We start from the raw sequence: 144,179 nt of genomic DNA on the forward strand, positions 1-144,179 counted from the left end.
CATCATCATCATCATCATCATCCTCTGTTTGAAAATCAGATTCTGCAACACCTTCTAAATTTGATTCGCGAATTTCAGTTAGATCTACATCTATCATTGCTCCACATGGATCTCGTAGAGTAGGAATGTTATATTCCTCAGTTTGAACCGCATTATAAACTTCCTCTTGTTGATATGCTGTATCCTTCCAGTGTTCCTCGATTTTTCTTCGTGCTTTGGTTTTACATACAGCCCATCAATCAGTTTTGTCACATTTCAAACTAGGATATGATGCATAATATACTTGAATTGCTTGTTGTGCCAACACAAATGGTTCATATTTCTTATACCTTTTCTTGTGATTTATTTCAACCAAATTAAACTTCGTATGTACCTTCGTTCCTTTGACGGGGTCGAACCACATGCACTTAAATAACACAACCCGCATTAATGGTCCGGGGTACTCTATCTCGATGATTTCATCCAACAAGCCATAAAAATCATCTTTTGAACTACCACAATTGGATGACCGAACACACACACCACTATTCATTGTGGCTTTTTCCATTCCATATTCTCGAGTGTGAAAATTGTACCTATTTATGAAATATGCTGGCCAACTTCGTATGCTTGACTGTGGATCCCATGACAGATAATATAGTAATCCTTGCTCTTCAACTTGATCATGATTACTGTGAACCTAAGATTACACACGCAAAGTCAATAATATATATTTAAATGATGTATAAAATATTAATAACTTGGTTTTGGTCTATAGGCAACTTACATATGTTTTGAACCATGCTACAAATTGTTCATTGCACAAACGGTCGAACTCATTTGGTGGTAGCCCATACATTGAATTTTGAAAAATCCTATTAACAATTTACATTTAAATATTAGTAAATATTTGACACGCAATACATATATTTGCAAAAATATACACTTACTGGAAGTATGGCTCCACTTCTGGACAGTTCAGTAAAATATAGGTATGGGCTGCTTGCCGTTCTTCGCCTGTTAAGCAACAAAACTGACATGCGCCGCTTGATCGACCGAGATAATTGAAAATAGAGAATGATTTGCAATTGAGATCGATGGGACCCTCATCATTTCTTCCTGCTCTCCGCCTCTTACACTGCACGTGCGGCTCAAAATAGTATGATGCAAATGTTGTCACTTCTTCCACAATATATGCATTACAAATTGAAGCTTCAACACATGCCTTATTCTTCACTGTTTTCTTCAAATGATATAAGAACCTTGTTGCAATAGAAAGAAGTTTATCAGAACATAATATATAATAAAGTATTTTGAATTTTATTTTGAAAAAAATTTTACCTCTCAAATGGATACATCCATCGAAATTGGACGGGACCTGCAGCTTTAGCCTCATAAGGCAAGTGAACTAGGAGATGCTCCATTGAATCAAAAAACGATGGAGGAAATATCCTTTCTAAATTGCAAAGAATAATTGGAATGTCTCTCTCCAGTTTCTCCATGTGTGATGCTTTTAACACTGTTGAGCAAATATCATGGAGGAAATTATTTAACTCTGTAATGGCGCCCCATACAAAGTTTGGTAGAAGTTCCTTCAAAGCTATTGGAATTAGTCTTTCCATAAATATGTGACAATCATGACTCTTTAATCCTGTCAACTTGCATTCGTTCAAATCAACACATCTCCCGATGTTCGAAGCATATCCATCAGGAAACCGCACAGATTTCAACCATTGACAAACGACTCGTCTCTGCTCCTTATCCAATGTATAAACTGCTTTTGGTTTTGGTCCCCTGCTGCTTGCATCCACATCTAATGTTGGCCGATTACAAATATCTCTCATATCTTTTCTTGCATTCAAGTTGTCTTTTGTTTTTCCCGTGACATCCATCACAGTATTTATGACATTGTCGAAAACATTCTTTTCAATGTGCATAATGTCAAGATTATGATGAATAAGATGAGATTTTCAATATGATAGATCCCAAAATATACTACGTTTAGTCCACTTATGTGCACTTCCGTACTCAATAGTTGTGCCATGAGGGTTTTCAACGACAGTTGGAAAGTCCTGCACTCGCTCCCATATTTGATCACCGGTCAACCTCAATGGTGGAGGAGTTCTTTCAATCCTATTCTTGATGAACTCTTTTTTATTCCTTCTGAATGTATGATTCATCGGCAAAAATTGTCTGTGACAGTCAAAATAGCAAGGCTTCTTACCATGTCTTAATCTGAATGACTTCGATATCTCCAAACATATCGGACATCCTAAGATCCCAGCTGTACTCCATCCAGATAACATTCCAAAAGCTGGAAAGTCATTTATCGTCCAAAGAAGAGCAGCCTTCATTACAAATGTTTGATTAGTAGAAACATCATACGTAACGACACCTTCATTCCATAGCCGTTGTAACTCTTCAATCAATGGTTGCATATAAACATCTATCAACTTTTTCGGATTTTGCGGCTCGGTCACGATCAATGTCAAAAACATATAAGGTGTCTTCATGCACATACCGGGTGGAAGATTGTACGGAGTTAAGATAACTGGCCAACATGAATAACTTTTCCCTGATTTTCCAAATGGGGCAAATCCATCAGCACAGAGACCTAACCTAATATTTCGAGACTCTATCGCAAATTCAGGGTATGTTCTATCAAAATGTTTCCATGCCTCTGCATCTGAAGGATGACACATTAGACCCTCTTCTGTTTCATGATTTGCATGCCAAGTCATGTGTTCAGCAGTGGCTTGAGACGCATAAAGCCTTTGTAATCTGGGGATTAAGGGCAGATAAAACATTTGCTTGCATGGTCTACGCTTCTGATTACGACCTTGCCTCCTGTTCCTGTTAATCTTGTACCTAGGTTGGCTACAGAATTTGCAAGATTCTGCATTTTCATCATCTCTCCAATATAACATACAACCCCTACTACATATATCAATCCTTTCAACTGGAAGACCTAAGTTATCCACTAACTTCTTCATATCGTAAAAATCACTTGGCATTATGTTATCACAAGGCATTGCTTCTCGCATTACTTCAACAAAAGAGTTAAAGCAATTCTCAGACACATTATGCTCTGCCTTGATATTTAACAATCTTGCTGTCATTGATAACGAAGTATGATTGTCACAACCTGCCCATAAAGGTTCATCTGCTGCTTTCAACACTTCCCAGAACTGATTAGATGGAAACGTTTCATTACACACATTCTCATCAAAACATGTTACTCCTATCTCTTCAAATTGTTCAAGTCTTGGAGTAAAACTAGTACTTGCATGGTTTGGATCTGAATTATGACCAGCTGCATCAATCACCATCCTCTGGTATGGGTTCATTTGATCATAATAGCTACATTCTTCCCTAACTGAAAATTGGTCACTTATTCGATATCCTTCATCAGATATAAATGGTTCACCATAACAAGTCCAATTATAGTAGTTCGGAGTAAACCCAAATCTACAAAGATGTTCTCTAACTGTATCACATACATGAAATTTACCATTACTGCATTTTCTACACGGACACCTTAACTTATTTTCATCCATCAACTCATATTTACTACTAGCAAAGTCCAAAAATAGTTCCAACCCAGTACGAAACTCATCGGTCAATCCTCGACGTCCAGGTAAGTTCTTATTATACATCCAAGCCCTGTCTCTTTGCATTGTCTATATAAAAATAACAAAATCTCGTAAAATATTAATGCCAACAAATTTTCGATATTAAAACCATAAAATTCTAAAAATTAAAATTTTGTTTTTGCCTAAACAATTATTTTGAAATTGAAAAAATTAAAACAATTGACTTACCCAAGTATTTGACTGAAATCTTTGTAGTACAAAGTGCTCAATTTGATGAGAATTGCAACGTTCACTTCATCTGCGAGACTTTCAAACGAATACGTACCTACAAAAAAAAATTGACTTCAGATTTTATTTTTTTATAATAATTTTTTTCCCCAATTTTTTTTTAATAATTTTTTTTTCGAATTTTTTTCCCAAATTTTTTTTCCTTCATTCTTTTCTCCGGTCGCCGGTCCGACGACCGGCCGGCGAATTGGACCTCGCCGGCCATGGCCAGATCTCGGACCTCGCCGGCCAAATCTGGACCTCGCGGCGAGGTCCGCGGCCGCCGCTCGACCTCGCCGCGAGGTCCGGCGGCGGCCATGGCTGCTCGACCTCGCCGCCCGGAGCGGCCATGGCCGCCGCCGGACCTCGCGGCGAGATCGAGCGGCGGCCATGGCGAGGCCCAAGCTCGACCTCGCCGCCCAGATCTGGGTGCCGAGGTCGAGCAGCCATGGCCGCCGCTCGACCTCGCCGCGAGGTCCAGCGGCGGCCATGGCGAGGCCCAAGCTCGACCTCGTCGCCTAGATCCGGGCGACGAGGTCGAGCAGCGGCCATGGCGAGGCCCAAGCTCGACCTCGCCGCCCAGATCTGGGCGCCGAGGTCGAGCGGCCATGGCTGCCGCTCGACCTCGCCGCGAGGTCCAGATCTGGCCATGGCCGCCGCTGGACCTCGTGGCGAGGTCCAGCGCCAGGCCCCATGGCGAGGTCGCTCGGCCTCGCCCAGATCTGGGCGAGGTCCAGCGGCCCCGCCCATGGCCGGCGAGTCTCGCCGGTCGCCGGTTGTCGGACCGGCGACTGGCAACGAAGTCAGAAAAAAAAAGAGAAAAAAAAAACTCAATAAAATAACAAAAATTTGAAAATAGTTTTTCCCAAATTAATCACACCACTTACCGGTAGAAAAGGTTCACCGAGATAGATTTTTGCGTGTGCGGAGAGATTTATCGAGAGGAAGGGATAGCAGCGAATAGGGAGAGGAAGGGAGAATAGCTAATAGGGATAAGAGGAATTAGCAGAGAGAGAGAAATTGGGTCTACAAGTAGAGGAGAATTAGCGACGAATAACAATTCGTCGCTAATTCCGTCGCAAAATAACCACGAATTTTTTTTCGTGGTAAATTTCGTCGCAAATTAGCGACGACATTTATTTTTCGTCGCAAATTAGAAACGGAAAAACATTCGTCGGCAATTTCGTCGCAAATTAGCCACAAATTTTTTTTCGTGGCAAATTCCGTCGCAAATTCGCGACGAATGTTTTTTCGTGGCAAATTCCGTCGCAAATTAGCCACGAATTTTTTTTCGTGGCAAATTCCGTCGCAAATTAGCCACGAATTTTTTTTCGTGGCAAATTCCGTCGCAAATTAGCCACGAATTTTTTTCGTGGCAAAATCCGTCACAAATTTTCCACGAATTTTTTTTTGTGGTAAATTTCGTCGCAAATTTGGGACGATTTTTTTTCCGTGGCATATTCCGTCGCAAATTAGCCACGAATTTTTTTTCGTCGCAAAATTCGTCGGAAATTTGCGACGAATTATTTTTCATGGCTAATTTGCGACGGAAAATATATTCGTCGCAATTAGCCAGGAAAAATAATTCGTCGCAAATTTCCGTGGCTAAATCCTTGTTTTTTTGTAGTGACAGGGCTAAGTTTGAGGAAATATTTGGTGAAAGTCTTCGAAGGCGAGGAGGTCGTCTCGGAAATATATTATATGATTGCGCGCTCTATAGATGTTGGACGTGTTGGACAACTTAATATATGTTCCACTGCCATTACTTTGTTATTGTGTTCCACTTGCCTGGAAGTCACCCACGGCCTTCCTTCATAACATTTCGTTTTTATTTTTTTTCTTTTCATTTTTTTTCTCTTCTTCCTCCTTCAAGTCTTCCATGGCTGTTGGCTCGCATTCAGGCGTCTTCTTGGCAAGCTCTTCAGACCGGGCTATCCATGGCCATCGGCTACGAAACGAGCCATCGTTGCACGTGGCCATGGCTTGAGCTGATCTTCGTTCATCACGAACTCCTCCATGAGCCGGTAGTCATTATTCCGCTATCACTTCAATAGCCAAAGGTTGCACTTGGTCAACAGCGTAATGGTTGGGCCTCACAGCAGCCTCCGGCCCTTTCAGCTTCTGCTGCTTTCGGCCTGACGTTTGAGGGCAGTGCCGCCAGCTCAAACTTCTTCTTCTTGTCGGAACCGTGCTACCTGCGGTTGTCGGACTAGCAATTCATGGTTTTCTTGTCAGAGCTATCCCATGGCTCTTTGGGGGGCTAAATCAAGTTATTGAGAAAGAGATCGAAGAGTTTTGGGATTAAGTTAAATATATGCTTTTGAGTGTAAAGAGAGAGACAACGGCTCGTTTAGTGCCGGTGGCCATGGACGGCTATCTGAAAAGTGGGCCAAGGCGACGCTTGAATGCCCATGGTCATGTAAGATGGCCAGATTTGGAGGTGAGCTTGAGACCTGCAACTTCCCTCCAAGAATCAAGAAGATGAACAATGAAAAGATGGGAAAAAAAAAGAAAAAAAAATGACTATGGACAAAAATGCCCCTACTCGTGCTACCGGAATAAGCATATGTACTTGCCAACCGGGGAGCTTAATCTCTTGTTTGAGACCAAATGGCCACTTCGGACCCATAATTGAAATTAAACGGTTAGACCAAATTGAATTGCACGACGATTTTGTTCAGACTCATGTCCATCTTCATGATATGTCTAAGTTTGTTTTCGGTTCAATTGTCATATAGAGTCTTAGATCATTCCAAGCTAAGGTTGAGAAGCAACTTAGCTTTCTCGTTCTTTTGGAAATTGTCAAAATAAGTGCATAGGAAGTAACGCATTTGTGTCTCTATATTTCCCCTTTATGTCCATCGATGGTCTATTTGAGATTGTAATAGTGATTGCTTCAATAAAGAGATCAATGCCGTCCATATCTTATTCAAGGTTTTGACTTTGTCCGTGCATACACATTTATAAATGATATTGTAGGCCACGACAATCCTGGAAATAATTATCCAGCCGAAATTATGAGGTTTCAACCCGACATTTTGATTGTAGATGGAAAATGAGTGCAGGAAAGAGTTTTCTTCTGGCCATACTAAAGAAAAAGTAAAGTTGTCTGCAGAATTTAGTATGTCGGTAAAAAAATGAGAAATGTCGTCAGCAGTAATTTATCAAACTTGAATTTGATACTCTAAGGAAATTGACATATTGTGGTGAACTTCTCCTTTCAAGATAATGATGGAAACAAAGCGGTTCTTTTTTTATTTTTGGCCACCTAAGGGCCGGATGTATTAACAATCGCCCTGATGATTTCTTTAAATAGTCTCTGTACTCAATCACAAGACTGTTTTAAATCAGACTATTTAATAAGAGACTGTTCTTGTCCCAAGCTGCCACTTCTCTGCATCCTAATGAAAAGAGAGTCATAGGTCGACTTTGTTTATGAGCATTTAATGATATTCCAGTGGCTTCCAGAGCTTATAAGTCATGACTTAGTTGAGGATTAAGGGGGCCATTATTTCTTTTTGAAACTAAGATCGAGCAGTACCTGACTCCATGGTTTGAGAAATACCACGTGATCGTCATTCTTGAGGAGAACAAATTCAGCTGACTCTGAGAGCAGGTTTAGATTGGCCTTCAGCCAGGCATTTTCACTTCTCAACTGTCAATGAGAGGCAACCGTAGCAAATACATTTCGTCTCTTTCGTACTCCTAATGAAGTACTTGAATCATAAGAGCTCCCACCGAATTGCTCCGGAAACGGTATTCACAGAAAGGCAGTAGTCGAACTATGAAACAAGTCAGCAACAAGCATTGATTTTGATGACAATCCTGATGTGGATTGGGACTGTCACGCCCCCAACCCCATCGAGCACGCAACATCCCTCTTCGGTCGAAATAGTGCGACGTCCCAGGAAACGTCGCCGACCCAAAAGAAACCCATCAGAGTTTTATCGCGGCGGATACAACGAACACCCAGACAATGATTTACCAGGGGTACTAGAGAGAATAAATTGACAAACCACCAAATCTTATACTATACCTCAATTTAAGTACAATATCCATTTACAGTAAAAACTTATGCCACAATCGCCATTTACAGACCACAAAGCAAAATATGCACATTGAATTACTAAACTGCAACCCACCGATATCACAAAAGATTAGTAGCCTGGGTAACGCTACACCAAAATAGGACACTTCCAGACTCTTCCTCAGCTCCAAAACTAATCCCTACGCCCTCTGCTGGTGTCCACTCTGACTCACTCTCTTCGGAATCCTCATCCGAATCCTCATCAGGCACAGGCTCATCCGACGACTCCGAATCGGCCTCAATCTCGATCGGGAACTCTACCACATCATCATTAGTATGCATAACAATCCCAAAACGCTGTAGCGGCGGCGACGGAAGGTTCATGGCTTGGGCGGGTGCTCTGAAATGGTTTGGTTGGTACAATCATGAGACACTTCTCAATAAGTACACAATCTAAACCTTACCTAGGCTATCACGTATTCCAGACAAGTCCAAACACCAAATCAAGCCACACACAAACAACGTCCACACAATCGTGCTTACCTGATTCTCAATACACGCAACCTGCACGTTAGTCTTACAATAGCACTATTCCACTCACATGCATGTTCTAATGACATTTGGCAAAAGAACACTACAAGTGCCGTAACTTGTGTTCGGCGCTCACTTTGATGACATAAATTTTTTTTGGATCACTTTAGTGCTAAAATTTTTGAAAAATGATCACTTAAGTGCTAAAATTTTTGAAAAATGATCACTTAAGTGCCAACTCCGGTGCCGTACACAATTTTTCGCCGGAAATTCGACGTGGCATTTTTTTTATTAATTTTTGAAGCTGACGTGGCTTGCCGGAGATTGACACTTAAGTGATCGTTTTTCAAAAATTTTAGACTTAAATGATCGTTTTAAAAAAATTTTAGCACTTAAGTGATCGTTTTTCAAAAATTTTAGCACTGAAGTGATCCAAAAAAAACTTATGACACTTAAGTGATCGTTTTTCCTCCGACTTGGCACCAAAGTGATCCGAAAAAAAGTTATGGCACCAAAGTGATCTCCGTACACAAGTTATGGCACTTATAGTGTCCTTTTGCCAATGACATTTCATGCATTTGTTCCCATTTCATCGCATCTTTTCCACCTCACTCGCCAGTGACCCGCGTAATGGTAACACCTCAAGTTCACTGCGACCATCTCATATACACAACACTCCTGGGCCCACGTAATGGTACCGCCTCAGGCTCAACATCCGTTCTCCTAGTGGACAACCCACGTAATGGTACTGCCTCAGGTTGGCCATATTCCCAGCACTCCTCGGCCCACGTTACAGTACACGCCTCAGGCCATGTCTCTCGCCCGCGTTACAGTACACGCCTCAGGCTCAACATCTACCACCTACGGCACAACCTGCGTTGAAGTACACGCCTCAGGTTGGCAGTCTTCCGGCAATACCGGGCATCGTCCCGCGTAGTCGTACCGCCTCAGGACGGATCAATTCCCCGTGTAATGATACCGCCTCAAGAATTTCCATTATCACACGTACCGCACCACACACGCTTTCTCACTCATTCACATGCTCAACACTCACATGCCAACATATTGGCCATTCACAGTTGGCCCGTGCACACATCAAACCACGCATTTCTCATGCTCAATAAGCATCCAGCACGACCAATTGCAATTAATTCGATTAGGCCCGAGCGTGCACATAACAAAACACATTTCAATCCATCAAATAACGGTACAATAAACACACAAGGCCACTCACGGGCCCACAAACACAGCCACGTTCATAGGCATAAATTCGACATTTCCGAGCATATTAAACACCACAATTCAGCCACACTACCACACACCAAACCGACACCATTTGTCCTTAAATCGAGCCCTAAGCTCGTCAATTCCATCCCACAACGTCCGACACTCTATTCAGTCTCACTCCAGCCTCGAAACATCCTCATTTCATCCTCAAATTAACTCATATAACACACATTCAAGAATAAATTCCAGTCACGAGGGCAGCAACTATTCAACCTCGACATCCCCACCATTCGGCTCATAAAAATGAACATCCATAGAATCAGGGTAAATCTGGGCAGATTACACAGTGACCGAAATCCCATCAAAATAAATAGTAAACGAACTCCAAAAATTCTAAATTTTGGATATATCATAAAAAACATCTTGATAAACATTTCTTATGGAGAAAACGGAATCCGGTTCAATCTACAACCATGCCTTTTTATCCCTCGAAATCAGACCAGAATCAGTTCGCTTTAACAGACTATTTTGTCCTCAAAATACATTTCTTTCAACACACAAATCACCTTGAAAAGCTTTGAAATTTTTATATGTCATAGAAATGAAAGTCACCAACAAATTTTGTAAAGGAAGTTTATTGAAAATAGATCTAGAAAATTTTATAAAAATTCGGTAAGACCAGAAGGTCGGGATGAACAGTATTCCGGGCAGTTTTAATACGGTCTGAAAATGGGTTTTCGTCCGACCCAATGGCCTCCAAAAATTCCAAATTTAAAATATGTTATACTTCAAGATGTTGGGAGCAACTTTCATGGAGAAAACTTCCTCAAATTCTCCCCACACAATTCCCCACAAAAATACCAAACCGGACGGATACAGTAACCGCGAATCCGAGAATCATACCAAACCTCAAGGATTCAAACCCGAATTGATTTATACCGAATTTCAACCGCCAAAACTCATTCCCAGATGTCTAATCCAACACACAATTGCCACTAACAGCCATGACCAGCCACCAACAATCACGATCAACACCCTAATCCACCCCTAAACTACCCTAAATCGTGTCTAAACGAGTTCGATAATACCCGATGTCCTAGGCAAGGGTTAGATTGCGACTTACCGGACTCTAGACTAACTCGGCTAGAGCGGGAAAACAGGCGGTGATCGGCGGTCCGTGCGGCGGCGGCGATCGGCGCGGCGGCAACGGTGCGGTGGACGGCGGCGTACGGCTAAGGGGGACGATTGGCCGGGGAGATAGGGAGAGAGAGAGCTCACGGTGAGGGAGTGGGAGGGGTTGCTAAAGGCAGAAGAAAGAGAATGAGGAGAGAGAGAGAGAAATTTGGACTTAAAAGTCTAACTTTGACCACTTTATGGCAAATTACCATCTTGCCCCTCTCTAATCTTTTTAATCAACGGCTGAGATTCGATCTTATCTTGAAATCGACGGCCGAGATCGAATCTTGTCCAAAATATCCAAGGGCAATTTGGGAATTTCATAAAATTCCAAGGGTATAATTGTCCATTTCTAAAGTTAGGGCAAAATGACCAAAATGCCCTTCTCCTTTAACACTTGTCCTTAATAAACTCTTAAGGGTAAAACGGTCATTTTCCATCCTTCGCCGAAATTTAATTTTTCTGAAGGATACGAGAAAATCCAAGACTGAACATGCTAATAACAACGTCGTCCAAATGTCCTGTTATGGCTTCCTAAATTTTCAATGCCCAAATTGGTCTCTAATTTAATAACTGAATTTTAATTAACGTAACTTAAGCGTGTCTCGGACTAACGGGCGGCTTTTGGGGAAATTCACATATTCGACCTGTGACTGATACTAAATCAAGTCACGTGCAAGTTCGTTCGGATCGTGACGACCTCGGTTGTCAATGTAATCGCGAGGATCGATCGCTAGTTCCGACGGCGCGATCGTTTGGTATAGGGTCTGGATCGTTCGTCAACTCACCTCGTGGTTAAACGGAATCACCCGTGATCCACTTGTATGACAATGACGAACTGGCCCATAACTATCCTAAGATTGGCCTACATTGGCTCAAAATGTCACCTCGACGATTCTATGGTCGAAAGTCAGTTCACGATCGAATTTCTTTAGTCGCACGAATTTAAATCCCTAATTAGCCCTTCCCTAACGGTTAGTATCCTAGGAATGGCCAGTTTCGAGCGAGACCTAGTTACAAGTACGTTCATAAAACCACTTATTTCATAAATCCCAAATGGGCAATTTCAGGATGTCACAACTCTTCCCCCCTTACAAAAATTTCGTCCTCGAAATTTACAATTCATCCTACTACTCGAACAAAAGGGGGTATTGACGTTGTATTAGCTCCTTACTTTACCAAGTCGCACCTTCTCTCCCGTGATGTTCCCACACAACCTTGACCATCGGGATCGTCTTATTCCTCAGAACTCACTCCTTCCGATCCTCGATCCTTATTAGTTTTTCAACATACGACACCCTGTCGTCAACTTCTATTTCTTCATAGATTAACACATGAGTCGGGTCCAGTTATACTTCTTTCTCTAACTTTGTCCCAACATACGGGTGTTCTACATGCTCTACCATACAGCGCTTCAAACGGCGTCATCCCAATACTCTGCTGAAAACTGTTATTATACACAAATTCTACTAAGGGCAATTGTTCTTCCTACTTACCTTGAAAATCCAATAGACATGCTCTAAGCATATCCTCTAAAGTCTGAATCGTCGTCTCAGACTGTCCATCCGTTTACGGATAATAAGCTGTGCTAAACTGCGGCTTTGATCCTAATACCGTCTGCAGACGTTTCCAATAATTGGCGGTGAACCTAGGATCACGGCCCGACGTAATCGTCATCGATACCCTGTGCAATCGAACGATCTGTTGCACATACAATTTAGCATGTCGATCCAATGCGAAGTCCTTTCGCACTGCTAAGAAATGTGCCGACTTGGTCAATCTATCGACAATTACCCATATAGAATCATGGCCTCTTTGGCTCCTTGGCAATCCCATCACAAAATCCATAGTGATATGCTCCCATTTCCACTCCGGGATTTCCAAAGGTCGCAACAACCCTCCGGGTTTACAATGTTGCGCTTTCACTTGTTGGCACGTCAGGCACTTAGCCATGTGCTTAGCGATGTCTATCTTCATACCATTCCACCAGTAGTACTACCTCAGATTCTGATACATTTTGATACTACTGGGGTGGAGGCTAAAACTACTACGATGCGCTTCCGATAAAATCTCTTCCTTAAGTTCCGCATCGTCAGGCACGCACAATCGTCCTCGGAACTTCAAGATCCCATCCTCGGATACTTGGAAGTCCGGTTTCCTCTTAGTAGCATCCATCTCCAGAATCTTCTGAGTTTCTGGGTCTATAAACTGCAAAGCCTTAATCTTTGCTGGATCTACTGAGATTTCTTCTCCAGAGATCACATGCTACTCGATTGAGCCACAACTCGCACTTGCTAAATTTAGCATACAGTGCGTTTTCTCTTAAAGTCTACAAAACCTTACTCAAATAAAACTCATGCTCCTCCAGGCTCTTCGAGTACACTAGTATGTCGTCTATGAAGACTATGACAAATTGGTCCAAAATCTCTTTGAACACCCGATTCATTAATTCCATAAATGCAGCAGGGGCATTCGTTAACCCAAACGGCATTATTGTAAACTCATAGTGCCCATATCTCGTCCCGAATGCCGTTTTCGGTATATCCTCCCTTCTAATCCTCAACTGATGATATCTCGTTCTCAGATCAATCTTAGAAAATACCGAAACCCCTTGCAATTGATCAAATAAATCATCAATCATTGGCAGAGGATATTTATTCTTAATCATCACTTGGTTTAACTGCCGATAATCAATACGCAACCTTAGTGACTCATCCTTCTTCCTCACAAACAAGACTGGCGCTCCCCATGGAGACGCACTTGGACGTATAAAACCTTTGTCCAGTAACTCCTGTATTTGCACCTTTAATTCTTTCAACTTCGACAACGATATTCTATAAGGTGCCTTCGAGATTGGCTCAGTCTCAGGTGCCAACTCGATTACCAACTCTACTTCTCTTTTTAGTGTCAATCTCGGCAATTCCTGAGGAAAGGCATCGGGATAGTCGTACATCACGGCTATGTCCTCTAGCCTCGGCTCCTCAGCCGTCGAATCAACTACAGTCGCTAGAAATCCTTGACACCCTTCATTTAACAACTTAATCACTTCTAGCGACGAAATCCAAGGGATCGAGGTTCCCCCTCGATTTCCCATAAATTTGAATTTCGGATGTCCAATCGGATTAAATTGGATCACCTTGCTACTACAATCCATCACGGCCCTCTGCTTAGTCAACCAATCCATACCTACTATCACATCAAAATCATACATCGCTAGAACCGCTAAATCAATTCTCTCTTCCCTATCACCAATTACAATCTTACAGTTTGGGCACCCCAATGAGACTAAAATCTTGTCATTCAAGGGAGTAGTCACACAGAACACAACATCAAGCAATCGCGGCTCCATACCAGTCAATCTAACAAACTATTCAGACACGAACGAATATGACGCCCCCGGATCGAATAAAGCATATGCAGCATGATCACAGAGAAAAACCGTACCTGTGACCACGCTTGGCGCATTCTCAGCTTCCCTTCTAGCCATCGTATATACTCGTCCTTGAGCCGGTGGCCTATTCTGGTTCGTGGGTAAGGGCGGCGCAACTTGATTTCCAACTCGGGGCGGTGGCAGCAGCACAGACGGCCTAGCTTGTCTATTATTAGGACAGTTCCTTACTTGGTGGCCCACTTCGCCACATCTATAGCATATAATGCTCCTACTTGAAGAGGGTCCAGTCCCCTGTGTTCCACCACACGACTGACATGCCGTACCCTGATAACGATTCGGCTTTCTGATGTACCTTTTAACGGAAGGAATAAAACCCTAATTTCCCGACATCGATCTCTTCCCTAGATTACGATCGTCCTTACCCTGAGCAAATCTTGACCCAAAAGCGGTAGCCCTATCCACCAAATCACGCTCAATCGCTTGAGCTTGGTCATAGATCTCATTATAATTCCTCAAATTCAATGAAATCATTTGGCTGCGAAGGTCCGGTTTTAAACCATCCCGGAACCTCCGAGCTCTGTCCAATGGATCCTCCACCATCCTCGAGGCAAACTTAGATAATCGAGTGAACTCAGCCTCATACCGGTCCACTGTTCTCTGCCCCTGACGAAGCCTCATGAACTCCGCCAACTTCTGTTCTTGGGCACTCTCAGAGAAATACTTACCATTAAAGGTTTCCACAAACATCGCCCAAGTCTGGGCGGTACTAATCGGGAACACTCTTCCTCTGGTGGCTTTCTACCAATCGCTTGCATTTCCTTGCAACAGATACACTGCTAACGTTACTTTCTCCTCATCCGTACACCCCAATACCTCGAAGGCTTTTTCTAATTCTTCTATCCAAAGCGATGCAACCTCAAGATCGCCTCTACCATCAAACTTAGGGGGCTTTAACTTCAGAAACTGCTCGACTAGCTGATGCATTAGTCGATTCGCATTTACCTGCCCTTGTCCTTGATTTCCATTGTTGCCATTAATGGCAACAGCTACAGCGGCCTCAACCGCTTAGGCAATAGTGGCATCTCACTCCTGAGTCTGCCTGCCCACCAAAGTCCCAACTTCCTCGAGGGCCCTTAAAATTCCATCCACTCGGGGGTCTACTGCAACTCTAGCATTAACTCTGAGATCCTCTACAGCTCTAACATCAACTCTGGGGTCCTCTACAGCTTTAACTCGAGTACCATCTCGACCCCGTACTCCTCTTCCTGCACCCCTTCTTGTACCCCTTCATGTTCCTCTTCCTACACCTCTTCCTTCGCTGCTCATCGACACAATTCTATCACTCTCCTACCTGCTATAATTCCATATAGGAATTAGAGACCTAGGTCAACTATACCAGTCTAGTCCTAGGCAGTGAATTACAACAATAATCCACTTAGCAGGCAATTCACCATCACAACACAAATCACAGTCAACAAGTTTCGTGTACATACCTCAGGTCCAGACGCACCTGCACTTCAATCATTACAACACTCAATTCAATCAGCAATCACCACACAGTCTGGAAATACGCGTAGCGCTAGATACACCTATGGTTCACTAAGGTCTCCCTAGCCAACTATAGTAACCCTAGATGGCTACCCCAGGGTTCCTACTCCTTATCACTCCAGGCTTCGACCGACTTAGATCGAGCTGTCCTCGCTCTGATACCAATTCAACTAGGATGTCACGCCTCGAACCCCATTAAGCACGCGACATCCCTCTTCGGTCGAAATAGTGCGACGTCCCAGGAAACGTCGCCGACCCAAAAGAAACCCATCAGAGTTTAATCACGGCCGAAACAATGAACACCCAAACAATGATTTACCAGGGGTACTAGGGAGAACAAATTGCCAAACCACCAAATCTTATACTATACCTCAATTTAAGTACAATATCCATTTACAGTAAAAACTTATGCCACAATCGCCATTTACAAACCACAAAGCAAAATATGCACATTGAACTACTAAACTACAACCCACCGATATCACAAAAGATTAGTAGCCTGGGTAACGCTACACCAAAATAGGACACTTCCAGACTCTTCCTCAGCTCCAAAACTAATCCTTATGCCCTCTGCTGGCATCCACTCTGACTCACTCTCTTCGGAATCCTCGTCCGAATCTTCATCAGGCAGAGGCTCATCCGACGACTCCGAATCGGCCTCAATCTCGATCGGGAACTCTACCACATCATGATTAGTATGCATAACAATCCCAAAACACTACAGCGGCAGCGACGGAAGGTTCATGGCTTGGGTGGGTGCTCTGAAATGGTTTGGTTGGTACAACCATGAGACACTTCTCAATAAGTACACAACCTAAACCTTACCTAGGCTACCACGTATTCCAGACAAGTCCAGACACCACATCGAGCCACACACAAACAACGTCCACGCAATCGTACTTACCTGATTCTCAATACACGCAACCTGCACGTTAGTCTTACAATAGCACTATTCCACTCACATGCATGTTCTAATGACATTTCATGCATTTGTTCCCGTTTCATCGCATCTTTTCCACCTTACTCGCCAGTGACCCACGTAATGGTATCGCCTCAGGTTCACTGCGATCATCTCATATACACAACACTCTTGGGTCCGCATAATGGTACCGCCTCAGGCCATGTATCTTGCCGGCGTAATGGTACCGCCTCAGGCTCAACATCCGTTCTCCTAGTGCACAACCCGCGTAATGGTACCGCCTCAGGTTGGCCATATTCCCAGTACTTCTCGGCCCGCGTTACAGTACACGCTCAGGCCATGTCTCTCGCCCGCGTTGCAGTACACGCCTCAGGCTCAACATCTACCACCTACGGCACAACCCGCATTGAAGTACACGCCTCGGGTTGGCAGTCTTCCGGCAAAACCGGGCATCGTCCCGCGTAGTCGTACCGCCTCAGGACGGATCAATTCTCCGCCTAATGATACCGCCTCAGGGATTTCCATTATCACACGTACCGAACCACACACGCTTTCTCACTCATTCACATGCTCAACACTCACATGCCAACATATTGGCCATTCACATTGGCCCGTGCACACATCAAACCACGCATTTCTCATGCTCAATAAGCATCCAGCACGGCCAATTGCAATCAATTCGATTAGGCCCGAGCGTGCACATAACAAAGCACATTTCAATCCATCAAATCACGGTACAATAAACACACAAGGCCACTCACGGGCCCACAAACACAGCCACGTTCATAGGCATAAATTCGACATTTCCGAGCATATGAAACACCACAATTCAGCCACACTACCACACACCAAACCGACACCATTTGTCCTTAAATCGAGCCCTAAGCTCGTCAATTCCATCCCACAACGTCTGAGGCTCTATTCAGTCTCACTCCAGCCTCGAAACATCCTCATTTCATCCTCAAATCAACTCATATCACACACATTCAAGCATAAATTCCAGTCACGAGGGCAGCAACTATTCAACCTCGACACCCCCACCATTCCGCTCATAAAAATGAACATCCATAGAATCAGGGTAAATCTGGGCAGATTACACAGTGACCGAAATCCCATCAAAATAAATAGTAAACGAACTTCAAAAATTATAAATTTTGGATATATCATAAAAAACATCTTGATAAACATTTCTTATGAAGAAAACGAAATCCGGTTCAATCTGCAACCATGCCTTTTTGTCCCTCGAAATCAGACCAGAATCAGTTCGCTTTAACAGACTATTTTGTCCTCAAAATACATTTCTTTCAACACCCAAATCACCTTGAAAAGCTTTCAAATTTTTATATGTCATAGAAATGAAAGTCGTCAACAAATTTTGTGAAGGAAGTTTATTGAAAATAGAACTGGAAAATTTTATAAAAATTCGCAAGACAAGATGGTCGGGATGAACAGTGTTCCGGGCAGTTTTAATATGGTCTGAAAATGGGTTTTCGTGCGACCCAAATGGCCTACAAAAATTCCAAATTTAAAATATGTTATACTTCAAGATGTTGGGAGAAACTTTGATGAAGAAAACTTCGTCAAATTCGGCCCACACAATTCCCCACAAAAATAGCAAACCGGATGGCTACAGTAACCGCGAATCCGAGAATCACACCAAACCTCAAGGATTCAAACCCGAATTGATTTATACCGAATTTCAACCGCCAAAACTCATTCCCAGATGTCTAATCCAACATGCAACAGCCACTAACAGCCATGACCAGCCACCAACAATCACGATCAACACCCTAATCCACCCCTAAACTACCCTAAACTGCGTCTAAACGAGTCCAATAATACCCGATGTCCTAGGCAAGGGTTAGATTGCGACTTACCGGACTCTAGACTATCTCGGCTGAGTGGGAAAACAGGCGGCGATTGGCGGTCCGTGCGGCGGCGGCGATCGGCGCGGCGGCTTGGCGGCTAGCGGCGGCAACGGCGCAGTGGACGGCGGCGTACGGCCAAGGGGGACGATCGGCCAGGGAGATGGGGAGAGAGAGAGCTCACGGTAAGGGAGTGGGAGGGGCTGCCAAAGGGAGAAGAAAGATAATGAGGAGAGAAAGAGAGAAATTTGGACTTAAAAGTCCAATTTTGACCACTCTATGGCAAATTACCATCTTGCCCCTCTCTAATCTTTTTAATCAACGGCCGAGATTCGATCTTATCTTGAAATCGACGGCCGAGATCGAATCTTTTCCAAAATATCCAAGGGCAATTTGGGAATTTCATAAAATTCCAAGGGTGATAATTGTCCATTTCTAAAGTTAGGGCAAAATGACCAAAATGCCCTTCTTCTTTAACACTTGTCCTTAATAAACTCTTGAGGGTAAAACGGTCATTTTCCATCCTTCGCCGAAATTTAATTTTTCTGAAGGATCCGGGAAAATCCAAGACTGAACATGCTAATAACAACGTCGTCCAAATGTCCTGTCGTGACTTCCTAAATTTTCAATGCCCAAATTGGTCTCTAATTTAATAATTGAATTTTAATTAACGTAACTTGAGCGTGTCTCAGACTAACGGGCGGCTTTTGGGGAAATTCACATATTCGACCCGTGACTGATACTAAATCAAGTCACGTGCAAGTTCGTTCGGATCGTGACGACCTCGGTTGTCAATGTAATCGCGAGGATCGATCGCTAGTTCCGACGGCGCAATCGTTCGGTATAGGTTCTGGATCGTTCGTCAACTCACCTCGTGGTCAAACGGAATCACCCGCGATCCACTCGTATGACAATGATGAACAGGCCAATAACTATCCTCAGATCGGCCTACATTGGCTCAAAATGTCACCTCGACGATTCTATGGTCGAAAGTCAGTTCACGACCGAATTTCTTTAGTCGCACGAATTTAAATCCCTAATTAGCCCTTCCCTAACGGTTAGTATCCCAGGAATGGCCAGTTCCGAGCGAGACCTAGCTACAAGTACGTTCATAAAACCACTCATTTCATAAATCCCAAATGGGCAATTTCAGGATGTCACAGGGACTATTGTGCTCTATAAGTTGACAACAACATTTCAATGATCATTTTGAGGCTGATCCGGTTTTCACTTAATTAATAGATGTATTATCAAAACCTGAACAACAAAGAAGCATGTAATTACTAATTTTCCGTGGTAATACGAATGCAATTGCAGCCATTAGATGTGATTTAAGGATTTCGACAATTTAAAGAATAACAATCTTTACTTTTATTGAGATATCGAGAGAAATAGAGTGTCCAAATCAAGCATATCAACGTTAGTCCATTATCGTCACAGCAGCTTGTTAAATCCACGATAACGATTTGAGGGGGCTGTGGAGAAAACCAAAAGAATTGGTTTGATCCTTCCACTGCAAACTTTGTGGTGGCTATGGAGGCCAATATAAATCTGAAGCTTATAGCAAGTGCGGTAGGTCTAAGAAATGAATATTCAATTTGGTTCGGAACCTACCCATCATGATTAGAACCGAAAACCTTCCTGTAGACCTTGGAACCAACCCTAGAACCGAATTTTTTTGTTCGGTTCGATTCTAGGGTCTATTGGGAAATCGGTCAATCCTTTTTTTTATTCCTTGAAAGGACTAACTTTTCTGGTTAGTTTACAACAGGACAAAATGGCAAGAAGTAAAACATTCTCTTATTAAAACCGAGACTAATAGCAGTCACAGGAGAGCAACAACAACGATGAGAAGTAATATATTGGTACAAAACAAATAGAAATATAAAACAATAGAGAACTGTCCAGCTCACCCCTTTGTCAAGCAGAATGGAAGTTAAAGCAACAACAGATATTCCCATCCACCAAGAACAACAATCCAAAAAAGATGAATACAGAAAATAAAATGAACAATAAAAAGTCCAAAACACGTAACATAAAATATGAATTATAGAAAATTAAACATTGCCGTCACTAAATTGAAACTGATTAGAATCAAGAAAAGGAAAAAAAAAGAATTACCGAACCAGATATCACGAGAGAGCAATGAGAATAGTATTATCTTCTTTTTCTAACAAACCAAAAGTCAACTATACACTACCGTCATTGATTATAGATTACGAATTGATGCATTATTAATCAAATAAAATAATAAGTAAATACATTATTAAAGTTAGCAAATTTAATATACTTGTGCTTTAATTTACACGAGTTGTCATGCAAGAGCTAAGAGCATGTGCGGTTATTTTTCATTCCCTATGCGTCGTCGGAATGACTTAAATAAGAAGATTATTAACTTTAATTGGATGGAGAAATAGAATAATATTATCTTCTTTTTCTACCACTAGATAGATTCTTTTCTAGAAAGTAAATACTGAATCGGCATTTTGCTATTCTTCCAAATACTAAAGATTAACATTTATTCAAAATCTAAATAAAAAAAAACTGAAAGAGCCAGAAGTCAGTTATTGCACCGTAGGGTCGATTAAGAAATTTCACTAAATGCAATATTTAATAAAAACTGGGATTTAAAAAAAAACCTTTTTGTCCTTATTTCTGTGATCAATTTTACGTATGTCTTTAAATCTAAATTCCATTACAAGAATTAATACGTAGGTTGGGGCTAAATATGAAATGTAAATGAGACAAAATCTACTTTTGACTTAATATATTAGATGCAATTAACTCTTAAAAATGTGAAGTCATATTTTAAATTATAGAATTGAAGCTAATATGATCTACATGAAATAGCTATTCATTAGTCAACCCCAAGGACTGAAGGTGTGGCTGGAGAACAAATGTGTAACTAGAGTAACGGATGCCTATTTCTCTAAAATTACTACAAAAGGGGCACATGCACAGCGAAAACAATGAAATTAATAAAATACGAAATAACATGTTAAGATTTTAATCTATTTTCCGTATATAATTTATGTTGTCGATAAAAAAAAGATGAATGATTTATGACATCTTTGATAAATATTTCAAATTCGAATACTTGCATCTATCTTGGTTATTTTATTATATAGTTTTTTTCATCTATAATTATGGGAAAAATTTCAAATAAGGCCCAAAGTGGATGAGTTTTCTCGAAAAAGGGCCCGAGATTAACGTTGTCTCAAATAAAGGTCTCAAATGTCCATTTAGTTTCAAATAAGGGACTAAACTTGCCGACTGATCAAATCTTTGCTAGCTAGCGAGTAAATGCTCATTCACCCATGTTTCTTTCCAGATTCGGCCATCGTCCATTGCTGTTGGCCCGTATTTAGACGTCTTCTTGGCAGGCTCTTCAGATCTGGCCATCAATGGCCACGAGCACCAAACGAGCCTTTGTTGCATGTGGCCATGGTTGTCGCGACCTACCCATCTCGATCGATTAGGCTAAGAGGTATTTATCGAAGGATGTGAAAGTTAATTGATTCGTTTGAAGGACAAACCAAATAGTTCATTAATCCAAGGACTGAGGCACTCCCAAGCCTCATATCTCGCGCGACGAGAATTGTTTAATTTACACATTCGATTGGAGTTGCCACTAGCCATAATCAAGGGTTAGTTAAAAACCCTAATCAAGACGTGGGAGTCTCGTCTCGATATGCGTGAAAATCAGAAATTCTAAAGATCGGAGACTTGATTACACTAGCGATCTAACTAGTGCCCTTTCAGTACCTAAACTTGAATGTTCGCAAACCAACGTACCGGGCAGCCTATCGAAAAAGCTAAGATTCCACCTAACCATGCAAAAAATAGAAAATAACAACCAATGTATTAAAGGTGCACAACCAAATAATCATAAAGAAAATAAATAACTAGTGACTTAGCATTGTCTCTAAAAAGAAAAGGCAATGAAAAGCCCTAAAGTAAAGCCCTAATGGCTTGTCCGATTTTTGGGCAAATTTTTTAAAGGGGTTTTCTCAATTTTTTATAAATTTTAAACTAAGTATAGAATGAATTTAAACACTAATATCTAGTTAAATTAAGCCCAAAAAGTGATTTCTGAACATTTCCTAATTTTCTGGATTTTTTGGAATTTTTCTGACTTTTTTTTATTTTTTTGATTTTTTAATATTTTTTGATTTTTAATTTTAATATTTTTTATGTTTTTCAGAATATTTAATATTTTTTTGGATTTTTAAACATTTTCGAATTTTTTGGAATTTTTAATATTTTTTAACATTTTTAATATTTTTTAATATTTTAATATTTTTAGGCTCCGTTCGTTTTGCGGAAAATATTCTCCTTTTGGAAAATATTTTCCCGGAAGTCATTTTCCTGGAAAATATTTTCCCGGAACATAATTTTCCAGTGTTCGGTGACCAATATGAAAAAATTTCGGAAAATATTTTTCGCCGGTGGCGATGGCCGATGGCGGGCGGGCGGCGGCTAGCTTCCGGCGGCGGGCGGGCGGCGTCCGCGTCCGCGTCCGGCGTCCGCGTCCCGGCCGGCGTCCGGCGTCCGGCGGCCAGCGGCAGCGTCCGGCAGCGCGGTGGCGTCCGGCAGCAGCGGCAAAGCGGCCAGCAGCGTCCAGCCGACCGCAGCGGCGGCGAGCGTGCGGCGGCGGCGGCGGCGACCGGCTGCAGCGACCGGTGGCAGCAGCGGCGGCCGGTGACCGGCGGCCGCGGTGGCGGCAGCGATCAGCGTCGGCGTCCGACGGAGGCCGGCGGCCGCCGCAGCCGGCGGCGATCGGCGTCAGCGTCCGACGCAGGCCGGCAGCGCGGCTTCGGTGTCCGACGGAGGCCGGCGGCGGCGGCGTCCGGCGGCCAGCGGCGGCGGCGACCTTAGTGAAGAAGAAGAAGAAACTCCGGAAAATGATTTCCGCTTTTGAAGAAGCGGAAGTCATTTTCCATAGACTTAGGCTATTTTGTGAGGGGGGGAAGGAAAATATTTTACCACGAAAAACGATTTCCGCCCCCCGAACACCGGAAAATCCGGAAAATATTTTCCGGGAGAATATTTTCCGCCAAACGAACGGAGCCTTATTGACAAAATAAGAATTCTGGACCGGGTCCCCTGACCCGATCCGCCCAACTACCTGACCCCGCTCTCTGACCCACCAGGGACCCCCCTTTTTTTTGTCTCTTTTCTGATTTTCTTTATCTTTTTTGATTTTCCCTCTTTTCTTTTTTCTTTTTCTTTTCTCTTTTCTGGTCTCTTTCCCCACGAGCATTTCCTTCCCAGAACGTGATCATAGCGAGAAAATATTCAATGATTGCTTCTCACGACATCATCATCCTACATGGAGTGCATTTTTTTGCTTTTAGCTAATCACCACTTGACACATGTGTTCTGACGTGGAATCACAAAAAAATGAAAATCTGCTCAAATCAAGTCTTTCTCTCTATTCATCCTCCTCTAGCTAGAGTCGCCTCCGAGCTTGACCTCTGCGCGTCCGCCGCCGACGCCCATCCAGGCCAACACTGTTGCGCGTCCAAACCAGACCACCCCCTTTGTCAGCTTCGTCTTCGCCGGAAGGGGTCCTCCGTCTTCGTCTTCTTTATGGTCATCTTTACACATTTTTGGCCTTGAGCAAATGGCCAAAAATCTGGAAAAAATAGAAGTCTCTCGAAGAAAAAAAATCTGGGCAAAAATCTTTGAGACAAGGAAGGGGCAGTGGGTCTTTAGGCTTTTGTCTTTTTAGCCAAAAGATCCGAGATTTGGAGGAGTTTACAAAGCAACGTGGGTAAAATATCAGTGGGTCTCTTGTCTTGTCCTTTTGGCCAAATGTAGAAGACATGGCCGCAAACAATTCGAGTTTGGGGAAATCTGTGGAAGCTCGGGAAGAAAAAGGAAACCCAGAAACTTGAATGCTAAAGGTCTCCTTTTTTTCATTGAAGTTTAGCAGGATCAAACACACGAATAATAACTCAAGGAAATAACGTGGTTCAGCAATATGCCTACATCCACTGACAAAAAACTCCCCCTCTCTTCATTTTTCATAGAGAGTAGGTCTGCCATTATTCATCATATATACAGCATACGGTTGCTTACAGCAAGGCAACAGGCAACCATTTTACATAAGGAAGGAAACACCAGAAATCGGAAACAAGAATGACATAATAGCAAAAATATCTCCTTTCCAAGAATAGGAGACAAAAATCTTGCCAACACTCCCCCTCAAGTTGGGGCGAAGACTTCGTTGGAAGTCAACTTGTCCACCACAGTTTGGAAAACTCCTTTGATAACGCTTTGGTGAAGACATCCGCAAGCTGATCATCACTACGAATGTACGAAGTCTCAATTGTTTGATCCTGAACCTTCTCTCTCACAAAGTGACAATCCACTTCTATGTGTTTGGTTCTCTTATGAAAGACCGGATTTGAAGCAATGTGAGTTGCAGCTTGATTATCACAAAACAGCTTTGTAGGGTAGCTGTAGACTTACATCCCAATTCTTGAAGTAAAAAACGCAGCCACACAATTTCACTAGTAGTGGTGGCCATAGCGCGATACTCGGGTTCTGCACTTGAACGTGCAACAACCGTTTGTTTTTTGCTCTTCCAAGTGACAACATTACCACCAACAAACGTACAGAAACGAGTTGTGGATTTTCTATTTACCAGACTTCTAGCCCAATCTGCATCAGTGTAACCCTTTGTGACATTCTGAATTTCGCATGCGACGTCAGATCATCATCTTAGTCATTAGACACAATCATCTGACGACAACTTACATACAAGTTTGTAATTCACATGTGACATTCTGAATTTTGATCCACTTTTGAGATAAATAAAATATGTACATTCTTCAATGCATTTATAGTTAAATCTCACCCGGAACCGATCATTCTCGGGATACTAACCTTTAGGGAATGTCTACCTAGGGAAATGTACGTGGACCTAAGAACTCGACCATGAGTTGACTTTCGGTGACGATCGAGGTCGCCATGACTTGAGTAACCGCAGGTCGATACGCGTAAATCCTAAAAAGCCGCCCGTTAGTCAGAGATACACTAAAGTCGCATTTGAGTGAAAGTGGCCGTTATTTGAATCTGAACTTGGATGTCGAATTTCTCGAAGTGTCACGACTAATTTATTTGGATGACGTCGTATAAGCGTGGCCAACCTCAAGGTTTATTAGGCAAAAGGACACTATAAGTGCCATAACTTGTGTACGGAGATCACTTTGGTGCCATAACTTTTTTTCGGATCACTTTGGTGACAAGTCGGAGGAAAAACGATCACTTAAGTGTCATAAGTTTTTTTTGGATCACTTCAGTGCTAAAATTTTTGAAAAACGATCACTTAAGTGCTAAAATTTGTTAAAAACGATCATTTAAGTGCTAAAATTTTTGAAAAACGATCACTTAAGCGCCAATCTCCGGCGAGCCACGTCAGCATTAGAAATTAATAAAAAAAAATGACACGTCGGATTTCCGGCGAAAAATTGTGTACGGCACCGGAGTTGGCACTTACGTGATCGTTTTTAAAGAATTTTAGCACTAAAGTGATCCAAAAAAAACTTATGGCACCAAAGTGAGCACCGTACACAAGTTATAGCACTTGTAGTGTTCTTTTGCCAGGTTTATTAGATTTGTCGGAAATTTGGAATTTGGACCGGGAGTGGAAAATGACCATTTTACCCTTGGAATATTTGAATTCCTTTGAAGGGTTGAAGGGTAAATTGGAAATTGGCATTTTCCCTCCATGGCCAAAGCTAGAGGACCATTGTGCCCCTCCCTCCTTGCATATTTCTTTTTCTTGCCATTATTATTTTGGATAATTGGTTGGGAGGAATTTTGTGAGCCCTTGGATCTTGACTTGGGGAAGGGGATGGAATGTGAGCTCTTGGATTTGTGAGTAGGAGTGGGTGATAGGGTTTTTAGTGGGATTAGTAGAGAAAAATCTAATGAAGTCTCTCTCTCTCATTCATTCTCTCTCTCTCTCTTCTTCTTCTTCTTCTTTTCCTTCTGCTTCTTCCTTCTGCTGCTGCTTCCTGCGTTGGCTTCTTCTGCTTCTAGCTTCTGCTGCTGCTTCTTCCATTGGCTTCTGCTCTGCTGCTGCTGTTCTAGGCCTGGTGCTGCCCTCCTTGCTTGGATTTGCTTAGGTTTTTCCCTAGTAAGTGGCATTCTAAACCTTGTTTAAGCTAAGGGGTTACCAATGGGCTTATTAGGGGTTGATTAGTAGCTGTGGTTAGTTGGTTTAAGGGCTAGACAAGTAGATTTGCTTGTTGGTTGTGTTCCCGGATTTTGTTACTGCTGTGTCGCCAAGTTTTACTATTTTTTTTTAGACCTGTGTGGGCCGAATCTTGGGTAATGTCCTTCATGAAAGTTGTTCAAAACATCTTGAAGTATAACATAATTTAATTTGGGAATTGTTGGAAGTCATTTGAGGCCATTCGGAAGTCCATCTTTGGACCGAAATAAGTCTGCTGGAAACACTGTTCCTCCGACCTTCGGGTATGTTCAAATTTTTATAAATTTTTCCAGACCTATTTTCAAAATACTTCCTTAACAAAATTTGTTGGGGACATTTGTGGGTATAACATATAAAAATTTCAAAGCTTTCTAAGGAGATTTGGTTACTTCTTGAAATGCATTTTGAAAGCCGGATGGCCAGTCCGAATGAAATATTTTATGTCCGATTTTGGATGATAAAAAGAGGTGGTTCTAGACAGAACTGGGTTTTGTGTTCTCATAAAAAATGTTCAGCAAGATGTCTTCTAGGACATATCCAAAATTCATAATTTTTGGAGTTGAATTACTATTTATTTTAAAAGGAATCCCAGAACTGTGCGTTGACCCAGAATTGCTCCAAATCTGTGTATTCGGTTTTCCCTTGTTTCTTGTGGCTGAGTTGAATGTTGGGATGTGTGGATTTATGCCATTGAGTGTATAGTTTGAATTGTGGATTGAAAGGTGTTGGAATGATTGGGTGATATGGTTGAGTTACATTGCTGCCCTTGTGAATGGATTGGTTGGGCTGAGTTGTTGATTTGGAATTGAGCATGTTTGTGTGTGATTAGGGCATGTGGATGTTGTGTGAAGGGAATGAGATATGTATCGCGTATGATCGATAGGCCCTGAGGCGTGTTGACGCGGGGAAATGCATGAAATTGAATGAGGATGTACGTTTGGTTCTATAATCCCTGAGGCGTGTTTATGCGGGAAAAGGCATGAAATTGAATGAGGATGTCGTTTGATCCTATAATCCCTGAGGCGTGTTGAAGTGGGGAAATGCATGAAATTGAATGAGGAGGTACGTTTGATCCTATAATCCTTGAGGCGTGTTGACGCGGGGAAAGGTATGAAATTGAATGAGGATGTACGTTTGGTTCTATAATCCCTGAGGCGTGTTTACGAGGGAAAGGCATGAAATTGAATGAGGATGTTTCTTTCAATGGCTACAATTTCTTCATCCATCGCATTCTGCCAACTTGATTGTTTTACAGCGACGTTGAAAGTTGTAGGATCACATTCGGAAAATAGAGCAAAATGTGTAAGTGGGTCATTAGATTGATCAATTTCAGTTACCTAATAATTAGTCATCCATGTGGGCCTCCTTCTAACACGTTGTGGCCGTTATTCAGCTACAAGTGGACTTTGAGCATCTTTTGGGAAAGTTTGAGTGATTGTTGTTTGCTGCATATGCTCCATAGGTTGCTGTCTTTCCTCATCATTATTGAAGTTTGCTGGAATATGGTCTCCAACACTATTCTTGCTCCATGGCCAAGTTCAATCTTAATCAAAGACTACATCACGACTGATAATGATTTTCTTGGTGATAAGATCATAAACCTTATAAGCCTTTTATTGATCACTAATGCCAAGAAAGATGCATTTTTCTCCCCTGTCATCTAGCTTTTTCCTCTTCTAGTTTGGAACATAGGCATAAGCAACACACCCAAAAATTTTGAAATGGTATACTACTGGTCTTCGGCTGCTCCATGCTTCTTCTGGTGTCGTATTTTGAACATCAAGAATGGGACTTCTGTTCAAAATATGAATGCTCCAATTGAATGCTATGGACCAAAAGCTTTTCGGAATGCCACTTATTGTCAAAAGGCATTGTACCATATTCAAAATAGTGCAATTCTTCCTTTCACAAATACCATTTTGTTGTGGCATATAGACTGCTATAAGTTGCCGCTTGATTCCATGCATCTCACAAAAATTTACAAATTCATGTGAGTTGTATTCTCCACCACGATTAGTGCGAAAAACTTTTATTGGGTTGCCAATTTTTTTTTTCAGCAAGTGCTTTATAGCTTTTAAAGGCTACAAAAGCTTCAGATTTTTTCCTGCAAAAAATAAATCCAAATTTTTCGGCTATAGTTATCAATGAAGGTAATTATGTATCTTTTAACTCCATTAGAAGATTGATTTATTGGCCTGCAGATGTTCGAATGAACGAGCTCCAATGTCCTCCTTGCTCTCCATGACTTTCCTTGTGGAAATTGACTACGGTGTTGTTTACTAACAACACATTCTTCACAAATTTGAGAAGGAGCTATAATTTGAGGAAGACACGTCATCATGTTCTTTTGATGTAGTGTTCTTAACCCACCAAAATTGAGATATCCATAACGAAAATGCCATAACCAAGCCACATCTTTTGATCTCATAGAGAAGCATGAATAGGTAGTATTGTGGAGATACAGCGGAAACATTCGTTTCTCCGTCATACGGACTTGGGCAATTAAGCCCAATTTTTCATCTTGTATTATGCAAATGCCACCTTTAATAGAGATTTCATATCCCTTCTCTTGTAGTTGGCCAGCACTCAGCAAATTGGTCTTTAACTCAAGGACATAAAAAACATTTGAGATGGTCTGCATAGAATTTCCCTTCATGCGAATTGTGACCTTCCCTTTTCCTATAAAAAAAATAGTGGAATTATCTCCAAACTTCACAGTGTTGTGGAAAGATTCATCCAAATCAAAGAACACCTTTTTTATCTCCATTCATGTGGTTACTACAGCCATTGTCTAAATACCACATGTTTGGTTGAGTTTCTTCCTTCACGTGACACACCATCAATAGAGACACTTCTTCTTCTTTTTCTGCAATGTTAGTTCTTTCTCCACTTTGTCTATTCAAATTAGTTCGACATTCTGATCTATAATGGCCATACCTATGACATTTGAAACACCCTACATTAGATTTGTCTGCTAACTTTGGTCCCTAACCAGTTGAATGCCAACCTCCACGACCTCTTCCTTTCCCTTGAGGATTATGAAACTGATTATTGTCAGATTTTTTATTCGAGCTACAGTAATCATTGTTTCTTTTGCCTTTGCCTCTTCCATGCTCACCCACCATCTATCTTTATTTGCTTTAGCTGATGATGAAAAGTGGTTTTCAGTTGAAGCCGCTTGCTCCTTCATCTCTTGCTATTAAAATTTTTGTTCATGAACTAATAAGGATCCCTGCAATTCATCAATTGAAAGTTCTTCGATATCCTTGGCTTCCTTTATGGAACAGACAACAAAGTTGAATTTTGGTATCAAGGATTAAAGAATTTTCTCAATTATGGTGACGTCATCCGTCTTGTCGCCATGAATCCGCATCTTGTTGACAATTGCCATTGTTTGGGAAAAATAGTCTGTGACCGACCCTCTCGATTTCATTCGTAGGATTTCAAACTACAAACGAAGTGTTTGAAGCTGCTGCCTCTTTAATCTTGTTTTTTTTTTTTTGGGTCTAAACTTTGCTCTTGTTGTTCCTTGATATTTCTTCTTCATGGAGTTCCAAATTTGCTTGGAGGTATCCTTGCAAAGAATTGTTTCCAAGATTGATCTCTCAATAGCTTGAAAATATCATTTTTGGCCTTGAGATCTTTCAACTTGATTGCATCCAGATATGCTAGTTGTGTTACCGACAACATAGCTCCTTCCTCTGGTTCTGCAAGTCCAATGGTAACTACTTGCCAATACTCCTTGGACCTAAGGAAATTTTCCATCAGCATGCTCCAATGGTCATAATGACCATCAAAACGCGGGATAGCTGGTTGCACAAATGTTTCCAAGGCCTTCGATTTCAACTGCTGCTGCAAGAGTAAAAATGGAATAGAGCTACTACTGTATTCTCACGGACTCTCTTTCTTTTTTGCTCTCAACCTTTTGTGGCTCACATTTTCTCACGTGTTTGAACTCTCAACACTCTCAACTAAAGGCTCTGATACCACTGATGCAATAAGAGGCACTGAAGCGAATAAAGAAAGAGACTCAGAGGAAAGTGCTTCAGTGATTGCATTAATCTGATACAAACGGGATAACTACAAGAAAGCAACAAAAGAAACCCAGTCCTATAATCTAAGACCGTAACAATAAAATTCTAACAAACTATACAACTTTGACTGATTCTAAAGAAAACTACATGGACTGATTCTAGCCAATAGATTCTGCCTTGACCACCGAAACCCTAGCCCTCCACCGAGCTCTGCTGTACTTGATGGAAAAAGTAGATCTCCTCCGGCTAATAGATACGGAGGTTCTGCTAGAGAAACTGCAGATGTGTTGCAGATTTTTTCTTGGGCAAAGAAGAAAATCCATGGGCCTTGTCTCCAATTGTGAACGATTGCAAGCTGATGTGGGCCAAGTTGAGATCCGTTAAAGCCACTCATTGCTCTCGTGAAGCCAATTCTACTGCCGATTTGGTTGCTAAAGCCTACCATCGAAATGCTCTTCCTCCTGACGGGATGACTAACCCCCTGGGGCTTTTGTGGAATATTTAATGTTCAGAAGCTGTTATATTTGATTCCGGGTTTTTTCGTAAATAAATGAAAGGCTTTATTTCGACAAAAAAAGTGGCGATTTAAATGAAGAAACTTATATTTCAAGAGGAAGGCTATATAGAAATTGGTCAAGAAGATAAAGTTTGTAAATTGAATTACTCTTTGTAAAGAATTCTCCCGTGTGTCGCTTCCTTTATCTATATATCCAAAGGCATCTTCTAGAAAAAACACAAACTAAGAGATCACCACTAACATTACTCTATCCTTTGTTCCTTCTTCTCCTCTTCGTCTCTTTCATGCTTTTCGTGTATTGGCTATCACTTCTAAGCTTGAATCGTGTTCATTTTTGCTTGCTACATAGACTAAGTGAGGAAGATTAGGGTCTGGGCATTGTATCAGGGGACAAGATATCCATTGGAGCCGACTCTACTGGATCACAAATCCTATCGAGAAAATCATTGTCTTTTAAGACAGTATTATTGATAAATCTAGTTCTAAATTTTCATCTAATTTTTTTGAATCCCCATAACACATATTTGGTTCATCTATTTGGCCACTAGTTGGTAGCTTAGGTTGGCTTATCTATATTAAGTGGGCTTTCTCATCATAAAAATACGGAACCAGGTACGTCTTACGATGTTGTTTGCTCAAAAGAATATGATTGAAATTCGAAGCAACATTCTAAATTGCACGATTTTGAATTTGTAAAATTGCATATGAAATTTGCTTTTTTTTTGTTTTATCACTTTGTGTTGATTCTGTAGACACAAAAATAAAGGCTTTCTTAGGTGGCAGCGGGGGTCGTTGCTGTCGTTGATGACACAAATTTGACACTACCAACTGAACAGTTAAAGATTCCATCACATAAACTTTGCCCACGACATCAACCGTACCTTATTTTTTAGGACAAGAAGAACAAAAGGACAAATTGCTGAGACGTGAAAATTGAATTTTAAAAAATATTGCTGATTCAGAAACCATCTAGCGGCAAAAAGAAAAAAAAGGCATGTGAATGCAAGAATAACTCGTCTGAACCCACAGCCATGGAGGTCGAGGCCTCTTGCCACTGCTGATCTCCATCGGAGGGAATTGATGGAGGTCGCAACCTCCATGGCCACATCTCTCTTTCTCTCTCTGCGAATATCAATACATGCGATGGAGACGAGCCCCATCACCGCGACCATGGAGGTTGTAGCCCTCGTGTGACAGCAAATGAAAGGCATAATTTTATAAATTATCATTCCTGAAAAATAATTTTCATAGAAACTTTTTCAAGCGAACATAATTTCGTTGAAAATAACTAGAGTCAAGTTTACTTACGGCTCATTTGGTTCGGAAAAAACATTTTCAGTTCATTGAAAACGGAAATTGTTTTAATTTACATTTTCTATTTTTCACCGAAAAACGTTTGGTATGAAAATTTTCCGTAGAAATTGGAACTAACAATACACGTTTGGTTTAATTTTTCATAATATATCCCATTCCCAATATATCATATTTCTATATTGTGGGGCTTCAGTCTCTTTTTATACTATTTGTGTTTATTAATATGAGTAATGGAAAAATTATCTCTCTAATAAAAATGAATCTTTTAAGGGTTAATACCATGAAAAATCCCAAACCGGTACACCTGTGATAAATTCACCCCAAACTGGTATACCTATGACAATTTTACCCTCTGTTAGTTTCCATTAAATTTACTGTCAAATTTATTAGTTCGAGGACACGTGATAGTTGACGGATGTACCGATTTGGGATTTTATCCATTTTTTGTCACAAATGTACAAGTTTGCAATTTTTGGTGGTATTAATCCAAGTAAACGGAGGGTAAATTTGTCACAAATGAACAAGTTTGGGGTTTTTGGCAGTCAAAATATTAGCTTAGGGTAAATTCGTCACAAGTGTACCAGTCTGGGGTTTTTGGTGGTCAAAAAATTAGTTTGGAGTAAATTTGTCACATGTGTACCAGTTTGAATTTTTCATGGTATTAATCTATCTTTTAAGACAATCCTTCCTGGATGATCATCTTAGCAAGTGGGAAATTACTAAAGTCATATGACAATATGCTTTTTTCCTTGGCTAATTAAAGGTAATTCCTATACCCATCATTATTATTTAATAGCATTAGAATATCTTAACTAACTTGTCTTACAATGAAAAAAAATGTTGAACAGGAAATTTCTTTGAAGCTTCCTGGAGCTACGGATTGAAAAGAATAATCCCTTTAGCTTAAAAAAAGCTTCAACCGTCAAAAAATACGGAAATGCTTCAATTATTGATAAATTTGTGGGCCTAATTCCAAAAAAAAGCACCAACTTTACCTTGAGTGACTATTTTGACCCGAATTTTTTTGTCTCATAAAAAATCACCAATTTTTACTTAAATCCCACATCTAACCCCAACAATATGAAAATTTTACATCACGGGGGTCATATTTGAGACTCGAGTAAAAGTTGGTGTGTAACAGTCTGAATTTTCGATCCTTTTCCCGGGATTTAAGAAATGAATGTTTTGGCCAATGCACTTATAGTGAGATCTCACCCGGGACCCGCGCATTCTCGGGATGCTAACCTTAAGGGTAGGGCTATTACGGGATTGACTTCGCACGACCAAAGAACTCGACCTGAGTTCGATCTTCGACCATATGGATTGACGAGGGAATGTTTTGAGCCAACCGAGACCGGTCTACTTGATTGATCGTGTCCGAAGGGAACTAGTGACAGATCCTCGCAATTATATGACAATCGAGGTCGTCTCGGGTGGAGTAAACTTAAACGTGATTTGACTTAGTGTCGGTCACAGGTCGAGAGCGCATAATCCCAATGAGCCACCCGTTAGCCAGAGATAAGCTAAAGTTGCAATTGTCCAATTTTAGTCATTTCTTGGAATTCGGGCCCGGGAATCGAGAATTTTGAAAGTGACAATTTTGAGCGGCCGATGACGTTTTTGGCTTGGCCAACCTTGGGGCCACCCATTTCTGCAAAAAAATGGATTTCGGTCCGGGACCCGGAAAATGACGATTTTGCCCCTCTGGTCACCGATGGCGATTCTGAAGTCGTTTGAGGTTATTTTTCGCGGCCAAGGTCATTTTGGGGTGGCCACGCACATTCAGAGTGGTTTTGGCCAAAAATTGGAATTTCGACAAAAAATTGGAAAAATAATATTATTTTATTCCCGAAACTTTGACGTGGATTTTCGAGGGCTTGCGCGATGAATTTCGCGATTCCGATGCCATAATATGTTGGCCACGCGCCTATGGAACACGTATGTGCGAAAATTGGAATTTCGGTTCGGGATCGGAAAATTACGAAAATGCCCCTAGGTCATTTTTGGACAATTCCGAATTTAGAAAATTTTTGGGGTTCTAACCAAGGTGAGTTAACTTAATTCAGGTCTGGTCAGCCCATGGTTAGGGACAAAGCAACATTTTAACCCTAAATTATTGGATGAGAATGAAAAATAGCCATTGGATCAAGGGCAAAATTGTCCAATTGGCCTAGATTGAGACACATGGATTCCACTCACACCATCTTTGACCTATTTGACGAGACCCTCTCTCTCTCCTCTCAGCCTATTCGGTCATTTCCCCCATGAAAATTCTTCTTCTTCTTCGTTTCTTGTTACGCGGTTCGGTTCTTGCATTTTACGATCTTGTTCACGCCGAACAGATTCCGTGAGCGCGCCGCTCATCGCCCGTTCGCCAGCACCCTTGGACCTCCCTCTCACTGTTCCCACCACGGCCCGTTTTTGTCCAAAACAGCCTTATTTCTCTCTTTTTCTCTTTCCCGGTCTGCAAACAAGATCACTGGAGCTTCGCAGAACTCCGATCGCCGTTCCGTTGACACCCAGCCGTCCAGCCTCGCCGTACGTCGCCGTCCAGCATAGTCCCGTATAGCGTCCCGTACGGTACTGTTCATCGTCCGTACGGATCACTGTTCACGCCGGACCATACGGACGCCGCGGCTGTCACTGGCACCTCGCCGACCACCGTCCCAGCTGTCCGTACAGTGTCCGTACGAGGGGTGGTACTGTTCACCGCGTCCGTACGATGCATTGTTCACGCCTTCCGTACGTCGCCGGCGACGCTGCTCCCGCTGCTGCTGCTGTCCCGGCCCGTTCCAGCCCCGTTCTGTCTCGCCTTTTTGGGTAAGTGTTTTCCCCAAATGTCATTTAGGACCTCGGGTATTTCTAGACTCGTTTGAAGTTCGGTTTAAGTGATTTTAGGGACTGTTTGTGGCTGTTTCGTGGCTGTCTTCGGGACTAAGTTAGGGGTTGAATGTTTGGAGGTTGTGGGCTGATTGGGCGACGAAATTCGAGGTTTAGGAATGCTGAGTTAGGGCTGTGATGTCGAGGATCGATCGGGAATTAAATGGGTGATTAATTGGAAATGTATTGGCTTGATTGGGTTTATCGGATTAATTGTGTAGTTTGCTGTCATTGGCTTGTTCTAGTTTGTGCTTGGGCCGAATGTGATGTAGTGCTATGCCGTGTGTGTGGCCGTGAGGTGTGGTGGCGTGGACATGTGAATGTGCATTGAGTTCGTGTGCCGAGTGTGGGTGATCATGTGGTGTTCGTGTAATGAGAATGCGTGTTTGTGAAGTGTACGTGAGATGTGAATTTGGTGCGTGGCTATGTATGTGTGAGGCATGTATGTTTGGCCGTGCGAGTGCTGGTTGTGTGTAAGTGTGGTTTGAGCGGAACGAGGATATGGAAATGTGGATTGGTTGGAAAGGTCCGTCCTGAGGCGTGTACGTTTACGCGGGACGATGCCGTCCCTGACGAGGTGACGATGCCCGGCCTGACGAGGTGTTGATGCCTGACGTGGTCAGAAGACCGTTGGCCTGATGCGTTTTACGCGGGCGCGGTAGAAGGAAAGTGTGTGTAGGATTCCGTCCTGAGGCGTGTACGTTTACGCGGGACGATGCCGTCCCTGACGAGGTGACGATGCCCGGCCTGACGAGGTGTTGATGCCTGACGTGGTCAGAAGACCGTTGGCCTGATGCGTTTTACGCGGGCGCGGTAGAAGGAAAGTGTGTGTAGGATTCCGTCCTGAGGCGTGTACGTTTACGCGGGACGATGCCGTCCCTGACGAGGTGACGATGCCCGGCCCGACGGAGTGACGATGCCTGACGAGGTCAGAAGACCGTTGGCCTAATGCGTTTTACGCGGGCGCGGTAGTGGTGGAAAGGTTGAAAATGAGTGGGATTTAGCAAGACAAGCGAGAGGATTGTGGAAAGTGACGCATGGTGTGAGCAACGTGCGAGTGTGTTTGTATCGCGCGATGTGATGCTTAATTATGGGGTAGAAACTGCTAGGCACGGTATGGGACGTGCCCAAGTGGTTTCTGTCTTATAATTGAGGCACGCGCGCGTCTGTGATTCCTTGCTGTGATGTGTTGGCTGTGTTATTATCTAACGTGCAGGAACGTGCGTGATGGATTCCAGGTAGGGTCGCATGTGATTGTTAGTTTGACCGATCGTTATGTGTTATGGGTGTTTTCCTCTGGCGGTACGTGAGTGCCTACATGGGGTTTGGGGTTGTACACTTATTGAGATTCGTCTCACGGTTGTATAACCGCCACTTTCAGACCCCCGGCCCTAAACCCGGGAAGTGCGCCTTTTCTTTTTGGAAGTCCGGGGAGCTACTGTTGGTGCCCAGTGGAGTTGCAGGTGAGTTCCAGAAATTCAAGCCAGAGATTCAGAAGCAGACTGGAGGAGGGCGATCCTTAGGTTTTTCCTTAAGATTTTTTGGGGTTGTGTAAATCGGGTTGACCCATAGGGAAGTTAAGTTAACCAGACCTTGATATTTTGTTGACGGTGATTTCGGATGCTAGTTTGTTAATTATGCCTGTAATATGATGTATGTATATTTGGTGTTGTATGAATATGTGGTTGCTGGATTGTTCTGTTGTTCTACCCCGTTGTCGTCATTATTTGTCCGGGGTTTTATTATTCGCTTCCGCATGTGGCTCTGATGTTTGGGTTGGGTCGGCGACGTTCCTGGGACGTCGTATCATTTCGACCGGAGCAGGGGATGTCGCGAGCTCGATGGGGTTCGGGGTGTGACATGGTGCTTTTTATTGAAACAAAAAAAAGTTTAGGCAAGAATTGTCACTCAAGGTAAAATTCGGCCTGATATTTTGGAGCTCTGAAGAATTAACTGGGTATTCAGAGAGAGAGAGAGAGAAAGAGACTTCACCTGCTTAGTCAAATGATAGTGAGAATGAAAATTTGAAGAATTTTTTCAAACCAATTTCAGTTTCAGTGTCTGCAAGAGCAAACTTACGATAACTCATACGCACCGGCATATAAGCTGGCTATTTGAAAGCACATGATTACCTTGCTAAACTTATAAACCGGTTAAGTTCAGACCTTTGGATTGTGCGCAGGTGGCTTTGACTTAGAGTAGTTTTGATGAGATTTGGACATCTGACTCTAATTTATAAGATGAAAATTTCTGATTTGCTAACCAACTGTGCTAATCTTGACAGGTTGAACCTACAATCTTTGTACACATAATTAGCATGAGACCCAAAATACATTTAACTTTTGTGTCACATTCTATATTATTTGACAAATCATATATCTTTTTCAATAATTATTTCTTCTTTTGGGTCACAAAGAGCAATTTTTTATTAGAGAGATGAACAAATATATTTAGTTTCTTTTAGATTCCAATTTCCAACCCACTCAGGAACACAATCAATTGGAGGTCCACAAGAAGTGTAAATGCTCTCACTTTATTGTTTCTTTTTTCCCTGTTGATAAAAAAGCAGGATTAAGGCAAATTTTTTGTCATCAAAGTGGGTGAGTAAAGAAAAGCAAGTCACTAGGCGACGGATACCACCGGTCCCATGTCTTAGTCAGCTCATATTTTTCCTGCGAAACTTCCATCAGTGTTGATTCCATTCATCTTTTGAAAATCTTGTTGTCGGCTAAGTTCGTATACCAGAAATTAAAATCAAACGTTAGGAAAACTAACCTAAAAGCAGTACAACCAAATAAGCAGAATGTTGATCCGAGCCCAACGAAATAACGTCGTGTCCTTAAGAAGAATTTGGCCCTCAATCAGTACCCGAGGATATTGGACAATCGTCTCCCAGGATAGAACGGATCTCGTTCCTCCGAAGCGGTACGTATTCGGAGGACTCCAACGAACGCAATTTTGCAGAACAATCGCACGAAATGACAATGATGAAGTGAATATGCGTAGAGTGCGTCGGGAAAATGAATGCCACGAAGTGATGTCACTATTCCGAACTAAACTGTTCGGTCTTATTCAAGTGGCGAAAAATGAAGAGTTGCAAGTTTTCGTGAACAGTGGCGAAGGTTCACTTGAACCAGTTCGGTTCGTGAACAGTCGCGAAGGGCTTCGGTTTTCGTTCGGGCGAACCGAACCTCGAACCTCACGAACAGATATGTTTGTTTGTCCAAAAAATTAAAAAATGATAATAATAAATTCTAAACAACGCGTCTGTTCGGAAAAATAAAAAACCGATAGAGGGTGCACCCGGAACCAAACCGAGCCGGCCGGACGGCGGCGGCGCGTGCGCGGGGGTTGGACCGACCTAGCTTGACGTAGGTCCTCTCTCTTCCACAAAAGTGGGATACCCCTTGGGGCCCAAACCCATTTGTGAGGCTCAACTATTTGAACCCATCTCCCATCTCTCTTCTATCTTATGTGGGACACTTTCAACCACACACTTCTAATTCAATTCTATGGGATTTTGGTGCCAAAATCCCAACAATCCCCCACATGAATGAGAAGTTCAGATATCATGACTCTTCGTGTATGCATGAAATGCAATGTGCGATTATTCCATGAGAAAACGTTGCATCAGGATAAGTAGTCTGAGACTTTGAACTTTCCTTAGTGAAACCTATCGGACTTACTCAGTCAATCAGTAGACTTGATGTCTTTGAACTGTCGACCTTTGATGTAAGCCTAGACAATAGAAATCACACAACTGTTTCTCGAACAAAATTGGTTCTCACTGTTGTGTTCGTTTTGGCCATGAACACCGCCTGGTCTCATGAGTGTTTTAGAGAATTCGGCCTTTTCAATTCTCACAGAAGCGGCCCTCACTTCACACTCACATAGGTGATTTCTGAACATATAGTATATCGCATACTCAATTCAGAATCATTAAAAGCTTTTGCTTAACCTTCACATATTAGTACTGTCTTCATCCGGGAATGAGTAAAAAATTTGACAGTACTCTATACTGTCTTCATAACTTAGTTGTCCCTTTGAACCTAGATCTTGGGATCTCCAGTCAACTAGGTAGGGTTTCCGCTATAATGACTTGTTTATAGGCCTTAAACCCATTCCCCTTGATGTTTTTGCAACCATCTCTCTAGTTAGGCCTTTTGTCAATGGATCCGCAATATTATCTTTTGACTTCACATAGTCAATGGTGATAATTCCACTAGAAAGAAGTTGTCTTACTATGTCATGTCTTCGACGTATGTGTCGAGACTTACCGTTATACATGACATTCCTTGCCCTTCCTATTGCCGCTTGACTGTCACAATGTATACAAATAGCGGGCACTGATTTAGGCCAATTAGGAATATCTTCCAAGAAATTTCGAAGCCATTCTGCTTCTTCATCGGCTTTATCCAAAGCAATAAATTCTGATTCCATAGTGGATCTAGCAATACAAGTTTGTTTGGATGATTTCCAAGACACTGCCGCTCCCCCAAGTGTGAATACATATCCACTTGTCGATTTTGTGTCTTTAGTGCCGGTTATCCAATTTGCATCACAGTATCCTTCAAGTACCGCTGGATATTCTGTGTAATGCAAAGCATAATCTTGAGTATGCTTTAAGTAGCCCAATAAACGTTTCATTGCTTTCCAATGATTTTCATTTGGACTAACTGTAAATCGACTTAGCTTGCTAATCGCACAAGCTATGTCCGGCCTAGTATAGTTCATGACATACATTAAACTGCCTAGTATACTAGCATACTCATTTTGAGCCTTACTTTCACCAGTATTCTTTGAAAGATGTAAATTAACATCTATCGGAATCTTTACTGGTACAATATCTAGATTCTTGTACTTTCCAAGAATCGTCTCGATATAATGGGATTGTGATAGAGCTAATCCTCCAGATGTCTTATGGATTTTAACTCCTAAAATAACATCTGCAACCCCCATATCTTTCATATCAAATTTACTTATGAGCATGCGTTTGGTCGCATTAACAACCTCACTATTGCTGCCCATTATAAGCATGTCGTCTACATATAAGCACAAAATGGCAAAACCATTATGAGTGTTCTTAACATATACACATTTATCACACTCATTAATCTTAAAACCATTTGACAACATAACTTGGTCGAATTTAGCATGCCATTGTTTCGGTGCTTGTTTCAATCCATAGAGTGACTTGATAAGCCAACATACTTTCTTCTCTTGTCCTGGAACAATGAACCCTTCGGGTTGTTCCAAATATATTTCTTCTTCCAAATCCCCGTTTAAGAAGGCCGTCTTAACATCCATTTGATGGATTTCAAGCTTATACACCGCTGCTATGGCAATTAGCATCCTTATAGATGTAATTCTAGTAACAGGTGAATAAGTATCAAAATAATCAAGACCTTCTCGTTGCTTGTATCCTTTTACTACAAGCCTAGCCTTATATTTATCAATAGCACCATCCGCTTTCATTTTCCTCTTGAAAATCCACTTACATTGTAGTGGTTTATTACCAGGAGGAAGGTCAACCAATTCCCATGTATGGTTTGACAATATGGATTCAACTTCACTATTGATAGCTTCTTTCCGAACGGGGCTTCGGCGAAGATTCTGACTTCTTTGAATGTCCGAGGCTCATTCTCTAACAGATACGTTAAGAAATCAGGTCCAAAAGACGTGGAAGTCCTTTGTCTTTTACTACGTCTAGGTTTATCCTCCATTGGATCACTTCTAGATATAGTATCTCGAGACCTCTTATTATTATCAATTGGCTCATATACTATGTTATACGAAAATATATTTTCAAAGAACGAAGCGTCCCTTGATTCAATGATCGTCCTAACATGTATATCTGAGATCTCTGACTTGTGAACAAGAAAACGATATGCATTGCTATTTTGAGCATATCCAATAAAGACACAATCAACAGTCTTTGGTCCTATCTTAACCTTTTTAGGCTTAGGAACCGCAACTTTAGCCAAACACCCCCGCACTTTGAGATAATTCAAGTTAGGCATTCTGCCTTTCCATTTCTCATAAGGAGTTTGTTGTGTCTTTCTGTGGGGTACTCTATTTAAAATAAAATTCGCCGTCAAAACAGCTTCCCCCCACAAATTCTGTGGTAAACCGGAACTATTCAACAATGCATTCATTGTTTCCTTTAAAGACCGGTTTTTCCTTTCCGCCACTTAATTAGATTGCGGCGTATAAGGAGGAGTCATTTGGTGAACGATACCAAACTCAGTACAAATTTCCTCAAAAGGAAATTCATATTCACCTCCTCTGTCACTTCTTATCATTTTAACTTTCTTATTCAACTGAGTTTCAACTTCGGACTTATAAATTCTAAAAGCATTCACAGCCTCATCTTTGCTACTAAGCAAATAAACATAACAATACCTCGAGCAGTCATCTATAAATGTGATAAAATACTTATTACCACCTCTTGACGGTATTGATTTCATATCGCATATATCTGTGTGTATCAAATCTAAAGGTTCTGAGACTCTATTGTCTACAGAATGAAAAAGAGGCTTAGAAAATTTAGATTCAACACACACTTGGCATTTCTCACTTGAATAATCAAATTTCGGAAACAGTCCCATATTCATTAATTTCTTTATCGACTTATAGTTAACGTGTCCTAATCTAGCATGCCATAAATTAGGAGACTCAAGCACATAAGCAGAAACAACTTTATTCATAACATCATTGGGTACAACAGTCATTACATTCAACTTGAAAAGACCATCACTAAGGTAACCCTTTCCTACATACATCTCATTCTTGGAGAGTACAAACTTATCGGATACAAAAACCAACTTGAAGCCATTCTTGCTAAGAAGAGATCCGGACACTAAATTTTTGCGTATGTCTGGCACATGTAGCACATTATTTAGTGTCACAACTTTCCCAGATGTCATCTTTAGAGTAACCTTTCCAACACCTTCAACCTTAGAGGTTGATGAATTACCCATATAAAGTCTTTCATCACCCCCCACACTTGTGTAGGACGAGAACATCGATCTGTTTGCACAGATATGACGAGTTGCTCCAGTATCAATCCACCACTCCTTGGGGTTTCCCACCATATTACACTCGGATATCATGGCAGTTAGATTGATATCATCAACACCATTGGAAATTTCTTCCACCACATTAGCCTGAGTTTTCTGTCTTTTCTTGGCTCTGCAGTCTTTGGCTCGATGTCCAGACTTGCCACAGTTGAAGCACTTGCCAACGAACTTCTTCAGGCCTTGGGTGAATCCCTCTCTAGACTTGCTAGGCATTTTCCTCTTCTTGTTGGGTTTTGATCCTTCTTCAACAACATTGGCTTTTGAGACCGCCAAATTGCTGCCAACTTTCTTCTCGGAATTTCTATTGTCTTCCTCTATCCTCAACCGAACAATCAAGTCTTCAAGTGACAACTCCTTTCTCTTGTGTTTGAGATAATTTTTGAAATCTCTCCAGGATGGTGGCAATTTTTCAATGAATACAGCCACTTGAAATGTCTCACTTAGAGTCATTCCTTCAGCATGAATATCATGCATAATCACTTGAAGCTCTTGAACCTGACTTAAGACGGTCTTTGAGTCAACCATCTTGAAGTCCAGAAATTTACCGACAATGAATTTCTTCAATCCGGCATCTTCGGTTTTGTATTTCTTGTCCAGACTATCCCATAACTCTTTAGCCATTTTTAGCGGACTATATACGTTATAGAGAGTATTGTCCAGACCGTTGAGGACATAATTGCGACACAGGAAGTCAAAATGATTCCATGCATCCACAGCAGCAAGCTTTTCTTTATTTGTCTCTCCAACGTCCAATTTAGGACCATCCTCATTGAGGAATCTAGCCAAGTTCAAGGTCGTGAGATAGAACAACATCTTTTGTTGCCATCTCTTGAAATCCGTACCATTGAACTTTTCTGGCTTTTCTCCGTGATTCGGAATAGGATTAACTGGAGTCGAAGCCGAAGCCATTTCTGAAATATAAACACAGAACATATTCACGAACAGAATCAGAAATATATGACTACGAACAGAATCGATTGGTCATGAACAGAATTGAGAATTTCAATATGAACAGAAATGAAAAATTTGTTCACGGACAGAATTGAAAATTTCTAATATGAACAGAAACGAAAAATTTGTTAACGAACAGAATGTGCGACCAGAATGTACAAACAGAATCGTATTCTATACGACTATGACAAGGAACATACGAACTATACAAAAGTTCGAATTAAAGAAACGGCAATCTGATATTTGATAGAAAAACTCAATGAACAACGCATAAGAATATACGAACAGAACCGAAGCAAATTCGTCTTAAGATTGTCGTCGGCTAAGTTCGTATACCAGAAATTAAAATCAAACGTTAAGAAAACTAACCTGAAAGCAGTACAACCAAATAAGCAGAATGTTGATCCGAGCCCAACGAAATAACGTCGTGTCCTTAAGACGAATTTGGCCCCTCAATCAGTATCCGAGGATATTGGACAATCGTCTCCCAGGATAAAACGGATCTCGTTCCTCCGAAGCGGTACGTATTCGGAGGACTCCAACGAGCGCAATTTTGCAGAACAATCGCACGAAATGACAATGATGAAGTGAATATGCGTAGAGTGCGTCGGGAAAATGAATGCCACGAAGTGATGTCACTATTCCGAACTAAACTGTTCGGTCTTAATCAAGTGGCGAAAAATGTTCTAAACAACGTGTCTGTTCGGAAAAATAAAAATCCGATAGAGGGTGGACCCGGAACGGAACAGAGCCGGCCGGACGGACGGCGGCGCGGTGGACCGACCTAGCTTGACGTAGGTCCTCTCTCTTCCACAAAAGTGGGGTACCCCTTGGGGCCCAAACCCATTTGTGAGGCTCAACTATTTGAACCCATCTCCCATCTCTCTTCTATCCTATGTGGGACACTTTCAACCACACACTTCTCATTCAATTCTATGGGATTTTGGTGCCAAAATCCCAACAAATCTTTAGTTACACACTTCTGTTTCACACCACTTTTGCACTTGATTACGTCATAGAATATGCTCTTATGATGTTCTTGTACTTAATTACTCTGATGTGTTGTAGTGTTGTAACATTACAATAGGTATACCATAAAAGTTTTCCTCGTCTTTCGGTCTTTGCTGCGATCCAGTGGCCTTGAACATGGCAATTTTACCATGCTCAATTTGATGGTTCACGCTGGCAAAATTTTGATTGCACAGCTCAACGCAAATTAAATGGACAGATGACATTCAAATAATTGCATCGAATGGCTGATAGACACGGCAAAATTGTTATGCATAAAAGCGCCATACCAGAAGCCGCCCCATCTTTCTCATATTTTTGAGAGGCCATTGAATCAATCTTTCTTTCTTTTTTCCTTTCTTTCATTCTGAGTTGCTGTTCATGTACACTGCGATTCTCACGAGATAGAAAAGAAGAGTAATCAAATGCATGACTTTGGTTGCACGCTATTCTTGATGATTTTTTTGGCAAAACAAAAATGTTAGTTTATCTCAACCATTGAAAAATGTGGGGACCTTATACGATTCACATAATTAAATTATTTGAAAAGCATACTCAAAAAATACTTGTCAATCTTACACTTGCTAGAGAGAGAGAGAGAGAGATACAATAGGAGTTTCCTATGAAAGTGGCATAGCATCACTTTAATAAAGGGGTTGGAACTCTCCAAGAAAGACATTGAAAAATTTTGCCCATTAAAAAGGTTTCTTCACATTAATGGCCCAATATTTGTTAAGCTAGGATACATCTACAAATATATCTCTATATATACGCACACGTATATCATGCAACTTGATCGTGAAGAAATTGAATTGAATAGACAAATTAGCTAAAAAATTTTAAATTGCACAACTTTGAATTTGTAAGTTTTACCCTGAAAGTACAATGAATTGCATGTGATATTTCCTCCTTTTTTTTTTATCACTTTGTGTTGATTCCTTCCTTAGACACAAATATAAAGGCTTTTTTAAGTGGCAGCGAGGGTCGTTGACGAGAAAAAAAGGTTCATTGATGTCGTGAACAGTTAAGATTCCATTACATGAACTTTCCCCACGGCATCAACCGTGATTCAGAAACCGTCTAATGGTCCAAGAAAAAATAGGGCATATGAGCGCAAGGATATTTTATTTGAAGCCGCAGCCATGGAAGTCGTGGCCTCCAGTGACTGCAGATCTCCATCGGAAAGAGTCGACAGAGACCGTGACCTCCGTGGCCACGTCTATCTCTCTGTGAAAATCAATCCCCGCAGTGGAGATGAGCCCCATCACCGCGACCATGGAGATTGTAGCCCTCGCGTGACGATAGATGAAAGGCATGATTTTGTAAATTATCATTACTGGAAAATAATTTTCATGGAAACTTTTTTTAGTGAACATGATTTCGTTGAAAATAACTAGAGTCAAGTTTACTTACGGCCCATTTGGTTCGAAAAAACATTTCCAGTTCATTGAAAATGAAAACTGTTTAAGTTTACGTTTTCTATTGTTTTTCATAATATATCTCATTCCCAATATAACAGATTTCTATATAATGAGGCTTCAGTCTCTTTGTGTTTGTTAACAGGAGCAACGAAAAAAAATTATCTCACTAACCAAAATGAATCTTTTAAAACAATCCTTTCTGGATGATCATCTTAGTGAGTGAGAAATTACTGAAGTCATATAACAATATGCTTTTCTTCTTGGCTAATTAAAGGGAATTCATATACCCATCATTACTTATTATTAGCATTAGAATTTCTTAACTAACTTGTCTAACCTTATAAAGGACAATGAAAAAAATCTGGAACAGGAAATTTCTTTGAAGTTTTCTGAAGCTACGGATTGAAAAGAATAATCCCTTTAGCTTAAAAAAAGGTTCAACCTTCAAAAGGTGAAAAAAAAAAAAAGCAAGTCAATAGGCAACGGACCTACTCATCTTTTGAGAATTTTACGTGCACACTTTTTTTTCACACCATTTTTGCACTTGATTACAATAATACATCATAACGTCACAGAACAATTTTACTATGCTATTATGATGTTGTTGTACTTAATTACTTTGACGTGTCGTAATGTTGTACATCACAACAGATGCACATTACTATGCTATTATGATGTTGATCTTTCACTTGTTAGGGAGAGAGAGAAAGAGACACGAAAAAACTTTCTTATGAATGTGGCATAGCATTTCTCTGATCAAGAGGTTGGAATTCTATAAGAAGGACATCGAAAAATTTCACCGATTAAAAAGGTTTCTTCGCAGTAATGATCCACTATTTGTTAAGCTGTGACACATGTACAGATATATCTCTCTATACACACAAACATATATCATGCAACTTAATTGTGAAGAAATTGAATTAAATAGAGAAATCAGCATAACATTTTACAAAATGACTAGATGCTAAAAAGAGTGTGGAAGATACTCCTGTTAACGTTTTCCTCCTAAAAGTTGCCACCATCTCTTTTCTCTAGACATTGCTAAAACAAATCAACAGCAGCTCCTTCAATTTAACCACAGAAAAGGGCAAAAGAAATGAAGCTGGTGTCACCCTTCAGCAGCCGAGAAATTAGATAGAAACTTCGTTTACGCTAATCCCAATTGAATGAGCTATAAAGAAGGGGACTTTTCTTTATATTATTCTAACGCCAATTTGCCATCCTATCTAACACAGTTCTCTAATCACTTATGAGTATTGTACTGTTCGTGCGTTTTCTTTTATATTTTCTATTAATAAAAAAAGCAAGTCATGTCAAGAAGCACCTGCGTAGTTTCCACGCACCCTCCGCATAATGCCGTGGAAATTGCGGAAATTGCTCTCTAATTTTTTTAATGGCAGAGAGTGTTTTTGTGTCGGTAATAAAATGTCAAAGACTGAGAACGGTGGAGATCACAACAATATAATTGGTCAGAGTCATGATATTGTAAGTGATGATCTTGGCTTAAAGGCTAAGCAAAGGAAGAATGTCCACACGAAATAAAAAAGTTCAATAACAAACGAAATAAAAAGTGAAAATGTATTACTAAATAAATATTTGATCATGGAGAATCCGTTAGCCAACACTGAAAGAATAAATTTTATGTAAAACATCAAAAATTATTAATTTAAGGACCGAGACAAAAGTGACTCGGGTGAGGGGTTGATGATGACTAGATTATCTTCAGGCTTGAGGTGACGTGGAGAAATATAGTTTGAGAAATTGTTCTTGGATAGATTTGTTTTGTGAGTTACCTTTTCAAAGGAAACTCTTTTGAAAAAAAAAATCTGATTATAGATTGAAAATAACAACTTTCCTTATTTAAATATTAAGTGTCGTACAGATATTTTTTTTAACAAAATATGATTTAATCCGACAACTGATGTGTTTTTGTCATCGACTCATCGACGTTATGTGACATTCCAAATTTCGACCCACTTGGTATTTATGAAATGCTTGATTTCAATAACGCATTTGTAGTAAATCTTGCCTAGACTTGATCACTCTTGGGATACTAACCAGTAGGGAAAGGCTAATTAGGGATTTAGATTCGCGCGACCATAGAACTTGATCATGGACTGACTTTCAACCATAAGGATTGTCGAGGTGATATTTTGGGCTAATATAAACCGATCCAAGGATGGTTACGGATCGATTTGCAAAAGACATATAATTGGATTGCAGGTGATTCCGCCTCGCCAGGATATGAAATTTGCGAACGATCCCAAACCTATTCCAAATGATTGCGTTCTTCAGAACTAGTGATTGATCCTCGCATTTACATGACAATCGAGGTCGCCGTGGTTCAAGTGAACTTAAACGTGGCTCCATTTAGTATCGACCATGGGTCGAATATATGAATTTTCCTGAAAGCCACCCGTTAGTTTGAGATATGCTCAAGTTGCGTTATTTGGATTTAGTCACTAATTAAAGACCAAGTTTGGGTATTGAAAATTTCAAAAGTCACGACAGAATAATTGGACGACGTTGTTATTAGCGTGGTCAGCCCCGGATTTGTCCGGATTCATCAGAAAATTAAAATTTTGGCAGGAAGTGAAAAATGACCATTTTGCCTCTGGGACTTTGTTAAGGTCAAGTATAAAATGAGAAGGGCATTTTGGACATTTCACCCCCACTTTAGAAATAAAAATTTTTGGATAATTTTGCCCCTACCCTTTTTGTTCAATTCCTATTTTACCCTTGGATATTTTTTGTGGGGATCGATCTGGGCCGTTGATTTTAAGATAAGATTGAATCGTGGACGTCGGATGGAAAGTAGAGAAGAGGGTAGGATGGTAATTTCACCTTGGGTAGACTTTGACTAGCCTATTGATTTCTTTTTCTCTCTCTTTCTCTCTCTCCCTCTCATTTCTCACGCCTACCTCTCTCTCCCCCTCCTCCCGGCCAACTCCCCCTCTCTCTCACCTCTTGGCCAGCCCCTCCTCTCCTTCTTGCCTTGCGCGCACGGCCAAGCAAGGCCGGTCACCGCTTGCCCGGCCACCTCCGCCATTCAGCCACCGTGCGTTGCCGCCGCCGCCGCTCGCCGGAGCTGTTGCCTTGCCGAGGCCTTTGCTGCTGCTTGCTGGGCTTTTCTTGCTTAGATTAAAGGCAAGTTTCTCTTTAAACTTTGATTAGGGTGATGGGTTGTGGATGGATTGGTTTAGGGGTTGATTGAGATGATTATAGGTAGATTAGAGGAGAGCTTGATCTTTCATTGTGTTCTTGGATATTCTTGTGGCTATTGGATGGTAGTTTGAGCATTGTGGAGTGAGTTTTGTGGGTTGAAATTGGGTGGATATCAACTAAGGCTCGGATCTTTGAAATTTGAGGTGAATTTCTGATTCGCGGTTACTGTACCTTCCCGGTTTACTATTTTTGTGGAGACTCTTGGGGGCCAAATCTTGGGTGGTGTTCTTCATGAAAGTTGTTCCTAACATCTTGAAGTTAAACATATTTTAAATTTGGAATTTTTGGAGGCCATTTGGGTCGCACGAAAACCCATTTTCAGACCGTCTTAAAACTGTCCGGAACACTGTTCATCCCGACCTTCTTGTCTTTCCGAATTTTTATAAAATTTTCTAGATCTATTTTCAATAAACTTCCTTCACAAAAGTTGTTGGTGACTTTCGTTTCTATGATATATAAAAATTTCAAAGATTTTCAAGGTGATTTGGGTGTTGAAAGAAATGTATTTTGAGGACAAAACAGTCTGTTAGAGCGAACTGATTATGGTCTGGTTTCGAGGGACGAAAAGGCATCGTTGTAGATTGAACCGGATTTTGTGTTCTTCATAAGAAATGTTTATCAAGATGTTTTCTATGACATAGTCAAAATTTCAGAATTTTTAGAGTTTATTTACTATTTATTTTGATGGGATTTCGGTCACTGTATAAATTGCCCAGATTTACCCCGATTCTACGGATGTTCATTTTTATGAGCGGAATGGTGGGGGTGTCGAGGTTGAATAGTTGCTACCTTCGTGACTGGAATTGATGCTTGAATATGTGTTGTACGCGTTGATTCGAGGGCGGTTGGTGATTACCTAAATGTGACCGTGTGCGTGGAAGGGAATGTGGCTAATTCGGCGTGTGTATGTGGATTGATTTGGTCTCGTGGCTGAATGGTGCTTATGTACGTGTGAATTGATGTTGAATACGCGGTGTCCATGTTGATTGATATTGTTGAGACCGAGGATGATTTGGTGGTGATCATGTGTTGTGATTGAGTTGACATGCATTATGTGAGCATGTGGTGTGATTAACATGCGAAGTGAATGCATTGCATGGCATGAGTGATCACTAAAAGCCCTGAGGCGTTTTATGCGGGGTACAGATAAAAATATGGTGTGCAGTGTGCTCGTGTGATCACATAATCCATGAGGCGTTTTACGCAGGGAATTGAACCAGTCCTGAGGCGTGTTATGCTGGACGATGCCCGGTTTTACCGGAAGACCGCCAACCTGATGCATTTTACGCAGGTTGTGCCATAAAAAGGGAGATGGTGTTGCGCCTGAGGCGTGTTCGTTTACGCGGGCTAGAGACACTGAGCCTGAGGCGTTTTGACGCGGGCTATAGAAGTGTTGTTCAACCTGATGCATGTTACGCGGGTTGTGTTGAAAAAAGGGAGATGGTGTTGCGCTTGAGGCGTGTTCGTTTACACGGGCTAAAGACACTGAGCCTTAGGCGTTTTGACGCGGGCTGAAGAAGTATTGTTGGACCTGAGGTGTGTTTACGCGGGTCATGAATAATCTGGATACGTGTGATGCATAATGCTTGATTATGGGGTAAAAACTGCTAGGCATGGTATGGGACGTGCCCAAGTGGGTTTTGCTTTATAATCGAGGCACGCGCGACTGTGATGCATTGATGCATGTGAATTCTTATTAGATGCTTTGATTATGTGATATGGTTGATGCATCATTGTGGCATATATGTGTGTCTAAGCCAGGTAAGAATGCCTGTGATTGTATTATGGCACGTTTATTTCAGTAGACTTGTATGTTTAGGATGATCCAGAGGCAACGTATTCTCCTAAACGAGGTTTAGGGAGCTTACTTGTTGAGTTATCTCACCCCCCGTGGTTAAACATTTTTAGGTTTGGGGTGACAAATAAACGTCACGTAAGGATCGGAGACCAGGGTCAATGTGGGGATGTGATGAACTTTCCGCTTTTGGAAGCCTTGCTATAGAGGAGTTTAAGTTAACCCGATCCTTCTGTATGTGCGATTGGTGGCAAGTCGCCCTCAGGTTGGGCTTGTAAATTGTACCGAACTTGGGTTAATAGTGTGTTTATGAAAATTATTTTGTTGATGTGTATTCCGCTGTCTCCTTGGCTGCCCCGAGTTATATGTGATGTTGATAGGGTGTTATAGTTCGCTTCCGCATGCGTATGATTGTTAGTGAATCGATCGGGTCGGCAGTGCATCCTGGGACATCATATTCTTAACGACCGTCGTGGGATGTTCGCGTGCTCACCGGGTTCGGGGCGTGACACGTTAGCACCAGGAGCATGTGACTATACCTTGTTAGCTTTCTTTTTTATTTTTATTGTTAACAGAAAAGGCAAGTCAAGTCAAGTCTTTCCATGCACCTTCCAAGCAGTGTTGCGGAAATTGCGCCTGCAATAATTGACCTTTCCGCGCAACATGCATCGTAGCGGTTCAATTGGCATGAAGAGTCTTGGATCGTTGGATGGCTAGAACTCAGCATTGTTCAAGCACGCACAATAAAGAGCGGTGCGTGTGGGTAATCCAAGATCGAAGACTGAGAATCGGTGGAGATCATAGTAGTGTGTGGATTGTGTTGTTTGAGCACTCCTCAGGTAATCGGTGACTACTTGCTCTTCTCCTCTTCTCTCTTTCCTGCTTTGATCACTCCATTTTCTTCTGATGAGTTGGACGAGAGCTTTTGTTTTTGTTTGAATGTAGCTCTGAATTGAGTTCTGAGAGACATTTTTGCACATCCCAGATCTGGGATTTCCATATTCCCCTTCTTTTGAGGCTCTGCTCCATCAATCTCGAGATGAAAAGAAAAAAACATACTCATTCAGAAGATCTGCTATACGGAGTGTCTTCCTCATCGACCTCTCCACATGTAGGTGATTATGAAGATGGAGCCAAAAAGCCGAAACGAAATGATTACCAAGTGTTCTTGAGCTTTAGAGGAAAAGACACTCGCAAAGGCTTCACCAATTATCTCTATACTAGTCTTGTTGATGCAGGAATTCATGTATTCAGAGACGACAATGAGCTCCTTGTTGGTGAGGAGATTGGTTCGGAGCTTCTCTATAGTATTACACAGTCTATGATCTCAATCCCCATTATCTCGGAGGACTACGCTTCTAGCAAATGGTGCCTTCATGAGCTGGTTCAGATGTTGAAGTGCAAGAGAAGTAAAGGGCAAATAGTGTTACCCATATTTTACAAAGTGGAACCCTCAAACGTGCGACATCTTGCAGGGAGATTTGGAGATGCTATCAATGCACATAAAAAAAATTCGGACCAAATGGTTGTGAAAGAATGGGAAGATGCACTCAAAGAAGTCAATTACTTAAAAGGATGGGAATCCAATAAAATTGATAACGGGTACATTTTTCTCCATCGAAACATTATTTAGTTTTTAATAAATAGATCTTACTTGAAAAAGCATACAAACATTGCCATCATATATTGAAATTTTATATTGTTATTTGACAGGCAGAAAGCGGTATTAGTCAAAACGGTAGTAAGAAGAGTTATGAGTGAGTTAAAAAGACTTTTTCAGCTAAATGTTCCCGAACAGTTGGTGGGAACCAATGATCGTGTGGAACAGATTATGAGTAAGATAGATGCTAAATTCAATGGTACATGGATTATTGGAATTTATGGAATGGGCGGCATTGGTAAGACAACTCTTGCAAAGGTGTTATACAACAAACTGTCTAGTCATTTTGAGGATTTTAGCTTTCTAGCTAATATTCGAGAAACATCTCAGCGCGAGGGTATTAAATGCCTACAAAAGCAGCTCATTTCTGACATAATAGGAAGTTCATGTGAGGTGTCTAATGTCGATGAAGGAATCAGTGTCCTCAAATCATGATTTACAAGTAAGAAAATTCTCACTCTTCTTGATGATATGGATAATAATACTCAGTTGAATGCTTTGGTCAGAGATGGTAGTTGGTTTAAAGCAGGAAGTATAGTCATAATCACAACTAGAAACAAGAGTATTCTTGACAAGGCTAGGGCTAGCCACATGTATAAACTCAACGAGTTGCCTTTGGATCAATCATTGATTTTATTTAGTAGACATGCGTTTCGAAAGGATTTTCCTCCTAGTGATTATAAGGATATCTCTTATGAGATTGTATCTACTACTGGGGGGCTTCCTTTAGCTCTTGAAGTTATAGGTTCATTCTTATGTGGAAAGACAAAGGAAGCATGGAAAGATACATCAAAGAAATTAAAGAAAGTGCCTGATAAGAAGGCGCAAAAGACGTTGGGGATAAGTTACAAAGCATTAGATTATGAGGAGCAACAGATTTTTTTGGATATTGCATGTTTTTTTATTGGAGCATCTAAACAAAATCCGACTTATATGTGGGATGCCTGTGATTTTTTCCCCGGGAAGGGGATTGAAGTATTGAGTCTTATGTCCCTCATTAAAGTAGATGAATACGGCACACTGATGATGCATGATCAACTGAGAGATCTTGGAAGGGAAATTGTTCGTCTAGAAAATCAAAAGAAGCCTCAAAAGCGTAGCAGATTATGGATTCGTGAGGAAGTCACGGATGTGCTCGAGAGTAACAAGGTAAGAGTTCTTGGATACTCTCCTTTTGGTAACTTCAATGCAACAACAAAACTACAAAAACATAATGATTAACAGAGCACTTTTAGAGAAAAGCTCTCATAAATTGTTGAGGCCTTGCTTTTTCTCATACCATTTTGACGTGCATGTTTGATGTTCGGATTCTTATTTTGATTTCTTGCTAGGTCTGGTTCTTTCTTTTTTCTTCTACTCATTATTGACTTCTTATGAGTTGTTTGTTATGATAATGAGACCTCTATTCGTTTGTGACAATTGGCTATCAAGGTTCCTGTAATTTTTAAGTTGGGCTAAGTACAGATTTAGTAGCCCCTAAGTATTATTGTTTGTGTGATTTAGTCTTTTATCTATTTTTTTTTTGCTCAATGTAGTCCTTTATCTTTCCAAGTTTGTGCAATTGAGTCCTTTGTTGTCAATCGTTAGTTAACACTATTGATTTGTTAATGTCACTTTCATATTTATTTATGATATATACGCAACTGTGTAGTATAACGCTCTAATTATATATTATTTCGTTCTATTGACTTTTCATAATAGTGGATAATTTTCTTCCGTGAATTTGCTAATACTTTTTTAGTTCTATGACGTTGGATTAATTTTTCTGTTAATCCCCCGATAATATTCATTTGTCAAATATAGGCTTTCATGTTGTAATAATTATGACTGCATCGTTCAACTCCAAGTGAGCATTGTATTTAGCAAAGATTTAGTTAATCTTTATATCGTCATTTGTTAAATATGGGCTATCCATGTTATATAACTTTTTTGTCGATTTTTTATTTCTCAAGTATTAGCTACCATGTTATAATAGATATTTCTACATCTTCATAATGAGCATTTTATAGCACATAATTAGTACCTATAAGTAATTTATTTGTTAAATATGAGCTATCATGTTACATAATTTTTTTATATAATCTGCTTGTGAAATAGAACAAAATTTTTTCTCATAATGAGTATCCATAGAACTTTTTAATCATAATAGCCATCACTAATTATACATTTTGTTATACTTATGGTAGAAATTTATATATAACCACGTAAAAAGATCCGTCTAAACATATGTTCTTTTTCCTTCTATGATGGACAAATTTATTACATTCATTTGTTTGTAAAGCATGCTAAACAATGATGATGGATATTTCTTAGTCACAATGGTTATCCATACACGTTTTCAATCATAACAGTCGTTGCTACATTGTGTCATACTTATTGTTGAAATTTATGCATCCATGTAATAGATTCCTCTAAACATATACATTTTTTCTTCCATGATGGGTAATTTGATTATATTAATTTATTCCTAAAGCATGTACTATAAGTTTTCTTGTGATGATGGATATCTTTTTTATTGATTTTTTAATATTATGTATATGTCAAATATGAGTCCAATATGATATTGATCTGTAATTTGACAAGTATGCTTTTAATATTATTTACTTGTCAAATATGAAGCCGTCGCACATAATAAAAGATAAATTCATAAATTGTTCCCATTGCTACAAAATATATATGTTATGTTGTTTGGTAAGATCTATGGATTAAAATAAGACATTAGAAGAAAAAAGTTAAATCTTTACAATAAACGGAACAATAGAGCCATAAATATTTTACTTAGATTTTTAACACTCAAAACACTTTTAACTTCTGCTTTGCACTCTAGTCTCAGGATCTTGATCTTCCCTATTCTTCACAAATTCAATGAATTTACAAAACTAGAGGTGGTCAACAAATTACACTAACAACCCGTATGGTTACGGAAATGGAATAAGGCTACAATATAATCACTATTACATTGTAACGTAATAAAGCTGTAGTAGCTATATGTTGATTGGTTTAAGTTATGTAATAGTTATTACATGGTTTTGTTTCATGAACAACATGTGTAATAAGTAGAAATGTGTCTATTAAAACTTACGTTTTCCAAACCAAGTGTCTGTTAATGCAAAAGCATTATGTATGTACCATAAAAAAAAAAGTCGTCTAGAAGCTACACCACTCAAAATGCAAAGAGAAATTCCGGTCCAAACGTATTACTTCCTAGACAGGTGGTCAAAGCAATGGCTCATTCCAATACTTGTGATGTAAATAATTATGGTTTTGAATTTTGTGTCTTGATTAATTTTCATTATTAGCATGAAAGTTAAAAGGTATGCAACTAAAAGCAATTACAACATATGGATGATTTGTGCAAGTATCAGACAAGCATATGCAAATGTCATGAGTATCTTTAATTAAAAAAACACTAAATATAATGAAGTTACAAGATTTGTAAAAAAATTTCTACCAATGCATTTCAGCGAACATATTTTTGCACAAATGAAAATGTAATCAACTAAATATAACATTGCTTAGAACTGAAAAAAGGGCATCTATAAAGTTATTGACGAAAATACGATAATATACAAAAAAAATTGAAGGAAAAATAAGTAGTACCTCATCCGAAAGAAAAAAAGTTTGAAGGAAATATTCAAATCACCAAACAAATCCGTCTTTCAACTCTCATGATTTGTGCTCACTGTGCAATTCATCACCTAAGACAAAATAAATTTGAGGTCCCTAAATATTTGGTTACAACGGAAGAAAAATGTAAAAGACTTGAATTCCCTTGGTACCCAATTTAATCAATCTTCATGTACAATCTTTCTGGAAGCAAGATCTCATTAATTTGTGCTATTTCACTGTAACAAAATAAACAAGATAATGAAAATGTTGCATCAAACATCTGTACTAATAAAAAGAGGAGTAAAGATCATCTATATAACATTTGATATATAATCGATTTTTCTTCCATTTATAATTAAAAAAACTCATTAAACAAACACATAATAAGAAAGGAATCTAAAACATGTGCATGCTTTTTGAGATGACATTCTCGTTTTCATTTTGCTATTGAGAATTGCAAACAAGGTACACCAGAGTAATAGGGGGATCTACAATGCAAATTCTCTAAATTTTAAACATATTTTGATGACAACTTTGATAGATGTGTTGGGACTGTAAGAGTCATGCTGTTTCACATGTAAAGGATATGAGTTAGGGTTGTGCTGTTTCACATGTAAAGGATATGAGTTAGTGTTATGTATAAAGAGAGGGCTTCTATTGTAATTTTGAAAGGATGCAAGTTTTTGTAATTTTTTTTATCAAAAATTTTTTTGGTAATTCAAACTGTGCAAATTTGCGGAAGTCATGATTGGAAGAGTAAAAGTTCGAAAACACCTTCTTGAGCTTCACATTTTTACATAAATTAGATAAATCACATGCAATGACGACTTGTCATTTCACCAAGTTGAAAGTAAGAAGCCTATATCATAATAGTATGATATCAAATTGATATTAGTCCATCTTTTCTTATATACAGTTGGTCTCATTTCATCAATTAAAACTTACGGTCAACAATGTTTCATAATTGCAGGGCACTAGCAAGATTGACGCCCTTTGTCTTGACTATTATGGTAGGCTTAGTGAGATTGAGGCCCTTAGTCTTGGCGATTGTGGCAGAAAAAGCTACCGAGGTGAACAATTTAATGAACTCACCAACTTGAGATTCCTTCAAGTGTATGGTGTGAATTTCATCGGAGATTTCCAAAACTTGCTTCCTCAATTAAGATGGCTTCAGTGGTGGAATTGTCCCTCAAATTTCGAAGTGGCCAACTGTCACGCCCCGAACCCCATCGGGCACGCGACACCCTTGCCGGGTCGATTCAGTGTGATGTCCCAAGGTATTGCCGACCTCAGTTTACCATCAGAGATTTAAATTGTCAGCGGAAACCACAAATCACCCGGACAATTAAACTGGGGAGAATATTCAGGGAGAATACACACATTTCTTTTCATTACCCACTTATAAAATATTTACAGATTACAACCACCATAAGCACTTGTGCACCGCCTTAAAAACCACCATATACAAAAAGAGATCGATGACCTGGTATTTTAACTCCAAAAATGGTACTCATCCAAAACACCTATTCTTAACCCCCTACACTAGCCCCTACGCCCCTTGCTAGGTGTCCATTCCGAGTCTGACTCCTCGTCCTCTGAATCTGAACTCTCCTGATCGGTCTGTTCATATGAAGATTCTGATTCTGCCTCAATCTCGATGTGCACTGGTACCCCAAAATGCACTGGTGGTGGTGGCGGAGGATTCATGGATCCGGTCGGGATTCTGAAATTGTTGGTTGAAACAACCATGAGAACACTTCTCAGCAAGTTCACCCCTAAACCCCACCTAGGCTATCACGTACCTCCAGACAATTTCACAAAACACAATCACACACTTACACCACATAATCACATAGCAGGCACATCAACACAATCGCAAGCATGCACAAATTTTCATGTCATGCACTCATTCCGTTCTCATTATGTCTCATTCACATTCCTTGCCAGTGACCCACATACACGTACACGCCTCAGGTACACTGCGACCTCGTTCTCATCATATCCCATTCACATTCCTCGCCAGTGACCCGCGTACACGTACACATCTCAGGTACACTGCGACCTCATTCTCATCATATCCCACTCACATTCCTCGCCAGTGACCCGCGTACACGTACACGCCTCAGGTATACTGCGACCTCTTTCCACAATACTTCCAGGCCCGCGTAAACGTACACGTCTGAGGCCATGTTTCTTGCCCGCGTAAACGTACACGCCTCAGGCTCAACACCTACCACCTACTGCACAACCCGCGTTGAAGTACACGCCTCAAGCTGGCAGTCTTCCGGTAAAACCGGGCATCGTCCCGCATAAACGTACACGCCTCAGGACGGCACAATTTCCACGAATACTTATCACACCACATTTCCTTCTCACTCAGGCACATGCTCAACAAGCATTTACCACACGCAACTGGCCAATCACACATGGCCCGTGCACGCATCAATTACACACAAACCATTCTCACCCAGCAATCAACACGGCCAATAATAGTAATTAAAATAATCTGGCCCACGCGTGCACCCAACAAACATAATTAACTCAACCAATTGCACAATCACACATTTAATTTCACCACCACAGTCTAATTATTTTCAAACGCACGTAAAACACAGAAATCATTATGTTTATCCCACCAAACGACGCCAAATCGATTCCGGTCCTTCACGGGACTTTCTCACCATAAATTCTCGGTTCAAAAAATCCAACTTGCGTCCCGATCGGCCCATCACGGCCCCATGAACAGTAGACCACAGCCACTGTTATTTTTGAATTTCCAATAAATATTGCCCGAATTAAATCCTAAGGCCCGCCATAAAATTTTCACTCCCTATTCATGCAATTCCGCACCTAACTTTTACCAGATTTCGCCCAAAAATCGCCCATCGATACCCGAAGTCCTAAGTTGGGTTTAGAGCGCGACTTACCCGCGTTCTAGACTATCGCGGCTAGAACGGAAAGCGGCGGCACTTAATCAGGAATGGCGGCGATGACGTACGGCTTCCGGGTGGCGGCGATCGGCTTGGGTGGCGACGGCACGGCTTGGGCGGTGGCCGGTGGCCGGTGGGGCTCACGGCCAAAGGGAGGACCGAAAAGGAAGAGAGAGAGAGAACGGCGGGATGGGGGCAGCGTGAGGGGTACGAGGCGGCGGGGCGGTGGCGCGGCGCGGCACGGCGGTGATCGGCAAAGAGAGAGAGAGAGAGAGAGAGAGAGAGAGAGAGAGAGAGAGAGAGAGAGAGTATACGGTGGAGGGGGGCTTCACAGCCAAAAAGGGAGGGGGGAAATTCACGATGGAGTGGGCAGAAAGAAGAGAGAGAGGAGAGAGAGAAAAGGGGTCAAGGGCTAATTATCCAATTTTGACCATTTTTTTGGTAATTTACCAAAATACCCCTCTAATCTTTTTAATCCGACGGCCGAGATTCGATCCAATCTAAAAATCAACGGCTAGGATTGAATCTTACTTAAAAATATCCAAGGGTAATTATGCCTTTTCCAACTTTGGGCCTAAGATGACCAAAATGCCCTTGTCCAACAAAACTAATCCTTTATTAACTCTTAGGGGCATTTTGGTCACTTTCTCCGTTTTTCATCGATATCAAGTTTTTCTGAAGGATTCGGGCGCAACAAAAATTGCACGTTACAACCGCAACGTCGTCCTAACTTCCCGTTGTGACTTCCAAATTTTCCGGTGTTCGATTTGGGCTGAATTAAATAATTCAATTCTATTAAACGTAACTCGAGCGTTTCTCAAACTAACGGGCGGCTTGTTGGGGAAATTCGCTTATTCGACCCGTGACTGACACTAAATCGAGTCACGTGCAATTTATTCAGACCGTCACGACTTCGGTTGTCAATAAAATCGCGAGGATCAATTACTAGATCCGTGGGGCACGATCGTTCGGTATAGGTTCAGGATCGTTCGTCAATTCATTTCGTGGTCCAGCGGTGTCACCCGCGATCCACTATTATGACAGTGGCGAACTGACCCCTGACTATCCTTAGATCGGCCAACAGTGGCTCAAAATATCACCTCGACAATTTAATGGTCGAAAGTCAATCCACGATCGAATTTTTTTTAGTCGTACGAATTTAATTCCCTGATTAGCCTTTCCCTAATGGTTAGCATCCCAGGAATGATCAGTTCCGGGCGAGAACTAACTACGAGTACATTCATAAAACTCAGTATTTTACAAATCCCAAATGGACTATTTTTCAGGATGTCACAACTCTTCCCCCCTTACAAAAATTTCGTCCTCGAAATTTACAAATCTCACCACTACTCCCAAATTTACGAATCCTACTACCGGTCAAACAACTGGGGGTATTGACGTTGTATCACCTCTTCACTTTCCCAAGTTGTGCCGTCTGTCCCGTGATGCTCTCAGATAACCTTGACCATTGGGATCGTCTTGTTCTTTAGAAGCCATTCTTTCCGATCTTCAATCCTTACCGGCCTCTCGACATATGACACTTTGTCATCTACTTCTATCTCCTCATAATTCAACACATGCTTCAGGTCCGGTTCATATTTCCTTAACATTGATACGTGGAACACATTATGCACTTGCGATAAATTCGGCGGAAGTGCAAGACGATATGCTAATTCTTCGATCCTTTCCAATATCTCAAAAGGTCCTACGTACTGCGGACTCAACTTTCCCTTCCTATCAAACCTGGATAATCCCCTCATGGGCGATACCTTAAGAAAAACATGATCCCCAACTTGAAACTCCAAAGGTTTTCGCCTTCTGTCTGCGTAACTCTTTTGACAGCTCTGCGCTGTCCTCAGCCTTTCACGATTGATCTTAACAGCCTCAATCGATTGTTCAATTAACTCTGGCCCAGTTATAGTCCTTTCTCCCACTTCGTCCCAACATACGGGCGTTCTACAAGCCCTACCATATAACGCTTCAAAAGGCGCCATTCCAATGCTCTACTGGAAGCTATTATTGTAAGCAAATTCTACTAAGGGCAGTTGTTCCTCCCACTTACCTTGGAAATCCAGCACACATGCCCGAAGCATATCCTTTAAAGTCTGAATTGTCCTATCAGACTGGCCATCTGTCTGTGGATGATAAGCTGTACTAAACTGCAGCTTCGATCCCAATGCCGTCTGTAGACTTTTCCAAAAATTGGCGGTAAATCTGGGATCACGATCTGACGTAATCGTTACCGATACCCCATGCAATCGAATTATCTGCTGCACATACAGCTCTGCATACCGATCTAATGCGAAATCCTTCTGCACAGCCAAAAAGTGTGCCGACTTAGTTAGTCTATCGACAATCACCCAAATAGTGTCATGGCCTCTTTGACTTCTTGGCAATCCCGACACAAAATCCATAGTTACGTGCTCCCACTTCCACTCTGGGATTTCCAAAGGTCGCAACAATCCTCCTGGCTTACAATGTTGCGCTTTCACTTGCTGACATGTCAGGCACTTAGCCACGTGCTTAGCAATATCTGCCTTCATACCTGTCGCGACCTACCCCTCGAGGGCCGAACTCGATGGGGCGGGTTTAGAGGTAAGTGTTCATGAAACGGTCTATACGGTACATCATAAAAGATGGTTCATCCGTACAGTCCACTATTCATGAACGTGAATCTTCCCTAATTCATACCTCGCGCGACAGAGGATCAATTTTATCTTTTAAGGAGTCGCCACTAGCCTAGGTCGGAGGTCGGCTAGAATACCTAACCAATACGTGGGAATTTCGTATTGGTTTCTACGAAAACCAGAGATCAAAGGTTCGGGGACTAGCTTACGTTAATATTTCTATTAACGCCCTTTTGGTACCGCTAAACTTAACATGGTTGTTATCTAAGTTGTCATGCATTTGTTCTTTACCATTTTCATGCCAAAGTTTTGGTCCATAATGTGATCATGCATCTTGTTTTTGTTGTTTTCATTTAAGATTCTAAACTAATCCTATCTTAGTCTAGAAAAGAAAGAAAGAAACGATTGTATTGAAAGGCATTACGTAAAGTAAACACTCAAAGTATTGAAAAGACGAGCTAATTCTAAGTGCGAGAAAGTAAAAAACCCGCAACTCGTCGGGTGTTTATTACAACACGAATTGAAAACCCGAGACATGATCGGGAATGAATGAATTGAATACAAATTGAAACCGGATCGGACATCGGTCTATCGCCATCATTAAATGAATACAAATTGAGACCGGATTGGACATCGGTCAATCGTCTTGGTCTTTCACCATTTTGGATTATCTTCCCATGGACCGTCTTTCGGGTGTCGGCGTTTACATTCACAACATACATTCACGACAAACAATGTCCAAAAGAATAACCAAAGAAAAACAACGGTGCAAACAATTCACTAATCAAGCACGGGCCTCGGGATTGGCCTTTGTTTTTCATGCATTTCGATTCACCACCCACCTAATCATCTAATATTATTTGATCAATGGTTAATGATAACGGGCTACCATTTGCATTCACAAAACGGCAACTCATATCAATTAACCTTTAAAGTCGGGTTCTAAGTGACCACAATGGACTACCCGCCGAACATGCACCGGGCCTAACATTCATCTAACAAACACATGCATAGCAATGAAATAAGCATGCATTCAGGCCCATGGGCCTTATTTCAAAGCCAATCAAACAATGAGAAGTGGGCTTCATAAGGAGACCACTTATTCAGTTATTATCTAATTCGGATTGCTTCTGTTCAGATGTGATTAACTACCCTAATGACGTCCAAATGAAATGATTCAGGTGTCATTAGAAAACTTATGACATGAGGATCGAAAGTCAAGAAGACCATTTTTTTCTAAATCCAAGCCGATTTTCCCGAAAATATCAAATTTGATCTCAGTGACAGGCTGGACTCGGTTCTGTTAGGGTTTTCAAAATAATGGCGGGAAAAATAACAAACCTTATCAAAACCGCGTGAAAATTTTTAGACAGTTAGAATTCTTCGTGTGCAACAACTTTCATGTTTTGAGTTTTCGCTAAAAAGGACTCTAACTTCATCAAATTCGGAGAAACATCTTTTGAACTCCAAAGGAATGAAAATCAGATCTGGACACAGATACTGATCAGATTGTGAAAATTTCTTTTGAAAATTTAAATGACCTTCGATTTTGATGAAATCAGTATCAATAGAAAGATCTCGATCTCAGCGTGAACTTTCGTGAAGAAAACTTTTTCATATTTGGAACACACGAATTTATGAAAATCGAAGAACACACGAAGGTCAGTCTGAAACTAATCTGTCACCAGATTCATGCACACATGACGTTGCACATCGTACAAGGAAAACATGCTTGGAATTTTATGAAAATTTTATGATGAACAGATTAAGATGCTTTTTACAACTTTCATGAAGAAGATTTTTTCAAAAAATGATCGTAGAAAATCAGAAAAATCATCAAACATAACAACGTCAATCAGGAAATCATCTGAACAGAATTGAACATCACAATCCAGATTCTGATCCTAACTTCCGAAAGTGTTTTGACATAGCAAATCAAGTCCGATCGAGGCATGCAATATGTCAAATCAAAGCTTAAAACGCATTCTATGATTCTCTAGTTCATCGTTTTGCGAGATTTCGACGTTAACGAGCTCAAATCAGCATCTCAAACGTGCAGGTTTTCCAGAACACGAATTTGCAGAATCACGTTCAAGTGCACTTACCTTGTTTAACGATGCTTCGACGCACGATCGAGCGATCCGGCCTCCGTATTCAGATCAAGGACAGCACGGAGAAGCCTCGGAAAGCTCGGCCAACCTATGATAATAGATCGCACAAAATATAGTGAGAATCGATCCGTTATAGCACGAATGAACTAGTAATGGAAAATTGAATCAAGGAATGCGATCCGGTGGCTGTTCAACGATCAAATGGACACCACAGCCGCACGGAAACGTCGAGGAATGTCGCTGGAGGATCGGGACCGCCGTGAGGGACGCCGATCAGCCGGTTCAGCCACTTGAACCTGCTGATCGCATCACCGGCAGCACCGCCGGTGATGTTGCCGAGAGGATGAAGCCGCCGGAAATGGATGCTCCGGCCACCAGCGAAGGAGGCTAGGCTTGCGACCAGCCTTGGACCACCGTGGGGGACGACGGTGGGGCAGCAGCTCGCCGGAAATTGGCCGGCGATGAGGCGGAATGCCGGCTGGCCGAGAGAGAGAACACGAGAGAGAGAGAGTCGAGAGCTAGAGAGAGAGAGAGAGAGAGAGAGAGAGAGAGAGAGAGAGAGAGAAGAGAGAGAATTCAGATCTGAAAATGAGTGTCCCCCCCAAATTTTGGAGGGAAAAAACACTATATACCCCTCTCAACTTTGAATCTTAGCCCTTAGATTAATCCAATGGCCCAAAATGCATTTTTAATGATTAAAAATATTTTTTAAAGGCTGAGAATTGGTGACATGGCATCATGGATGGTCATGATCAATTCTAAATGAATGGCCACGATTGATTTGCTTATCCCCTAATTAATTTGTTTAATTCTTCAAGAAGGGCATTTTAGTAATTTCTCTTAGGGGCGTTTTCGTAATTTTCAATTGAGGGCATTTGTGTCATTTTTAGGCTCAAAAGGATGTGGCCAGCTTAGATTAGTTAGGATAGATCGTTGATCGTCGGATTTTCGACCGGAAAATGGGCAGTCCGATCAGACCGGTTCAATTTGAATTAAACCGGGTTGAGCCGGTTAGCCCCAAATTTGGCCTGATTGAACTAGTTCAATCCTTGATTCCATTTGTTCCAATTTGGTACAATTTGATCTCTATCATGATTAATTGACCCCATCAATATCAAATTCAATCAAATTGGATTGAACCGATGCACAAATTGATCCAATTTAACTTGTTTGTCTCAATTGCTCTTGAATTTGGGTAATTGCATGGCCAAGCTAGACTAACAAATTTAATTGAAGTCCAATTAACCAAATTGAGTCAATTCATCAAATTGAATATTAGTCTAGAGTGGGTCAAGTTGAATTGCACTAATTGGACCAATTACTCTTAGACTTCTTAATCATTGGATCACTAAATTGATCAAATTGACTCAAATTCATGTGAATCTTCCAAAATTGATTTTGGATTTGGACTTCATATAAGAAATTAAGCTCATTCGTGCCTCAATTGTGCAAATCATGAAGAATCGATCCAAATCACTGATTATGGCCAAAATTGGGGGTTTTTGTGTTTGGCTTGGAATTACAAAATTGGTTCCAAAATTGAATATAAGATGACCTCTAGATCAAATGTCATGAAGGAAACTAACCTAAAAAATGACTAGAAATGAAGTAATTTCATTTTTGGCCGATTTGAATCAAATTCCGCAAATTGGGAAAAAGTTGATTCTAAATCGATTTTTGTAAAATTTCAAATGCCAAAGGTAAATTGAATGTAAAATAAGATGATTTTTGAATTTTTGTATTTTTCAATTTTTTTTTGTCAAAGGTTTGATCAAAAGTCAAACCCTAGTTGACTTTTCACTAGGAGCTTGATTTATGATCAAATCTTTGAATTTTTCTGGAATTTCCACTTCTAAAGTGAAATTGGACTTGAAAGGAATCTTTTTATGCAAAAAGCCCCAATTTGACCCGGGGTTGACTTTTGGTCAAAGGGTTGACAAAAAAGTCAACTCGAAAGTCAACTATTTGACTTTTCGGGTTTTTGCATGAAATGAATAGAAAATCGTTTACAGAGGCTAAGCCAACAGACAGAATTAAAAAAAACGACACTTTTTGTTCAAGAAACGGGCTCCGTCGCGATCGGAAACTATAATCTCGAATTTTCTATTTTTAATGACGCGTCGGCTAAAAATTAGGTGTCAACAATACCGTTCCACCAATAGTACTGTCTCAAATTCTGATACACTTTAGTACTGCCCGGGTGGATGCTATAACTGCTACGATGCGCTTCTGACAAAATTTCTTCCTTAAGCTCCGCATCGTCAGGCACACATTAACGTCCACGAAACTTTAATATCCCATCTTCAGATACTTAAAAATCTGGCTTTCTCTTGGCATCTTCCATCTTTACCATCTTTTGAATTTCCTGATCCGAAGATTGCAACATCTTGATCTTAGCCTGAATTTCCGGTTCAATCCTAAGTGTAGCCAGCAAACTCGAGACTTGACTCACTTCAAATTTGAACTCCGAGTCTCGAATTTTTTCCAACAGTATCCACTCCTTAATCATCAGGTGGGCTATGCTCAACTTCCGACTCAAAGCATCGGCTACCCGGTTAGCCTTTCCGGGGTGATATAAAATTTCACAGTCGTAATCCTTCAACAACTCCATCCACCGACGCTGGCTCATGTTTAACTCCTTCTGAGAAAACAAATACTTGAGACTTTGATGGTCAGTATAAATCTGAAACTTTTCTCCGCATAAATAGTGTCGCCAAATTTTCAGGACAAACACTATTGCGGCTAATTCCAAGTCATGCATCGGATAATTCAACTCATGCGGTCTTAACTGCCTTGACGCATAAGCTACCACTCGTCCATTTTGCATAAGAACACACCCTAACCCTTTCAACGATGCGTCGCTATATATTTCATATCCTCCAGGTCCTGATGGAATAGTCAACACCGGTGCCGTTGTCAATCTATGCTTCAATTCTTGAAAACTCCTCTCACATTTGTCGGTCCATTCAAACCTCGTTTCCTTCTTCAACAAATGCGTCAGCGGCATTACTATTGCTGAAAATCCTTCCACAAAACGACGATAATATCCTGCTAAACCCAAAAAACTCCGAACCTCTGTTACCGTCGTTGGTCTAGGCCACTTCATCACAGCTTCAATTTTCGATGGATCCACTGAGATTCCTTCTCCGGAAATCACATGTCCCAAAAACGCTACTCGATTGAGCCAAAACTCGCACTTGCTAAACTTAGCATATAGTGCGTTCTCCCTTAAAGTCTGCAACACTCGATTCAAATGAAATTCATGCTCTTCAGGACTTTTTGAATACACCAATATGTCATCAATAAAGACAATCACGAACTGATCTAAATATTCTTTAAACACCCGGTTCATCAAATACATAAAGGCAGTAGGGGCGTTCGTTAATCCGAACGGCATTACAGTGAATTCATAATGTCCATACCTCGTCCTAAATGCCATCTTCGGTATATTCTCCTTTCTAATTCGCAACTGATGGTATCTTGTTCTCAGATCAATTTTTTGAGAACACCGAAGCCCCTTGCAACTGATCAAACAAATCATCAATCCTTGGCAAATGATATTTATTCTTAACCGTCACTTGATTCAGCTGCCTATAATCGATACATAGCCTCAGTGATCCATCTTTCTTTCTTACGAATAACACCGGTGCTCCCCACGGAGACGCACTCGGACGAATAAATCCCTTATCTAACAATTCCTGCATCTGTACCTTTAGCTCCTTCAACTCCGACAACGACATCCTATAAGGTGCTTTCGAGATTGGCTCTATTCTAGGTGCCAACTCGATTACAAATTCTACCTCCCTTGCTGGTGGCAGTCCCGACAATTCCTGAGGGAACACATCAGGATACTCGCACACCATTGCTATGTCCTCAAGCCTCGGCTCTTCAGCCGTCGAATCAACTACTGCCGCTAAGAATCCTTGACAACCTTCACTCAGCAACTTCGCCGTTTCTAGCGACGAAATCCATGGAATCGAGGGTCCTCCTCGACTTCCCACAAATTTAAATTCCGGATGTCCAACGGGATTAAATTGGATCACCCTGCTATTATAATCCATCACGGCCCTCTGCTTAGACAGCCAATCCATACCCACGATTACATCAAAATCGTACATATCTAGAACCGCTAAATCAATCTTTTCCTCCCTATCCCCAATCACAATCGTACAATCTGGACACCCCATTAAGACTAACATCTTTTCATCTAAGGGAGTTGTCACGCATAGCACAACATCAAGCAATTGCGGTTCTATTCCAATTAAATCAACAAACTTTTCGATATGAACGAATGCGACGCCCCAGGGTCAAATAAAGCATACGCAGCATGATCGCACAGAGAAATCGTACCTGTGACAACCCCTGGTGCGTTCTCAGCTTCTCTTCTGGCCATGGCATACACTCGTCCTTGTGCCGGTGGCCTATTCTGATTTGCTGTCTGGGCAGCTCCAGCCTGATTCCCATTCCGAGGTGGCGGCAACGCAGGCGGCCTATTCTGTCTGGGATTGGGGCAATTCCTTATATAATGACCGAATCCTCCACATCCAAAACACGCTCCACCCCGGGTTGGACAAGGTCCACTCCCGTGTCGACCTCCATAAATCCTACACGGTCCATTGAAATTCCTGACTGGTTTCCCAATATTCCTTTTAGCAGAAGGAATAAAACGTCTATTATCTATCATCGGCCTCTTCCCAGGATTACGATTATCCCTACCTGGGTTAAACCTCGACCCAGAAGCGACGGCCCTATCCATCTGATCTCGCTCTAGAATTTGGGCCCTATCAAATATTTCCTCATAAGTTCCCAAATTTACCAGTAACAACTGGCTACGGATATCAACCCTCAATCCGTCCCGAAATTTTCACGCCTTGTCATCAGGGTGCTCTACCATTCTCGGCGCAAACTTCGATAATCTAGCAAATTCCGCCTCATATTGATCCACCGTCATCTGACCCTGGCGGAGTCTCATAAACTCTACTAGTTTCTTCTCCCTAGCACTTGCCGAGAAATATTTTTCATAAAACTTCTCAGTAAAAACAGCCCAAGTCCGAGCTGTACCTTCCAGAAAAACCCGATCTCTAGTGGCCTTCCACCAATCGCTCGCGTTATCCTGCAACTGGTAAACCGCCAGTGTTACTTTCTCATGGTCAGTACACTTTAGCACCTCAAAAGCTTTCTCGAGCTCTTCTACCCATCGAAGTGCAGCCTCAGGGTCACCTTTTCCAGAAAACTTAGGCGATTTCAGCTTTATAAACTGCTCTACCAGCTGATGCATCGGTCTATTTATAACCATTTGCCCCTGCCCTTGGTTCTCATTAATATTGACAGCAGCAGCGGCCTCAGCGGCCTCGGCAACTTGGGCAATCGGAGCAGCTCTTTCCTGAGTCTGCTGTTCTAACAGATTTCCAATCCGTTCCAACGTCCTCATAACAACTTCCATTCGAGGATCTTCAGCAGGTCTAGCTTCCACTCTAGGGTCCACTGCAACTCCAACATCCATTCCTGGATTCTCTACTGCTCTAACACCCATTCCGAGGTCATCAATAGCTCTAGCTCGAGCACGACCTCGACCTCTTGCTCCCCTTCCAGCGCCCCTTCTTGGGACTCTTCTTACGCCTCTTCCTTCACTGCTCATTATCGCAATTCTACCACTCTCCTACCTGCTATAATTCCATTTAGGAATTAGCACTCCAGGCCAACTAGATCAATCTAGTTCTAGGCAGTGAATTAACACAAGAATTCACTAAACAAACAATTCCTCGCTACCAATCACAAGACCACAATCACAAGAGTATGAACACTTACCTCAGATCCAGACGCACCTGCATTCAATTACCACAACAATTTTCTCACTCAATCAATCACAACAAACAATTTGGAGGCACGTGTAGCTCACTCCGCTCTATGGCTCACTAAAGTCCCCCTAATTTCTACCCCAAATTCTCTGCTCCTTATCACTCCAAACTCTGACCAGTCTAGATCGAGCTATCCTCGCTCTGATACCAATTCAAACGGGGATGTCATGCCCCGAACCCCATCGGGCACGCAACACCCTTACCGGGTCGATTCAGTGCGATGTCCCAGGGTATCGCCGACCTCAGTTTACCATCAGAGATTTAAATCGTCAGCGGAAACCACAAATCACTCGGACAATTAAACTGGGGAGAATATTCAGGGAGAATACACACATTTCTTTTCATTACCCACTTATAAAATATTTACAGATTACAACCACCATAAGCACTTGTGCACTGCCTTAAAAACTACCATATACAAAAAGAGATCAATGACTTGGTATTTTAACTCCAAAAATGGTACTCATCCAAAACACCTATTCTTAACCCCTACACTAGCCCCCACGCCCCTTGCTAGGCGTCCATTCCGAGTCTGACTCCTCTTCCTCTGAATCTGAACTCTCCTGATCGGTTTGTTCATCTGAAGATTCTGATTCTGCCTCAATCTCGATGTGCACTGGTACCCCAAAATGCATTGGTGGTGGCGGCGGAGGATTCATGGATCCGGTCGGGATTCTGAAATTGTTGGTTGAAACAACCATGAGAACACTTCTCAGCAAGTTCACCCCTAAACCCCACCTAGGCTATCACGTACCTCCAGACAATTTCACAAAACACAATCACACACTTACACCACATAATCACATAGCGGGCACATCAACACAATCGCAAGCATGCACAAATTTTCATGTCATGCACTCATTCCGTTCTCATTATGTCTCATTCACATTCCTCACCAATGACCTGCGTACACGTACACGCCTCAGGTACACTGCGACCTCGTTCTCATCATATCCCATTCACATTCCTCGCCAGTGACCCGCGTACACATACACACCTCAGGTACACTGGGACCTCGTTCTCATCATATCCCATTCACATTCCTCGCCAGTGACCCGCGTACACGCACACGCCTCAGGTACACTGTGACCTCGTTCTCATCACATCCCATTCACATTCCTCGCTAGTGACCCGCGTACACGTACACGCCTCAGGTACACTGCGACCTCTTTCCACAATACTTCCAGGCCCGCGTAAACGTACACGCCTCAGGCCATGTTTCTTGCCCGCGTAAACGTACACACCTCAGGCTCAACACCTACCACCTACTGCACAACCCGCGTTGAAGTACACGCCTCAGGCCGGCAGTCTTCCGGTAAAACTGGGCATCGTCCCACGTAAACGTACACGCCTCAGGACGGCACAATTTCCACGAATACTTATCACGCCACATTTCCTTCTCACTCAGGCACATGCTCAACAAGCATTTACCATACACAACTGGCCAATCACACATGACCCGTGCACGCATCAATTACACACAAACCATGCTCACCCAGCAATCAACACGGCCAATAATAGTAATTAAAATAATCTGGCCCACGCGTGCACCCAACAAACATAATTAACTCAACCAATTGCATAATCACACATTTAATTTCACCACCATAGTCTAATTATTTTCAAACGCACGTAAAACACAGAAATCATTATTTTTCTCCCACCAAACGACACCAAATCGATTCCGGTCCTTCACGGGACTTTCTCACCATAAATTCTCGGTTCAAAAAATCCAACTTGCGTCCCGATCGGCCCATCACGGCCCCATGAACAGTAGACCACAGCCACTGTTATTTTCGAATTTCCAATAAATATTGCCCGAATTAAATCCTAAGGCCCGCCATAAAATTTCCACTCCCTATTCATGCAATTCCGCACCTAACTTTTACCAAATTTCGCCCAAAAATCGCCCATCGATACCCGAAGTCCTAAGTTGGGTTTAGAGCGCGACTTACCCGCGTTCTAGACTATCGCGGCTAGAACGGAAAGCGACGGCACTTAATCGGGAACGGCGGCGATGACATACGGCTCCCGGGTGGCGGCGATCGGCTTGGGTGGCAACGGCGCGGCTTGGGCGGTGGCCGGTGGGGCTCACGGCCAAAGGGAGGACCGAAAAGGAAGAGAGAGAGAGAACGGCGCGATGGGGGCGGCGTGAGGGGTGCGAGGCGGCGGGGCGGTGGCGCAGCGCGGCACGGCGGTGATCGGCAAAGAGAGAGAGAGAGAGAGAGAGAGAGAGAGAGAGAGAGAGAGAGAGAGAGAGAGAGAGAGAGAAAGAGAGAGAGAGAGAGTATACGGTGGAGGGGGGCTTCACGGCCAAAAGGGGGGGGGGGGAATTCACGATGGAGAGGGCAGAAAGAAGAGAGAGAGGAGAGAGAGAAAGGCGGTCAAGGGCTAATTATCCAATTTTGACCATTTTTTGGTAATTTACCAAAATACCCCTCTCTAATCTTTTCAATCCGACGGCCGATATTCGATCCAATCTAAAAATCAACGGTTAGGATTGAATCTAACTTAAAAATATCCAAGGGTAATTATGCCTTTTCCAACTTTGGGCCTAAGATGACCAAAATGCCCTTGTCCAACAAAACTAATCCTTTATTAACTCTTAGGGACATTTTGGTCACTTTCTCCGTTTCTCATCGAAATCAAGTTTTTCTGAAGGATTCGGGCGCAACAAAAATTGCACGTTACAACCGCAACGTTGTCCTAACTTCCCGTTGTACTTCCAAATTTTCTGGTGTCCGATTTGGGCTGAATTAAATAATTCAATTCTATTAAACGTAACTCGAGCGTTTCTCAAACTAACGGGAGGCTTGTTGGGGAAATTCGCTTATTCGACCCGTGACTGACACTAAATCGAGTCACGTGCAATTTATTCAGACCGTCACGACTTCGGTTGTCAATAAAATCGCGAGGATCAATTACTAGATCCGTGGGGCACGATCGTTCAGTATAGGTTCAGGATCGTTCGTCAATCCATTTCGTGGTCCAGCGGTATCACCCGCGATCCACTACTATGACAGTGGCAAACTGACCCCTGACTATCCTTAGATCTGCCAACAGTGGCTCAAAATATCACCTCGACGATTTAATGGTCGAAAGTCAATCCACGATCGAATTTTCTTTAGTCGTACGAATTTAATTCCTCGATTAGCCTTTCCCTAATGGTTAGCATCCCAGGAATGATCAGTTCCGGGCGAGAACTAACTACGAGTACATTCATAAAACTTAGTATTTTACAAATCCCAAATGGACTATTTTTCAGGATGTCACATCAACTTTTATCCGAAAAAATTAGTCGTGCTCGATCTATCAGGTAGTGAAATTACAGAGGACTGGGAAGGATGGGATCCACTCAAGGTAAGAAATTGAGAAGATATATCTGTTGTGAATAATAACGTGTTACCGAAGGTGCAACCGCACCTAGTTCTCCTTTCTTTCTTTTAGAAAGGTTTAATATTGTTCCTCGGATTTAGGATTTTTGGGTAAATATAAGAGGAATTTATAGTTATCTAAATACTCAGAATCTTCTCCCCCTTAATATGTTTAATTGATAAAACTCAACAACCCGTCATGCTTAACCTCAGACAATACTAGAAAGAAAAAATTAACTATATTAATTAACATCTATTAAAAATTTTAATTACTTAATTGTGCCTATTTTGTATTTCGTTAATCTAGCTGGTTTATGGCTTCCAAGATAATTTCTACCCGTGCAAAAGCATGTCTTTTGAGCGATTCTTGTTGTATCTCTATATCAATCTTCTTTCTTGGAGAAACAGAAACTCCAACGCAGTCACTTGTGTTGTACATTCATACTAAAATTCTAAATTCATTTTAATCTTAGAGTAATGGATATAATTTATGAATTGCTTTGGCTTGTTGCATGAAATATTTAATCATTATAATTGTTGATTATGGAAGTCGTCATTGTATAACACAAATATAAATTATTAATGTTATGAGAGTAATAAAGTTATCCTTCCAGTGGCATTAATTTTTTTTGGAATACAACGTTCTTTATATCTTGTACATATAACGTTAAAAAATTGCTTTTCATAATTAAACTACCCGTTATTGAAGTGTCATCTGCTTTTTGATAATAAAATTTGCTTGTGTCTAATCAACGGCATTGCCATAGCTCTTAAAAACTGAATATATTTTCTTTTTGAAAATTTGTCCGAAAATAAACATGGTTAGCACTTGTACGTCCCTAACATTCTTTTTGCAATGGATATGTTTAAAAAAATCAATACGGTGGTGTAGCCTAATACTATTAAAGAACATTTAAAATCAAATAAAACAACTGTGAAAGAGTAGTCGAGCATAGGTATTTTTCAGGAATCTTATAGATTCTTATAAAAAAAACAAAGAATAGTGGAAAAACACACATTGCAGCTGTCCAATTTCACTGAGGTTTTCCTTTGTTTCTTTCAGATGGCAACCGAGCTGAAAGTTCTCAACCTCTCGTATTGTAAACATTTGAGAAGAACTCCCGACTTGTCTGCTTTTAAAAGCTTGGAGATTTTGATTCTTGAAGGATGTATAGATTTGGAAGCAATTCATCATTCTATCTGGTATATCAAGACTCTCGTCTCCTTGAATGTCAAGCGTTGTGAGAGACTGAAGGAGCTACCAGCAATAGTAGGGAGAATGGAAGAATCGAGGGAGCTTCTCATAAATGACACCGCTATAAAAGAGAATCCTATTTCAAGAGGTTGTCTAATGAAGCCAAAGACTCTAGGTGCCCTAAGTTGTGATAAATTTGCTCAACTTCCAGAATCCATGGGCTCCCTTGTGTCGTTAATTCAGCTGAACTTACGTGATACAGGGATTGAATAATTACCTGAATCCATTGGTTCTATGGAGGCGTTGGAGACTCTTGATGCCTCTGGCTGCGAATCATTAACTCGCATATCTAGCTCCATAGGCAATCTAGCATCTATGTCTCGTCTTGACTTAGTAGCATGCCAATCGTTGACAGAGATCCCCGACTCGATTGGAAAGTTGGCATCGTTGAATGAGCTGCGATTAGCGTGGACATCGATTACAAAATTACCTGAAAGCATTGGGAATCTACAAAATTTGAGGATCTTGGACATTAGGGGGATTCCCGTGACGGAATTACCTAGTGCTATTGGAATGCTGGCGAAACTTCAAGTATTGAGCGCATCATGCTGCTGTAATCTACAAGGACTGCCTAATAATATAGGCGAACTGGTTTCGCTAAACGAGCTTTATTTAGGCGGATCGGGCATTTTAGGCTTGCCAGAAAGCATTTCTAAGCTCTCTTCTCTCCAACATCTCAGCGTTAAATTTTGCGAAAACCTTCGAGGAATACCTGAACCGCCCTCCAGCTTAACAGCTCTGCACATCACTTTCCCAAGTCCATCGTTGCCATTTCTTTCCAAACTAACCCTTCTCGAGGAACTCACTCTTTTCGATTGCCGTCCACTTGAATGTCTCCCCGAGCTTCCCGTCCGACTATCCAAGGTTTCTCTTCCATCTGTTGATGGGGAGGTTACTTTGTTTGGGGAGGTTAATTTGTCCAGCGAGGCGCGCTTATGCCAATTGATCCGCGACAAGTCCTTTAGGCTAAGAAAAGCCACCAGATGCTCGCATTCTGCGTGGGTTTGGTCTTGCACACTCTACGACATTGAATAGGCATATTCCCAGATTGGCCAGAGGTAACGAGCCCAAATTCTCAGGAGGTGACGAGCCCAAGTGTGTATCTGACTGAGCTTGAAGATCAGCTCCACAGCAGAAGGGAAGCTCCCATGGCTCTCCGCACGCTGAACACGATTTAGCAATGATGAGGACTAGGCAGAGCTGTTAAGGTTTTCGGTCACGGTAGCTGAACACGATTTAGCTTATAGTCTTATTTGTCAGTGAAACAAGGAAAAATGCTCTCCACTTTGTTCCATTTAAGGTTAATGGACTGTCGGAAGGCGTTATTTGTGATGAAAGCTTCTTGAGATTCAATGAAATCGAGAGTGAAAGGTGGTCGAGAATTTAACTCATGGACAATTGAATATAAGAAGCGGCACATTTCAAAGATGAGCTATCCTTCACGAGGAAACACGTAGTGTATATAATGTAACTGATCTGGCTTTGCCAGCACTAGGTAAGATACATCTATTATCTGCAGTTGCGTCTCATGTCAAATCCTTGATGGGTTAGCTCCCCTCCAGAGCCAAAGTTCCTGGTTTTTTAGTATTTGTCTGCCATAGCTCACCAATGTGTGATTGGTTGTCACTAGCTTTTTCCATATTGATGTGAATGGTGCGCTGGTGCTCCTGATGAACCATAGTACTATAGAATGTACAGAGTGACAAGTTTTGGATCTATATGGCACTAGCGAGGATGGGTGGCATTCAAATGTGACCACATTCAGATCGTGTCGTGCTTACTGACTAGGAGGAAAATTTTGTTGAGGGTTGTCTTTCTATCCTGAAGACAGTTGCTTAGATTAGTCACTGTATCGGTAGGTTTTATTTGTTATCACATTCGTATTGCAGTTGCTACCAACTAAATGAAAGGGGAAAAGAGGTGAAATTAGGGTTTCTGAGTTTCGTTTTGTTTCATATGAATAATTGACAGCATGTGATGAACAAGTGTGAAATGTCGTATCAGCTATTATCAATTCATTTTTAAGTAAGCTTCATAGGCATTTTGGTGGTAGTTCACGCAGTTTTGCTAAGGCATGTTGAACCATGACTGTGATTGAACTTTCTTACAGAACTTCATCACCTTTGAAACATGCTTCATTCAGGTCTATTGTTTGAAAACAATTTGCAGAAATTTTGTGTTTTTTTTAAGAGCACTGATGGCTGCGCGAGCCCTTCTATTACCTCTTCTTGTTTTATAAATTATCCAACAGTCTTAAATTTTCTTTTTATTTTCTCTGTGTGCATATTCAACTATTAAAGATTAGCTTTTGCCGCTTAGCTCGTTATTATCCTTTTGATTTTGCTCCTCTTATGATTTTGTGGATGTAACCTATGTTCAGGTCATGTTAATCAGTCCATGTTCTGGAATAATCTTGCTCCAATTCAGGTAATGCATGTTTGACAAATTTTGATCCATGCAGTCACTCTATGTCTCTCTGACCTCATATGTTGGGTAATGCAGGGAGGAGGTGGTGAGCCAACAAAAGGTTCCATCGGTTGGGCCATTGACAATCAGTTTGGCTCTTTAGACGCACTTGTGCAGAAAATGAATGCAGAAGATGCTGCTTTACAACTTCAAAACAAACGCTGCGAGTTGTGAGAATCTAGTTGAGATTCAGGGGACCTTTCGAGTTCGAAACATCTAAGGCTATCATGCGTTGCAAACTGCAAGAGTCTAGTAAGTTTGGATATCTCTGTTTGCATGTCCATTCAATCACTTGGCCTTTCAAGTTTAAAGAATCTAAAAGAATCAGATGCTGCCAACGGCGACAATTTAGTTGAAGTTTGAGGCTTTGACCCATATAGAATATCTGGAAACGTTCTGTATCTCTGGATGCGCATCCATTGAAAGATTCCATGTTGCAAATTGCCGAAATCTAGTTGAAATTCATGGTCTTTACAGGTTGGATTTACTGGCAAGATTGAATATCTCTGGGTGCTCTTCTGTTAAAAGATTACTAGACTTTTCCAGTTTAAAGACTTCGAATTTCACGCTGCAAATTGGAAGAATCTAGTTGAAGTTCGAGGCCTTGATTGATTAATTAGAATCTTTGGGTAGTTTTAATGTCTTTAGATGCATGTCTATTAAAAGATAACCAGACCTTTCAATCCATTAAAAGATAAACAGACCTTCCAAGTTAAAAATGTCTAAAGGGATTCTATGCTGCAGACTGCCGGAATCTAGTTGAAATTCATGGCCTTGAGAGGTTGATTTTTAGTGATATTGGATATCTCTAATTGCACATCCATCAAAAGATAACCAAACCTTTCTAGTTTAAAGAATTTGAGGGCTTTGATATTGCAAGCTGCAAAAGTCTAATTGAAACGCGACCTTGACTGGCTGGATTTTTTGGTAATATTGGATATCTGTGGTTGCAATTCCCTTGGGAGATTATCGGATCTATCGTGATTGAAAACCCTGAACAGGTTGAAAATCAACCACTGTGATTACATTCAAAACCTAGAGATATTCTCATCCTGCAAAAGTTTGTGTATTCAAGGTTGCAAGTTGTTACCAAACTTCCCAGATGTGTTGAAATTTGATGATTTAAGGAATTTGATAGTGACAGCTTGTTCGGAGCTATCAGACATCCCAGGGCTCAAAGGATTGAGCTACCTATAAAGTATAGAGATTTGATGATGCTCGTCAATTGTCACACAAAGACTGCGACCTCGAGGGCTTGGAGACTTGGAGCTTCCACAAGCTTACGACATTTCCAGATGCAAGTCGCTACAACCAATATCTGAATTGTCTTGAGCTTTCCTCATATAGAATATGAGCAGTTTTTACGTCGGGTATTCATGAGATCACATTCTGGTGATAGTTGAATTGGTTATCCTGATTGCTTGAATTGGTTTTCTCATATGACGTGAATTTGCTTGCTTATCCCGATTGCTTGAATTGGTTTTGTATTGTTCTTTGATATTGCAACTATAATTTTCTCTTGTTTGTTCTCATGTGATAGCTCGGAGTAATTTAATGATTGACATGTGGATCATTAAGGAAGCTTCTGGAGGCAAAGTGCAAAAACACATAGGCAAAGGAGAGTGATCATGCTGCTGGACTTGTGGCGCTCTGGATCCCCAAAATTCGTCGGGTTCTTTCAAGTTAATCATCAGGTGTGAATTTTATATGCTGCAAGGCTGCAAGAGTGAGTTCATAGTTTCATTGTCATTTTAAGTTCTTGATCAACCATTTGTGTTGAATTTGATCCTAACAACATTCACACCATTTTTCCTGTCACCACGTGATTACTCTTTTGCTCCGTCATTCCAATGGTGGGATTTTTCTGCTACACCAATGAGGATTTGTTCTAGTGATGCTCTATTTTGACTTTCTAGTATGCAAGTTTTTGTCTCCTGCTGCGTTCTAATTTTTCTAATAGTCTTGGTCTTCATGATATTGGAGCTGCGAATAGAGCCAGACTTCAGAATTTGGGAGGAGAACCATATATGTATTTCAGAGAAACTAATGAACTATTGCAAGTTTGAGTAATGTTATCTATATGAATCATGCGGGAATTGTAAAAGCATTTTAATGAGTTTATTCACTTTATGACGAGGAGCAACATCTCACGATCTATCAATAGTCCACCTGTCACGCCCCGAACCCCATCGAGCACGCGACATCCCTCTTCGGTCGAATTAGTGCGACATCCCAGGAAACGTCGCCAACCCAAACGAACCCATCAAAGTTTAATCGCGGCAGAAACAACAAACACCCAGACAATGATTTACCAGGGGTACTAGGGAGAATAAATTGCCAAACCACCAAATCAAATACTATACCTCGATTTAAGTACAATATCCATTTACAATATAAACTTATGTCACAACCGTCATTTACAAACCACAAAGCAAAATATGCACACTGAACTACCAAACTGTAAACCACCGATATCACAAAAAGATTAGTAGCCTGGGTAAACACTACACCAAAAATGGGACACTTCCAAACTCTTCCTCAACTCTAAAACTAATCCCTACGCCCTCTAGATGGCGTCCACTCTGACTCACTCTCTTCGGAATCCTCATTCGAATCTTCATCAGGCACATGCTCATCCGATGACTCCGAATCGGCCTCAATCTCGATCGGGTATTCTACAACATCATAATTAGTGTGCATAACAATCCCAAAACACTGCGGCGGCGGCGGAAGGTTCATGGCTCGGGCGGGTGCTCTGAAATGGTTTGGTTGATACAACCATGAGACACTTCTCAATAAGTACACAACCTAAACCATACCTAGGCTACCACGTATTCCAGACAAGTCCAGACACCGAATCAAGCAACACACAAATAACGTCCACACAATCGTACTTACCTGGTTCTCAATACACGCAACCTGCACGTTAGTCTTACATTCACATTTACAAATCGCATGCACTTTCCAACCCAATCTCATGCTCGAAGGCACATATCAAACACACCACATTCCCGAACTCCACAATTCACACTCGTTCACGCACCACCACATCATTTTCATTTAACTTGCCACATCGCACCATCTCGTGCTCAATCACTTTCCTCAGCCCGCGTAAACACGCATCAAGCCTACATGATCGCGACCCGCGTAAAAACGCCTCAGGCCGGATCCCATTCTCACTTTCTTTCCTCAGCCCTCGTAAACACGCCTCAGGCCTACATGATCGCGACCCGAGCATAACACGCCTCGATCCGATCCCATTCTCACTTTCTTTCCTCAGAGCGCGCGTAAACACGCCTCAAGCCTACATGATCGCGACCCGAGCATAACACGCCTCGGTCCGATCCCACAGTCGTATCACGACCCGCGTAAACACGCCTCAGGCCCGTTCAATTCCCCGCGTAAACACGCCTCAGGGCTTTTTAGTGATCACACGCACATCACACGCCTCAAATCTCACACGTTCACATACTCGAACATTAATTAAATGCACCCAATTCAACCATTTCAATTCAGCCCACATACAAACACACATCAAGCATCAATTCCAGTCATGAGGGCAGCAACTATTCAACCTCGACACCCCACCATTCCGCTCATAAAAATGAACATTCATAGAATCAGGGTAAATCCGAGCAGTTTACACAGTGACCGAAATCCCATTAAAATAAATAATAAACGAACTCCAAAAATTCTAAATTTTGGATATATCATAAAAAAACATCTTGATAGAAATTTCTTATGAAGAACACGAAATCTGGTTCAATCTGTAACTAAGCATTTTTGTCTCTCGAAATCATACCAAAATCAGTTCACTCTAACAGACTGTTTTATCCTCAAAATACATTTCTTTCAACACCAAAATCACCTTGAAAAGCTTTGAAATTTTTATATGTCATAGAAAAGAAAGTCATCAACAACTTTTGTGAAGGAATTTTATTGAAAATAGATCTGAAAAATTTTATAAAAATTCGGCAAGACAAGAAGGTCGGGATGAACAGTGTCCCGGGCAGTTTTAAGACAGTCTGAAAATGGGTTTTCGTGCAATCCAAATGGCCTCCAAAAATTCCAAATTTAAAATATGTTATACTTCAAGATGTTGGGAGAAACTTTCATGAAGAAAACTTCCTCAAATTCGGCCCACAAAATTCTCCACAAAAATAGCAAACCGGACGGGTACAGTAGTCATGAATCCGAGTTTTGAACTAAACAACCAAGATTCAAGTTCTAGCTCACACCCATGGATCTCCAACCCACAAAACCCATTCCCAAATGTCTAATCCAACACGCAACAGCCACTAACAACCATGATCAGCCACCAACAACCACGATCAACACCCTAATCAACCCCTAAATTACCCTAAACCGCGTCTAAACAAGTCCGATAATACCCGATGTCCTAGGCAAGGGTTAGATTGCGACTTACTTGGACTCTAGGCTAGCTCGGCTAGAGTGAAATGGGGTGGCGGTCGGCGGCCTCTCGGTGGCGATCGGCGACGGCGAGCGGTTCGTCGACGGCGGACGGCGATCGGGCGGACGGTGGCGCGGCGACGGCGTGACCAAGAGGGAGAGAGGGTGATCGGTGAGGGGGAGAGGGGAGAGAGAGAGTTTGCCGTGAGGGAGGGGAGAGAAATGAGAGGTGAGAGAGAGAAAATGGGTTTAAATAATGCACCCAATAATTGAATTCCCTTTATGGCCAAAATGACCATCTTGCCTCTCTCTCTACTTTTCAATCAACGGCCGAGATTCGTTCTTATCCTGAGATCAACGGCCGAGATAAAATCTTTTCCAAAAATATCCAAGGGCAATTTGGGAATTTCACAAAATTCAAAGGGCAAAATTGTCCATTTCTGAAGTTAGGGCAAAATGACCAAAATGCCCTTCTCCTTTAACACTTGTCCTTAATAAACTCTTAAGGGTAAAACGGTCATTTTCCATCCTTCGCCGAAATTTAATTTTTCTGAAGGATCCGGGAAAATCCAAGACTGAACATGCTAATAACAACGTCGTCCAAATGTCCTGTCGTGACTTCGTAAATTTTCAATGCCCAAATTGGTCTCTAATTTAATAACTGAATTTTAAATAACGTAACTTGAGCGTGTCTCGGACTAACGGGCGGCTTTTGGAGAAATTCGCATATTCGACCCGTGACTGATACCAAATCAAGTCACGTGCAAGTTCGTTCGGATCGTGACGACCTCGGTTGTCAATGTAATCGCGAGGATCGATCGCTAGTTCCGACGGACACGATCGTTCAGTATAGGTTCTGAATCATTCGTCAACTCACCTCGTGGTCAACCGGAATCACCTATGATCCACTCGTATGACAATGACGAACCGGCCCATAACTATCCTAAGATCGGCCTACATTGGCTCAAAATGTCACCTCGACGATTCTATGGTCGAAAGTCAGTTCACGACTGAATTTCTTTAGTCGCACGAATTTAAATCCCTAATTAGCCCTTCCCTAACGGTTAGTATACCAGGAATGGCCAGTTCCGAGCGAGACCTAGCTACAAGTACGTTCATAAAACCACTCATTTCATAAATCCCAAATGGGCAAATTTCGGAATGTCACACCACCTATATCTAGTAGAAATAATGATCCTCATGTATAATGAACTCACATAATAAGCTTATGACTATGGACATGAACAGGACTAGTAGTGTCACACAGAGAAATGAAGCATCACTTCCAGGTGGTGGCAGAGATGTGGTGGTCCCAATGGTTGGTGCCGGCAGTTACGGGGATCCAACTGGACTGGAGGTCGGGGCGGTGGAAGTTTCACTGACGGTGACAGCTAATTTTTGGCCCTGAGAGCAACGGTCACTGTTAGCAAAGGTGTAGATGAAGTAATACTCGCAGGCTTTGTTGAGGGAAAAGGTGGCTGGTCTGTTGATTAGTGTATGAACGTAGAAGCAGTGTTGCAGTTATTGTTATCACCATTTGACATGTTCACGATGTCGTGTGACCCTGCGTTGAAGTAGAACACTGGAAAAATAATAGAAGATTATTGGCATTAAAAGAGTGAAGCTCAAGATTGATTTTTTGGCCACTGAAGCTCAAGATTGATTGCACATAAGTACGTGTATGCAATTTAAATCAGGAGATTTTACACAGAGCTTCTGTAAGCTAGAAATTACGAGAACCGTTTTTCTCTTAATTTCATATGTTAGCTTTCTAGCATTTATGCTCCAAAAAGAACGGGATATTGAGTTCTCTTCAGGATGGTAAACATGGATTTGTGTCTCCCCTCTGTGAGAGGTTCTCTCTCTTTGTTGAGAGCTTTCCCTACATCACAACGATGTTTTCTTTCAGCTATCCTTCTCCATGATGGTCACCCCCATTCTTCTCGATCATCCAATATCCTCATATTCGCGCTCTATCATCATTAGTTATTTCCATCTGCTTTCTATTTTAGTTATGTCTCTTTGGAATTGTTTCTTCACGTTAGTTTTCCTATCACTACACACTGCCCCTATCAAGTTCGACGACATTTCTGAGTTTATTCTCTGCAAATCTATTTCTTTTTTCTCGTTACAGGATGCCTGCAGAGGTTCCCTTAACATTGCATGCATCACTGGTAGACAATCTTCTGGGGTATCATTTGGTTTTTGAGCAAATTGATGATGAGGAAGCTGAGACGGTTTTGATGGGAAGGATTTTGTCGTAGAAGTGCTTGAGTCGAGCTGCGTAGCTACTGTTTGAAGGAAAGCCTGGGCTGGTAGGGGTGAGATTACCACAACCCCTCAAAATGAGAAGATGTGTTTGTTCTGGTTTCTCAATTGGCACCAAGCAGAGAGAGTCCTAAGAACTGGCCCTTGGTCGATTAGGGGAAATTGGATAAACCTGCAGAGATGGGATGCTCAGAGGAGACGGGAGAACCTCTGTTTTCACGAACTGGAGGTGTGACTGCAAATACATGGATTGGCCTTTGACCAAATGGAAGAGAACAATGCGAAACCTATTGCTCGTTGGGCGGGCAAACTGGTGAAAGTTGAGTAAGGGAAGGGCAAGACTGCTGATCAGAAGAAGAGAGAGAATGCAGTGATGCAGCAGTCAGAATGTGAAATTACTGCAGCTTCTACGTCTTGACTAAATTCTGCTATGCAACGGGTGAAGGATGATAGAATTCAGACTGAAGCTAGTCCCAACTGAAAATGAAACTGGGAAGAGCCAGAGGAAAGACGTCAAGGAAACAGGGAATGCAGGGCAGTTTTCAGCAGATACAGTCAGGGGTGAATTTGCTGCTTAAACTATGGATAATGCAGAAAGAAGTATTTCACACCAAATCTCGGGGTCGTCGTGGATTCCTTTGTGCTACCATATATGTACTGTGAAGGCACTAGCTTTGTTACTTCGACTGAGTATAAAACTTTCCGAGTGGTACCTTACCAAAAAAAAAAAACTTTCCGAGTGGTTGTTGAGTGAGTTTGAGATTGGGATAGAGAAAGCTAGTACCAATCGTTCACCGATGAAGAAAACGTCAAAATGATGCGTTCAAATCTTTCTTTCAATGGCGTGAGATAATCCTTTTGATCCTCGGACTTAATAGGATCGACACATCTCCGGTCAAATTTTTTCGTGAATGTTTACTGAACTAGACTGCTACTTCTTGGTTTTTGGTATGAGTTTCTTTTTTTCAGTTGAATACCAGAAATGGTGCACGCGGTAGTCTTGTGCCAAATTATGAAACAGATTCTAATGGGCTCAAATTTGCTAGTAAATATAATCTTATAATCATATCCTAATCATATCCAATTCCATGTTCTACACTTATCAAATGATTTTTTTCATCATCTCGATTCTAAATTTCTAATCCTTAAAAGAAAACATTATGGAAAACAAAATTTCATTAATGACCACAACGTCTATGCGAATAAAGTCAGGAGACTTTTACAAACAGAGCTTCTGTAAGCTAGAAATTACAACAACTGTTTTTCTCTTCAGAAAGGTATGCATAGATATGAATCTCTCCTCTGGGAGAGCTTCTCTCTCTTTGTCGAGAGCTTTCCCTACATCACAATGATGTTTCCTTTCAGCTACTTTCCTCCATGATCGTCATCCCCCATTCTTCTCAGATCATCCATAATTCTCACCCAAGCTCTCTATTATCATTAGTTATTTCCATCTGCTTTCTGTTTCTGTTAACAAGTCTCTTTGGCATTGTTTCGTCGCGCTAGTTTCCCTATCACTACCCACTGTCCCTATCTATAAACTGTAAGACAATATTTCTGAGTTGATTCTCTGCTAATCCCAGGATGGCTGCAGATGTTCTCTTAACATCCCAAGCATGTCTGGTGGACGATCTTCTAGGGGATCATTTGGTTGTGGAGAAAGACCAGACCAAGACTCCGAGTCCAACGTTTGCTCTCTCTCTCTCTCTCACTGACACCCAAAATATTGTTCAATCACAAGCTCAGATGGTCCTCCCCACGCCTCCTCTTCTGCTGCCTCCACGACGGCATCGCCGCCGCCTAGCATGAGGACGCCTCCTTGGGTTGTGACGACAGCAGCTGCCGCCGCCGGCTTGACTGCCTGCCCTGCGCATGGCTCCACTCCACGGCCCAGAGCTCCCGCTGCCAGAGATTTGGGACAAGTGCCGAAGCCTCATCGCTCGGATCGGGAGTCACCAGAGGAGGTAGGGCTAGGTCGCGGCGGTGGCCTCGGAGTTCGGGTACGACCCGATGAGCCACATGCTCAACTTCGAGGACGACCGGAGCTAGGAGTCGGACGAGGAGTTCCCAGCGAGGCTGTCGGCGTCTCTGGATCGGTTGCTGCTGGCAAAGTTGCTGAGGGAAGCCGTAGTAGCGTGCAGTTGAAGTTTTCGTCTCTAAAAGGATTCATTTTGATTTTGATCGACAAGTTCGGCTATCGGGGTCTACAGTGCTTGTACATGTTGTAGATTTTTGAGATCTCAAATTCATGGAAAATCTGCTTCAATATGTCATCGTCCTCTCTGTTTTTGCTTATCAGTGTTGGGTCAATGAAATGCAAACCAAGAAGTGTAAATTCTGTCTTGGATGAATGGGATTTACTTTATGGATAACGTGGGTGCAACTTCTTTTTCTTGTGGATAGGGATCGGTAGTGGGCCATGGATGAGGTGGCGGGCCGCGTCGTATTTTGGGCCTAGGCCCTGTCGGGCCCATGGGCCCTAATGGGCCGACCTAGGTCCAACTATTTATTTTCTTTTTGGATTTGGCCTTGGGGGTCAAGTCAAGTGGTAGGGGTGAGCATAAGAACCGGACCAAATCAGGAACCACCCAAGCTAGACTAAACCAGCCGATTCTGGGCGGTTCCCGATTCCTAAAAATTGGCATCGGTGAATATCGGTCCGGTTCTCGGTTTCAAGTGTGGATCCACTCATCCGGGCCACACATGTATATAATTCTTATTATTACAAAATCAAAGATCCTAATTACTAATTGCTTATTCTTCACACAATTCACTCTTACTGAAAAGTGAAAACCCTTATTGCCCATTTCTTCACTCATGCATCTCTCTCTCTTGCTCACGAGGCTCACTCTCACACTCTCAGTCATGCCTCTCGCAGCTTCGCTTAGGACACTCGACGCTCTCTATCAGTCATGCTCACTCTCAGACTCTCTTTCACTGAACATTTGAAGAAAAGCGACGATTTTTCATGTACCATTTCGATTCTCGCTCCTTAAAGTTTTTGGCCTTTATGGGTTTTGTTTTCCGCTGTCTCTGAGTTTTCTTTTGTTCGTTCTCCGCTTTGGTTGGTTGTATCGAGCTCATTGGGTCCTAGCTGTGGATTAGGTTTCGGGTTTTGTTTTTCCTTCTTTGGCTACTTTGCCAGAACTTGCCGGAGTTTCAGATCTGCAACTGTTTATGGTTGAATGTTTTGAACTTTTCTAGGACACGAAAACCTTAATTTGTGCTGATCAATTGACAATGAATGGTCATTTGAGTTTGATGTTTCTCTGTATTACTTCTCTTGGGTCTGTTTATTAGTAAAAACTTATATAACCTATTCTTGGATCCACTCGGGAATCAAACCGAACTGATCAATCCGGTTCTTGAATGGGTCCAAGACCAAGTGGCCAGTTCCTGATTCCACAAATTAGAAACAAATCCTTCTGGTCTAGTTTTCGGTTCCAAGATGGGATCCGTCTCACCGTGGAACCGATCATCCCCATTCGGTGATTGGGCCTATGCCCAAGCATGGCCCATTAGGTGACTCGCTATGTCGCTTTTTTTTGCCTAGGCCTGGTCACTCCCATGGGCCCTAATGGGCCTAACTTTGTCCAACTTTTATTTTTTTGGGATTAGGCCTTGGAGGTTGAGTCAGTGGTTGGGCCCATGTGATTGGAAGGAATTGCAAGGCGAATGTCAGAAGGGATGGGCAGGAAATTTCTTGTTCGCTTTTGTTGATTTTTTAAACACAAAGATGAAGGCTTTATTAGATTAGAAAATAGAAATAATTGTATCAAGTCCTTAGTTATCACACCACGATAAATGCAGACTTAACGTGAATATGGACCTAAATAAAAATTATCACATTGGCTCAGATAATATTTCTTGTATCCAAGGGGAGAGAAAGAACCCTATGGAGAAAGGAACGAAGGCAATTGTTATCTCCAAAGCGATTGCCATATTGATTTGACCACGGCGAGCGCCTAAATAGTCATCATCATTGCCATCGGTTGAGACTAGCCAATGGCCAAAAGGTAAAAAAAAGATTCGTAAAATTTTTAAAAAATTATTCACATCAGCGCCGTTTACGTCACATAGAACGGATGGCGTTGACCGGACCATCATGTCAGTGATTTTCAGTCAAAATTGACTGAAATAACTACGTTGGCAAATCGTCAAATTTTTTTTGAATAAATTGACACAATTGAAAAATTAAGTACTAAATCGGCCGTCATACAATAGATTTAGAACTATTTTGGTAATTTTCTCCATATTTGGTGCTTAAGGAATATATTTGTGTGTCGATTAGACACACAATTTCATCGAATGTAAATAATTTCATATTCTTAAAAAATTTATTGGTTCGTTTAATGTATTAGACCGAGATTTTTGAATTATCTAGTAGTTATCATGTTTTTTAGCTCGTGTCTATTAGTTAGTTTGACAGTTTTCTAACGTTGGAATTCAAAAGTTATTTAAGCGGGCTTCACTTAAGAGGAATTTGCCACATCAAGTTATTAAGCAAATTTAGTTGGCGAAGTATGTTTAGCATTTAACAATAAAAAGAATAAGAAAAGTCTTTGGTGCCGACTCCTTCACTTATGTTATTGATTTGGTAGATGATCCAAAGAGTTATAATGATGCTAAGTCTAGACCGGATGCACATGTGGAAAATGGCAATGGACGTTGAGGTAAAGTCTATTAAGCAAAATAATGGCAAAAGAACACTACAAGTGCCATAACTTGTGTACGGCGCTCACTTTGGTGCCATAAGTTTTTTTTGGATCACTTTAGTGCTAAAATTTTTTAAAAATGATCACTTAAGTGCTAAAATTTTTGAAAAACGATCACTTAAGTGCCAACTCCGGTGCCGTACACAATTTTTCGCCGGAAATCCGACGTGGCATTTTTTTTATATTAATTTCTGAAGCTGACGTGGCTCGTCGGAGGCTCGCCGGAGATTGGCACTTAAGTGATCGTTTTTCAAAAATTTTAGCACTTAAATGATCCAAAAAAAACTTATGACACTTAAGTGATCGTTTTTCCTCCGGCTTGGCACCAAAGTGATTCGAAAAAAAGTTATGGTACCAAAGTGATCTCCGTACACAAGTTATGGCACTTATAGTATCCTTTTGCCGCAAAATAATACAGGATCATTAGCTAATCTGCCTCCTAACACCAGAACTATAGGTTCTAAATGGGTGTTGACGAAAAAAATTAAAAACCGGACGAGACCATAGATAAATTAGAAATTCCAAATAAGGATCCGATGTAGACGCGTTTTCTCAAAAGAGGATCTAGAGTGAACCCTATCTCAAATAAATGATTGAAGAGACTATTTAATTTCAAATAATGATATGAAGCGGCCATTTGGTTTCAAACAAGGGTCTCAACTCACTGGTCGGTGAGCACATGCTTATTCCAATAGCATGAGCAGAGGCATTTTTGTTAGAGACATTTCTTTTTTTGTTTCTTTTTCTTTTCCTATTTTTTCACTATTCATCTTCTTCATGCTTGAAGGGAAGTTGTAGGTCTCAAGCTCACCTCCAAATCCGGCCGTCTTCCATGGCCACTAGCATCGCATTCAAGCATCGCCTTGGCTGGCTCTTCAAATCTGGTTGTCCATGGTGGCTGGCATTGAATGATCTGTCATCTCTCTCTACACTAAAATTCATATATATAACTTGTTCCCATAGCCATTTTCAGATAAAATCATCTCTGATTTCTCTCTCAATACTTTGATTTTGCCCCCAAAAAACCTCCAAAGAGACATGGGACAGCTTTGGCAAGAAGACCCTCAACTGCTAGTCCAGCAATTGCAAGCAGCATGGCTCTGACAAGAAGAAGAAGAAGTTTGAGTGGTGACATAGCCCTCGCACGTTGGCCGGAAGCAACAAAAGTAGAAAGGGCTGCAGGCCGCTTCGAGGTACGATCTTCACCCCGTTGACCAAGTGCAAGCTCCGGCTGCTGAAGCGGGAGCAGATCGATGACTACCTACTTATGGAGGAGTTCGTGACAAACAAAGATCAACTCAAGCCATGGCGACAACTGATGATGGCTCGTTTGGCATCGGTGGCCATGAATGGCCAAATCTGAAGAGCTGGCCAATAAGATGCTTAAACGCTGAGCGACGAGCATGGAAGATGGCGAGATCTAAAGATACACGTGGGTGAAGGAGGAAGAAGAGAAAAAAGTGAGAAGATAAAAAAAGAAATGTCTTTGGACAATTTTGTGCTTGGTGTCGGAATAAGCATGTGCTGCTGACTGGTGAAGATTTGACCGACCGGCGAGTTTAGGCCTTTATTCGAAACTAAATGGTTATTTTAGATCCTTACTTGAGATAACATTCACTCCGAACCCTTTTTTGAGAAAACTCATCTACTTAGAGCCCTTATTTGAAATTTTTCCTAGATAAATGTAAGGCAAGATTAGTGGCTAAAAGGTACATAAAAAAGGACTTGATTACTTTGATGCTTATTCTCCGGTAACAAGGCTTCCAACAATTAGATTAATGATGGTTTTGGCATCTATAGATAATTTGGTAATTTGTCAAATGGACGATAAAATTCCCTTTCTAAATGACGATTTAGATGAAGAAACTTATATTTCAACAGGAAGGCTATATAGAAATTTATCAAGAAGATAAAGTTCGTAAATTGAAGGGAAAACATCATCAAAAACCCTAAATTATGCCACTTGTGACAAATTTAGCCTGAACTTTTTTTATTACACGAAAAACCCTAAACTATGCCACTTGTTATACATTTACCCTATAATACCTTGATCTAAGGGCGTTTTTGTCTTTTTCCTTTTTCTTTTTTTTCCCTTTTCTTTTTCTTCCTTCTCTCTTCCCTTCGCTGGCCATGGCGGAGGGAAGCTGGCGAGGGTAGCCCTCGCCGGCGTTGGGGTTGGCTGAGGGTCACCCTCGCCGATCCGGCTAGGGCAGCCCTCACTAGCCCAAGCTCGGGCGACCTTCGCCGGCGTCGGGCGAGTGTCGCCCTCGCCTGGGCAAGCGAGCGTAGCTCTCGCCCGACGCCGGCGAGGGTCGCCCTCTCCTGGGCGGGCGAGGACTGCCCTCGCCCGACGCCGGTGAGGGTCGCCCTTACCAAATCCGGAGAGGGCAACCCTTGCCCAACCCCAACGCCGACAAGGGCCGCCCTCCCCGGCTTCCCTCCGTCGGCCACGGCGGAGGGAAGAGAGAAGAAAGAAAAAAAAAATAGAAAAAGGAAAAAAATGAAAATGCCCTTGGGCCAAAGTATCGTGGGGTAAATATGTTATAAGTGGCATAGTTTATGATTTTTCGTGTCACAAAAAAGTTCAGGGTTAATTTGTCACAAGTGGCATAGTTTGCGATTTTTGGTAGTATTTTCCCTAAATTGAATTACTCTTTGTATAATAGAATTATTGGGTGTGTCGTTTCCTTTATCTATATATCCAGAGGCATCTTCTGGAAATAACAGAAACTAAGAGACCACCGTTAACATTACTCTATCCTTTGTTCCTTCTTCTCCTCTTCGTCTCTTTCACGCTTTCTTTGTATTGGATATCACTTAAAAGCTTGAATCTTGCTCATCTTTTGTTTGCTACATAGCACTACAAAAAAACAAGAGTTTTCCAACGAAATTTCCAACGAAAAATTCGGCAAAATTCGTTGGAAAACGAATTTCCAACGAAATTTGCGACGAAAAAAATTCGTTGGTAATTAGTCGTCGCAAATTTTTCCGACAAAAAATTTAAATTTTCGTTGGTAATTTGCAACGAAATTTTTTCGTTGGAAAATTTTCGTTGGAAAAATTCGTTGGAAAAATTCGTGGGAAAAATTCGTTGGAAAGTTCGTTGGAAAATTCGTTGGTAATTATTCGTTGGAAAAAACGTGGCAAAATTCGTTGGTAATTTCCAACGAAATTAGCGACGAAAAAAAATTTGAATTTTCGTTGATAATTTCCGACGAAAATTAATTCGTGGCAAAATTCGTCGCTAAAAATCGTTGGAAAAATTCGTTGCAAAAATCGTCGGAAATCCGCGAAATTTTCCGACAAAAAAATACAATTTTCGTTGGTAATTTCTGACAAATAACAAGTTCGTTGGAAATCCCGAATTTTTCCGACAAACAATTTTCCTTTTTAATTTCCAACAAAAAGAAAATTCGTTGGAAATCGCGAATTTTTCCGACAAACAATTTTCGGTGATAATTTCCAACGAAAAAAAAAATTCGTTGGAAATCCAGAATTTTTTCGACAAACATTTTTCGTTGGTAATTTACGACGAAAAACAAATTCGTTGGAAATCCCGCATATTTCCGACAAACAATTTTCGTTGTTAATTTCCAACAAAAAAAAATTCGTTGGAAATCCCCAAATTTCCGACAAAAAATTTTCGTTGGTAATTTCCGACGAAAAAAAAATTCGTTGGAAATCCCTCATATTTCCGACAAGAAATTACAATTTTCGTTTTTAGTTTCCAACGACAAAAAAATTCGTTGGAAATCCCGAATATTTCCGACAAGAAATTACAATTTTCGTTTATAATTTCCAACGAAAAAAAAAATTCGTTGGAAATCCCCAATTTTTCCGACAAACAATTTTCGTTGGTAATTTCCGACGAAAAAAAAATTCGTTGGAAATCCCGAATATTTCCAACAAACAATTTTCGTTGTTAATTTCCCACGAAAAAAAAAATTCGTTGGAAATCCCCAATTTTTCCGACAAAATATTTTCGTTGGTAATTTCCGACGAAAAAAAAAAAGTCGTTGGAAATCCCTCATATTTCCAACAAGAAATTACAATTTTCGTTTTTAATTTCCAACGACAAAAAAATTCGTTGGAAATCCCAAATATTTCCGACAAGAAATTACAATTTTCGTTTTTAATTTCCAACGAAAAAAAAATTCGTTGGAAATCCCGCATTTTTCCGACAAACAATTTTCGTTGGTAATTTCCGACGAAAAAAAAATTCGTTGGAAATCCCGAATATTTCCGAGAAGAAATTACAATTTTCGTTTTTAATTTCCAACGAAAAAAAAACTTGTTGGAAATCGCGAATTTTTCCGACAAACAATTTTTGTTGATAATTTCCGACGAAAAAAAAATTCGTTGGAAATCCCGAATATTTCCAAGAAGAAATTACAATTTTCGTTTTTAATTTCCAACGAAAAAAAAATTCGTTGGAAATCTCGAATTTTTCCGACAAACAATTTTCGTTGGTAATTTCCGACGAAAAAGAAATTCGTTGGAAATCCCGAATATTTCCGAGAAGAAATTACAACTTTCGTTTTTAATTTCCAATGAAAAAAAAATTCTTTGGAAATGGCGAATTTTTCCGACAAACAATTTTTGTTGTTAATTTCCCATGAAAAAAACATTTGTAGGTAATTTCCGACGAAAAAACAATTCGTTGGAAATCCCGAATATTTCCGATAAGAAATTACAATTTTCGTTTTTAATTTCCAACGAAAAAAAAATTCGTTGGTAATTTCCGACGAAAAAAAAATTCGTTGGAAATTCCGAATATTTCCGACACGAAATTACAATTTTCGTTTTGAATTTCCAACGAAAAAAAAATTCGTTGGAAATCGCGAACTTTTCCGACAAACAATTTTCGTTGGTAATTTCCGACGAAAAAAAAATTCGTTGGAAATCGCGAATTTTTCCGACAAACAATTTTCGTTGGTAATTTCCGACAAAAACAAAATTCGTTGGAAATCCCGAATATTTCCCACAATAAATTACAATTTTCGTTGTTAATTTCCGACGAAAAAAATATTCGTTGGAAATGTCGGATTTTTCCGACAAAAATTTTTCGTTGTTAATTTCCAACGAAAAAAAAATTCGTTGGAAATCGCAAATTTTTCCGACAAAAAATAGCAGGTCTCGTTGGTAATTTCCGACGAAAACTTAATTCGTTGGTAAATTCGTTGGAAAAATCGTATATAAATTCATCCTTATTCGTTGCAAAAAATCGTGGGAAATCCGCGAAATTTTCATCCAAAAAATTACAATTTTCGTTGGTAATTTCCAACGAAAACAACATTTGTGGGAAAATACGTTGCAAAATTTGACGCTAATTATTCGCTGCAAAAATCGTTGGAAATTCGATTTTTTTCCATCAAAAAAATTCAATTTTCGTTGGTAATTTGCAACGAAAGCTATTCGTGACAAAATTCGTCGCTAAGTTTGCGACGAATTTTGTTTAGCGACAATTTCGATTTTAAATCTAATTATTATCAATATTAATTATTTTTGGTAAGAAAGCAATATTAATTTCTACAATGCATAAGTTGCAAAGTCTCATATGATGATATTCGATTTTCAATCTCATAATACTAAGAGGCAGCTAAGCACTAATGAACATCAGGTAATACATTCAAAACATTGAAAGAACGCGGGACAACCATAAAATATTGATAGCTTTGGTACTCGAGAATGAACTAGAAAGGACTAACAATAAAATTATCAACATCATCATCATCATCATCACCAATCGCCGCATCATTTTGTGGCTCAGCATCAATTGGATTAATATGAGGTAGAGGAGGAACCTCATTGCGATCGATGTCGAGATGTCGCATGACAATTTGCATTTGTTGTTGCATCGCCCTTATTTGTTCGTCCTTCTTTCCAAGTAAATACTTCATTTCTTCGTCCTTCTGTACAAGCAAACTGCTTCGGGTTGGCTCAATTCTTGGGTTATATGCTCCTCATGTCGTGTCCTCCTTGAAACAGCCGCATTGGAGGATGAAGTTGCACCAACCTTCGATTTGTACATCCTTGACAAGGATCCCATCCCAAATATTTTTCCTCCTTTCATCCCACCCGCTGCCTCCACCCATAATGCCATATTGTCAACCGATGGCTCAGACACGGCACGACCATCACCACCATCACCACCATCATCACCACCATCACCACCATCACCACCATCACCACTAGCAGTGCTCATTAAAAGTTCATCATATTTTTCCTATATTAACATTATAGATGGAAATAAAATAAATTCATATATATATTACCATAAATATTAAAAACATTCATGATTTTCATTCTAGTTTCCTTTAAGTCCGAACTATAACCTTACATACCTTAATAGCTTTTGCTCGAGCGCCAGTCCACGTCTTATCCTTTTTTTGGAATGTGCGTTCAAATGTAGCTGTAAAAGTGGGCTCCGTCCCCAATTCATCTGCCTACAAAATATAAATATAAATGACTAATCATTACATTAAATGCACTGACATGTATAAACAGACTTACCATTCTTCTTTTATGCTCCCCGATGCTGATAGAGCCCCCAGCATATGTGGCAGACGCAGACCCGTCACTAGAACTAAAAGCTCGATTTCTTCTTGTTCTGTTCACACCTTAGTTTATACTTCTCAGTTTCCCAAGTTCTTGTAATTTCCGTCCAATTGTCAGTTGTAAAAAAGGTCGGCTTTTCGTTTCTTCTCTTCGCTCTATTTATCACATATCGCATGTGATCACCGATTTTCTTCTTGAAAATTCTTTTAACCTCATCCTCTTCCATTTCATCCCACATGAACTTACGCTACAATCAATAAAAAAACAACTGAAAATTATCCACTAGGGTCACATGTCACATATCCATTACAATGTACCAGACAATTCATGACAAAATTCATTATTGACCATCAATATGCTACACCGAACTTAGTTTGTGAAGAAAGACAACACTAACCTTAAACTCATTCCACCACAAAGTCTTTACTTCTGCGGGAGCGCTGCTAAAAGTAATAAACTGGCCCATCCAACAGTTATTGACTATTTTATTCAGTTCCCTCACAACATGCGTAGAATCCGTGAATCTGAAAACATGTTATAACAATACAGACAATGAGACAATCAAGCATACGGATAATTCGCAACATGAACAATTTTATTTACATCGATAATTTATATATACGTAAAAAAATGAAGTACTTACGAATCTCCACATGGGCATATAATGAATCGGGTATCTTCTTCATCCTTCGAGTGTTGCACTGAAGAAGAAAGTGGAACCGAAGGAGATAGAATCGGAGATGGAACTGAAGTAAATTCAGTTCGCATGTCCCGAGGTTCTACCCTAATATGTTGTTGAGGGTCGAAGGATGGGCCAATGTGTTCGTGTTGTCCATGAACATGTTGTGGTTGAGGGTTACATAAAAGGGCAGGGGAAGAGGACAGGGTCGGGGACGAGGACGAGCCAGCGGAAGGGGCTAATCTTCTTTGCGAACCCGAACCACGCAGGAGACCTCCACGTTTAAACTGACAAGTAGGAAGGTTAGACAAATATATTTAAAAATATGAACATATATTAGGGACTGAAAATGACATTAGTCATTTTGCTTACCATTTTGTTTAATAGAGCAATAAATAAACTCGACAAAATGAAACAAACCGACTATCGCCTCTGATAAATAGCAATCTTTGGTCCACGTCGAAACAACCTATTAAAATTTGGACCACATCAGATTCCACGAAAAATAAAATGAAGCATATTAAATGTGCAGAACGAATTACAACAAGTATCAACTCTGATGCCACATTTATGCAAATTTATGCCCCAAATATGTTATTTCGCACAGTTCTAGTACAGACCTAAAAAAAAGATCACAAATTACGTTCAACAAGTAAATTTGCCACAAATGCAACACATTAATTTGTTCCCTCTATAAGCATCGTTTTACCAAATTTTATATGTGAACACAAAAATCATTAAAAAAAACGACAAACGTGTCGGAATCATGGCCGCGAGCCCCCCCTCCGGCGAGGTCGCCCGCCACCCCTCCGGCGCGGCCTGGTCGTCGACCCCTCCGGCGAGCTCACCGGTGCCTCGCCCCCGCACGGCCACCGGGTCGGCGACCCCCCACGGCCACCGGGCCGGTGATTCCCACACGGCCACCGGTGGCGGCGAACCCCCTCACGGCCGGCGAACCCCCTCACGGCCACCGGCCGCGACCCCCCCACGGCCACCTGGCCGGCGAACCCCTCACGGCCCGTGGCCGGCGACCCCCACGGCCCAGCTGGCCGGCGAACTCCCCTCACGATCAGCCTCGCGGCGACCCCCCACGGCCACCGGACCCCCCCCGCGCGCCGCTCGCCGCGCTCCCCACGGCCAATCGCCCGCGACCCCCACACGGCCAGCTCGCCGGCGACAACCCCCTCCGGCCCCCTCGGCCTGCGACCCATGGCCTCCGGCCATCTCGGCGGCCACTCCCCCACAAGCCAACTCCGCGCGACCCCCCGGCCAAGTCCGCCGCGACCCCCGCCACCCCCTCACGGCCGCGTCACCATTTTATTCAAACAATATATAGTTTAGAGTTACCTACCGGGCTGGGCGAAGTCGACGGCGACGTGGACGACGAAGGCGGCGACGGCGAGGAAGACAGCGACGAGGACGGCTCTGAGGAGATTCGTGGCGAGATTGTTCTTGCAACAAAAGCGGAGTCTCGGCGAAAATAGACTAAGTGCAAAATTTCCAACGAATTCCAAATTCGTTGGACAATTCGTGGGAAATTTCCAACGAATTTAAAATTCGTGGGAAATTTCCCACGAATTTTTTCAATTCGTTGCAAATTTTCACGAATTTTTGGAAATTTCCCACTAATTTGAATTTCGTGGGAAATTTTAGTGGGAAATTTCCAAAACTTGTACACGTTCGCGGGAAAATTGGTGGAAAATTTCCAACGAATTTGTAATTCATTGGAAATTCGTACGATTTTAAACTATTTCGATGTAAAATTCGAGGCAAATTTCCAACGAAATTGAAGTTAGTGGGAAATTTCGGAAAATTTGAAATTCGTGGGAAATTTCCCACGAATTTCAATTTTGTGGGAAATTTCCAACAACTTTGAACGTCGTTGGAAATTTCCTACGGTTTCTCCCACGAATTTCATATTCGTGGCAAAATATTTGCTTATATATTATTTTCGTGGGAAAATTATTTGGAGATTTCCAACGAATTGTAAATTCGTGAGGAAAATTCGTTGGAACTTTTTCCCACGAATTTGTAATTCGTTGGAAATTTTTCCAACGAAATGGAAATTGGTTGGAAATGTTTCCAACGAAAAGCAAATTCGTTGGAAATTTTTCCAACGAATTTGGATTTCGTTGGAAATGTTTCCAACGAAATGCAATGTCGTTGGAAATGTTTCCAACGAAATGCAAATTCGTTGGAAATTTTTCCAACGAAATGCAAATTCGTTGCAAAAATTTCCAACGAAATGCAAATTCGTTGCAAAATTCTAATATTTTTCCCTACTATTTTAATTTTGTGGAAAAATCTAAGGCTAATTAGTCATGAATTCTAATTATGACAACAACGACGACGACAACAATAACAAAAATTTATGAGAAAAAAAAACACATGTCGCAATAATAATAATAATTGCACATAAATAGTTAAAAGTATCAAAAATCATATTATTCATCTTCATCTTCACTTTCATCTGCAGCTTCGTCTTCGTCTTCATCTTCGTCTTCATCTACTTCATGCGCATCATCTTCATCATCTGTCTCATAATCAAGTTCTGTACCAACTTCAAAATTTGATTCGCGAATTTCAGTTGGATCCACATCGATCATCGCTCCACATAGATCTCGTAAAGTTGGAATGGTATATTCATCAGTTTCAATCGTGTGACGAACTTTCTCTTGTTGATATTCTGTGTCCTTCCAGTGTTTCTCGATTTTTTTCCGTGCTTTGGTTTTACATACAGCCCACCAATCGGCTTTGTCACGTTTCAAACTAGGATATGATGCATAATATACTTGAATTGCTTGTTGTGCTAAGACAAATGGTTCATATTTCATATATCTTTTCTTGTGATTTATTTCAACCAAATTAAACTTCGTATGCACATTCATTCCTTTGACGGGGTCGAACCATATGCACTTAAATAACACAACCCGCAAAATTAATGGTCCATGGTACTCTATCTCTACGATTTCATCCAACAACCCATAAAAATCATCTTTCGAACTGCCACCATTGGATGACTGAACACACACATCACTATTCATTGTGGCTTTTCCTATTCCATATGTTCGAGTGTGAAAATTTTACCCGTTTATGAAATATGCTGGCCAAGTTCGTACTCTGGACTTTGGACCCCACGCCAGATGATATAGCAATCCTTGCTCTGTCGCATGATCATGATTACTGTGAACCTAAGGTCACATACGCAATGTCAATAATATATATTTTAATATATGATGTATAAACAATTCGAATAACTTGCATTTCATCCACATACAACTTACATATGTTGTGAACTATGTTACAAATTGTTCCTCGCACAAACGGTCAAACTCATTTGGTGGTAGTCCAAACATTGAATTTTGGAAAATCCTATTAACAAATACCATTTATATATTAGCAAATATTTGACACACAATACATATACTTACAAATGTATACTTACTTGAAGTATGGCTCAACTTCTGGACAGTTCAGTAAAATATATGTATGGGCTGTCTGCTTTTCTTCACCTGTTAAGTGCCGAAACTTACTTACGCCGCTTGGTCGACCCAAATAATTGAAAATAAAGAATGATTTGCAATTGGGATCAATGGGACCCTCATCATTTCTTCCTGCTCTCCGCCTCTTACACTGCACGTGCGGCTCAAAATAGTATGATGCAAATGTTGTCACTTCTTCCACAATATATGCATTACAAATTGAAGCTTCGACACATGCCTTATTCTTCACTTTTTTCTTCAAATAATATAAGAACCTAGTTGCAATACAAAAAAATTTATCGGAACATAATATATAATGAAGTAATTTCAAATTTATTTAACAAAAAACTTACCTCTCAAATGGATACATCCATCGAAATTGGACGGGACCTGCAACTTTGGCCTCATAAGGCAAGTGAACTAAGAGATGCTCCATTGAATCAAAGAACAATGGAGGAAATATCATTTCTAAGTTGCAAAGAATAATTGGAATATCTCTCTCTAGTTTCTCCATGTGTGATGCTTTCAACGCTGTTGAGCAAATATCGTGCAGGAAATTACTTAACTCTGTAATGGCGCCCCAAACAAAGTTTGGTAAAAGTTCCTTGAAGGCTATTGGAATTAGTCTTTCCATAAATACGTGACAATCATGACTCTTTAGACCTATCAACTTGCATTCATTCAAATCAACGCATCTCCCTAGATTCGAAGCATATCCATCAGGAAATCGCACCGATTTCAACCATTGACAAACGACCCGTCTCTGCTCCTTGTCCAATGTATAAACTGCTTTTGGTTTTGGTCCCTTGCTGCTTGCATCCACATCTAGTGTTGGCTGATCGCAAATATCCCTCATATCTTTTCTTGCGTTCAAGTTGTCTTTTGTTTTTCCAGTGACATCCATCACAGTATTTATGACATTATCGAAAACATTCTTCTCTATGTGCATGACGTCAAGATTATGATGAATAAGATGGGCCTTCCAATATGGTAGATCCCAAAATATACTGCGCTTAGTCCATTTATGTGTACTTCCGTACCCAATAGTTGTGCCGTGAGGGTTTTCAACAACCGTTGGAAACTCCTGCACTCGCTCCCAAATTTGATCACCGGTCAACCTCAATGGTGGATGTGTTCTTTCGATCCTATTCTTGATAAACTCTTTTTTATTCCTTCTGAATGCATGCTTTAGCGGCAAAAATTGCCTATGACAGTCGAAATAGCTGGCCTTCTTACCGTGTTTTAATCTGAATGACTTCGATCTCTCCATACATATCGGACATCCTAAGATCCCAGCTGTACTCCATCCAGATAACATTCCATAAGCTGGAAAGTCATTTATCATCCAAAGAAGAGCAGCCTTCATTATAAATGTTTGATCGGTAGAAATGTCATACGTAGAGACACCTTCATCCCATAGCCGTTGTAACTCTTCAATCAATGGTTGCATATAAACATCTATCAACTTTTTCGAATTTTGCGGGCCAGTCACGATCAATGTCAAAAACATATAAGGTGTCTTCATGCACATACCGGGTGGAAGATTGTACGGAGTTAGGATAACTGGCCAACATGAATAACTTTTTCCTGATTTCCCAAATGGGGCAAAACCATCAGCACACAGACCTGATGTTTCGAGGCTCTATCGCAAACTCGGGATATGTTCTATCAAAATGTTTCTATGCCTCTGCATCTGAAGGATGACACATTAGACCTTCTTCTGTTTCATGATTTGCATGCCAAGTCATATGTTCAGTAGTGGCTTGAGACGCATAAAGCCTTTGCAACCTAGGGATTAAGGGCAAGTAGAACATTTGTTTACATGGTCTACGCTTCTGATTACAACATTGCCTCCTGTTAATCTTGTACCTAGGTTGGCTGCAGAATTTGCAAGATTCTGCATTTTCATCATCTCTCCAATATAACATACAACCCATACTACATACATCAATCCTTACAACTGGAAGACCTAAATTATCCATTAGCTTTTTCATATCGTAAAAGTCACTTGGCATAATGTTATCACGAGGCATTGTTTCCCGCATTACTTCAACAAAAGAGTTGAAGCAATCCACGTACACATTATGCTCGCCTTGATATTTAACAGCTCTTGTCACACCGATACCTTCGTGTGGTTGTCACAACCGCCCATAAAGGTTCATCTGCTGTTTTCAATACTTCCCATAACCGATTAGATTGAAAAGTTCCATCACACACATTCTCATCAAAACCTGTAACTCCTGCCTCTTCCAATTGTGATGCATGACTAGTTCCCACTTGTTCAAGTGTAGGAGTTAAACTAGTACTTGCATGATTCGATTCTGGAAAAAAATTATGGCCTGTTTCATCAAACACCATCCCCTGATATGGGTTCAATTGGTCATAATAGCTACATTCTTCCCTAACTAACAATTGGTCGCTTCTTCGATATCCGTCATCAAATATAAATGGTTCACCATGGTAAGTCCAATTATAATAGTTCGGAGTAAATCCAAATCTACAAAGATGTTCTCTAACTATGTCAATGTCTTGAAATTTTCCATTACTGCACTTTCTACATGGACACCTTAACTTATTTCCATCCATGAACTCATATTTATTACTAGCAAAGTCCAAAAATAGTTCCACCCCGATTCGAAACTCATCGGTCAATCCTTGACGTCCAGGTAAGTTCTTATTATACATCCAACCCATGTCTCTTTGCATTGTGTCTGTATAAAAATAAAAAAATTCTCGTACAATATTAAAAATATCATATCTATTGTTTAATATTGTTAATTAAAACCATAAAATTCTAACAATTACAATTTTCTTTTCTACGAAACAATTACTTTCAACTTGAAAAAAATGAAAAAATTACCATGTCAAGAAAACTTACCAAGTATTTGACTGAAACCTTTGTAGTAGAAAGTGGTCTATTTGATGAGAATTGCAACGTTCACTTGAATTGCGAGACCTTCAAATGGACACGTACCTAAAATAAAAACAAATTACTTAAAATTCATTTTTTAATTATCTTTTATTTTTTTCTCTTTTTTTTTCTTTTTCTTTTTTTTTTGTCCTTTCTTCTTGGCCGGTCACCGGTCCGGCGACCGGCGAGCTCGCCTGGGCAAGTTCTGGGCGACCTCGAGCTCGTCAGCGGCAAGGCTGGCCCTGGCCGGAACCGGCGAGGGCCAGCCAAGCCGCGGGCGAGATCGAGCTTGCCGACCATGGCGAGCTCGGCCCTCGCCAGTGCCGGCGAGGGCCAGCCAAGCCGCCGGCGAGCTCGAGGTCGCCCAGATCTCGCCGAGCTCTGGGCGAGCTGGAGCTCGCCAGCCATGGCGAGCTCGGCCCTCGCCAGTGCCGGCGAGGGCTAGCCAAGCCGCGGACGAGCTCCAGCTCGCCCAAATCTGGGCGAGCTCAAGCTCGCCGGCCATGGCGAGCTTGGCCCTCGCCAGTGCCGGCGAGGGCCAGCCAAGCCGCCAGCGAGCTCGAGGTTGCCCAGATCTCGCCGAGGTCTCGGCGAGCTCAGCCCTCGCCAGTGCCGGCGAGAGCCAGCCAAGCCGCCGGCGAGCTCGAGGTCACCCAGATCTCGCCGAGGTCTGGGCGAGCTGGAGCTCGCCGGCCATAGCGAGCTCGGCCCTCGCCGCCATAGCGAGCTCGAGCTCGCCCAGATCTCGCCCAGATTTAGGCGAGCTCGAGCTCTCCGGCCATGGCGAGCTCGGCCTTCGCCAGTGCCGGCGAGGGCCAGCCAAGCCGCCCGCGAGCTCAGCCCTCGCCAGTGCCGGCGAGGGCCAGTCAAGCCACCGGCGAGCTCGAGCTTGCCATGGCCGGCGAGGCCCAGATCTCGCTCACATCTGGGTGAGCTCGAGCTCGAGCTCGCTGCCGGCCGGGGCCGAGCTCGCCATGGCCGGCAAGCTTGGCCGGCGAGCTCGCCCAGATCTCGAACTTGGCCGGCAAGGCCCATGCGAGGCTAGCCCACCTGTGCGTCGGCGAGGTCGACCAACGGCCATGGCCAGGCCACCGGACCTCGCCCTATGGCCGGCGATCGGCCAAACCAGTGAGGAAAGGAAAAAAAAATTTTAATAACACCAACAAATACAAATCCAGCGATGAATAATTTTGCGACGAACCGTTTTCGACACCAATTATTCATGAAATTAGCCACCACACTTACCGGCGAAAAAGCTTTACCGAGATTGATTTGCGCGTGCACCGATAAGTAATTCGAGAGAAATTAAAGAGAGAGACGGAGAGAGAACAGCGAGGGGATAAGAGGAATGAGTCGACAGAGAGAAATTAGGGGTCGGGACGGATATCAAAAAAATCATTTTTCGTATTGCAAATTTGCCACGAATAAAATTCGTCGGAAATTTCCGACGAAAATTTTTTCGTCGCAAAAATTCGTCGGAAATTTGCGACAAAAAAATTTTCGTTGGAAATTTGCAATGAAATGTCCCACGAAAAATAAAATCGTCGGAAATTTCCGACGAAAAGTGCTTCGTCGGAAATTTCGTCGGATATTTCCAACGAAATATTTTTCGTCGGAAAATTTCGTCGGAAATTTCCGACGAAAATTGTTTCGTTGGAAATTTCGTCGGAAATTTCCGACGAAGAATTTTTCGTCGCAAATTTCCGAAGAATTTATTTTTCGTTGGAAATGTCGTTGCAAATTTCCAACGAAAATTTTTTCGTCGGAAATTTTCATCGGAAAAACCCGATTTTTTTGTAGTGTAGACTAAGTGAGGAAGATTAGGGTCTGGGCATTTTATTAGGGGACAAGATATCCATTGGAGCCGACTGTATTGGATCGCGAGAATCCTATCGAGAAAATCACCTTCTTCAAGACAGTATTATTGATACGCCTAGTTCTAAATATTCATCTAATATTTTTTAATCTCCATATCACGTATTTGGTTCGTCTGTTTGGGCTCTGGTTGCATCTTAGGTGGGCTTTCTCATCATAAAAATACCAAACCTATACCCCTTACAATGTTGTTTGCTCAAAAAAATACGATTGAAAAAATTTCAACATTTTAAATTGTTCGACTTTCAATTTGTAAGTTTTACCGTGAAAGTACAATAAATTGCATGTGATATTTCCTTTTCTTTTTCGTTTTTTTTATCACTTTTATTGATTTCTTCGTTAGACACAAATATAACGGCTTTCTTAGATGGCAGCAAGGGTCGTTGACGAGAAAAAAAAAGTGCGTTGATGTCGTGAACAGTTAAGATTTCATTACATAAACTTTGCCCACGACATCAACATACCTTCTATGTTAGGACAAAAAGTAGAAAAGGACAAATTGCTGAGACAAGAAAATTGACTTTTAAAAAGATAGCTATTTCAGAAACCATCTAATGACCACAAAAAAAAAAGGCAATCTGAGAGCAAGGATAATTTATCTGAACCCGCAGCCAAGAAGGTTGTGGCCTCCTGCAACTGCAAATCTCCATCGGAGGGAATTGACGGAAGCCACGACTTCCATGGCCACGTCTATCTCTCTGTGAATATCAATCCGTGCGATAGAGACGAGCCCGATCACCGCAACCACGGAGAATTTGTTGGCCAAGAATTTCTAAATGCAACAATGAAAGAATAAAATTTATGTAGAACGTCAAAAAATTATTAATTTAAGGAGAGAGATAAAAGTGCCTTGGGTGAAGGGCTGATGACTACATAATTTTTAGGCATGACGGGCATGGAGAAATTTAGTTTGACAAAATTATTTTTGGAGAGATTTATTTGGTGAGTTACCTTTTTAGAGCAATTTCTTTGAAACATAAAAGCAGATTGTGGATTGAAAATAATCAATTTTCTTTATTTGAATATAAAGTGTCATACAGACAATTTTTTTAACAAAATCTAATTTAATCGGACTATTGATATGTTTTTGTCATTGACTCATCGACGTTAGCACTGGGAGATTGTGACTATAGCTCGCTTGCTTTCTTTTCACATTTATTGAAAATTACGCCTACAATAAATCTCGCACCTTCCAAGCAGTGCTGCGAAAATTACGCCTGCAATAATTGACCTTCCGTGTAGCATGCATCGTAGCGGTTCAATTGGCATGAAGAGTCTTGGATCGTTGGATGGCCAGAACTCAGCATTGTTCAAGCACGCACAATAAAGAGTGGTGCGTGCGGGTAATCCAAGATCGAAGACTGAGAATCGGCGGAGATCATAGCAGTGTGTGGATTGTGATGTTTGAGCACTCCTCAAGTAATCGGTGACTACTTGCTCTTCTCCTCCTCTCTTTCCTGCTTTGATCGCTCCATTTTCTTCTAACGAGTTGTACGAGAGCTTTTATTTTTGTTTGAATGTAGCTCCAAATTGAGTTTTGAGAGACATTTCTGCACATCCCAGATCTGGGATTTCCAAACTCCTCTTCTTTTGAGGCTCCGCTCCATCAATCTCGAGATGAAAAGACAAGAACCCACTCATTCAGAAGATATGCTATACGGAGTGTCTTCCTCATCGACCCCTCTACATGTAGACGGAGCCAAAAAGCTGAAATGAAATGATTACAAAGTGTTCTAGAGCTTTAGAGGGAAAGACACTCGCAAAGGCTTTACCGATTATCTCTATACTAGCCTTGTTGATGCGGGAATTCACGTGTTCAGAGATGGCAATAAGCTCCGTGTTGGTGAGGAGATTGGTCTGGAGCTTCTCTGTAGTATTACACAGTCTATGATCTCGACCACCATTATCTCAGAGGACTACGCTTCTAGCAAATGGTGCCTCCATGAGCTAGCTCAGATGTTGAAGTGCAGGAAAAGTAGAGGGCAAATAGTGTTGCCCATATTTTACAAAGTGGAAGCCTCGGACGTGCAACATCTTGTAGGGAGATTTGGAGATGCTATCAATGCACATAAAAAGAATTTAGACCAAATGGTTGTGAAAGAATAGGAAGATGCACTCAAAGAAGTCAGTTACTTAAAAGGATGGGAATCCGATAAAATTGATAACAGGTACATTTTTCTCCATCGAAACATTATTTAGTTTTTTATAAATAGATCTTACTTGAAAAAGCATATAAACATTGCCATCATATATTGAAATTTTGTATTGTTATTTGACAGACATGAAGCGCTATTAGTCAAAATGGTAGTAAGAAGAGTTATGAGGGAGTTAAAAAGACTTTTTCAGCTAAATGTTCCGGAACAATTGGTGGGAACCAATGATCGTGTGGAACAAATTATGAGTAAGATAGATGCTAAATTCAATGGTACATGGATTATTGGAATTTATGGAATGGGCGGCATTGGTAAGACAACTCTTGTGAAGGTGTTATACAACAAATTATCTAGTCATTTTGAGGATCGTAGCTTTCTAGCTAATATTCGAGAAACATCTCAGCACGAGGGTATTAAATGCCTACAAAAGCAGCTCATTTCTGACATAATAGGAAGTTCGTGTGAGGTGTTTAATGTTGATGACAGAATTGGTGTCCTCAAATCTCGATTTACATGTAAGAAAGTCCTCACTCTTCTTGATGATATGGATGATAATGATCAATTGAATGCTCTGGTTGGAGACGGTAGTTGGTTTAAAGCAGGAAGTATAGTCATCATCACAGCTAGAAACAAGAGTATTCTTGACAAGGTTTGAGCTAGCTACACGTCTGAACTCAACGAGTTGCCTTTGGATCAATCGATGATTTTATTTAGTAGACATGCATTTCGAAAGGATTTTCCTCCTAGTGATTATAAGGTTATCTCTTATGAGGTGGTATCTACTACTGGTGGGCTTCCTTTAGCTCTTGAAGTTATAGGTTCATTCTTATGTGGAAAGACAAAACAAGCATGGAAAGATACATCAAAGAAATTAAAGAAAGTGCCTAATAAGAAAGTGCGAGAGACGTTGGGGATAAGTTACGAAGCATTAGATTATGAGGAGCAACAGATTTTTTTGGATATTGCACGTTTTTTTATTGGAGCATCTAAACAAAATCCAACTTATATGTGGGATGCCTGTGATTTTTTCCTCGGGAAGGGGATTGAAGTATTGAGTCTTGTGTCCCTCATTAAAGTTGATGAATACGGCACACTGATGATGCATGATCAACTGAGAGATCTTGGAAGGAAAATTGTTCGTCTAGAAAATCAAAAGAAACCTCAAAAGCATAGCAGATTATGGATTCCTAAGGAAGCCATAGATGTGCTCGAGGGCAACAAGGTAATAGTTTTCTCTACTTGTCTTAGTTAGTGAATGCGAGCCCATCTTCTCTTTCTTGTTTGAATTAAAATTGTCGTCGGTCCTAAGTCCCCAAGACTTGCTGCTTCTACCAATAAAAGAGCTCTTTCGATTAATTGTTGCTCTTGCCTGGTTTTAGGACATAATTGAGGAGCAATATCTTGGTTATTGATAAATGACATATATCTTTACCTGGTAGTATTGTGATAAGGACACTCTCCTTTTGGTAACTTCAATGCAACAACAAAACTACAAAAACATAATTATTGACAGAGCACTTTTAGAGAAAACCTCGCATAAATTGTTGAGGCCATGCTTTTCTCTCATATCGTTTTGACGTGCACATTTGATGTTTGGATTCTTCTTTTGATATCTTGTGAGGTCTCTTTCTTTCTTTTTCGTTTTACTCAGTTTTGACTTCTTATGAGTTGTTTTCTATGATAAACGAAACCTCTATTCGTTTGGGACAATTGGTTATCATGGTTCCTGTAATTTTAAGTTGGGTTAAGTGCAGATTTAGAACCCCTAAGCATTTATTGTTTGTGCGATTTAGTCTTTTATCTATTTTTTTTTTGCTCAATGTAGCCCTTTATCTTTCCAAGTTTGTGCAATTGAGTCCTTTGTTGTCAACTGTTAGTTAACACCGTCGATTTGCTAATGTGACTTTCGTATATATATTTATGATATATACTCAACCGTGTAGTATAACCCTCTAAATATATATTATTTTGTTCTATTGACTTTTCATAATAGTGGATAATTTTCTTCTGTGAATTTGCTAATACTTTCTTAGTTTTGTGACGTTGGATAATTTTTCTATTAATCCCCCAATAACATTCATTTGTCAAATATAGGCTCTCATGTTAAAATTATGACTGCATCGTTCAACTCCTAGTGAGCATTGTATTTAGCAAAGATTTAGTTAATCTTTATATCGTCATTTGTTAAATATGGCTATCCATGTTATATAACTTCGTGTCGATTTTTTATTTCTCAAGTATTAGCTACCATGTTATAATAAATATTTCTACATCTTCATAGTGAGCATTTTATAGCACATAATTAGTACCTTTATATCATTTATTTGTTAAATATGAGCTATTGTCATGCCCCGCACCCTACGGTGCGCCACATCCCTCGCAAAGGTCGATTCGAGTGCGACGTCCCAAGACACATCGCCGACCCAACGCCCAAATTTCAGAGAATACAAAGCACAGCGGAAATAACCAAACACCGGAACAATTTAAAACCACAAAACCAAGGATAGCCGAACAACATCCAACGTGAACAAACATACACTTGCATTGATACTGGGAACCATATACATCATCCATTTACAGCTTGCGCTCAAAAATTAAAAGCAGGTCAATGGCCACTACTGACAAAAAGGGGGTAAGCGGCCCGGGGGTCAGTCTACTACTTAAGGTGGGGCTCCGGTCAAAAAGGTACTGGCCCTACCAGTCTGAGACTAAAGCTAAACCCTACGGTGCCCAGTCCGGGTCGGAATCAGAAGACTCAGAAGATGAAGAGCTATCAGGCATCTCCTCCTCAGAATCTGATGAGTCCGGCTCGGACCCGGCCTCTACGGCCTCCTCCTGTCCATATCCTCAGGCTCGGCCTCTGGTACGGGATCCACCTCGATCGGCTCCGGCTCCTCATCATCCGCTCCATCGACTCCGGAACAACGTCCCAGTCAGCTGGCTCCAAGTCCATCGGATCGGGCTCATCCACCTCGTACTCTACGGGCACACCATCAGAGCTCGTACTCTCCTCAGCTGAAGAACCAGGGTCAGCCACCTCTCCATCGGGGCACTGGGGGTACCTCGTGCCCAGCTCGGTAAACGGGACATCAAAAGTTCGGAGAGGACCATACTCTCCGAGACTATCCCTGAAGCACCAAGCTACATATTCGTGGGTCTGGTAATACGTTTCCCCCACATCCACCCATACTAAAGTATAATGCCTAATATAAGACTCCCCATTTCCTACGGGGTGTACCGTCCTCGTCCGCTCTATATGATGCCGAATCCCAAAACATACCGGAACTTCAGGCATCCTCAAGGTCGGGGGTCTGAAAGATTGGGTTTAAACAACAGTGAGAATAAATCTCAGCGAGTAGGTTCCCTAAACCTAAATTAGGCTAACATGCACCTCCTGACGAGTACTAAACAACATGCAATTCAACACATAATTTACTCAAGCCCTCAGGCCCAGATTCAATACTTACTTTGCCCTGCAGGTTAGACAATTACAAATAATAATAATAACACAGAACCCACTCGTGGCACATTCATGACATCACTTAGTCACAACGCATATCATGCATATGCTATGCTCATGCTCACACTCGTGCTCATGCTCACAATGCATTTTTGTACACTTGCACTCTTGCACACTTGCCATTACCAATTCTCCTCCGACCCGCGTAAAACGCATCAGGTTCGACCCGTGTAAAACGCGCATCAGGTCTATTACTCTGAGATCGATCTCCGGCCCGCGTAAAACGCATCAGGCTCATGACACACAACCCACGTAAAACGCCTCAGGTTGGTCATCTTCCGGTAATCCGGGCATCGTCCCGCGTAACACGCCTCAGGACGGGTTCAATACCCCGCGTAAAACGCATCAGGGTTTTATGTGATCACACATTCACAATCACCAATTATTATCTGAACCCCGCGTAAAACGAATCAGGGCATTTTAGGTGATCACATGCTCATGCCATTCGTGCACACTCGTATATGCACATGCTATGCCAATGCTCGAGATGCACACCCATGGCCACAAAGTTCACACTTGGGCACTCACGAATTTCACAATGAGCATTCAATTGCACAACACCACGTTTTCAATTCACGATGCAACATACTCAATTCAATACACCATAAGCCCAACTAATCAAATCATCCAGTCCAGCCATGGCACCAACTTGGCACATAATTTACGCATATAAATCACACAATTGGATCTACATGAATTTGCGCACTCGAGGCCCGCCAAGCTACTCCATTCTTAGTCACACTAGGCACACGACACGGCATAACAAAATTAATCACAACCAAAGACAATTCAGCCACCTAACCCGCCAATCTAAATATTCCCAGTAATTACGCAATTAAACCCCAAATTGATCGCGCCTTGTCCAATTAAATCCCGATATGGGCAGCCACCAAACAGGTCACTCTAGGCCACTAAATATCCTCAAAGTACTCCATTTGGCTTCCCAAAACATTACCCAAATCAGCCGCCATGAGGACCAAACTAGGCGCACACAATATTCCACAATTGAACCTGAAATTAACCCAAACTCGGGTCGATTCATTCCAATACTTCCAGCCATCGCACAGCACATTACGGGCCACTAAACTTCAATTAAATTATCACACTAAGCCACAAAATCAGCCACCCTATCAGCCCCTAATGTTCTCCACAATTTAACCCCTAAATTACCCTAATTAACCCCGAAAACCCATCTAGAAATGTAAATTAGCCTAATTAGTTTAGGGTTGTATTCACCTGGATTCCTACACTCCAAACTAAGCTGAACGGTGGGGAGAGTGAGCGGTTCGAACGACTCACGGCGGCGGGCGGCGATGCTCGGCGGCAGTCCGGCGAACGGCGCAATCGACGTCGGCGATCCAGGCGGTTCCGCGGCCTTGAGGGGGAGAGAGAGAGACATGGCTAGAGGGAGAGGAAAGGGGACGGGATGGTGGTGGTGGTGAGGCGTGGGGCGGCGTCACCGGCGGCGGCACCGGCGGGTGACGACGGCACTCCGGCGAGCGGCGGCGGCGTGATCCCGGGAGGGGGAGAGCTCGCGGGAGAGGGGGAGAAGAGAGGGTGGCCGGCTGCTTGGGGAGGAGGAAATGAGAAGAGAGAGAGAGACTAGAGAGTATATAGCTTGGGCTTAGTGGGAGTTGGTGACCAACCTTCAATATTGACAATTTTGCCCTCAATCTAAAGGTAGAGATTAATTCTATCCAAAATCTCTAGGGGTACACTTGTCCAACATTTCTAACATTATTAGGCTGAACATCTATATAAATCCCCAAAACAATTCCCAAAATTCGGAACCCTAAAAAGGCCTAGGGGCAAAACGGTAATTTTCCGATCCCGGGTCAAATTTCCAATTTTCGGCTCCACTGATCCCAAATATGAGTGGCCACATAAAAATGACATCGTCCTTGCAAAAATAGTCGCGTACGCCCACGAAACTCGACACCGAAGTCCGGACTTAATTCCACGATCGATTCAGCTCGATTTGCATTTTTGGCGTCTCTTACTAACGGGTGGCTGTTTAAGGGTTACTCGTATCGACCTAAGGCTACCCGAGTCGTGTCGGTCTCGATTTCTAAGAGAATGCGGGGATTTATCGCTAGTCCCAAGGGTCGCGATCGTTCGGAATAAGTTCGGGATCGTTTGCCGCATGTACTCTCGGTCGTGCGGAATCACCCGCTATCCGATCGTACATCGTCGGTCAAACCGAATCCGTCACTCTCCTTGGATCGACCCACATTGGCACAAAATATTCCCTCGTCGTATCTCGGAATCGAACTCAATTCACGATCGAGTTCTTGGGTCCACGCACCGTTTTTCCTAGTTTTCCATTCCCTAATGGTCAGTATCCCAAGAATGATCAGTTCTGGGCGAGACTCACTAAAACGAAATAAGAAATAATCATCTATTTTATTAATCCCGGAAGTGGGTCGAATTCAGGACGTTACAACTCTTTCCCCCTTACAAAAATTTCGTCCTCGAAATTTACAATCCAAACCAGACTACTCAAACAAATGGGGGTGCTGACGTCGCATCACTTCCTCGCTTTCCCAGGTGGCGCCTTCCATCCCGTGATGTTCCCAAATAACTTTAACTAACGGAATCGTCTTGCTCCTCAAAACCTGATCCTTCCTGTCCTCAATTCGCACTGGCTTTTCCACGTACGACACCCTGTCGTCCACGTCTATTGCCTCATGATTTAGCACGTGGGTCGGATCTGGTTCGTACTTCCTCAACATCGACTCATGGAAGACATTATGAACTTGCGACAAATTCGACGGCAAGGCGAGACGATAAGCCAACGTTCCATTCCTTTTCAAAATCTCGAACGGGCCTATATACCTTGGACTCAGTTTTCCTTTCTTGCCAAACCGAGACAGTCCTCCCATCGGTGAGATCTTAAGAAATACGTGGTCGCCAACCTGGAACTCCAACGGCCTATGCCTTCGGTCCGCGTAACTTTTCTAACGGCTCTAAGCTGTTCTTAGCCTTTTCCGGATAACCTTTACTGATTCCACCGACTGCTGCACCAACTCTGGACCTGTTATACTTCTTTCCCCCACTTCGTCCCAACACAATGGCGTTCTACATGCTCTGCCATAAAGTGCCTCAAACGGTGCCATTTCGATACTCTGCTGAAAGCTGTTATTGTAGGCAAATTCCACCAAATGCAACTGCTCTTCCCACTTACCCTGAAAATCTAATACACAAGCTTTCAGCATATCCTCTAAGGTTGAATAGTCCTCTCAGATTGGCCATCCGTCTGCGGATGATAGGCCGTACTGAACTGCAACTTTGTTCCTAGGGCTGCTTGCAGACTCTTCCAAAAATTCGCAGTAAACCGGGGATCACGGTTCGAAGTAATTGATACCTGTACTCCATGAAGACGAACTATTTGCCGCACATATAATTCTGCAAACCTTTCTAGCTCAAAGTCCTTTCACACTGCCAAAAAGTGCGCCGACTTGGTCAGTCTATCTACTATCACCCAAATAGAGTCGTGCCCCCTCTGGCTTCTTGGCAATCCCGTTACAAAATCCATTGTAATACGCTCCCATTTCCATTCTTGGATTTCCAATGGCTGCAACATACCACCAGGCTTACAATGTTGTGCCTTCACTTGTTGGCACGTCAGACACTTGGTCACATGCTTGGCCACATCCCCTTTCATTCCGTTCCACCAATAGTGCTGTCAAAGGTTCTAGTACATCTTCGTGCTGCCCGGATGAATGCTATAATTGCTCCTATGAGCTTCCGACAAAATCTCTTCCTTGAGTTCCAAGTCATCAGGCACACACAAACGTCCTCGAAACTTCAGAATCCCATCTCCGGACACTTGGAAGTCCGATTTTCTCTTAGTACCATCCATCTCTAGGATCTTCTGAATCTCAGGGTCCGTAGACTGCAACGCCTTAATCTTGGCTTACACTTCCGGTTCAATCCTTAATGTCGCCATCAGACTAGAGAGGTGTCCTACCTCGAACTTAAACTCTGAGTCTCGCGCTCCTTCCAATAAAATCCATTCTTTAACTATTAATTGCGCGATGCTCAATTTCCTGCTCAAGGCATCTGCTACCCAGTTGGCCTTTCCGGGATGATACAATATGTCACAATCATAGTCCTTCAACAGCTCCATCCACCGCATCTGCCTCATATTTAACTCCTTCTGCAAAAACAGATACTTAAGGCTCTGATGGTCCGTGTAGATCTGAAACCTTTCTCCACATAAGTAGTGCCTCCAAATCTGAAGCGCGAAAATAATTGCTGCAAGTTCCAAGTCGTGGGTCGGGTAGTTCATCTCATGAGGCCTTAACTACCGCGATGCATAAGCAACCACCCTTCCATGTTGCATTAGCATGCATCCCAACCCCTTAAGCGAAGCATCGCTATAAATTTCATATCCTCCCGGTCCTGAAGGGATCGTCAGCACTGGCGCTGTCGTCAATCGCTGCTTCAGCTCCTGGAAACTTTCATCGCACTTTTCTGTCCACTCAAATTTAGTCTCCTTCTTAAGCAACCTTGTCAAGGGAGTGGCTATTGCTGAAAATCTTTCCACGAATCGCCGATAATAACCTACCAACCCTAAGAAACTCTGAACCTCAGTAACTGTCGTCGGTCTCGGCCAATCCAATACTGCCTCAATCTTTGCTGGATCCACGGAGATTCCTTCTCCGGAAATTATATGCCCAAGAAACGCTACACGGTTCAGCCAAAACTCACACTTGCTAAACTTAGCATACAGCACGTGCTCTCTTAACGTCCGTAGAACTCTTTCTAAATGCACCTCATGTTCCTCGGGACTCTTCGAATACACTAAAATATCATCAATGAAAACAATGACGAACTGGTTTAGGAATTCCTTGAATACCCGGTTCATTAAGTCCATGAAAGCAGCAGGGGCATTCGTCAGTCCAAACGGCATTACTGTGAATTCATAGTGTCCATACCTCATCCTGAATGCCGTCTTTGAGATATCCTCCTTTTGGATCCTTAACTGATGATACCCTGTCCTTAGGTCTTTCTTGGAGAATACCGAGGCTCCTTGCAACTGATCAAACAAGTCGTCAGTCCTTGGGAGGGGATACTTATTCTTGATTGTCACTTGATTCAGTCGACGGTAATCAATACACAGCCTCAATGACATATCCTTCTTCCTGACGAATAATACCGGCGCTCCCTATGGAGACGCACTCGGTCGAATAAAACCTTTGTCTAGCAGTTCCTGCATCTGAACCTTTAATTCCTTCAACTCTGACAATGACATTCTATAAGGCGGCTTCGAGATTGGCTCAGTCCCAGGTGTCAATTCGATAACAAACTCTACTTCTCTTTCGGGTGGCAATCTCGGTAATTCCTGGGGAAAGACATCGGGAAAATTGCACACCACTGTTATATCCTCTAGCCGCACTTCTTCCGCTGTCGAATCAACTACACTTGCCAGATAACCTTGACAGCCCTCATTCAATAACTTAGTTGCCTCTACTGATGAAACCCAAGGGATCGAGGTTCCTCCTCGACTCCCTACAAACTCAAATTTAGGATGTCCAGCTAGACTAAACTGGATCACCCTGCTACTACAATCCATCATAGTATTCTGTTCGACTAACCAATTCATGCCCACAATCAAATCAAAATCATACATTGGCAACACAGCTAGATCTATCTTACTTTCTACGCCACCAATCACTATCTCACAATTCGGGCATCCTAACGATATGCATATCTTATCCATTAATGGCGTAGTCACACACAATTGCGCTTCTAACAAGACAGGTCTTAATCCAGCAAATTCAACAAACTGAGCAGATACGAAGGAGTGCGACGCCCCCGGATCAAACAAAGCATAAGCTATAGATGGCACAGAGAAACCATACCTGTGACCACACCTGGCGCATTCTCAATCTCCCTTCGCGCCATGGCGTACACCCGTCCTTGTGCCGGCAGTCTATTCATAATAGCCGGCGGGGGATTCCCAGCCTAATTCCCTATCCGGGGTTGTTGCGGTTGCATCGGGGGTCCTACGAGGCGTTGTTGGGGGCAATTCCTGATCTGATGGTCCATACTCCCTCATTTGAAGCAAGCCCCAAATCTGTTCTGCTGGTGGCTTGGCTTTCCGATATTCTTCTTGATCGGTGGGACGAATTGCCTGTTTCCCGCCATCGGTTTCTTCCCGAGACGACGGTTGTCCCTAGTCAGGGCAAACCGCGATCCAGAAGCGGCTGCCCTATCCACTTGGTCCCGTTCAATAGCCTGCGCCCGCTCGTACATCTCACCATAATCCCGAATATTGAGCGATATCATCTGACTCTTAAGATCCGGCTTTAGCCCATCTCGGAATCTTCGAACCTTGTCTTGCGGGTTCTCCACCATTCTTGGTGCAAATCTTGATAATCTGGCGAACCCCGCTTCGTACTGATCCACGGTCATCTGCCCTTGGCGGAGTCGCATAAATTCAGCTAGTTTTCTTTCCTGGGCACTCTCTGAGAAGTATTTTCCATAGAAGTTTTCTGTAAGCACGGCCCAAGTCTGGGCGGCACCCTCTGGAAACACCCTGCCCTTAGTGGCTTTCCACCAGTCACTTGCATTGTCCTGAAGCTGATACACTGCCAGTGTCACTCTTTCAGCCTCGGTGCACCCCAGAACATCGAAGGCATTTTCCAATTCTTCCACCCAGCGCAGGGCAGTCTCGAGGTCACCCTTCCCAGTGAACTTCGGTGGGTTCAACTTTAAGAACTGCTCCACCAACTTAGATCTCGGCCTGACCACATTTACCGGTACTGGAATTGGATTCTCCTGATTCCCATTATTTCCATTTGCCCCATTGGCAGCAGCCATGGCGGCCTCAACAGCAACAGCAATAGTGGCATCTCTCTCTTGGGCTAGCCTACCTCCCAAAATCCCAGCTTCCTCGAGAGCTCTTAAAATTCCATCTACCCTTGGGTCCTCAGCAACCCTCACTTGCGGTTCCACACAGTCTTGCTCGCGACCTCTACCTCTACCTCTACCACGGCCTCGACCTCTACCTCTTCCTGGGTTACTCATCTTTCCAAGCTCGCAGGCTCACCTACTTGCTATAATTCCATTCAGGAATTAGAGACCTAACCAAGCTAAACCGGTCTAAGGTCCTAGGCAGGGAACTCAACATAATAGCAGTCAAGCAACCAGCATGCGGTGAAGCATAAATAGCACGAGACTTCAACCAAGGGAATATGCGTACTGACCTCGGGTCCTGGCGCACCTGCACTTTGCGGGTCAATTCATACGACTAATCAATCAAGACACAGACAGTCAGGAGGTACACTTAGCACACGAGGTCATCTTACTGGCTACCCAAGGTCATCGCTCTTTATCACTCCAGGCTTCGACCGAATTGGACCGAACTGACCTTGCTCTGATACCAAATCAAACGAGGATGTCACGCCCCGCACCCTACGGTGCGCCACATCCCTCGCAAAGGTCGATACGAGTGCGACGTCCCAGGACGCGTCGCCGACCCAACGCCCAAATTTCAGAGAACACAAAGCACAGCGGAAATAACCAAACACCTGAAAAATTTAAAACCACAAAACCAAGGATAGCCGAACAACATCCAAAATGAACAAACATACACTTGCATTGATACTGGGAACCATATGCATCATCCATTTACAGCTTGCGCTCAAAAATCAAAAGCGGGTCAATGGCCACTATTGACAAAAAGGGGCTAAGCGGCCCGGGGGTCAGTCTACTACTTAAGGTGGGCCTCCGGTCAAAAAGGTATTGGCCCTACCAGTCTGAGACTAAAGCTAAACCCTACGGTGCCCAGTCCGGGTCGGATTCAGAAGACTTAGAAGATGAAGGGCTATCAGGCATCTCCTCCTCAGAATCTGATGAGTCCGGCTCGGACCCGGCCTCTGCGGCCTCCTCCTCCGAGTTCATATCCTCAGGCTCGGCCTCTAGTACGGGATCCACCTCGATCGGCTCCGGCTCCTCATCATCCAGCTCCATCGGCTCCGGAACAACGTCCCAGTCAGCTGGCTCCATGTCCATCGGATCGGGCTCATCCACCTCGTACTCTACGGGCACACCATCAGAGCTCGCACTCTCCTCAGCTGAAGAATCAGGGTCAGCCACCTCTCCATCGGGGCACTGGGGGTACCTCGTGCCTAGCTCGGTAAACGGGCATCAAAAGTTCGGAGAGGACCATACTCTCCGAGACTATCCCTGAAGCACCAAGCTACATATTCGTGGATCTGGTAATACATTTCTCCCACATCCACCCATACTAAAGTATAATGCCTAATAATACGACTCCCCGTTCCCTACGGGGAGTACCGTCCTCGTCCGCTCTATATGATGCGGAATCCCAAAACGTACCGAAACTTCAGGCATCCTCAGGGTCGGGGGTCTGAAAGATTGGGTTTAAACAACAGTGAGAATAAATCTCAGCGAGTAGGTTCCCTAAACCTAAACTAGGCTAACATGCACCTCCTGACGAGTACTAAACAACATGCAATTCAATACATAATTTACTCAGGCCCTTAGGCCCAGATTCAATACTTACTTTGCCCTGCAGGTTAGACAATTACAAATCATAATAATAACACAGAACCCACTCGTGGCACATTCATGACGTCACTTAGTCACAACGCATATCATGCATATGCTATGCTCATGCTCACACTCGTGCTCATGCTCACAATTTATTTTTGCACACTTGCACTCTTGCACACTTGCCATTACCAATTCTCCTCCAACCCGCATAACACGCATCATGTCCGACCCGCGTAAAACGCATCAGGTCTATTACTCTGAGATCAATCTCCGGCCCGCGTAAAACGCATCAGGCTCATGACACACAACCCACGTAAAACGCCTCAAGTTGGTCATCTTCCGGTAATCCGGGCATCGTCCCGCGTAACACGCCTCGGGACGGGTTCAATACCCCGCGTAAAACGCATCAGGGTTTTATGTGATCACACATTCACAATCACCAATTATTATCTGAACCACGCGTAAAACGCATCAGGGCATTTTAGGTGATCACATGCTCATGCCATTCGTGCACACTTGTATATGCACATGCTATGCCAATGCTCGAGATGCACACCCATGGCCATAAAGTTTACACTTGGGCACTCACGAATTTCACAATGAGCATTCAATTGCACAACACCACGTTTTCAATTCACGATGCAACATGCTCAATTCAATACACCATAAGCCCAACTAATCAAATCATCAAGTCCAGCCATGGCACCAACTTGGCACATAATTTACGCATATAAATCACACAATTGGATCTACATGAATTTGCGCACTCGAGGCCCGCCAAGCTACTCCATTCTTAGTCACACTAGGCACACGACACGACATCACAAAATTAATCACAACCAAAGACAATTCAGCCACCTAACCCGCCAATCTAAATATTCCCGGTAATTACGCAATTAAACCCCAAATTGATCGCGCCTTGTCCAATTAAATCCCGATATGGGCAGCCACCAAACAGGTCACTCTAGGCCACTAAATATCCTCAAAATATTCCATTTGGCTTCCCAAAACATTACCCAAATCAGCCGCCATGAGGACCAAACTAGGTGCGCACAATATTCCACAATTGAACCCGAAATTAACCCAAACTCGGGCCGATTCATTCCAATACTTCCGGCCATCGCACAGCACATTACGGGCCACTAAACTTCAATTAAATTATCACACTAAGCCACAAAATCAGCCACCATATCAGCCCCTAATGTTCTCAACAATTTAACCCCTAAATTACCCTAATTAACCCCTAAAACCCATCTAGAAATGTAAATTAGCCCAATTAGGGTTTAGGGTTGTACTCACCCGGATTCCTATGCTCCAAACTAAGCTGAACAGTGGGGAGAATGAGCGGTCCGAACGGCTCACGGCGGCGGGCGGCGGTCCGGTGAACGGCGCAAGCGGCGGCGGCGATCCAAGCGGTTCCGCGGCCTTGAGGGGGAGAGAGAGAGAGAGACACGGCTAGAGGGAGAGGAAGGGGGACAGGATGGTGGCGGTGGTGAGGCGTGGGGCGGCGTCACCGGCGGCGGCACCGGCGGGCGACGGCGGCACTCCGGCGAGCGGCGGCGGCGTGATGTCGGGAGGGGGAGAGCTCGCGGGAGAGGGGGAGAGGAGAGGGTGGCTGGCTGCTTGGGGAGGAGGTAATGAGAAGGGAGAGAGAGACTAGAGAGTATATAGCTTGGGCTTAGTGGGAGTTGGTGACCAACCTTCAATATTGACAATTTTGCCCTCAATCTAAGGGTAGAGATTAATTCTATCCAAAATCTCTAGGGGTACACTTGTCCAACATTTCTAACATTATTGGGCTGAACATCTAATATAAAACGCCAAAACAATTCCCAAAATTCGGAACCCTAAAAAGGCCTAGGGGCAAAACGGTAATTTTCCGGTCCTGGGTCAAATTTCCAATTTTCGGCTCCACTGATCCCAAATATGAGTGGCCACATAAAAATGACGTCGTCCTTGCAAAAATAGTCGCGTACACCCACGAAACTCGACACCGAAGGCCGGACTTAATTCCACCATCGATTTAGCTCGATTTGCAGTTTTAGCGTCTCTTACTAACGGGCGGCTGTTTAGGAGTTACGCGTATCGACCTAAGGCTACCCGAGTCGTGTCGGTCTCGATTTCTAAGAGAATGCGGGGATTTATCGCTAGTCCCAAGGGTCGCGATCGTTCGGAATAAGTTCGGGATCGTTTGCCGCGTGTACTCTCGGTCGTGCGGAATCACCCGCTATCCGATCGTACGTCGTCGGTCAAACCGAATCCGTCACTCTCCTTGGATCGGCCCACATTTGCACAAAATATTCCCTCGTCGTATCTCGAAATCGGACTCAATTCACGGTCAAGTTCTTGGGTCCACGCACCGTTTTTCCTAGTTAGCCATTCCCTAATTGTTAGTATCCTGAGAATGATCAGTTCCGGGCGAGACTCACTAAAACGAAATGAGAAATAATCATCTATTTTATTAATCCCGGAAGTGGGTCGAATTCAGGACGTTACAGCTATCATGTTCATAATTTTTTTATATAATCTGCTTGTGAAATATAACAAAATATTTTCTTATAATGAGTATCCATAGAACTTTTTAATCATAATAGCCATCGCTAATTATGTATTTTTTATACTTATTGTAAAATATATATAATCACGTAAAAAGATCTGTCTAAACATATGTTTTTTTTCATTCTATGATGGACAATTTTATTACATTCATTTATTTGTAAAGGATGTTAAATAATGGTGATGGATATTTCTTAGTCACGATGGATATCCATACATGTTTTCAATCATACAGTGGTCGCTACATTGCATCATACTTATTGTTGAAATACATGCACCCGCGTTATAGATTCCTTTAAACATATACAGTTTTTCTTCCATGATGAGTAATTTGATTATATTAATTTATTTCTAAAGCATGTAATATAATTTTTCTTGTGATGATGGATAACTTTTTTATTGATTTTTTAATATTATTTATTTGTCAAGTAGGAGTCCAATATGATATTGATCTGTAATTTGACAAGTATGTTTTTAATATTATTTATTTGTCAAATATGAGCCCGTCACACATAATAAAAGATAAATTCATAAATTGTTCCCATTGCTACAAAATATATATGTTATGTTGTTCGGTAAGATCTATGGACTAAAATAAGACACTAGAAGAAAAGTTAAACTTTTACAATAAACGAAACAATAGAGCCATAAATATTTTATTTAGATTTTTAATACTCAAAATACTTTTAACTTCTGCTACGCACTCCAGTCTCAAGATCTTGATCTTCCCTATTCTTCTCAATAACTCTTTCACATATAAAGGATATGAGTTGGGGTTGTGCTGTTTCACATATAAAGGGCATGAATTTTGATTGATATATTTGAAGATACACAAAGAGAGGCCTTCTATTGTAATTTTGAAAGGATGCAATTTTCGGTAATTCAAAAGGTGCAAATTTGCGAAAGGCATAATTGGAAGAGGAAAAGTTCGAAAACACCTTTGTGAGCTTCACATTTTTACATGAATTAGATAAATCGTATATAATAACAACTTGTCATTTCACCAAGTTGAAAGTAAGAAGCCTACACCATAATAGTATGATATCAAATTGAAATTAGTCCATCTTTTCTTATATACAGTCAATTTCGTCAATTTTACGGTCCACAATGTTTTATAATTGTAGGGCACTTTGAGGCCCTTCATCTTGGCTATTATGGGTGGAAAGACTACCAAGGTGAACAGTTTAAGGAACTCACCAACTTGAGATTCCTTCAAGCTGCATATGGTGTAAATTTCACCAGAGATTTCCAAAACTTGCTTCCTCAATTAAGATGGCTTGAGTGGAAGGAGTGTCCCTCGAATTTCAAAATGGTCAACTTTCATCCGAATAAATTAGTCGTGCTCAATCTATCAAGTAGTAAAATTTCAGAAAACTGGGGAGGATGGGGTCCACTTAAGGTAAGATATTGAGAAGATATATTTCTTGTGAATAATTACGTGATACCGAAGGTCCAATCACACCAAGTTCTCCTTTCTTTCTTATAGAAAGGTTTACTATCATTCCTCGAATTAAGAATTTTCATCTAAATATGGAAATTAACTATATTAATTAACATCTATTAAAAACGTAATTACATATTTGTGCATATTTTAATTTTCGTTAATCTAGCCGGTTTGCGGCTTCTAAGATAATTTCTCCCATGCACAAGTAGTTCTTTTGAGCGATTCTTGTTATATCTCTATATCAATCTTCTTTCTTGGAGAAACAAAAACTCCCACGTAGTGACTTGTGCTGTATGTGCATACTAAAATTCTAAATTAATTTTAATCTTAGAGTAATGCATATAATTTATGAATTGCTCTAACTTGTTGAACAAAATATTTATTCATTATAATTTTTTATTATGGAAGTCGTCACTGTGTAACACAAATATAAATAATTAATGTCACGAGAGTAATAAAATTATCCTTCCAATGGCATCAAATTTTTTTGGAATACAACATGCTTTATATCTTGTACATACAACATTAAAAAATTGCTTTTCATAATTAAACTACCCGTTTCTCTTTAGTTTCACACTATTGAAGTGTCATTTCCTTTTTGATAATAAAATTTGGTTATGTCTAATCAACGGCATCGCCATAGCTCTTAAAAATTGAATATATTTCTCTTTAAAATTTTGTCCGAAAATAAACATGGTTAGCACTTGTACATCCCTAACATTCTTTTTGCATTGGATATACTTAAAAAAAATCAATATGATGGTGTAGCGTAAGACTACCGAAAAAACATTTAAAATTAAAGATTAATACTACGAAAAATCTTAAACCGGTACACCTATGACAAATTTACCCCAAACTAATTGTTTTACCACAAAAAACACCAAACTGGTACACCTGTGATAAATTTACCCTCCGTTAGCGTCTGTTTAAATTTACCTCCAAATTTCTGAGTTGGATGACACGTGATAGTTAACGGGTGTACCAGTTTAGGGGTTTACCTCTCTAGTTGTCACAAGTTTATCAATTTGTGATTTTTCGTGGTATTAATCCAATTTAATGTAGGGTAAATTTTTCATAAGTGTATCAATTTTGGGGTTTTTGGTGGTCAAAAAATTAGTTTGGGGTAAATTTGTCATATGTGTACCAGTTTGGAGTTTTTCATGGTCAAAAAATTAGTTCGAGATAAAATTATTACAAGTATATCAGTTTAGGATTTTCCGTGATATTAACCCAAAAAAATAAATAAAACAACTTTGAAAGAGTAGTGGAGCATGGGTATTTTTTAGGAATCTTAAAGATTCTTATAAAAAAACAAGGAATAGTGGAAAATCACATATTGCAGCTATCCAATTTCACTGAGGTTTTCCTTTGTTTCTTTCAGATGGCAACCCAGCTAAAAGTTCTCAACCTCTTGTTTTGCGAACATTTGAGAAGAACTCCCGACTTATCTGCTTTTAAAAGCTTAGAGATTTTGATTCTCGAAGCCTGTAGGCATCTAGAAGAAATTCATCCTTCTATCTGGTATATCAAGACCCTCGTCTCCTTGAATGTTAATAGTTGTGAGAGACTGAAGGAGCTACCGGTAAGAGTAGGAAGAATGGAAGAATCAAGGGAGCTTCTTATAAATGACACCGCTATAAAAGAGAATCCTATTTCGAGAGGTTGTTTGATGAAGCCAAAGACTCTACATGCCCTATGTTGTGATAAACTTGCTCAACTTCCAGAATCCATGGGCATCCTTATGTCGTTAACTCAGTTGAACTTAAGTGGGACATGGATTGAAGAATTACCTGAATCCATTGGTTCTATGGAGACGCTAGAGACTCTTGATGCCTCTCGGTGTGAATCATTAGCTCGCATATCTAGCTCCATAGGCAATCTAGCATGTCTATCTCTCCTCGACCTAGCGAGATGCTGTTCATTGAGAGAGATTCCTGACTCGATTGGAAAGTTGGCATCATTAACTGAACTACGATTAGCGACAACATCGATTACAGAATTACCAGAAAGCATTGGGAATCTACAAAATTTGAGGATCTTAAACATTAATTGGACCATCGTGACGGAATTGCCTAGTGCCATTGGGATGTTGGCGAAACTCCAAGAGTTGAGTGCAGTATGGTGCAAATATCTGAACGGACTGCCTAATAATACAGGCGAACTGGTTTCGCTAAACGAGCTTCATTTAGACTATTTGGGCATTTTGGACTTGCCAGAAAGCACACTACAAAAAAAGTTGGTTTTAGCGATGAATTTTGCCACGAAAAATTTGGCAAAATTTGTCGCTAAACGAATTTGCGACGAAATTAGCGACGGAAAAAAATTCGTCGCTAATAGGCCGTCGCAAAATTTTGCGACGGAAAATTTCAATTTTCATCGCTAATTTGCGACGAAAAAAAATTCGTCGCAAAATTTGTTGCTAATTTTTGTGGGAAAATTTGTCGCTAATTTGCCACGAAACAAAATTCGTCGCTAATTTTTCGTGGCAAATTTCGTCGCTAATTTGCCACAAACTTTATTCGTGGCAAAATTCGTCGCTATTTTTTTCAAAATTACTTTTGTCGGTCACGAAATTGCGACGAAATATTTTCGTGGCAAAAATTATTGCTAATTATTCGTGGCAAAATTTATCGCTAATTTGCGACGAACACATTTCGTGGCAAAATTCGTGGCTAATTTGCCACCAAATTTTTTTTTCGTCCATTTTTTGCGACGAACTTATTCGCGGCAAAATTCGTGGGTAATTTAAATTACCCACCAAAATGAATGTATTTCATTTTCTTATTCGATTTTAAATGTAATTTAAAGCAAAATTAATTTCTAGAATTTGTATTTAACATTGATTAAGCACTTAATAACATCAAAATATTATAATAATATGAAAATGAAATACATTCATCTACATTTTCCATGTACTTGAACATATAGCTCAATGTGATCAAACTATTATAATAATATGAAAATGAAATACATTCATCTACATTTTCCATGTACTTGAACATACAGCTCAATGTACTTGAACATCCTTGGCAAATCTCCCCCTCCGCATATCAACACATAGCTCAATGTACTTGAACATCCTTGGCAAATCTCCCCCTCCGCATATCAACACATAGCTCAATGTACTTGAACATAATCCTCTCAAGGGTATTTTGCCATGCTTGGGATCTCTTCGAGGTAATAAGATCGTGAAGTTCTTGCAGAGCATCTTGCTTCTTCTAGGATCCATGCAGAGCATTTTCTGGAATCCAGCAATTGCATCAGTGATAAGAATGCTGGATTGGCAATTTAATAACACTTCATACATTTCATTACATTGGTTCAGGGCACCAAAGGAGACATGATCTCGACCCTCATCTACAATTTTCAGTAGAGGATGGTCCATTACCAAGGATTGGCCACAAAGCACTACAATTATTAATTTGCGGTCAGGTCTTTTATGGCAACAAAGCACTACATTATCAACCCCCAAATCCATCATTTCCTAAGTCTTGCACAGTAGGCACATTGGCCACAGAGGATAGCAAAGAATCAGAGACAAGGAATCATAATATAACAGATAATTTGCAACTTATGATGGGAGAGTATTGTAACATGGTAGCAGCCAACACCCCTTACCCCCTCCTCCAAACGTCATAAAAAAACCAAAAGCAGAAAGACACATGAGCACCCATGTATTCCCAACACCCAGAGGGAGAAAAATGCAGACAAACGCAGATACCCAGGGAGGCAGAAGAGCATTGCCCATAGCAGGTGGTAGAATTACCTTTCCAACACCTGCGGAAGGTTCTCCATCTGGTCTGGGACGAGGTATGACCACATTCACCAAATTACCTGCAAAACAAGTATCATTAGAACGAAGAAAACAGCTTAGATTTTGAAATCTAGGTGAAGATATAAGGCTTTGGAAACTTCTTTCTGAATGTTAGGCCTGATTCTTTAAGCAGAATGTGGAACAAGAAAAGGCTGTAAAACAGAGATACAGCACAAAGAAAGAACAAAAATATTAATATACTTTTGGCGAGTCAAAAACCTCAAAATAAGAGCAGAAATTAACAAGAACTATATAGACAGTTCTTACCAAATTTTCCGCCTTCTTGTCTCATATCCTCCAATATATCTTCATACTCCCCATCATCTTTAAGCTCATCCTCAGTAACTACTTGTGTTAGACATACCACTTTAGTAGCAAGTGCACCAGGTTGAAACATAAGCTTCTGCAAAAGTTAAAAAGCCTTGGTAATTTAGACTTGAGGACATAATCGTAACAAGACAAATTAAAAAGAAGAAACCAATGTCACACATTCAATGAACCACATTTCAGTTAAAGTTCCAACTCACAGATGCAAAATAAAATAAAAGCGGAGATGACGCTGAAAAAAACTACTATGAATATACTCGAGAATATGTCAACAATGCTGCTATAATTCACGGAACTGAAATTGCAAGAATTAGCCAAAAAATTGAAATTGTAGAAAAACATGACCATGGAAAAGCACTCCTCAACGATGAATGTAAAAACCTTTCACCTGCAGAGCTATCTGCTGCTGTGCATGCAACAAAACACTCTCCTGTTCAGGTTTTGGTTGGTTTGCACCCTGGTTTAGCACGCCTAACAGTGAGAGTCTTGTCGCCCATTTTAATGCCATTGAGAGCTGCACAAGCTATATCCGAGACTGAGAGATCTTGATAAACGCAAAAAGCATAGCCTTTGGAATTTCCAGTCTCCCTGTCTTTCACTAGATCAAAACCCCTAAGAGGACCAAAAGATTCCAGCAGCTCCCTCACTTGCACTTCTGTAAAGTAATATGGTAATCCACCCACAAAAATGCGGTCAGGACCTTTCAAGCCCACCAGCAGAACCCGGGGTTAAACCAACCGCACCAAGATTTAGGTTAGGAATAGGTTGGCTAGGACCAAGAGTTGCTGCAAGGGAAGGGTTGTAATCACTGGGCCTCCTGACCTTCACAGGCGCTCCCTGCACAAAAATTCAAACTAGTTAACGTTTTGTCAATGTTGTAGATATATGAATGTCCTTGAAAAAAGGGGGCAGATCCACCGCAAGAAAAAATGTAGAATTATGTTAAAAATGTAATTGAACTTACCTCAAAGATAATGCCATCTAAGGCCATTGCATTGCTTGCCTTCTCAATAGATCTCACTTCCACAAAAGCAAACTTCTTTCATGGTTTATGTAAACATTGACAACAGCATCCCCTGTGCACATAAAAACAAAAGATGAAAATCAATACCATAATAGAAATGTGAACTAAAATAGTTATTAACTCAAGGACTTAAAATTAAAGTCCTCCTACCTCGACCTGCAGTATTTCCTCCAATAGCAGCCATAACCTGGCTAAAAAAGGTCGCAAGCATCTATCCAACGAAAGCTTCACAAAAATTAACACATGAAGCACTACCTTCTGCAAGTGAAGTCTGAGTGTTCTTGAGCATCTATCCAACGATTGCTTTGTCCTCTCCATTTTCTTCCTTTTCCCCAGAAAAAAAAAAAGGAAGAACACCCAAGAAAGAACTCACGCCGATTCAAGCCTCGCCCCGCTATTCGCAACAGCATAAAAAAAGGTCCAAAATTGCACGTCTATTCTCAAATTGGAGAACTGGGTCATTCATCAAACACTTGCAAAGCACCCTATCCTGACCCATTTACCCTATAAACTCACAAACATCATCTCAATTTCTCGATCAAGACTATACCCAATTCTAACGAAACAAGAGCAACGACAACCATTACAATAATCCGACGATGTATCTATCAGTTGACACACGAACATACTCGAGAACTTCAATAAGAAGGTCACAAAATCAGAGTAGACGGAATGTACAAATCTCGGAATGGGACCGACGGAACGGATATATCTCGGAATGGGAACGTACAAATCTCGGAATGGCTGGAAACTATTGAGGCCCTCCTCCCACAGGTAGCCGTCCCTCTCGACGGTGGTGATGTTGCCGCCGACGCGGTCCCTGGCCTCGGTGACGACCACGTCGGGGGCCCTGTCGCGGTGCTTCGTGGCGAGCGCCTGGGCGATGCAGAGCCCGCTGATCCCGCCCCCGACCACCACGCAATCAACCAGTCCCCCGCCGGCGGCCCTCGGCTGGGAGATCGCGGGGCCCTCGGCGACGGAGCACCGGATCTCGGCGGGCGCGCGGGAGGGCTTGTGGGAGCGGAACGGGCGGATGGCGACGGAGGAGGAGGCGACGGCGGCGGTGGCGGTGAGGGTGGCCATCATGGTTGGTGGAGGGGAGGAGGGAGCGACGGAGAGGTGTTTGGCGGAAGGGGGGCATCTGAGGAATAACAAAGAGAGGGCGGGGAGCAAAATTAGGGAATTTTGCCACGGACATAAGAGTTCATCGCTAAACAAAGCCTCGGACTTACTAACGAAATTAAAAAAAATCAAGCAAGAGTTTATTTTCATGGCTAAATTCGTGGCAAATTTGCCACGGATTTAGCCACGAATTTTTAAAAAAATGAATTTTAGGCGTTTTTGGACAATTTTTTTAAAATTCATGGCTATATCGGTGGCAATTTTGCCATGGATTTAGCCACGAATTTTAAAAAAATGAATTTTAGGCATTTTTGGACATTTTTTTAAAATTCGTGGCTAAATTTGCCACGGATTTAGCCACGAATACCATTTTTACTAGACTTTAATGAAATTCGTGGTAAATTTGCCACGGATTTAGCCGCGAATTTGATTTTTACTAGCCTTTAATGAAATTCGTGGCTAAATCCGTGGCAAATTTGCCACAGATTTAGCCACAAATTTGAAAAAATGCCCAAAAACGCCTAAAATTCATTTTTTAAAATTCGTGGCTAAATCCGTAGCAAATTTACCATGGATTTAGCCACGAATTTCATTTTTACTAGATTTTAATGAAATTCATGGCTAAATCCGTGGCTTGCCACAAATTTTAAAAAATTGCCCACACACGGCTAATTCAATTTGCCACGGATTTTGCCACGAATTTCATTTCTACTAGCATTTTTCAAATTCGTGGCTAAATCCGTGGCAAAATTGCCCACACACGCCTAATTCATTTTTTTTAAAATTCGTGGTTAAATCCGTGGCAAATTTGTCACGGATTTAGCTACGAATTTGAAAAAAATTGCCCACACACTCTTAATTCATTTTTTTTCAAATTCGTGGCTAAATCCGTGGCAAATTTGCCACGGATTTAGCCACGAATTTCATAAAAAAAATTGCCCACACACAGGCTAATTCATTTTTGGGTTAATACCACGAAAAACCCTAAATTGGTACGTTTGTAACAATTTTACCCCAAAACTATTTTTCTGACCATAAAAAACCCCAAACTGGTAAACTTGTGACAAATCTACCCCGAACTATTTTTTTGACCACCAAAAATCCCAAACTGGTATACATGTGACAATTTTACCCCGAACTAATTTTTTAATATTATTTTTTATTTTTCGAATTTTTTATTTATTTTTTTATTTTTTCTTTACTTTTTTTTTTCCTTTCTCTTCAACCTCTGGCCGGTGTTGGGCGAGGTCGACCTCGCCGGCATTGGGCGAGGTCAGCCTCGCCGGCGTTGGGCGAGTTCAGCCTCGCCGGCGTTGGGCGAGTTCAGTCTCTTCTTGCAACGGCGGGGCCGAGCCCTCGCCAGATCTGGCGAGGCTCGACCTCGCCGTTGCAGGGCAAGGCCGACCTCGCCCAATGTTGGCGAGGCTGACCTCGCCAGCGGCCGGCGGGACCAGGCCCTCGCCGGATCTGGCGAGGCTCGACCTCGCCGTTGCAGGGTAAGGCCGACCTCGCCCAACGCCGGCGAGGCTGACCTCGCCCTGCAACGGCGAGGTTGAGCCTCGCCAGATCTGGCGAGGGCCCGGTCCCATCGGCCGCTGGCGAGGTCGAGCCTCGCCGACGTTGGGCGAGGTCGTGCCTCGCCAGCGGCCGGCGGGGCCGGCCCTCGCAGATCTCGGCGAGGCTCGACCTCGCCGTTGCAAGGCGAGGCCGACCTCGCCTAACGCCGGCGAGATCGAGCCTCGCCAGTGGCCGGCGGGGCCGACCTCACCGGCTTCCGCCTCTGGCCGGTCGCCAGTCCAGCGACCGACCAAAGGTTGAAGAGAAAGGAAAAAAAAAAGTAAATAAAAAATAAAAAAATTCGAAAAATAAAAAATAATATAAAAAAAATTAGTTCGAGCTAAAATTGTCACATATATACCAGAACTATTTTTTTGGCGGTCAAAAAAATAGTTCGGGGTAGATTTGTCATAAGTGTACCAGTTTGGGGTTTTTTATGGTCAAAAAAATTGTTTGGGATGAAATTGTCACAAATGTACTAGTTTAGGGTTTTTCGTGGTATTAACCCTTCATTTTTTTTCAAATTTGTAGCTAAATCCATAGCAAATTTGCCACGGATTTCGCCACGAATTTCATTTCTACTAGCCTATTTTTCAAATTCGTGGCTAAATCTGTAGCTAATTTACCACGGATTTAACCATGAATTTGAAAAAAATTGCCCACACACGCCTAATTCATTTTTTTTCAAATTCATGGCTAAATCCGTGGCAAATTTACCACGGATTTAGCCACGAATTTCATTTTTACTAGCCTTAATCTTTACTTTCTTACCTCAACCTTAATCTTTACTTTCATCATAATCCATGGAAATAGTAGTGAAAATTCAGGTATTTATAAAATACAAAATATGAAGAAAATATATCAAAAAGTGTATTTACTCTTATTATACACCTTGGGACCTTGCAAAGGATTTTTTTTTTAAATATCATCTTTTTAAACAGATTTGCAACTTAGAACTTTTTAAGAACATTCATTATCAGTAGTTGAATACTATCAAATAGAATTTTAAAGAAATTGATATATGTAATTTCATTGTAACAGTTATTATCGCAAGCCTCCTTCCTGCATTTGTAAAACATTGTTAATGTCAAAACGTAAATGGACAAACTTCTCTATAACTTATTTAGTAAAAATAATCATTATCAAGGAAGAGAAAATTTTACCATGGTTTCTTCAAATGGCTCCGTGACGTTCTTATTTTTACCATGATTGCCACGAATTTGCCTCGAATTTAGCCACGAATTGTCCACACACGCCAATTTTTACTATATTAATTTCCGTGGCTAAATCCGTGGCTAATTAGCCACGGATTTAGCAATGGAAATTAAGTATTGTGGCATTTACCTACTATATTTATTTCCGTGGCTAATTAATTAGCCACGGATTTAGCCACGAAAATTAAGTATCGCGACATTTTCCTACTATATTTATTTCTGTGGCAAAATTCGTGGCTAATTAGCCACGGATTTAGCCACGAAAATTAAGTATCGCGGCATTTTCCTATTATATTTATTTCCGTGGCTAAATCAATGAAAAAACCTAGCCGTAGTATAAATAGGGCTCCAAAAAAAAAAATTTCCGGGGCTACGCCCCCGAATCCCCCGCAACATTTGCTCTCTTACTCCAGCTTGGGCAAACCACCATAGAAATTTGTTCGTGACGCGGAGGGTTTGTCACGCCCCGAACCCCCATCGAGCTCGCGACATTCCTTGCTCCAGTTGAGTAGTTGCGACGTCCCAGGAACGTCGCCGATCCAACCCAAACATCAGAGCCACATGCGGAAGCGAAAATAAAAACCCCAGACAAAAAGATGACGACAACGAGGTAGAACACCACAACAATCAAACAACAACATCTTCATACAGCACCAAACATACAAACATCATATTACAGACATAAATACAAACGAACATACTCCGCCACCGTTTTAATAAAAGATCAAGGTCTGGTTAACTTAACTTCCCTATGGGTCAACCCGATTTACACAACCCCTAAAACCCTAGGGAAAACCTAAGGATCGCCATTCTCCAATCTGCCCCTAATTCATCTGGTTCAATCCTCCGGAAATCTCTTGGGCATCGCTTGCGAATCCTCCGGCACCATGGGCGGCTCTTCATACTTCAAAAAGAGGAGGCAGTTCCCTGGGTTTATGGCTGGGGGTCTGAAAGTGGCGGTTATACAACCGTGAGACGAATCTCAATAAGTGTACAACCCCAAACCCCACGTAGGCACTCACGTACCGCCAGACGAAAACACACATAACACACAATCTATCAACCAAACTAACAATCACATGCGACCCTACCTGGAATTCCTCACGCACGTCCATGCACGTTAGTTAACCACACAGCCAGTATGCCACAGAAATACATCACCGCCGCGCGCGTGCCCCGATTATAGAGCAAAACCCACTTGGGCACGTCCCATACCATGCCTAGCAGTTTTTACCCCATAATCGAGCATCACACCACGCAATACAAACACACTCGCACACCAACTCACACCATGCATCACTTTTCACAATCCTCTCACATCTAGCCAAATCCAGCTCATTCTCAACCATTCCACCACTACCGCGCCCGCGTAAAACGCATCAGGCCAACGATCTTCTGACCTCGTCAGGCATCGTCACCCCGTCGGGTCGAGCATCGTCACCTCGTCAGGGACGGCATTGTCCCACGTAAACGCACACGCCTCAAGACGGAATCCTACACACACTTTCCTTCTACCGCGCCCACGTAAAACACATCAGGCCAACGGTCTTCTGACCACGTCAGGCATCGACACTTCGTCAGGCCGGGCATCGTCACCTCGTTAGGGACGGCATCGTCCCGCGTAAACGTACACGCCTCAAGACGGATCCTTTCCAACCAATCCCACATTTTCGTATCCTCGTTCCACTCAAACCACACTTACACACGGCCAACAAACGCACGGCCAAACATACACACCTCACACACACATTTCACAATTTCAAATTCTCGTCACACGAACACGCCACCCAATCATACACTCTTGGCACGCGAATTCAATGCATATTCACACGACCACGCCCCTACACCTCACGGCCACACAAACACGGCACACAACCACACCGCATTCAGCCCAATGCACAAATCAGAACCAGCCAACAACAGCACACAAAACAATTAATCCAATAAACCCGATCAAGCCAATACGATTCCAATTAATCACACCATTCAACCCCGATCGATCCTCAACATCACAGTCCTAATCGAGCCTCCTAAACCTCGAATTTCCCTCGACAATCAGTCCACAATCACCTAAACAACCAGCCATTAAACACAATTCACACAACCACGCACAAATTTCCATTCAAGGCACAATCCCATCAATTAATCGCACAATTCAGCCGCGATCATTTCGCATCACCTCGGCCCCATCCAAGCCTACCAAACCATGCATTTTCAATCTCCCAAATCAGTCCATAACCTCCGAATAGCCAGCCCCATTCTCAGCCTAAAACAGCCACGAAAACAGCCACAATTTCGCCTAAATCAAGTCCTAAACAAGCCTGGAAATACCCGAGGTCCTAAATGACATTTGGGGAAAACACTTACCTAAGAAAAACAGGGCAAGCTGGCTGGACAAGGGGCCGGAACAGTAGCAGCAGCAGCAGTAGCAGCGTCGCCGGCGTACGAACGCCGATGTACGTACGCCCGTACGGACACCCGTACCGATCAGTACAGAAATCGTACTGACAGAGACGTACGGCAACGTACGGCGAGGCTGGACGTCACTGTGGCAGCAGCTCGGCCGTTCGAGCTCCGGTGTGGCGGCGGCGAGCTCCGGCGTCCTTTGCCGAGAGAGAAAAACCAAGAGAGAGAGAAGAGAGAACGTGGAAGAAGAGAGAGAGTGATCTGGTCAGAAATGAGAGGAGAGAGAGAGAGCTGGTCAGATATAGTGGGCTAGTGGGGTGACACGTGTCGCGATCCTACGCGATTTCCCATTTTGCCCTTGATCCAACGGCCCTCGTTCGTTCCAATCCAATAATGCAAGGGTAAAAGCGTCCAAGGTCCAATAATGCAGCTGATTTTTCAGACCTGATCAATCCCAAAATTATCTAAAATTAGGAATTCCCAATACCGGGTCCAAGGGCAAAATGGTAATTTTCCGGTCCCGGGGCAAAATTTCAATTTTCGCACATACGGGTTCCATATGGGTGTGGCCAACATAATATGGCGTCGGAATCGTGAAAATAGCTTCTTAAGCCCTCGAAAATCGACTGCAAAGTCCTGGGAATAAAATATTATTATTTTTCACTTCCGAGCCAAAATTCCAATTTTTGACCGAAGCAACTCTAAATGCGCGTGAGGGCAGGTTTCGGCCAAACTCCGATTCGCCGGTGTTCTGCCATCTAGGGCGGCATCGGACACTCGGGTGGGAACCTCAAACCCTCTCTCTCTAACTTTTCCTCTTTGGTTTCACCCGTTTCCCTCTCCTCTCTCTCTCTGGCTTTTCGTCGAACACCTCTTCTTCAATGTTCAAGTTTTTTTCCCTTTTGTTCATCGATTTTTCCCACCCAAATTCGGTTAGAACCTATTTCCGATCGGTTAGATTGGTTACTTGGTGCCAGCTGGAGAATCTCCAGCTGGCCAACTCAGTTCAAACGTGCTAATTTGATCGGGGAGGGTTGGCAAAGTCCTAGGCACGAAAATACTTTTTTCTAGGTTTAATGGGTCTTTGAATGAGTCGGGCGAATAAGATGAACAACTCGGGTCGGGTCGGGTCGGGTCGGGTCGGGTCGACCCGGTCGACTCGGCAGACCCGGATTAGTATAAATTTGCAAATTAAGCTTAATTTTGACCTAATTTTCAAAATTAAACCCCAAAATTGAATTCCCCATCATATTCTGAACCCAAATATGTGATTTTCCCCAATTTTTGTTATAATTGTGTCCAAGATTTTCATATTTTTGTACTCGGGTTAATAGGGCTTTATTCGATTTAATGTCCTAATGACCTGATTAGGAAAAATTGATGCCAAAATTGAATTACCCACATCTGATTAACCCTAGAAATGATGATCTCATGTTTCGATAATTTCATATTGGGCACGATTCCCAATTTAGGTTCAAAATTCTTAATTTTCAATTGAATTTTGAAGTTTTCTGATTTCTTTGACAAATTGTGCAATTGGACCGACCATTATATAATTCAAGGTCCCAGAATCATTTGTTGTGAAGACACTATGACTTAAAAATGACTACAAAAAAAATAATTGCATTTTTTGTTCAATTTGGGTTTGATCTTGCCCAATTTTGGGAAAAACATATACCCGATTGAGATTTTTTAAAATTGATGATGTATTCATGAAATTGAATTTAAAATAGGACTAATGACTATTTTTATGGAATTTTCTAATTCCATTTGCTATTTTTCTTGATTTTCGCGCTTATTTTGACTAAAAGAAATTAAGGAAAAATGTAGGAAAATGCTAAAAAAAATATTTTTTTGGTTTAGAAATAGGTTTCTAGGCTTGGCCAAGATTCCTAGTCCCAATTTTGAGATTTTTGAAAATATGAAATAAAATGAACTAAAAATCAGTGTCAACAGCTGCCCCTCTTTGAGATTGAGCTCGTTAGAGGTTGATCTCAAAGACAAGACGACACTTGAATTTTTATTCGACTCATTGAACAAGATAAGATGAAAATTTCATAACAACTAATTAGAAATCTTGCTTTTGAAATTCGTGATCTAATCTAAAAGTTTTCTTTTCAGAACATATTTTGAAAGGCTCTTAATGATTGAGGGAGAGAAACTTACCTGTTTGTGAGCGTCTCTTTGTTACTTATCCAAGGGCATGAATTGATGGTGGTGATGATTATGATGGTTATTTTGATTTCGTGGTTTAAGGACGAACCCATGAACCATGAACACCCAAGGCTCCTCGCCTGAGGATTTGGAAATTTGCCTATTGGTTCCTTATCAGTAGGACTTTGAATTTGCCTAGGGGCTCCTTGCCTGTAGGACTTTGGATTTGCCTAGTGGTTCCTCACCAGTAGGACTTGAATTTGCCTAGGGGCTCCTCGCCTGTAGGACTTTGGATTTGCCTAGTGGTTCCTCACCAGTAGGACTTGAATTTGCCTAGGGGCTCCTTACCTGTAGGACTTTGAATTTGCCTAGGGGCTCCTCGCCTGTAGGACTTTGAATTTTCCTAAGGGCCCATCGCCTATAGGACTTGAATTTGCATAGGGCTCCTCGCTTGTAGGACTTTGGATTTGCCTAGGGGCTCCTCGTCTGTAGGACTTAAATTTGCCTAGGGACTCCTCGCTTGTAGGACTTTGAATTTGCCTAGGGGCTCCTCGCCTGTAGGAATTTGAATTTGCCTAAGGGCTCCTCGCCTGTAAGACTTGAATTTGCCTAGGGGCTCCTCGCCTGTAGGACTTTGAATTTGCTTAGGGGTTTCTCGCCAGTAGGACTTTGAATTTGCCTAGGGGCTCCTCGCCTGTAGGACTTGAATTTGCCTAGGGGCTCCTCGCCTGTAAGACTTTGAATTTGTCTAGGGGCTCATCGCCTGTAGGACTTTGAATTTGCCTAGGGGCTCCTCGCCTGTAGGACTTGAATTTGCCTAGGGGCTCCTCGCCTGTAGGACTTTGAATTTGCCTAGGGGCTCCTCGCTTGTAGGACTTTGAATTTGCCTAGGGGCTCCTCGCCTGTAGGACTTTGGATTTGCCTAGTGGTTCCTCACCAGTAGGACTTGAATTTGCCTAGGGGCTCCTTGCCTATAGGACCTGAATTTGTTTAGGGGCTCCTCGCCTGTAGGACTTGAATTTGCTTAGGGGCTCCTCGCCTGTAGGACTTGAATTTGCTTAGGGGCTCCTCGCCTGTAGGACTTTAGGAAGACTTCAAACAATGAATGTCTTGACCGTGAGTTATGTGATTTTGAGGTTTCGCTAACCTTTGTATGGTTTTTTAGTTGATCAAAAACTATTTTGAAAAGTGATTTTGAAATTAATCAAAACTGTTTGAAGTGTGGTTTTGTTCTTAGCTTACCACAAACTGTTTGAAAACTTTATTTGAAGTTGACCAAAAACTTTTGAAACTTGGTTTGGAAACATGCATTCTTTGCATTAAATGCATTTCAGACAATCAAATTTCCCTTTTCAAGGAATTATTTAAACAAAATGCTTGCAATCTCTCAAGAAATGCTTGAAATGATCGTTTGGAAGACTTTCATTAGAAAGGATTTGTTTCAATCTATGAACTTGGTCTTTTCTTTATTTGATTGAAAGGGGACTTGTCTGATATCCCTCAATTTTATCTCTCTTAACCAATCCTTAGGTGTTTGGAGATGTTCGCAATGTATACAATCCAATTGATCCGATAAGGTCTTTGAAAAGGTTGTAATGTTGGCTTGGTCAATGGCTATTCAAAGGATAGGCATTCTGAGACCAAGAAAAAGGATTTCATCACAGCTGACTTCGGGTCTACAAGTTAAGAACCTTGAGATCAAGACAAGACATTGTTGCATACACTTCTTTAAGTGATGACTTCTTGTCATAAAGTCATGTTTCTACTTTCAACATCCCAATCTGAAGAGTCTTTGGGGAGAAGTTATATTGTTGGTATTGGGTAGGCTCAAAAGACTCATTTGTTTGAGTTCAGGGTTTTTATGAAATTGGTGATCTTCTTGGCATCACCACCTTTTCTTTTGCTCATTCTCACTTGTTGTGATATATGATCTCTCATGATCTTGACTTTGCTTTGTCATGACTTTTTTTTTGTCATTTTGAGCTTTTTTTTTAACTCTCTTTTTCTTTCTCATTTTCCTTGGGCATTTGGCCTTGCTTTTACCAGGCACACTGCTTTTTCATGCCCCAGACTCTTTTGCCTTTGATCTTTTTGAATTCTAAGGACTCTGTGTCATGCCTTTTTGTTTCTTATCTATTAAACTGGATTATATGCTCATGCTCTAATGTGAAGAGATGATCACCAATTTAAGGTTCTGAAATGAATATTCAAGCTCAATTGGGCTTTGCCAAAGGTAATGTATTTGGGTATAAGAAATGAAGTGTTCTTTTTCCTCTTGGGATGTCTTGAGCTTCTATATGACTTCATCTGAAGTTATCACAGAAAGATTGATGCAAGAATATGCAATAAAATCTTTCTTGATCCTATTCTCCATAACTATCAATCACAAATCTCCTGATTTGCCCCAATGTGGGGTGGTTCTTAACAGGGTTATTTTGAAAAAACTTCTCTACTATTTCGGCTCAAATTTGGTTTGTAAGAGATAAGCATATGTTTGGGATAGTGAAATGATTGCCTTTCATCATTTCAAACCATGTAATCATTGCGAACATTCCCTATTTTCTTCGGATGAGTTTTTCTCACTCACCTCTACATTTTGACTTTGAGTGTATAGGGGACATGTGTAGATATGGCTTACCTTTCATCATTTGAAGGTGTTTCTATTTGATTTGATCCAAACTTTTTCTTTGAAATTTTTCAAAGCCTTTTGTCAAATTATCCCTTTTAGGGAATTTTGATGCTTGGTGCATTTTTAAAGAAAGCGTGTTTCAAAACTTTTGATTGAAACATTTCTGAGGTATTTTCCTTTTCAAAATAATCTGTTTTGTTTTGTTCAATTTAGTGTCATTCCGCTTGGGAATAAAAAGTTCGATTTTCTCTTAGAAAGGCAACCTCTTTAGCACATGCCCTCATGATTTAGGGATACCCGTCTGATCAACTTACCAAGATCCCTCTTGTTTGTGTGTTTTTGCTTTGATTCCATTGGGGATTTTTCTTTTGTTGCTCCTTTTTGTCTCCCTGGGAATGATAAAAAGAAAAGCACATTTAGGGAATATCACCGGAAAATTGAATTGAAAATAATACTTCCCTCTACTATTTAATAACTCTATTGGGAATTCTGAAATCACCAACTGGTTCGGATTCTTTTGCTTTTTCTGCAAAACAGATAAGCATGCTTATGAAATGCATGGTATGCATGATATGCATGATATTGCACATGTTCTAAAATAACCCAAATCTTTTCTTGAATATTTGTCTTCATTTCATGGGTAAAAAATCTTAACAGCATCTGCATTTACGGGATAGGCCAATTCTGTTCCTGCTATATCTACAAGAATCAATACTCCTCGAGGAAGAACTTTCTTGACAATGTATGGACCCTCATAATTCGAAGTGAATTTACCACGAGGATCTGAATTGTTGAAAATGACTTTCTTCACTACTAAATCCTCTGTTTTGAAATTCCTCGGTTTCACTTTTCGATTAAAGGATTTAGCCACTCTTCTCTGATAGGCTTGCCCATGGCATATAGCTCTTAATCTCTTTTCATCGATCATGTTGAGTTGTTCATATCTTTGTTGAATCCACTCAGCTTCTGAAAGCTTCAATTTGGATAGTATCCTTAACGAAGGAATTTCTACTTCAACAGGTAGCACTGCTTCCATTCCATAAACCAATGAAAATGTGCTCCAGTTGATGTTCGAATTGAAGTTCAGTATGCCATCAGAGCATACGGTAACCTTTCGTGCCAATCACAATAATTTTCGGTTGTCTTGGCCAATATCTTCTTGATATTCTTATTTGCCGCTTCAACTGCTCTATTCATTTGTGGACGATATGGAGATGAGTTCAAATGTTGGATGTGGAAGTGTTCGAGTAAATCATCTACAATCTTGTTGTTTAGATTTGAACTATTGTCCGTAATTATTGCTTCTGGAACTCCATACCTAGCAATGATGTCCCGCCTAATGAATCTTGCAACATTCTTGGCAGTAACATTCGTGTAGGAGTCTGCTTCAATCCATTTAGTGAAATAATCAATAGCGACCAGGATAAACCGGTGCCCATTTGAAGCCTTGGGGTTGATTGGACCAATCATATCAATACCCCACATTGAAAATGGCCATGACTCGAACATTTGATGTAGTTCATTTGGCGATGCATTAATTTTGTCTTCATAAACTTGACATTGATAGCAACATCTCACGTGTTGGATGCAATCTGATTCCATTGTCATCCAATAGTATCCCAACCTCATAATTTTTCAGGCTAGAAGATGTCCATTCATGTGTGGTCCACATTCATCTTCGTGAATTTCTTTCATGATATGTTCAGCTTATGTAGCATTCACACATCTTAGTAAGGTTGAATCAAATGATTTCTTATAGAGGATTTGACCACTGAGGAAGAATTTGTTGGCTATCTTCCTTATAAACTTCTTGTCATCTGGTTGGCTTTCTTCAAGAAATTCTCCTGATTGAAGATATCTTTTAATGTCATGATACCATGGTTCGTTGTCAAATTCTGCCTGAACCATCATGCAATGAGCTGGTTGTTCAAGAATATTAATTCTCAATGGTTTTATATCCATACCATCTTCAGCTTGTAGTAAGGATGACAAAGTTGCAAGAGCATCTGCAAAATGATTCTGAGTTCTTGGGAGATAATCGAATATTACTTCTTCAAAGTTTTCTATCATCTCTTCTAAGTATCTGTGATAAGGAATTAGCTTGGCATCTCGAGTTTACCATTCATCAGTTGATTGCAATATGATGAGCATAGAATCTCCATAAACTTGCAACCTTTTTACCTTCATTAAAAGGGCTAATTGTAAGCCAAAAATGCATGCTTTGTATTTAGCGACGTTATTGGTGCATGGAAATATCAATTTTGCAGATACCGGATAGTGTTGGCCTTCTGGGGAGATCAGTACTGCCCCAGTTCTTGATCCAGATAAGTTGGTTGCACCGTCAAAATACATGGTCCATTTATCGTCGACCAGTGTCAATATAAGATCATCAAGTTGCTCTTCAGGATTGGCGATATTCTGCAAATTTTCTGCCAACATGTCTGCTATTGTTCGTCCTTTGACTGACTTTTGGGATAAACTTCTGATGTCGAATTCAGATAACAAGACTTGCCACTTTGCCAATTTCCCGACCAAGGAGGATTTCTCAAGAAGGTACTTGATCGAATCATTCTCAGTTACTAGCAAAATTTGATGATGAATGGTGTATTGTCTTAATCTGTGTAATACCCAAATCAATGCAACGCATGTCTTCTCGACTGCTGGGCAATTCACTTATGATATTGTGAACTTCTTGCTCAAGTAATAAATGGCTTGTTCTTTACCATCATTTGGTCTTCTTTGTACAAGCACTGCTCCTAACGATTCATAGTAAATCGTCAAATATAAGATCAGTGGAATTCTAGGGATTGGTGGTACCAACACTGGTGGGCATACCAGATATTCTTTGATCTTGTCAAAGGCTTGTTGACATTCCGCATCCCACTTCACTTTGGCATTTTTCTTCAATAGTTTGAAGAATGGTTTAGTAGTTTTAGAAAGCTGATAGATGAAACGAGCAATGTAATTTAATCTCCCCAACAGGCTTCTCACTTCTTTTACCGTAGAAGGAGTTTTTAAGTCGTATATTGCCTTGATCTTGGAAGGATCTATTTCGATGCCCCTGCTACTGACCACAAATCCTAGTAGTTTGTCAGATTTTGCCCCAAATACACATTTGTTGGGGTTCAGCAGCAACTTGTACTTTCTAACTCTTTTGAACAATTTACGAAGCACCTCAACATGATCTTCTCCTTGTTTGGATTTTGCAATCATGTCATCTACATATACCTCGATTTCTTTGTGCATCATGTCATGAAACAAAGTTACCATTGCCCTTTGATATGTGGCACCAGCATTTTTCAAATCGAAATGCATCACCTTGTAACAGAATGTCCCCCATGGTGTTATGAAGGACGTCTTCGCCTTATCCTCTTTCTTCATGAGGATTTGATTATATCCTGAGAAACCATCCATGAATAAAAATGTTTCGAACCTAGCAGTGCTATCCACTAATACATCAATATGTAGAAGCAGAAAATCATCCTTAGGGCTTGCTTTATTTAGGTCGCGATAATCAACACACACTCGTACTCGACCATCTTTCTTTATTACGGCTACTATGTTGGCTACCCATTCTGGATATGGTACTACCTCAATGAAACCGACTTTGAGCAATTTCATCACTTTTTCTTCTATTTTCTTTGCCAAGTCCGGCTTCGTCTGCCTCAGTTTTTGCTTCTTTGGTGGGATATTTGGATCGATTGGCAAAGCATGTTCAACTATGCTTGGATCAAGGTCTGGCATGTCAGCATAAGACCATGCGAATATATCTAGATATTCCTTAAGCAAATCTGTGATTCTTTCTGCTTCTACTGAGGGAGGACTTTCCCCAATCTTAACTTCCTTGGGATTCTCTTTATCACCCAGATTAATAGTGACCGTTTTCTCTAATGTGAGTGGTTTTGATTCTTCATGACGAATCCATTCCTTTCTAATCCATTCCTCATCTTCATTATCCACTTCAATATCGCAAGTGATCTCCTCGGAAAGATTTAGGTCACATATGAACCTATTATGGATATGTGAATGTTCATGTCTGACATGTACAAACATGATTAGTAATTGCATACAAAGTAAGTAACGCACGTGGTCCTATGAAAAACCTTTTAGAAATTCATAAAGACAGAGCTAGTCCTCATATCATCAGACTTCCTTGCTCTTAAAATCATTTTCGCAATGAGGAGCAATATAGAAACCCAAAGCCTCAAGCCTCACGAATGCGGATAATGTTCATCATAGGTTTGGTTTTGTTTCTACATGTCCTTAACAAAACATTTGACCACTTTTATTGAATTGAAAAATGAGATTACATCTATATCAAAAGGAATGTAAATTGCAACTGGACTGAAATTACAAATGAAATCACAAGAAATTTGAAATTGTAATCAACAAAATGCAATGGGAAAAAACTTATAGCAAAAGTTCAAGAGAATCTTCCTACTCCAGTGTGTAGGTATCTTCTGCCTCAGTTATAAAAACGTTAATGGTATTCTCTTTGAATAAACTTGACAGAACAGATTCTTCTTCTGCATGTAAGTCTTCTTCTTGAAGTAGCTTGGAAGGTCCAGGAAAAGTTTCCTTAATGTAAATCTAATGATAGGGAAGCTCTTTAGCTTTGCCCTTCCATACGGATGGATTAATGAGGCGATCACCTCGGCCTCTACAGCCTCCATGGTTCTTTCGACCTCGGCCTTGGCCTCCATGGTGGTCCTTGGAGTTATCTGGAAAATAACATACTTCGTGCTTCATTCTTGTAGCAAGCGGAGTAATAGGTTCTTTGATCCCTTGGGATTTCGATCCAAGACCATTACCCGGAGTAAATTCATACTGGTATAACACCCTTCCAGACATAATGGATGGTGTTGAGAACTCTGAGGATTTTATGATGCAACCAGCAGGAATTTGCACCATTGAGATCATTTCGAAGGAATGATAACTTGGTTCGTCTTTCACTTCGGGTTCGACATACGGTATTGCACTCTCTTTGTAAGTGACAAAATCCGGCTCCCCGTGTACGATGATCATCTTGCCATTAATGATGAACCTGACTTTCTGATAGAGACTTGAAGGAATGGCACCAGCCATATAAATCCAAGGTCTTCCAAGTAACAAGTTGAAAGTCCTCGGAATATCTACTACTTGGAAGTTAATCAGGAAAGGCACAGGGCCTATGTTCACCTCGAGCTCGATATTGCCAATAACGTCTTTCTTCATTCCATCAAACGAACGCACCGTTACCTTAGAAGGTTTAATGAGGTCTTCATTAATCCCCAAGCGATGCAGTGTGCTTAGTGGACACAAATTAAGTACAGAACCATTATCGATCAGCACCCGTGACACCTCCTTACCTCGGCATCTGACAGCAATATACAGGGCTTTATTATGGGAACGTCCGTCAATTGGAAAATCTTCATCGGAGAAGGTAATTTGATCTTTCAGAAGAATACTGTCAACAAAGTCTTCCAATTGTACTTCATTAATCGTCTCCGGGACGTGCACCTCATTGAGAAGCTTTATAAACACCATTTTGTGGCTTTCTAAAGTCTTGAAGAGATCCAACAGAGAAATCTGTACTGGCATATTTCTTAACTGTTCAATTACCTCAAATTCGCTCGTCTTCATGATCGAAAGCAACTGTTTGACATCTTCTTCGATTACTCCTTTCTTTTCGTGTTCACTTTCCTTCGGGACATTGCATCTCCATGATCGGGTTATGGCATCGACTTCTCTGGAAGAGTAATGCCAAGGTACACACTTAGTGTCAAACTTTTCTTTTGGAGGGAGAGTGATAATCACAGGCTGTGTTTATTCTTCTTTGATCCTTAGCTGATCAATGGGAAGTTGGATAGTGATTGGTATGACAGGACCTTCCTCCTTATATTTATCTACCTCATCAAGCTTGATTAGAAATGATGTAATCATGGATACCATGCTTCTATTGGCTTCGTCAGCATCCATTCCACCCCAGCCA

The 144,179-nt window shown here is 41.5% G+C and overlaps 2 protein-coding genes, 1 long non-coding RNA gene and 3 pseudogenes across 6 annotated transcripts; 4 read left to right on the top strand and 2 right to left on the bottom strand.

The window, feature by feature from the left end:
* Positions 1 to 22,984: 22,984 nt before the first annotated feature.
* On the top strand, positions 22,985 to 74,620 carry LOC115664370 (disease resistance protein L6-like; annotated as a pseudogene).
* A 12-nt stretch (positions 74,621 to 74,632) lies between these two features.
* Positions 74,633 to 75,556, top strand: LOC115662986 (disease resistance protein RPV1-like). Its single transcript, XM_056310741.1, has 2 exons — positions 74,633 to 75,277; positions 75,308 to 75,556. Exons 1-2 carry the CDS (start codon positions 74,633 to 74,635, stop codon positions 75,431 to 75,433), a joined length of 771 nt encoding a protein of 256 aa, XP_056166716.1. The 3' UTR covers positions 75,434 to 75,556.
* A 105-nt stretch (positions 75,557 to 75,661) lies between these two features.
* LOC115662987 (uncharacterized) lies at positions 75,662 to 84,188 on the top strand. Of its 4 annotated transcripts, none has more exons than XR_008816415.1 (6): positions 75,662 to 76,825; positions 76,901 to 78,234; positions 78,443 to 78,558; positions 82,523 to 82,947; positions 83,409 to 83,861; positions 84,137 to 84,188. It is a non-coding gene; the product is annotated as an uncharacterized LOC115662987 (long non-coding RNA). The 4 variants fall into 4 exon arrangements; XR_008816416.1 differs by having other exon boundaries at positions 78,447 to 78,558; XR_008816417.1 differs by having other exon boundaries at positions 76,901 to 77,116.
* Positions 84,189 to 105,274: 21,086 nt separating this feature from the next.
* Positions 105,275 to 125,334, top strand: LOC115664410 (disease resistance protein RPV1-like; annotated as a pseudogene).
* A 189-nt stretch (positions 125,335 to 125,523) lies between these two features.
* Positions 125,524 to 127,188, bottom strand: LOC115668599 (splicing factor U2af large subunit B-like; annotated as a pseudogene).
* A 58-nt stretch (positions 127,189 to 127,246) lies between these two features.
* Positions 127,247 to 128,258, bottom strand: LOC130134555 (protoporphyrinogen oxidase, chloroplastic-like). Its single transcript, XM_056310889.1, has 2 exons — positions 127,857 to 128,258; positions 127,247 to 127,451 (listed from the first exon to the last, which is right to left on the bottom strand). The coding sequence occupies exons 1-2, from the start codon at positions 128,210 to 128,212 to the stop codon at positions 127,262 to 127,264; spliced, it is 546 nt and encodes a 181-aa protein (XP_056166864.1). The 5' UTR covers positions 128,213 to 128,258; the 3' UTR covers positions 127,247 to 127,261.
* Positions 128,259 to 144,179: the final 15,921 nt, after the last annotated feature.

Source organism: Syzygium oleosum, unplaced genomic scaffold, assembly GCF_021117445.2.
Source record: "Syzygium oleosum isolate NSW1041296 unplaced genomic scaffold, Sole_v2.1 Sole_v2.04, whole genome shotgun sequence".
In the NCBI taxonomy this organism is placed as follows: Eukaryota; Viridiplantae; Streptophyta; class Magnoliopsida; order Myrtales; family Myrtaceae; genus Syzygium; species Syzygium oleosum.

Coding starts and splice junctions, on each gene's coding strand:
- LOC130134555 (XM_056310889.1), bottom strand. CDS start 128,212: ATGATGGCCACCCTCACCGCCACCGCCGCCGTCGCCTCCTCCTCCGTC. Junction 127,452..127,856: donor TTCCAGCCATTCCGAGATTT/GTACGTTCCCAT, acceptor TCTGGGGAAAAG/GAAGAAAATGGAGAGGACAA.
- LOC115662986 (XM_056310741.1), top strand. CDS start 74,633: ATGGAGGCGTTGGAGACTCTTGATGCCTCTGGCTGCGAATCATTAACT. Junction 75,278..75,307: donor CCAAGGTTTCTCTTCCATCT/GTTGATGGGGAG, acceptor TTGTTTGGGGAG/GTTAATTTGTCCAGCGAGGC.